This window comes from Callospermophilus lateralis, chromosome 11 (assembly GCF_048772815.1).
Source record: "Callospermophilus lateralis isolate mCalLat2 chromosome 11, mCalLat2.hap1, whole genome shotgun sequence".
Taxonomy (NCBI): domain Eukaryota; kingdom Metazoa; phylum Chordata; class Mammalia; order Rodentia; family Sciuridae; genus Callospermophilus; species Callospermophilus lateralis.
Window position 1 is genome coordinate 92,023,130 of NC_135315.1, and position 144,179 is coordinate 92,167,308.

General features: G+C 39.3%; 1 protein-coding gene, 1 long non-coding RNA gene and 1 other non-coding gene across 3 annotated transcripts; 2 read left to right on the plus strand and 1 right to left on the minus strand.

The window, feature by feature from the left end:
- Positions 1-26,284: 26,284 nt before the first annotated feature.
- LOC143410308 (uncharacterized) lies at positions 26,285-49,990 on the plus strand. Its single transcript, XR_013092717.1, has 5 exons — positions 26,285-26,340; positions 26,695-26,749; positions 33,658-33,721; positions 33,990-34,096; positions 49,912-49,990. It is a non-coding gene; the product is annotated as an uncharacterized LOC143410308 (long non-coding RNA).
- Positions 49,991-56,631: 6,641 nt separating this feature from the next.
- On the minus strand, positions 56,632-96,135 carry LOC143410689 (transport and Golgi organization protein 1 homolog). Its single transcript, XM_077110651.1, has 29 exons — positions 96,003-96,135; positions 93,055-93,188; positions 90,118-90,204; positions 85,469-88,277; positions 83,680-83,883; positions 81,189-81,337; positions 75,155-75,286; positions 72,907-72,928; positions 71,908-71,996; positions 71,590-71,667; positions 71,392-71,502; positions 70,060-70,131; positions 69,758-69,862; positions 69,247-69,369; positions 69,043-69,148; positions 67,945-68,000; positions 67,766-67,856; positions 67,456-67,594; positions 62,491-62,592; positions 61,585-61,645; positions 61,435-61,470; positions 61,290-61,357; positions 61,077-61,177; positions 60,756-60,893; positions 59,908-59,976; positions 59,728-59,804; positions 59,530-59,601; positions 57,956-58,118; positions 56,632-56,945 (listed from the first exon to the last, which is right to left on the minus strand). Exons 1-29 carry the CDS (start codon positions 96,133-96,135, stop codon positions 56,632-56,634), a joined length of 5,841 nt encoding a protein of 1,946 aa, XP_076966766.1.
- On the plus strand, positions 78,045-78,151 carry LOC143411025 (U6 spliceosomal RNA). The gene has a single exon (XR_013092756.1). It is a non-coding gene; the product is annotated as a U6 spliceosomal RNA (small nuclear RNA).
- Positions 96,136-144,179: the final 48,044 nt, after the last annotated feature.

Sequence of the window (144,179 nt, forward strand, 5' to 3'; positions counted from 1 at the left end):
GGGCTGAAGGAGAGAGGGATGTGAATGTGAGTGTGTTTGCATGCCTACGTGTCAGGTGTGGTTGGAGGGTCAGGGTTCCTGGGTTCCAGGGACTCCTACTATATACATTTGAGATCCCCCACAGCAGTCCTGCCCTGCATCGGCAGTCTCCTAGTCAAACAGCAGATCAATCCAATCCCCTCTGCAAGGGGTCGGGGAAAGGGCTTGCAGGCTAACAGGAATACAGGAGAATATTGCCCATTAAAGCAAGAAGTCACTTGCTTGAGAGGCCACTGAGCTGACTGTAGTTCAGTGTGTTAGGGGACCTTGATGGTGACAGGGAGCTTGAGGTCAGAGGGAAGACGGACGTGGCGCCTGATTAGAAGTCCAGAGAGACTGACTTATGCTTCTAGCTTGGCTGCTGACCAGCTCGGTGATTTTAGATGCCCCTCTCTGCGCCTCTGTGTTTCATCTGTGCAGCTAAAGGATTGGGTTAGATTGAGGGAATGTGTAGGTTGTTCCAACTCTAAACTTTCTTGATTCTGAAGAGTGCAGTCGGATACCTGCTCTAAGGTGGGGTTGGGGGTGGGTCTAGTTCATCCCTCCCTGGTCTCATGTTCTGTACTTTCCCAAAGTCATATCTTTTCTGGATTCTTGATAATTTGAAATCCAGGGGTCCTCTTTCATGTCTACTCACTCTTTTCTCCTGAAGCACAGGGTGACAGGAGAACCCTTACTCCTAGCTTCTGCTGCCTGCCCTTATCATCTACGATGACAGCTGGATAAACAAGCATCACCAGTGGTTCATGGTCATACAACAAATATCGATAGATGACAGAGTTGCCACTAATGAAACGGTGGCCAATACGTCACCACTGCCAACAACCAGCACACGGCCACACCCCCACAGTACTAGGCAGACTTTGGATTTTCCCTCCCGTGGGAGAGTAATACCCACTGTGTTCTCTCCCTCCTCCCTCTCCCTTCTCCTAACTCACTCATCTTTCTGGCTTACTCTTTTTTTCCTGGGAAGGGGGAAAGAGTAAAATTTTAAGAACTTCCCTTCAGTGGTGCCCCATCATCTACAGGATAAAGTGCAGACTCCTGAGAATGACCTTGGATGGCTGCCAGGCCAGGGGTCCTCGACCTCTGCCTGCCTTCCACCACGTCAGAATTCCCGCAAATGCTCTCACTTGCTATCTGGTTATCCAGACTGAAAGTGACCCCGCTTTCCCTCAGGTTCCGCAATCCTGTTGATTCTACCTCCTTTGTATATTTCATATCCATTTCATTTCTCTTCATTCACTTACTTTGACATCCTAATAATTTCTCTCCAGGAACACTGCAGCCTCTCCCTACTGTTCCCACCCTCTCCCAGCATGTCTCTCTCTCTCTTTCTCTCTCTCTCTCTCTCTTAATATTTTTAGTTGTAGATAGACATACTACCTTTTTAAATATTTATTTTTTAGTTATAGATGGACACAATATTTTATTTTATGTGGTGCTGAGGACTGGACCCAGTGCCTCACTCATGCAAGGCGAGCGCTTTACCTCTGAGCCACAACCAGGGCCCCATAATACCTTTTTTTTTTTTAATTTTTAGGTGATGTTGGGGATTGAACCCAGTGCCTCACGTGTGCTAGGCAAGTGACCTACCACTGAGCTACAACCCCAGTACCAGCATGTTCTCTTTAATTGCTTCTCTAAATGCTGAGACAAAATCTGGACTCCTGATCCAGCATAGGAAACTCCTTAGGATCTGGCCCCAGCAACCCGCTTTGTGCGTCTTTCCACCCTCTCCCTCTCTTGAATTCTAGCTGATCAGAACAGCTGGTGGATGCCACAGTCCCCCGAACATCCCTGCCCCGTCTTTGCTCACCTTGATCTTATGCTTGGAGGAGCCCACTGCCCCCAACACTCCCCTAGCTGCTCGGGGAACCCTTCCCCCATTTCAAATCTCTAAGTGATGTCCCCTCTGTCCACCAAACTTGCATACGTTTTTTGTTGCACCGATAACCCTATGCTATATTTAAGTGTGGAAGTCTGTACTCACGTATAAATTCCTTCAGAACAGCAGACATGTGGGATTCCACTTTCTGTCTCTGTCCCCAGGCACGGAGCCTGACACATAGTAAGGTAAATGTGCATTAAATATTGAGTCAGTGGCCGGGAAAAGTGGCACATGCCTGTAATCCCAGCTAAAGCAGGAGGATCACAGTTTCAAGACCTTCCTGTGCAACTTAACAAAACCCTGTCTCAAAATAAAATTAAAAGGGCTGGGGATGTAGCTCAGAGGTAGAGAATGCTCCTGGTTTTGATCCCCCGTATTACCAAAAACAAGTGTGTATGTATGTGTGTGTGTGTGTGTGTGTGTGTGTGTGTGCATGTACACATGTATACATATATTTGTAATATAAACATATATGATGAATAAATGATTGACATTCTGTCCTATAGACCTGCCACAATCTGATTCCAGTCCACCTGTCTTTTCTTATCTTTTGTAAACAATGAAAATGCAGCTCTTTATAATTGCCATGTACAAGTAGCTTGCAAGTGTATCTAAGGGGATTATCACCTTTAATCCTCACAACCCTGCCTTTCCACAAATACCCAGCGCTTGCTCCAGCCATGCCACACTATTTTCCAGACATACCCCACACTTCCCTGCCTTTGCACTCCCTGTTCCTTGTGCCCAGGGGGGACACATCTGCTTCACTCCCACATTCACTTCCTTGCAAAATGCTCAGATTGACTTTCTTCTTTTTCTGTCATTGAAATTAATAATTTCTTTCCTACTCACCAAAGCTGATGATTGACCTGAGCATTCTTCTTCTTCTTCCTCTCTTTTTCCCAGTACTGGGGATTTCACCCAATGGCTCTCTATCACTGAGCTATAGCCCCAGTTCTTTTATTTTTTGAGACAGGGCGTTGCTGACTTGCCCAGGCTAGCCTCAAACTTGCAGTCCTCTTGCCTTAGCCTCCTGAGTCTCTGGGATGACAGGTGTGTGCACCACTGGGAATGGCAAGGCTGGGCATTTCCTTTCATGAAAGATATGTATTATGAATACCTCCAGGGCAAGGCTTTATCTTATTAATACCCTTACTTTATGGTGTTTATCATGAACTCTGGCACATAGTAGGTCCGCAATGCTCATTCTGCTGATAGAACAGAACTGAACTAAATCAATCTTATATAAGTTCTGCCAGTTTTCTTCTGGAATCACAGGCCAAAGGATATCAAGGAAATGATGGGGTTGATTTGGAATGAGGGTGACGCTGCGACCAGAAGGGAGATTGCTTGAACTTGGTGGGGACGTACAGAAGTGATAAGCAAGACTTGGGCCGCCATGTTGCCTGTGGACATTCGTGGAAACATCGGTGTTACTATTATTTAATTTTTGATTGTCTTAGCATCCTGAGCCCTGAGTGGTGTGCTGATGGTCAACCTCATCCTGTCCTGGGGACTCATCATGCCAGTTTCTCAAAATCGATCCCAGAGTCCCCTCCCTGGCCTTAAAGAATTCGTCCCCTCTTGGGAGTTGGAAGACATCTTCCAGATCTATCCAGCCCATTCACTTTACAGACAAGGTCACATGGCCTAGGGAGGGGTGCTAGCTCACCCACTGTTTCCCTTGTAGTAACTGGCAGAGCTGGAGGCTGGCCCAGGTCCTCTGATACCAGTGGTCATGTTTATGTGGCTGTGATTGGTGGTGCTGAGGATGGAACCCAGGGCCTCCCACATGCTAGGAAGTGCCCTACCACTGAGCTCTACCCCCGGGACCCAGAGGACATGTTCTTTGCTACTTTCCCACCGAGTTGCCATTAGAGTTCCTCATATCTGTCTTCATCAATTCCATTCAATTCCACAAATGTTTATTTTGTCAAGTATCTACTCCTGCAGAGGGACCTGTGCTGGGGGATATTGAAATAATAGAGCCATAGGGAAATGGCTGTTGCGGCTCTTGACACGTTCTCTGCCTAACTGTGTCTGGAGGTGGGGACACTTCCTGTGCACCCAGGGACCTTCCTGTCATAGAGCATGTCCGAAGGCGTCTTCCAGGTCATCTCCGAGGGCATTCTTGCCACCCCCTTTCTTGAGCCATCCGTGATCAGTGTTTTGCCTCTGGTGAAACAGGGGAACTTGGTTGGTTGAAGGTGCGAGTGCTTGCAGCCCGCCCACCTGCCTTCCTCTCTGAATGGATGGAAGTGAAGAAACCCAGGGTTGCCGGCCTGCAACCCTGCAAGGGTGGCAAGAAAAGACACCAAGCCGAGGACGGGGAGGGGCCTCTCCTGAGCTTCTGAGCCTGACATTTGCTGTCACCACCAACAGCTGTTTGCAGCTCAGCGGCTCCACTTCCCTCGGTTCCCTCAGGCCCCTTTCCACTTCCTTCTGGAAGAGACACATCTTAAATCTTTTATTTTTGCAGCCCTAACAGAGCTGGGGATCCGGGAGAGATAAGAGAGATAAGGTCAGGGGGGCACCTGAATCTGGGGTATCTTTGAGGCGAAGCCGAGGGGTACTCTTTTGTGGGTTGCCTCAGTTCCTCCAAACTCACAGGCAAGAGCACCAGCCCCCTCCCTGTGCCCTGGCCATCCTAGTGCCGTCTCGGGAATACCCACCCGCTGCTAATTTGTGGTGCCTTGCAAATACTTTATTGGCATCGCGTGGTGTTGAAAGTCATGTAATTATGAGCAGAATTTATATGTCACCAGGGCTGCCTGGACGCCCTCCCCGAGTCTCCTTCCAGGCACTGCAAATATTGAAGGCTGGCTTAGAAAAGAATCAAAACCTCCCCGCCTTTCTATCTGTGCACCCCGTAGATAAGGTTTTAATTGAAAATTGGTTTGTCTGTTCCCCATGCCTAATTATAAGCTGCCTGCACTGCCTACGGGGCACACGGACAGAAGCCCAGCGCCCTCGAGGAAGATGTAGGGTTGGGGTCCTGGATGGGGACAGCAGTGACTTTGACAGCTCTCTCTCTCTTCCGTATCCACCACCTGAGGCCTGGCTCTCCCTGGACTCCCTCCTCCCTTCCTCTCTCTGGCTGGTGCTTCTCTAGTGAGAACAGGATGTAGCTCACTGACAGCTTCCTCCCCCACTCCCTCCCGCCCACCAGGCAGGGAATGCACTCCCCCCTCCCCATCCTGCCCAGACTTTTCCTTCCAACCCCAATGGGCACAACCAGTTCCCCTCTGTCAGCACTCTTCCCCAGCCACTGTCCCACAGCACCTCTGGTCCTGCCTGGGAGTCACTCACCGCTACCTAGACACCTCTTCCCCATGCAGTGCTGTACCCTCTCTTTCAAAAAGTCCCTGTGGAGCAGTGACGGATCTTCTGGCCTCCTGCCTCCCTCCAGAGGACTCGCCTCTCCCATGGGGCTGGAGCACCACCGCTGTCTGCAACTCTTCCTCCTCACAGGGAGAAGCAGGTTCTGCATCTGGGGAAGTGCTTGGCAGCACCTGGGGAGGGGTCATGGGCTCTTTCCACCTCCTGCCAGGCACCCCTGAAGGCTGATGACCATGAGGGAGAGAGGCCAAGGTCAGGTGGGCTGCCTTGCCTGGGCAGAGCCCTTGTGCAGAAGAGGAACCCCCAGGATCTGCCCAGGTGGGTGTCCATGGTCTGCACCCTCAACTGCTCTCTCTCCTTGGCCCCGGTCACATGTCATTGCTGTCACATTTGGCTCCAACAATAATTCCCCTGCTGGAGAGCTGGAGGAAGAATTCATTTTCCAGCTCCAGCAGGGCGGCTGTAAAATATGATTTCTAAAGTGTTAATAATGCATCATGTTTAGATAGCACTTTACATCTTCCAGAGCAGCTGGCTGGGCGGGGGGCTGACGGCTTGGGGTTGGGGGCTGACGCCTGAGTCTCATCTCCGGACTTCTCTTCTGGAACACATGCTTACTCCTTGGTGCCTTAGTTTCTGTTCCTGGAAGAGGGAAAGGCATCATTCAGTCTTCGCTTTCTGCCTGAGAATGGAGGCGTCTCCCCTTCTACCAAACCTGTGTTTCTTATCCACAGCGAGAGCCACTGTTTCCCGAAAGCCTTCCTAGAGTGATCTGAGGAGAAGAGGAGATGTGTGATGGCTAAGATGATAACCCCAGGTCTCCCCATCATTCCCACCCCAAACCCTTTGCCCTTGACATTCCAGCATATCCAGATACCGCCCCCCTCCACTCTTTGGAGCAGTTGGCCCCCTGAAAAGTAAAGAGTAAATTCTGTTTTCGTAGGTTAAAATCACATTAGTTTTCAGGTTACCTGGATTTCTAGTTTCTAGGAGTCCTGCTTCTGCCACCAATGATCTGCAGTGTCGTTGGACCTCAGTGTCCTCATCTGAAAAACGAGGCCATTGAAGAGGTGGTCACCAGGGGCTTTCTCTAACCTTCTTTGATGACATTGCTACTTCAGACAATTCCTGAGTGAATTATTAGGGAAGAGAAGCAGCTCTTTGATAAGCATATAATTGCCTTCCCATTGATTGATTTCACAGCGCAAGTTGGGGGGATGCGTTTTTCTCGAGAGGTGTCTTGAGACCCCCAGAGATGGCTGGTGTGTCTTCAGCTCTGTCTGTGACCTGTGGATCTGGCCCAGAGTGGATGCTCCCAGAGGGCCAGGCCTGGGGGCTCTGTAATTCTGTTTGCACTTTGTCCTGCCCCTCGGGCTAGATAGTAACGGGAAGCTTTTTGGTACTCTGGATGCGGGGGACTCTTCCTCCTTGCTCTCATCCCCTCTGACTTCCCTTGCTTCCTAGGAAGACAATTGCTCGCCAAGTTTTCCCAACGGGCTGTGCTGCCACTGCTGTGGAGCTGACACTAGAGCTGACGAGTTATTAAAAATCCTTCATTATTATTCTGTACTGTCTCCCTCCCCCCTCCTTCCCTGCCCTGCCCCAGGCTTCCAAGGCCCATGGCTGTCAATGAGAAATGCCTGGAGGCCCCTAGCCAAGAGCAGAGGCAAGCTTTCCCACCCCCTCCCTCAAAGTGGCCCCCATAGATATTGGCAACCAGCCGGAGGCGATGGGTCCCACTCAGGGCCAGTAATCGTGACACCGGGGTTCCTGATCCTATTTTCTGCAGGACTGGGATCAGAGCTAGTGTGGGTACTCTGGGGCTCCAAGTTCTTTATAACAAGAAACAGTTGAAAGCCAGGAGGGATTTTCAGTCTCCAGGGATCTTGGTTAGGGAGACATCTTCTAGGTAGGCACGGTCCAGACGACATCTGGGACCCGCTGCTTCAATCCCTGGGGAAAGTGTGACAGGCTAACTCCATTATCCCGCTCCCTGAGCTGGGGGTCCAAACTCAGCTCATCCATCACACGTCCTCATAATCAGATTTGGCTGCAGCAAGAACAGAACATAATACTTGTCGGATCCTCTCCCAGGCGCAGCAGTGACAGGTCCTAAGAGATGTGGAGAACCAAGAGATGTGGAGAACCGTGCTCCTCGGAGATGTGAGAGGGTGGGCGGGGGCCTGGAGGCAGAGCTCCCTGCTCCAGAGTCATGGGGCAATCAGAAAGAGGCTCCAGAGCAGCTCAGCACCCTGCACAGCACCCTCCCCGCACCACAGCCTTCCTGAGCACTCTGGAAAGCACCCCCTTCACCAAGGATCTGGGCAAGGGGTCAGGCTTTGGGTGGTAGATGTTGGGCTTTGGAGTCGGTTCACTTCTTTAGCAGATTTCTGCTCCAATTTGCCTCCTCAGGCTTAATTCATTCTTATTACTGTCTCGAGTATCAGGTTCCTTTGTCCTGGGGTTCATAACCTTGGACCAGCCCCCAAGCCCATGTTCAGCCCCAGTTTCTAGGACCCAGCCACTGGGAATGGGACAAAGGGGCAGAAAGCTTGGGTGACTGGGTGAGAGGCAGGTAGGAACATCCATAATTAGTCTTTGAGAGTTCTGCAGCCTGGGTTGAGTTCTGCCTCCATGGGTTGAGTGGGCACCTTTTGTTTGTCTCTGCCCTAAGGAAATTCTAAGGTCTGCATCTATCCCCAAGTGTAGGGACAGAGAAAAACTGGGGTTAGAGTTAGAGGCAATAAGATTGGAGTTAGGCCCAGTGGCCTTTAGGGTTAGGGTGGGAAATAGTCAGGGATTTGGGATTGGCTAATGCTAAGTATGAGGATGAGAGAGGCAGGTGGGGTTGGGCTGGAAGCAGAGATTCTTGGTAAGGACCGAGGTTAACGGTTTAGGTCACCATTTATTCTATATGCATCTGTGGATCACTTATTACTGGACCAGGCTCCGATGGGACTTTGCACGCTTTTCCTTCAAGAGGGCTAGAGTGATCATTAGGGTTACTCTGGGCTTGGACGTGGTGCTGGGGTTGTGTTTGCGGGGAAGGGGCGGGGGGGAGGTTGCTGTTTGCAGTTGGGATTGGAGTAGGGAAGCCGGTTAGTTGTGTGGAGCCATACAGGCTGGTGTGCAGTTTCTGGGTAGGTTCTTTCCTCCAAGGCTCTGCTCCTCAATTCTCTCCTCCCAATGCTTACCCAAGCTTGTCCGTGCTGTCTAAGGCTTCCTGGACTTACTGGAATCCGTTTAATAACAGAGACCATCTGCCACCACTCCTGGTGATCAGCCCCTCCCCTTCCTCGCTGGCTCCTCCTCTGCTTTTCCCAGCGGGGAGTCTGCATCCTGAACTCCTGGAGGAGGGGGGTGCTGAGACGTCTGTCCTCTCTCACAGCTCAGATGGGGGCGGGCGTCTCTGACCTCACCCCTCCCTCTGCATCCTCTGTAGTCACTAGAACTCACCATTTGTGCCCTTCCAGCTCTCCTTCCCCTCCGCAGCTCTGGTTCTCCCACTCTGTCTTTCATGCATGGGGGACCTTCTGGCTTGGGTGGCTTGGGAGTCTTCACCATTCTCTGGGGAGCTGCCTCTCCTAGGTTCCCCTTTGGCCTTTCACGCAACACCTCCTTCCCGCTCCCCCTCCTTTCCCCTCTCACTCATTTCCTGGGTCCGGGAAGAAGCCCCCTGCTCTCTGTTTTGGGTGGGCTCTTCCTCCACTGTTCTCTCCCTTCAGAGGATACCCCCACCCCAGCCAGGCCTCCTCTGCTGCCTGTGGGTCAGAAAAAATTTCTCATCCTCTCCCGCTCCTCAGTTAGATGGGACAGGGCCCTGGGAGATCCTTGCCCACCCCGTCAGGAGCAAGGGATTCTGTTAGGAACCGCCACTTGCATAGGCTGGGGACATGGAGGAATGCCTGAGTAGGGGCATGAGGCCTTGTCACTTCATTCAGGTAAAATAGCATGAGTCCCAGGTTGTCCCCAAGCCCAGAGTGTCAGGGATGACAGGATGAAACACCAGGATCAACAGTGGCATGGGGAGGGAAATTTCAAAGTTCTCCCATCCCCACCTTCCCTTTCTGATAATTCTGTGCATGAACCCACTGAGGACCTGATTTCGGCAGGGTTCCCCGGGCCCTGCCCGCTCCTCAGTCTTTCCCACGAGAACCCGCCTCCCGTCCATCCACCAGAAAGATCGTGAGCTTGATTGACTCTGATGCCAGGAAAGGCCGGGGCTGCTCGTTGGAATGCACGTCACCCTGTCCCCCTCTCCAGGAGATAATCGAGGGGGAATATTGGCTCATCCAGGAAACGAGGTGCTAAATTTGTTGTGAGATTGGTGTCACAAGCAATGAAAGGGAGCCTCTCCGCATGGAGGGCTGGGCAGCGAAATGAGAAATCATTAGGCTATTGCAGAGACCAGGGACAGCAGAGGTGGGGGGAGAGGATACCTCCTCCCCACTGCCCCAGAGGAGCCGTGACATGGGGAGATCAGAAATGGAAGGAAGGAATCAGGTATGCAGAGAATGAGTGAGAAGGAAGGGCAGGCGGCTTCCTCAAGGTTTCCCCTGTCCCTGGGTGTCTGCATCCTCATGGCCACCGCCCCATCAAGCACCACTCTGCAGCTTTGTGTGAAGCTTCTGGCTCTTCCTCAGATATCTGGGCTGTACTGAGACGGAGATGTACTGACAGAGGACAAAGAGGCAGGTGAGCAAGGTTGGTGAAGTTTTGGGGTGAGTAGAACAGTTGGGAAAGACATGCACAAGAGGCTGACCAAGGCCCAGGCTGGAGTGAGGCTGGAGTGCCTGGTTTGGATGGGAAAGGAAATCCAGACCCTCTTGGCTGCAGCCTGAACAAAGGTGATTTGAAGACTCGATACGGGTGTGGGTCTGGTGGGAGAGAGCCGGGTGGCCAGCATAGGTACAAGAAGGTCGCTCTCCCTTTTGTCAACCTCTTGCCTCCTTACAGAAATAAGGTCACCAAATTGCACCTGGCTTTCATGTGCTCCAGGGTCTCAGAAACAGCCATCAAATTAGGGTGCATGATCTTGACCAAAAAGTCTCCATGGATTTTTGTCATGGCCTTGCAGTTGGTCACTGCCACTCTGTCCCCCACCAACGTCCTAAGAACTTCTGAGGGTGCTTACGACGAATGGTTTGGGTCTTTCTGGTCCTCTTCTGCTCTGGGGGCAATTGTGTTCCAACTGGCAAGGGAACCAGGACCAGCAAACCAGGAAGGATCAGAAGATTCCAAAAGCCCAGAGTTCCCCATGTGGCTCCTCACCCTGGAGGCATCAAACCTGAAGCCCTACCTCTGGGCCCTCCCTTCCCTGGGAAGGCCACTGCTTCTGGAATGCCACCATATTGAGCCCCAGCTCTTACAGCCATTAATTATGGAGCCTCCACTTCCAGACTCCCTGAGCTCCCTGCTGCAAATTAACATTCCGTGCCCCTTGCACGGGTAGAATGAACCAAGTTAGATGGATCGATTCCGCAGCTGGTTGGAGCTGCTTTCACTTGACACAGGATTGATCCCGGTGACCCCAACTTGGGGCTTCTAGAAGCGCCTTTGCGGGAAATCTTTTTAATGGAGATTAATTGGAAAAGCCTAGCATGTCCTGGATATAGGCAGAAAGTGTCCTGTTTTCCCTTTTTGATGACTACATAGTGATATTTGTGTATAGATGTGTCGTAACACTCGCATGCTTACCTAGGCAAGTGAGGACTGACTGGCACACACGTACCCCCCTGACCCTGCCATGCACACACCCACCCACCACCAGCAGCAGCCTTATTCCTTCTGATTCTTCTCAAACCTATTCCAGACCTTACCAGGTTGACACATGGCTTTTCCAAATGGCATCAGCCACAGTCTCCACTTTTCTCTTTCTGAATATGGACTTCTCTATCACCACTGTCCCTCAATAGCTCAGAAATTTCTGGACAGCAGAGACTGAGGAATGCCCAGAAAGAGAAAGGGTTGAATGTTTAAAGATGTCTGATCTTGTTTCCAATTTCTTGATGTGCCCGAATCCCAGCCACTTCCAACTGCTCACTGAACTTTCATGTCCCCATGTCTTGGCTCATGCTGTTCCCTTTGTCTGAAAAACCCTTCCCCTGGCTCTCTGGCTGTTGAAGTCCTTCTTGTCTTCAAGACTCGATGCAGTTCTCTTCAGTAAGTGTATATTGGTTGGACATTAATACACATAAATATGTAGATCAAGAAAAGCCACCAAGCGTATGGCTATAAAAAGAACAGACAAAGGCCATCCAGGTCTGGGTCCTAGCTGCAGGGATGACTGGTTTGGAAGACAGGCATGTGATAAAGTGCAGTTTATTTGACCATTCAACAAACTCCATTAAGATGTCCATTCAACGAGCCTACATTCAAGTTATAAGACCCTGTATCCACACTTACAAGATATTTGGGGCCAGGTGTGGTGGCACATACCTGTAATCCCAGTGAGGCAGGAGGTTCATAAGCTTGAGACCAACCTGGGCAATTTTGCAAGATCCTGTTTTTTTTTTTTTTTTTAAAGGCTTGTAGGGGGAGCTAGGGATGTAGCTCAGTGGTAGAATGATTTCAAAAGAGTATTGAGGAGGTTGGTGCTTCCATCAAGCCCACCCTAATTTCATCCTCAACATTGGTCACTACTGCATAGTATGACACCGTAGAGCTTTTTCATCACTTAACTGGTTATTAACTCATGTCCCCTGGTGGGACGTAAGAGCAGGGACCCAACCTCCTGTTAATCCTGCATGCCACATGCCCATCCCAGAGAGCCCAGTGTCTTGCCTACCAAGACACCACCAGACTGAGCTATTTCTAGGATCCCAAAGGCTGTGTTTCCTCAATTCCACACTGCTGCGCATAGCCCGTGTCTTCAGAGAACACTTGTCCCTTCTCATAGGGAGGACTCTTACTCATCTGTCAGAGCCCAACACTGATATCACTTCCTCTAGGATTCTTTTCTTGACCTTGGGCACTTTTCTCCATCACGGTGCACATCACACTGTGTTGCTTGAATATTTGGGGATGCCTAACGGATGGTGGGAGGACTGCTTGCTGTGCTTGCCTTCTCATTCCAGGGTCTGGGACGGTGCCTTATACGTAGTAAGCACTCCATATTTGTTCCATGAATTAATGTTCATTAAATTGAGTTGACTTTCTCTTTTTTATCCATGAATCAGTGCAGATAGCAGAATAATAAGCATTTATTGAGCACTCATAGTGTGCAAAGCTCTATTGTGCCAGTCATTTTACAACTTGAACAACTAAGATCACATCTATTGCTGCCAGGAGTTTACCATTTAATCATCTCTAAAAGGAACCAGAATAAAATACGGGATAGCTACCAATGAGACTACAGGTCTACATAGGTACTATTGGGTTCAAGTCTCATCACTGACTTGTTGAAATTTCTTGGTTAGTTGCTGTGGGACACAGATTCTACTTACAACTTTACCTTCAGTTTCTAGTTAGATTGTGTTTTGACCAGTTATTTTCCCCTTCAAAATGCTTCTGTTCAGAATTCTCTCCTTTAAGCCTCAAGTAAGTCCACCTTGATTGAACGAACTGTCATGAATTGATTATTTGATTGGGCATATGTCCAAAGTAGGAAGAAAATGTGTGTATGTAAATAGAATCATAATGCACCATCATTGAAAGGGATCCTAAATATTATTAAGAGCCCTCTGGAGCGTGACTGCCAGGTGGTCATCCAGCTTTATGTTGGACACCCCATAGTAATGTGGAGCACACACCTACCCGCTATGAGAAAGTTCCTATGTGAGTAAAACTATCTGCTCCCTGGGATCTACTGTCACTAATATGTGGCCTGTGGTTTGTATGGAAGGTGCAGTCCTGGGGCTTGGGGACACACCTGGGCTTGTAAAGTGTCTGTCAAGTTGGACGTTCACAGAGGCACTAGAGGAGAGCCAGGTGCCTTGTGGAGAGCATTAGTCAGAGCCCAGGCCTGTCCCCATCCGTGTTGCTCATCTGGCTCATTGACTCAGACGGACCACCTGGAAGTGCCAGAGAAACCTGCAGAGTCACCTGTGACGATGGGTTCTAGATTCTAGAAGGAGAATAATATCTACACCTGGATCTTTTTTTGATGGAGAAGGTGGGAGTGGGGCTAGGGTAACATAAAAGCTCATTTAGAAGTAGAGAAGTGTCCTTAGGAGCCTGGTATCAGAAGACATGGATTTCCTCCTGGCTCTTTCAGTCCAGCATAGAGGATGCTCTCACCGCTGCCTAGCGCTTCCCGGATCTCTTTGCATTGAGGCTGGTTTATTCAGGAGACTGTGCCTAAAAGTGCCAGGAGAGCTGTATGGCGGGGAGCTGGGCCCAGCCTGAGTTTCTTCCTGGGCTCCGAGCCTGTTGGAGGGGACTCCGAGGTACCATTGTGGCTCCACTCAGGCTGGACTTTGCAGCTCAGTTCATAATAGTGGTAACTAGGAAATTTTAAGCTGGAGGAGGGACACTTTCATAGCAAACTGGCGCTGTCTTAATAATGGAGCTGCAGGGAGGAGTTGTGTCCATCCGCTGAGGGCATGGCCAGAGGGCGTGGCCCTGGTGGAGGAGGGACAGGGGCCAGGCCTGGGAAAAAGTATGTGCCCTGGGAGAGGCAGGAAAGCAGGATGTGAAGGGGTAACTGACCTGGGTCCTCCGAGGCAGGGGTCCAGCCCCTGGAGGCTGCTTGCTGGAGGGAGTGGCTCAGTGGAACCCGGACCAGCCTTAGCTTGTGGGAGAGGCCGGACCCTGACCTCGGTTGCCTTCTACATTGATTCTGACACCCAGTACTAATCCTCTCATAAACCCTCCATTTCCCAAGGATTCTGCTCCTTTTCTTTGACCTAAAAGCTCAAGACCCTTTAAATGAGGCTGGAGACCCTCCACCCTGTGCTGCAGAGGCCCCAGCCTCCGGGCCTCTCACCTTCACCTCCCTGGGCCTCTCCAGTCCCCTGCTCCTCTGCCCTTCTATCTCCATTCTCACTTCCCTCTCCCAGACGGTCTCCTTGCTCTGTGGTTCTTGACTCTCGGTTCTTACTTTTTACCCACCTTCCTTCCTTTTCCTCCACAGTTCTTCTCTCACGGTCCCTCCTTCGGTCCTTCTTGGACGGCAGGAGCAGTCCCAGGGAGGGTTCTCACCTGCATCTCGCCCCGGTGCAGGAGAGCAGGCTGGGGCTGTGCCCAGTCTCTAGGGAGGGGCCTCAGTCACTGAGACGCTGCCTCAGAAGCCACTAGGAATGTGGGGACATGCCCACCCCAGACACCTCCTTCCTCACTGTCCTCTGTCTCTTCAAAATACAGGGTGTGGATTGGGGATCTCAGGCCCTCTCCTTCAGGTCTTCCCCGCCCCTGCCCCCTCCTTTTGTACTGTGGATTGAACCCCCAGGGACACTCTATCCCTGAGCTGTATCCCCAGCCCTTTCATTTTTTATTTTGAGATAGAGTCTAGCTAATTTGCCCAGGCTGGCCTCAACTTGAAATCCTCCTGCCTCAGCCTCCCTATCTATCTGTCCCTTTCATACCTTAGTGCCCTTAGCTTATCCTTCCCTTTACTTCCTTACCTGACCTTAAAATGGTCTTTTGTAGCTCCTTTCTCATTCCTCCTTCCACCAGCTCTTTTTTTTTTAATCTATTTTGCTCTCTTACTCTCTAATATGCCTTCTTTCCATCCTTTCTCTGCTCTTTTTGTCTTTTATTTTGTGTGTGGTGGTGGGTGACCTGCTGCTGAGCTCCAGCCCTGGCCTTCCTCTGGCTTTGCATCCCTTCCCCTGTCCTGCACCTCTCTGTGCGCTCTGAGACAGAAGGAGGCGCCGTGGTGGGCTTCTCATCCAGCCACTTCCATGGGGTGAGGCAGATGCAGGGTCTTGATGCAGGGGGCCAGATGCGCCCCTTCTTGCCTGTCCCCCCCCCAGTCTTTGCCTCTCCTCATCTCTTGCAGCCTTCTCCATCTCTGTCCTAATTTCCGTTCTCTTTCTTCTTCCTCTCGCCTCCTGGATGCGCTGAGTCCTGGGCTGCCCCCTGCCTGCCCCCCACCTCTCTTCCCTGGCCCACTGTGGCCAGATGGAGATTCCAGTTTTCTGCAGAACCGTCCGCCAGCCTGCCACCCTCTCCTGCTCGCTCGCGCCTGTCATACCTGCTGCAGCCAACCTCTCTTGGGTTCACCCTGCTATTGTCCTTCTCATAAAACATTCTCACGGTCCCTTGCCAGGGCACATTTGCATAGAGCTGTCAGCTCAGGTCTGGACCAGGTGCCTGGGGGTTGGAGGCCCAAACGGGGCAGGTGGGAGTGCTTCCAGTCACACCTGCCACTCTTTCCATTCGAGCTCAGTGTCCTTGTGAGTAGACCTGGGCTGGCAGGTGGCTCCAGTGACCCAGGCTTGCCTGTCCTCTCTCCTCCACTCACCCGCCAGGAGCCAGTGGGGGGAGTGTGAGAAGCTCTAATGGGGACTTACAGAGGAAATCAGTGGCTTCTCTTTCGTGCTCAGATGCCCCATCCAGGACCTCTCTGCCACTGCCCTATTGTCACAAACCCACAGACCTCCCTCTTCTTTCCTTGTCTGAAGGTGACAGGACATGGGACTGAGTCCTTAGGAGTTTCCTGAAGTCTCCCCACCACCCCAGTATTAGAGATCGAACCCAGGGCCTCATACATGCTGGGCAAGCACTCTACCAGTGAGCTATGTCCCCACCTTTTTATTGTCTTAAAGTAAGTTGCCGAGGCTGGCCTCAAACTTGCAGTCCTCCTGCATCAGCCTCCCTAGTAGTAGCTGGGATTACCTGAGTGAACCACCCATCTTTGGGCATCAGAGCTGGAAAAGTCCTTGGGAGCCAAGTTATTCAGCACCTCCCTGTGACAGTTTAAGGAAGCCGAGATCCAGAGGAGAGCTCCCCTCCCCAAAGTCACACAGCTGGTTGGTGACAGAGCCAGGACCAGATATGCCCGCACCTCCTGACTTCTGGCTCAGGACACTCTTCCCCCCAACACACACACCAGGGCTGAGCCGGCCCATCCCCCTTGCCTCTTTCAGGGCTCGGTTCCTTCCTCTTTGAGTGACTAATCCACTGGCCCAGGCTAGTCAACCCAGTTGCTCTGTCCCTGTGAACCCCAGCCAGCCCCTTGTCTGCTCAAATGCAAAGAAACCAGGCCAGACTGTGGCCACTTGTAAAATCCCATCTGGTCCCTGGAAAGAGTCCCCTTTGGCCGTCCTCCCTGTATCCCCGGCCTTAGAAATGGACATCAGGGTGCTGTGGCCAAGCAGGTTGGGGTGAGGGAGGAGTAACTGGGTCCTGTGCCTGGGGCTTGGGCTTCCAGAAAGGATGGAAGGGACGTTCCAGGGCATCTGAGCTCCCAGCTGCCTGGTGTCTTTTCCGCTTGCACCATAAAATGAAGCCCAAGAACTCTGGTGGGCAGGGGCGTGGGGTGAGGTTAGTCCTGGAATATCTGGACTTGCCTGGGGGTGCTGTTTGTCACTGGGGATTCTTCGTCTGATATACAAAGTGCCTCACCTCTACTCAGACAGTCCTCTGAGCCAGTCAATGGAGTTTCCTGACCCTTGAAGTCTTATCTGTCAAAGGAGTGGCTTACAGCCTCTAAAGACAGTCGCATCAGATTGTTGACATGATAGGACTCTGGGCTGGGCCCTGTAGAAGGGGTCAGACCAGACCCCTCCTGCCTGGGCAGATGGGAGGGCACAGACCTGCCCAGGGTTTCTGCCTTTCTGTCCTTAGTTACTCTGCCCAGTGCCAGCCCAGCTCTCCTTCTCCTCTCCTCTCCTCTCCTCTCCTCTCCTCTCCTCTCCTCTCCTCTCCTCTCCTCTCCTCTCCTCTCCTCTCCTCTCCTCTCCTCCCTCCTTCTCTATCCAGAAGTGTCAGTCTCTCCTCTCCTTCCCCCTTTGCTGGCCCAACCCAGAGAAGTGAAATCCTCTTTTCTTCATGAGAATCCAATGTGAGGGGCTCTCTGGCTGTTGTATTTTTCATGGAGCAGGAGAGGAGTGACTGGGGGTGTGGGGAGTCCAGTGGGGGTAGAGGAGTGCAGAGATGTGAGAGGAGAGAGGGAGGGAAAGTGGAGTGTGGAGAGATTTAGTTCCATCTGAAAGCTGTTGGTGCGAATCAAAGGCTTCCCTTTGAACCAGCAGCAGGATCTGCAGTGGAGAGCTCAGGGACTGCTCCGGCCCAGGGGGTTCATTACTGCTCGTTTGATAAATCCGGGGAGACAGGGCCTGGCCTCCACCATCCTCCTCTCCTGCCGCGCTGCTCCCTGGATTCTCATGTGCCTGGCCCCACTCACTTCTCCAGCCCTGAGCCTGGAAGGCAAGGCTCTGGGAACATGACTGCAGGGGCACCCGTCCCAGGACACAGAGTCGACGGTGCCCATGGGCAGAGGCAGATATAGACTTGAATGTAAAGGTGCAGGAGGTGCAGCTATGGGCGTGTGAATGAATGTGTGTGCATGGATGCTGTGGCACACATATGCCCAAAGGAAGTGCGGGTCTAGCCGGGCACCGTAGAGCACCTGTAATCCCAGCTGTTGAGAGTCACAGCCGAAGGGGCCCCAGCAAACTTTCAGACTGCCAGCTGATGATTGGCTCACAGCGGCCCCAGCAACATCTAGCTGATTGGCTCCTCTGCGGTGGGCACAATTCAGGAGCCACTTGTCAAAAGAAACTAACTTTATTTTTAGAACCACACACGATAAACAAAACAGCTCCTCAGGAAAAAACCCTCAGAGCCCAACTGCTACCACCGGCTTCCCACAAGCCACACACCCCAACAACCTCTTCCTCCCACAATCCTCCTGCTCTTGAGGCCGATTGGCTGGGTCGCATGGGCGGAGCCAAAAAAGTCCCCCAATGAGCAGTTCCGTGGTCTGAAAGGGCAGGGAAACAGCCCAATGAGCATCACCGCAGAGGAGCCAATCAGCTAGATGTTGCTGGGGCCGCTGTGAGCCAATCATCAGCTGGCAGTCTGAAAGTTTGCTGGGGCCCCTTCAGCTGTGGCTCTCAACACCCAGCTGCTGCTCCGGAGGCCCAGGTGGGAGAATTGTGAGTTCAAGGCTAGCCTCAGTGATTTAGCAAAACCCTGTCTCAAAATTAAAAATAAAAAGGGCTGGGGATATGGCTCAATGGTACAGCACCTCTGGGTTTAATCTCCAGTTCAAAAAAAAAAAAGTGCATGACTGTGTGAAACTGTAAGCATTTCCATCCCATAATAGGTTTAGAGGCTACTTCCTAGTTCTCAATTAAATATGGGATTTGAGGGCTGGGGATGTAGCTCAGTGGTAGGGCTCTTGCATAGCATGCACGACACACTGGATTTGATTCCCAGCATCACAAAAGCAAACAAAATAAATAAATAAATAAATAAAACAAATGAAATCTGACCTCTCAGTCCTCCCCAGGCTCAGTGGAAACAGGAGATGTGTTCAGGCACAAAATTTAGCTTAGCTCTTACCCCAGTGCTGTGGGGGTGGAGGGGGAAGTTGGAGAGGAGAGACGGAAGGCTACTGTCCCTTGAAGGTCAGTGTTGAGAGGGGGCAGAAGAAAGAAATAAAAGGGGGAAGAGGGGCACAGTGCCGCACGCCTGTCATCCCAGTGGCTCAGGAGGCTGAGACAGGAGGTTCAAATCCAGCATCAACAACAGCAAGGTGCTAAGCAACTCAGTGAGACCCTGTCTCTAAATAAAATACAAAATAAGGCTGGGGACATGGCTCAGTGGTTGAGTGCCCCTGAGTTTAATCCCTGGTATGGAAGAAAGGAAAGGGGGGACAGAGCGTCCCTGCTCTCTGTGGCTCCCAGGGATGGGGTGGGATGGAGAGGGACAGAAACACATGGCTGGGTAACTTTTTATCCAAGGCGAGCTGTGATAAGTGCTAGAACCAGAAGCCCAAACAGTGCTGTGGGAGAATGGAGGAGGAACTTCCAAGTCTGAGGCTAGAGGAGCTTTGTCTTACAGGGTGGGGCAGGAGGGCAGGAGTTCACCTGAAATGTCCTTTCTCCCGCTGGCACGCACCATGTCCCCATCTCTCCACCTGCCTTCTCTGCTTTGGCCCGGGTCTGTGTCACTTCACGGGCATCTGTGCACACGGATCTCATGTGGTGCCCTGGGAGAGCACGTGCATTTTCCAGCCTGAGTTCTTTCCAACCCGGGGCTCCATTTCCTTCCTCTGGTCTCCTTTTCTCTCCCCCTGAGTGTCTGTGTTTCTCAGCGTCGTTTGTGCCTCTGTCGGCCTACCCCTTGGGCCATGTGCAGGCACATGCTCTCCTGCCGGGGTGTGTGGACAGCTCCATTTTTCTCCTCCTGCCTTCGCATTGGCTACTTAAGAGTTCTGTGATGTTTCCTGAAGACAGGAGGGGAGGACATCAGAGCAGGCTGGAATTCACTTACAAACATGCGCAGAAGCAGGAAGGTCCCCAGGTGAGGCCCTCGATTTGATGCTGTTTAACAGGAGGATGGTCTGTTTCCCTCTCTGTCTGCAGTCAGACCTTCTGTGGTCCCCCCACCTACCTTCTGCCCCACTGACGCTTCACCCTATAGCCCACAGTTTCCCTGCATTGCTGCTGGGTGCTGGTTTTATTTCCTGGAGTGCATACAGGCACAGATTGGGAGTAAAAATTGAATCCGGGTCCAGGAAAGACCCTGCTCTGGAACAGATGGCACAAGGCAAGGTGCTCAGGACATTGGGAATGTGTCTGGACGTGTGCATATGCCATGTGCTAAGCCACAGTTCCGGTTCCATGACACCTTCACACTCAAGGACATACAGTAGCGAGTGCCCCCTGAGGTAGCCAGGCCCCTCTACCCTTCCTACCTGTCTGATACGGGCACCCCCTGTTCACTTTCCAGATGTTCCCTTCTGCTCATTCACCCCCAAGACTTTCCTAGTCCTGCCTGAGCACTGTTCTTCCTCTCACTGCAGAGAGGGGGCTGTCTCCTCCTGTTTGTTTGCCCCCGTTTCTGGGTGCCTCCTGGGGGGTGGGGGTTAGGGGATGACAAATGCCTGATGTGAAGTGTGTGAGGTAGAGAGAACAGGACATGGTGAAGTCATTCTTGGGGCTTTCCCCTAATCATGAGCCAGCATGGGTACCACCTGGGGCATTTGGACTTCATCTCACTCACTATCTGGAGTACAGGGGCTGTTTGGGGACCAGAAACCCTGCTTGTGACGTGCAGGCTCAGATCTAGGTAACCTTTCCATGGACTTAGATTCTGGAACCACTTCATCTCCATCTTCTTTGGAATCTCTGCTGAGTCCCTTCTTTCCAGACTCCATTGTCTCGTCAGGCCTAACCCAAGGGTGAGATTTACTTCCAAATCCCCAGAAAGACAGATAATCACCACCTTCTTCATCCTGTGCCTGCTCAGGTTTCCTGTGGCCCCTCCAGTTGTCTAACTGCTCAGGGTCATTATTGACAGTAGGTATTGTTCAGAGGGTACAGGCAGGGGACTGTATGGGTGTGACAGCTATCCCATATCTTGGAGTAGGCCTCATCTTTCCCGAACTTACTAAGGAGGAAATGAAGCTTAGCACGTCAGTCACTTGGCCAAGGTCACCAGGTTAGGAAGCCCCAGAGGCACATTGTAAACCACATTCTCTTTTCTACACTTGGCTCCTAGGATTTGAGCAGAAAGGGACAGTTGCAGTCTTGCTCAGACCTGTCATCGTGCAGGTGAGCAAATGGAGGCCCGGATGAGGGAGTGTTGTGCCCAAGGACACTGGACTCCTCACTTGTGCACTTCCCACCTCTGTCCTGTCACAGGGTCAACTGCCACCTCACTCCAAGTGGACAAGGATCCAGCTGCTCACTGTCCTCTGCAGATTTCAACAAGAGATCAGAGTGACCACGCACCATGCAAAAAAACTAGGGATGTCAATTCCATCTCTGAGCCAGGGCTTACTGGCTACTCCACTCTTAAGCCCTTCGTGGGGGCTCCAGGGGCCATGGGAAGGAGAAACGTGAGTGTGGAGAGTTTGCAGTGTGTAGCTGCTCTAGAGAAATGCTCAGGGATATGAATAAATTTGCATAATAGTGAGGGCAATGCCTGAATTAATAATGCTGGCTGCTCACCTGACCCACCCTTCCCCCAGGAACTCAGCACCTGCCACCCTCATCCCTCAAAATGTGAAGGAACCTTCCTTCTTAAGGAGAAGTCAGGACGCAGAGGTGAGGAGCAGCTCACACATGTGGGAGAATGACCCTGTTTCTCATTTCCTGGTCCACGGCCGACCCAAAGGGCCGAATTGGCGCACTTAACCAAGAATGAAAAGGCTGCATGAGATTATATTGTCCTATGGCCACCAATCTGCTTCTCAGCCACTAATCTGGATGGATGTCCAATGTCCAGGGACTCAGAGGGAGGATATGTTATGCCAGATTCATGGGACCCCAATTGACCTCCAGGAGCCGAATCCGATGCAATCACACAAGGGTCTTTATTGCAAGCTCCAGCCTGGACTCACAACCATTCCAGACACAGCAGTCCCAGGGAGTGAGTCCTGGTCCTTTGTTCAGTGAGATTTTATAGGTTTTGGGGGGGATACTCTATGCATCACTACGTCACACAGCAAATCATTCCATACCGTGGGAAAATCAAACAACAACTCTAAACATTGATTAGCACATTCACTGGTGGGAACAAGTTAAGTAGGGGTGATAGGTTAGTACAAGAGGGGGATTCCTTTGAACTGATTGGTTTAGGCCACGAGGGGTGTACGTGCTGAACTACATGGTTTCCCAACATGTTATCTACCACCATAAACTACTGGGAGGTTCATCTGGCATCCCAGCTATTTCCCTGTCTCATGCTGATTGGTGGCTGCTAGGGGATTGCTATGGGTCCCCACCTAGCCTGACTCAGTCAGGGACACCTGGCGCAGCAGATCTCTCCTGTTGTTTGTAGATAAACAACTCAGCGGGGTGGGTATGTGCCTTGGAGTGCTCTGTGGGTTTTTTCAAGGACAAGGGTCACGCCCCCTTCCTTGGACAGGCTTTGCTCTGGGATAGAGGCTGGTTTCTCAAAAATGGAGTCACATCAGTTTCTCAGACAGAGCATGGCCCCTGGCCTTGGGAGAGAGGTTTCCATTCCAGAAGAACAGATGAGACCCCCCCACACACCTGTTCCCCTGGGTCTCCTGACACACAAGACCATGGGCATAAGCCCTGATAGCATGAGACGGGAAACCCTGGGGGCAGTGCTGTACCAACAGGGCTGGGCCTGGGACTAGCTGGGATGGCCACGGAGCCCAAGGATGAGTTTAGGAGGCTTCCTGGAAGTGAAAAATGGGGAGCAGATTTGGGAAGATGGGAGAAAATGGGGCTGGAGGAGAAAAAAGAAGAGAGAGCGCATGGGCTAGGCCCGGGGTTCAACCCAGCAAAAATAAATGGAGGGGATCAGATGGATTGTGGGACTGGGGTTACAGTTGAGTGCAGAGCTCTTGCCTTGCACACTCAAGGCCCTAAGTGCATTCCCAGCACTGGAAACAAACAAACAGGAAAACTAGAGGTGTCAGCAGTGGCTTAGAGAGAGGTGCTGAAATGGAGAGAGGGTGAGTTCCATTCCTCTACAAACCGAAGCAATGGTAGGTAGGTCAGAAAAAACTGGGGGAAGATGGGTTTAGAAAGGATTGGATTCTGGGATTTGGGACTCTGCAAAGACTTGAGGAGCTAGCAGGGACAGAAGAGGGAGGAGCCCCTGCGTTCTGGGGAAAGCTGATTTGGTCACCTTGGTGTGATCGATTAGGAGTATGGCAGAGAAGCCCAAGACCTCTCCCTCTGCTGTCCTCTAGCCTCTCCGTCCCCTCCTGTCGTCTCATTTCCCCCCAGCCCAGCTTCTCCAGCTCTGCGAGGTGCCCAGGGCTGTGGGGCCGACCAGCGATGGAGTGAGCCCAGCAATGGAGCTAGTGGGTGGGTGGGAGCAGTGGGGGAGAAGAAACCCACAATCCAATTCCCTGCTCCATTTAGGGTCCACAATTAAAGGCAATTACTCTGCAGTTCTCTAATCAAATGCTCCCGGCCGAGATGCCAGCCAGGCAGCCATGTGTAGCTCCTGCAGCCAGAGGGAGAGGGGAACACAGTCACATGGCCTCTCGGCTCTCGTGGTGCAGAAGCTGAGCGTGTGCAGGTGTGTGTCGGTGTGTCCACCCTCGTGCCCCTGTACTTGGCCAAGGGGTAAATACATGGATCAGGGACAGTGTCCACTTTCTTGTGGATCTAGTCCACACCCGGGGAGCTTCTGTGCCCACACATGGCAGGAGGACCTGCCTGCCCTGTGGAATCTACCCTTCTGCACTTGCTGCCTGGCACTGTTGCCCACATGTTGGCTCACGCCACGTGTATAAGAAGAGTCATGGTGGTGTATTCATGTGTGTGGATGGGCCTAGTCCCAGGGACCTGGTGGGGGTGGAGGGGTGGACTGCAGCGTCTCCAGGGGCTTTCATTATCAATGTGTCCTGCATGAACTTGGGTGTGTGGAGGGGCAGTGGGTGGGGTCTTAGAGAGGAACAGCCCAGGACCTGCAGGACAGTGACCCCAGCCCTACTGTGAACTCACTGGGTGCCTGTGATCAGATCCTCTTTTCCCTGGACCTCCATGTCTGCCTCTGCAAAATGAGAGGGTTGGGCCAGACCCATCTCTAAAGCCTTTACGTAATACTGCACCACTGCTGTGATTGCTAAGCACCTCTGAAACCCGCTCCCGAAACTCACTCCCGTGGGCCACTGAGGGAGAGCAGAGTAGAGGGCAAGCTCGTGACGTCTTGGAAGGATCGGGTTGGTGCTGAAATAGGACAAGGGAAAGAAGGTCTCCCTCCCCGGCCTGAGGCTGTCTCCTGCCTGCCTTTTCTTGGGGTGGGTGGGTGTGGGAGCCCGAGAGGGGTGGCCTCTTGGTTGAAGACCCCTGTTTCCTAATACAATGCCCACTTTGGCTTCCCAGGGAACCAGACCCGCTTCAGCCAGGAGCCAGCTGACCAGACTGTGGTCGCCGGACAGCGGGCGGTGCTCCCCTGTGTGCTCCTCAACTACTCTGGGATTGTGCAATGGACCAAGGACGGGCTGGCCCTGGGTATGGGCCAGGGTCTCAAAGGTGAGTGGGACTGCGGGGCCACCCAGCTCCCAGACAGCCCCATCTGTGCACCTATTCCCACTCCCACCTTAGACTTGTGGACTCTCCTCTCTCCATCTCCTCCTGAGCTTTGTCCTGCCTACTCTGCTGCATCTCTGACTATCCTCCCCACTGTGGAGGCTGGGGAAAGGCAACCCACAGCCTGGAGATCAAGGGAAACCAGAGACCTCTGATGAGACGGACAGACAGACAGACACTGAGGTGCTGCAGGCCGACAGGTCAAGCAGGAGATGCTGGGACAATACCGTCACCTGTCTGCTTGCAAGCTCCAGCACTTCCTGTGTCCCTCAAGTGCATCACACAGGCTGCCTGTGCTCCCCCACCACCACCCCCAAACACACACACTGGGGCCATGTTTGCCAAAACCTCATTTTAACATCAGCCCGAGCACTTATTCAGTTATTCACTCAACAGGCGTTTATTAAGCACTGGCTATGAAGCCAGTGTTGAGAAAAACATAATGATTCAGTCAGAAGCAAACAAACCCCAAATCCTCCTATGTTCCCAAGCAAGTCAAGAGCCCATGGAAGGGCCACCTGACAGAACAGGTGAGGAACCAGGCTAGCAGGGCTGTCTTCCTGCCTTCGCCATCTGCAGGCTGGGTGTTCTAGGAGAGTCACCTCCCTTCACTGAGCCTGGTTTACTGCAGCGTGAAACAGGCCTGCATGTCCCTTTTGAAGGTGTGCCTGCCTTCCAAGTGCACCTGTGGGTCTTGCAGGCAGGAAGGGAGAGAAGGGGCCTTGTGTAGGGAGAGTGTTGGCTGTGGAGTACTCTCGTGGCCTAGAGAGGGGCTGTATGTGTTTCAGTTCTTCTTATTTTCGAGGGGGTTGAGATGACTTGCTGTGGATTCCAGGGAGGGGAAATTGGTGTGGAGCAATCTGTAGGAAGGGTTTGGTGGATGAATCGATGATGGAAAGAGAAACCAGGAGAGAGGAAGAGAGAGAAAAATCAATAGATATGGAGTGAGAAGAATCGATAGCCTCTGGACAGAGGGAGATTGTAGGAGGGGGTGGGTGGTGGGAGGCCAGGGGAATGGGTGGGAGGCTGCATTGTATACATTGCATACCTGTATCACAACAGCCAAGGGGTTTTTTGTTTGTTTTTTTAGAAAGAATCTCACCGTGAATAAGATTTTTTGGGTCTTGTCTCTGTGCCTGGCTTACTTCATTTATATAATGATCTTGTTCCATCATGTTGTTGCAAAGGATAGGATTTCTTTATTTTTATGACTGAATAGTATTCCATTGTGTATATATAACATTTTTTTTATCCACTTATCAGTTGATGGACTCTTAGGTTTTCATTTCTTGGCTAATAGGAATAGTGCTGCTATGAGTATGGGAGTGCAGGTGTCTCTGCAGCTTACTGATTTCCTTTCCTTTGGCCATATATCCTGGAGTGGAATTGTTGGATCATATCGTAGTCCAATTTTTAATCTTTTGAGGAACCTCCACACTGCTTTCCATAATGGCTATCTTTGTTGCCCTTTAAATCATATCTAGACCTATCACCAAACCAAACTTGATTTAGAATTGGTTATGGCATATTAGTTAGAGGAGAATATATACTCATCTCTCTCCCACTTCTCAGCCCTTTGTCTTCAGATTCTCTTCTCTAAAATCTGCAAGGTGCTAGAAAAGGAATAATAATTTATTTAAAGAAGTATAGATCTCTTTTGTAAATTTTTTAAATTGTAGATGGACACTATATCTTTGTTTTATTTTATTTTTTAATGTAGTACTGAGGATCGAGCCCAGTGCCTCACACATGTGAGGCAAGTGTTCAACCACTGTGCTAAAATCCCAGTCCCTATAGATCTCTTATAAATAAAAATTCTTGATTTTAGTAACTGACAGTTAAAATTATCTTGGGATGTATAGCATTTTTTTTTCCCTACAGAAAACCATAGGCAAAATTGCAACATGCTTGGAATTGCGAAGCGCAGCTTTACAGGTAAATGGATTTTTTTAATGAATTATTCTAAGTTGTTCTGATAAGATATTAGACATTCATGCCCAAAGCAATATTATCTCAGAAGGGTTTTATAACAATTGGAATTGATCAGTTGAACTCACACTTAAATGACTTAGTTCATACTTTGTACACTGTAGAAATAAAAGATATGATTTTAATTTTTTCTGTTTCTATTAGCTTGAATATTCCAAAAATCAGTTTGGAACTTTTCATTTTCTACCTTTAAAGCAAGAAATATATTTATTTTAATATTTGATTCTTGCCACTTAAAAGACATAGGGTGTAGTGAAATCTTTGTAATGAAAAGATATAATATGCATATTTTAAATTTAGTCCACACAGTCCCAGGAAGAATTTAAACTGGAGGACCTGAAGAAGCTAGAACCAAGTAAGTTTTGTTTTATATTTTTTAGTGATATTCCTTTAGAAAGAGTTTTATCTGTTGTGAATATTAAGATTGTTTAGCACAGAAAGTGATCGGATTTATTTCTCTTACTTTTTGGTGCTTTTAAAATTCCTACAATATTTGCATTTTTAATTACCATTTGGATTTCATCTTGCAGTAGGGCAAAGGCACAGTGTGAATAACTGAATGAATGTAAGTTAATGTAGCCTTTTTAAAAATTTTTTTTTAGTTGTAGACAGATACAATACCTTTATTTTATTTATTTGTTTTTATGTGGTGTTGAGGATCGAATCCAGTGCCTCACACATGCAAGGCAAGTGCTCTACCAACAGAACTATAACCCAGCTCCTGTACTCTTTTTTTATTGAGATAAGATTGCACATCTCAGTGCATTTATGTGACTAGGGAATAGTAGATTTTATTTATCCAACTAAGTAAGATTTTTAAGTAGGGAATCATAAAATCAAAGCATTTTCAAACAGAAAGGAGTCTCAGACTTGTGGTCACATTCTCTATTAAGGAAAGAAATGAAATGATTTGTTTGCCCTGTTTCATTTAAATCCCCAGTAACTGAGCAGGGTCTAAATCTCAGAACATTTGTCAGTCTATCTCAGTTCACACTAGTGCAATCCTTTTAATGTAAACATGCTTTGAGTAAGAGGTAAAAAATTAATTTAAGAACTAAAGAGGGCCTTGCACAGTGGCACATGCCTGTAATCCTAGCCACTCAGGAGGCTGAGGCAGAAGGATATCAAATTCAAAGCCAGCCCTAGCAAAGCAAGGCACTAAGCAACTTAGTGAGACCCTGTCTCTAAATAAAATATGAAATAGGGCTGGGGATGTGGCTCAGTGGTCAAGTGCCCCTGAGTTCACTCCCAGTATCCCCAGCCAAAAAAGAACTAAATAGAATGTTCCTATAAATTCCACAAACTGCCAATATCTAATTCATTCATAGCAATTCTAACAAAGACATATATTATTGAGATAGCTGAAATGTGATTGTATTGCAAATCCAGGGCAGAAAAAGGATTCTCAGAGTATACTGAAGGGGATCTGATTTTCTGTTGTTTGGGTTGGAAAAGAGAAGTTAACAACAACAGACAACAACAAAGGAATGCGTAACAGATTTGTTGTGATTCTGGTGGCTTTTCCACAGTTTTCGATGATCATATTTCATTTCTTCAGAACACCATCCTTCTGAATATGGGAAGAATTCTGATGAACTCTGTCATTTTAATAGTTTTGGTTACTTTATGTAATCCAGATCATAAAGTTTTTTTTTTCTTTGTGGTTCTGGGGATCAAACCCATGACCTCACACATGCTAGGCAAGCGTTTTACCACTGAGCTACATCTCCAGCCATAGATCCTAAGAGTTGGAGATGTTATAAGAGTCACACTTATATTCAGAAATAGTTCTTATGCCTATATCCAATGTATATAAGGATACTAATCAATGTAATATTTCTCACAATTTTTTGGGTTTTTTGTACCTAAAACTTTTTCAAAAGCATTAATAAATACTTTGTATATGATTGAGATATAATTTATATAAAGCACAGTTCACCAATTTAACATATCATATTCAATTTTTTAGTAAATTGGAAGAGTTATGCAGACATCACCACAATCAATTTTAGGACATTTTCATCACCACAAGAAGAAACCCTATTCCCATGAGCAGTCATTCACTTCTTGCCATCCCCCTAAAATCCCTTCCAATTCCCAGCCCTAGGAAACCATTAGTTTGATTTCTGTCTATAAATTGTCCTATTGAAGACATTTTATTTAAATGGCTCATATGATATATGATCATTTATGACTGGCTACATATAAGATTATTTTGAGAAAAACACATTGATGGCTTTAAATAAAATGTTGCAACAGTTGTTTATACAGTGGTTCTACTGAAAATTATGTTTGTGTGTGAGTGTGTGTGTATGTGTGTGTGTGTGTTTGTGTGTGTGTGTGTGTGTGTGTGAGAGAGAGAGAGAGAGAGAGAGAGAGAGAGAGAGAGAGAGAGAGAGATGATGCTGGGGATTGAACCAAGGGCTTTGGGCATGTTAGACAAGTGCTTTACCAGTAAACTACGTCACCAGCCCTCAGTTTTTTATGATAAAAATAATTAGGATTTTGGCTTCTTATTCAGTCACTATTTCCTATTAGTTGTTTGTTTCCAAACAAAATTTAAGAATCTTATAGATACACAGAGTGGCTGTAAAGACTGTGGATGTTTATTTCATATATTTATTATCTCTTCCTCTGAGCATGCTCAAGTACTTCTATTGCCTCACAAGATCTTTCATTAATTGCCCTTTTTTTTTTTTTTTTTAAGAATAGCATCTATATGCTAAGCACTCGAATCCTCTCAGTTTCATTTTGCTAAAGACAACACCGACATTAGCTTGTAAATCCCAGGAATGAGTTTTAGGGTCACCTGGACCGGTTCTTTCACTATGCTGTTATTAATACCTGTAGTGGTGCTGTACTACATCATTCCTAAGTACAGCTCTCCAGTTCAAATTCCTAAGAAATTATTGACCCATGCATTAGTCGAAGATCAGGTTAAAATCTATTACTTTTTCAGCTTTTTAAAAAAGATTTGGAGTAGAAATGGAAAGAGTATTTTGGAGATTCACTTTATTATATTTTTAATAATGTTTTTCATTTGTACTTTTCCCTTCTTGATAGTTATCCTTTTAGATGATTTTAATTTGCTGTTGCTTCTGAAAGAAACATAAACGAGTATTTCAGTAGGGTAGACTCTGTAATTTGGAATTTATCCAAGCAGGGCACTTGTTGTGAGTTAATTATTGAGTTGGAATTAAATATTTTCTACAAATTGGTATTTAGTAATATTTCAGATTAAGTATACTTATTCAAGCTTGCTTTTTAAAAAATTAAGCCTCTTCTAAGGAAAAATAGTGAATTCTAACTTTTAATATGTTGAACTTAGCTGGTTTCCTTTCTTTTAAAAAAAAGGTTTTTTAAAATTTAATTTTGTGCGTGTGTGTGGTGCTGGGGATCAAACCCAGGACATTGCCCATATAAGGCAAATGCTCTGCCACTGAGCTACATCCCTAGCTCTTGGCTGGTTTATTAGGCTGATGTATTCTTTACTTCAACATTTTGAAATCTTTTAAATTCTGTCTGAAAATACTAAAACTATGATTGTGAAAGTCTGAGCCATTTTTTCTTATGTTAATTGCAGTAATGTACTGCTGCTTACTCAAGCATATCTCCCCACTACCACCCTGCAAAATTCCCTTCTATTAAGCCACCCTTCAAGGCTTCACAGAATCCCACCTCTCTCTGAAAGCTTTCTCTGCTGTCTCTATAGAGGCATAATTAAACTCTGCCTCCTCTCCTGTATAGGATCATTTTAACTATCCATTGTCAGACTCTCACATGTGTTATTTTTCACTTGTATTTGTTTCAGTCCTCAAAGAGATTATGAATGGACTCTTCCCCCACCCCAGAGCCTATTGAATGCTTTAAGTGTAGTATGAACTTGGCAAGATTGTGTTGAGTTAAATAGATTTGAATGTTTTGAAGGAATCTTTTCCTATAATTTAAAAAATAACCTTTCAAAATTGAGGCAGCTGCCCATTTTTCCTACCACAAAAATGAAACACGTCAGTCACAAAAGCAGAATGCATTTTGATATTTGCCTGTGTGTCATCTTTTGAGGGTTAGCTTCAGGTCCGTGCTCCAAGAGAAAGGCTGGGAGTGCTGAATTTTTCATGGTGGAGTAGCATCAGATGTCTGCCATGTAGTGATCCAAAGTGTGTAAGTCCTACCAAATCAGCCCATGAATCTCTAACCCATGACATGCTTCATACTTATGATAATATCTTTTGTAAAATTCAAGCTCCTCTTCAGATCCTCCTAAGATATCATTGCTAGTATTGGTAGAAAGAAAACTCTATGTAAAGTTTAAGCTATTTTAAAAGAACAATAAAAGCTGTTATTCCATAGTTGTTGAAAATGTAAACCTATACTACAGTTATAGAAAGTAAAACATAATTTGTTTTTTTAGTTCTAAAGCTATTCACATAAATTAAATGTTTGATAATACTTTAACTTGTAAAAATTATATAACAAAGCTGTTATTCTAAAGCAAATACTTCCTCTTCAGAGCTTTGATACTAAAGAAAAGAAAATACTATTTAATTATTCTGTTACAATACAAATGCAAGATAACCACTGAGCCACATCCCCAGCCCTATTTTGTATTTTATTTAGAGACAGGGTCTCACTGAGTTGCTTATGCCTCACTTTTGCTGAGGCTGGCTTTGAATTCTTAATCCTCCTAAGCCTCTGGGATTACAGGTGTGCACTACCACATTCAGCCAAGATATTCTTAATAACCAAGATATTTTTCAACTTTTTTGTTTGTTTTTGATGTACTGGGGATTGAACCCAGGGGTGCTCTACCACTGAGCTATATTTCCAGTCCTTTTTATTTTTTAAAACTTTTTTAGTTGTAGATGGACACAATACCTTTATTTTATTTATTCATTTCATGTAGTGCTAAGGATCGAACCCAGTGCCACATGTGCAAGGCAAGCACTCTACCACTGAACTACAACCCCAGCTCTTTTATTGTTTTATTTTTATTTTGAGACAGGATCTCCCTACGTTGCTTAGGCAGATGAGCTTCTATTCCTCCTGACTCAGGCTTTTGGTACCTAGGATTACAGACACATGCCACCATAACAGGATCAACTTTTAAAAATTATTGTTATATACATTTTTAATCGTTGAGTTTTTTGCCCATTTTATTAAACTCTTATTACAATATGATCATTTCTGTGTTTTTGTTTCTGATATGAGTGAGACATGATCTTTTTGTTACCTGCTCCCCATTCTTGGGTATCTATTCCATTGTTGTGTAAGTGATCTATATTTATTAATATTACTTATTAATCTTGAGTTGATTTAATTGTTTAGTAACAATGATCATGCAGAAGTATAGAAAAGATGTTCTTGTATTAAAAAATAAACAGTACTTCTTAGTAAGATAATAAATATTAGGATTCTAGTCAACTAGATCAAAAAGGTCATGGAGAGAGTGAATGTCCATTTTAGATTTTCCCTTGCCATTTTGTATACATTTATTTAGGCTGTAATTCTCTCAATAGCCTGTAAAGGAAGTAGCATTCTCATTTTAGAACTGGGGAGATTAGAGTATTTATGTAAATGTTCAAGTTATTGTTGTAATTGTAGGGCTAGGTTTTGATTTAAACGTTCTACTTTGATCTCCTGCTGCTTCCCCTTTGCTTGTCAGACTTAAGTTCTCACAGTCCTTTCTATGCCTTGAATAAGGCAAACTGTTTCCTACTTGGAACCTTTGTTGTTGCTCCAGCCTGTTCTCTAATACCTGGGAAGCCCTTATGCTAGAGCCACTTGTGGATGATTCCTCTCATCTCAGGTCTTGGCTCAAATGTCTTCTTACAGTTTAGTTTCGAAAGGCACCCTGTCTACCTTAGCTACTCTACCAAGTTCTCTCTGCTTTTACACAGCATCCTGTTTGTATCCTTCATACCACTAATCACATCTTACATTATCTAGTTTATTTATTGGCATATTTATTGTCTACTTTTCCTTAGTAAAGTCTAAGGTCCAAATATGAGTTCTTGATTACTGTGTATCTTTAACACCTAAAGCAGTGATTGGAACATTAAGTACTCGGTATGCATTTGTTGAGAAGAAGAAAGAGATAAAGGATGAGGAAGAGCTAAAGGGAGAGAGAATTAAGAGTGAGTAATGAGAATCTAGGTACAAGTTTCCAACTCCTTTCTCACTGGATGATTGACTCCTATTGGAATAAGTTATGTAATTACAACCTGTTCTTTTTGAATTTCCTTATTTAGGAATCCAATATGCCATACTCCTTTTAACTCAAATCTGCAAGACTCCAAAATTAAAGTCTGAGTAATTAGAGTAAAAATCATGGGTTGCCAAATTAATAATGCTAAATATTCACCTTGAAATAATTACAGGTTGTCACTAGGAACCCATAAATTGGGAAATGAAACAATAAATTTCATAAAATACTTTTCCAGATACAGATAGAATTGTATAACATCTGTCTGTAGGCTTACATGCCAGAAAGTAATCAACCAGGACACAAGAGGTGATAGCATTATGTTGTTTGATGACTTCCCTGAGGAGAGAGTCTGCTGTGTGTGTGTGTGTGTGTGTGTGTGTGTGTGTGTATGTGTGTGTACACATGTGTAAATATATATATATATATATATATATATATACACACACACACACACACACACACACACACACACATATATATGCATGTATATATGTGTGTACACATATATAATAAATTTCATCATAAAAGGAATATTAGAATTATAACCTTGCTGCTACAAACCTTACCAGTGTGATAAGTAGTGAGGGAAATCTACTTAGGATAAAGAATAAGATGTGATTATCTATTTCTCTTTAATTAGTCATCTTCAGTATCAATCTTTTAATTAAAATACTTCAGGAGAAGAGCTATTCTCTTTCACCCCATATCACCTAGGACCTTGTACATTGGAGAACTATTTTATGGTTCATTTTCTATGAGGGCTCTGAGACTTTCCTTGGAGATCTTACAGTACTCTGAAAATACTGGTACCTGCAGTCCACTATGGACATTTTTATTTTGCTAAGACACTCAGTAGTCAATTGCATAGTCTTGAAATGATAGTGAAGCTCGGAATTTAAAATACATATATTAATGTGTGGTTAATACACTATAAAATACGATTAAAAGTATCAATTTAAGATATAACATATAAGACTAACTAATATATAAGACTTACATAACATGTAGGACTAAGATATAAGATATAAGACTAATGTTTGTCTATGTCTTTATTCTAGTCCTAAAGAATATTCTCACATATAATAAAGAATTTCCATTTGATGTTCAGCCTGTCCCATTAAGGTAAATAAATAAGCATCCATATTTTGTCTTCTGATTTTATTATCTATTTTATGCCTGTTTTTTTAACTATTTCTGGATTTTTTTCCCTATCAAATTTGGTATTGGTGATATGACTGATACCATTGGTAGCAATGAAATGATTGACATTGACATTTATATCAACATTAACCTAATAATCAGCATCTTATCTGGGAAGTTAGTGGCTTTGAGGGTTAGCTGGTGTATTAAGTGGAGTAGCTCACTAATTTTTCTGTCCTTTTTTATATAGGAGAATTTTAGCCCCTGGTGAGGAAGAGCATTTAGAATTTGAAGAAGATGAAGAAGAAGATGGTGCTGGAGCAGGGTCTCCTGATTCTTTTCCTGCTAGAGTGCCTGGTGGGTACAAAAAATGTACATTATATAATTCAAGGTCAGGTGTTTGGAACTTACTTTTGTACTTGTTAGTGCCAGGTAAAACATCTCCAAGTTTGCCAATCTTCAGCAAATTATCACGGCCATTCTGTTAGCGGTAGCTATTGGTTTATTGTGAAAGTATCTTACTATTTGTGTCAGGGATCCTCAAAACATCCCATGTTTAGTGATTGGCTAGGAAGACCCATAGGACTCAGCATATAGCTGTACTCACAGTTGTATTCTGAGTCATTACAACAAGAAAACACAAGAACAAAATCAGCAAAGGGTAAAGGCACACAGGTAAATTCCAGAGGAAACCAAACTTCTAAGAGTCCTCTCCCAGCAGAGTCAAATATGTACTTGATTCTCTCAACATTCTTTCACACCTGTGAAATGAAAAATATTGTCTATTGGGGAAGCACTGTAGAGATTCAGTGCACAAGACACTTATTGGGGTTAGCATGAACCAAAACTACAGACTCCAGGAAGAAAGCAAGTGTTCAGCACAAACCATATTGTTTGCATGGACCGTTTAGGCACAGTGATCTTCTTAACAGGGCACGATGGGAATCCTGCTGAAATCCAGGTTCCCAGATGCTAGCCATGGACCAACATTGTAAGTAGGCTTTCTAGAGTAACTGTTTGCTATGTTAATTATTTTCTTTATATATCTAGCTGTTCTTTAAATAATCATATATGATTGTGAAACCTGGACCTGGAGGAACAGATACTAAACAGTTGCCCTTAACAGGGAAATAAAGAATACATCGCAAGTCCTTTTTATTTGTGGAAGATCTTGACAAGGTTGTAAAATACCCTAGTCAAGCACCCTGAGTAAATTTTTTGACTCTTCCACTTCTATACTTTCTTCTGTTCTTATACAGTGCACAGTTTTTACTTCTGATGAACTAGTTCATTTTTGGAAGTGTAGAAATAACACTGTACTATTGTGATGCATTTTTTTAAAAGACTCTATGCTTTATGGTATAATTAAATATAATATACATATCATCCAGAAAACTTCATAATTAAAGTCAGATTCCAGTAATTTAAATACTCTTTGGTAGAAGACGTTTGAAATATAAACAGTATAAGCTTAGACAAACAAGATACCTGCGCTTTTGAGTCTAACATCTGCCAATCAGTAGTTAAGTGACTGTACTTAATTCTTTATAAAAGGAGATGTTGACAATGCCTAATTTGTAGGGTTACAGTGAAAATTAAGGCACCACATACAAAGCATTTGGCATGATACTTTTCATTTGCTGGTGTAGTGGTGGCTACTGTATTTTCATTATCACCTCTAAATGGTGCTAACGTCCTACACCATAGGATTATTAGAAAAATTACAGTCACTATAAAATATTATTGTTAGTGTTTCTTTGGTACAAAGTAAGTATTTCCAATCTGCTTATCCTTATGAAGAAAGAGCTATATTTTACTTGTCATATTTGTAGGAAATTTCAAGGTTGCGGAGATGATGAGGTAAATAAATTTTGCTAAAATTTTTCTGTATTTTTTATTTCCTTTTCAAACCACATGCTATAATTGAAATAGATTCCAGCTCTATAAATTTCTGGTTTGGTTATTTGTTCACTAGCTATACTTCTGTAGCAAACAAGATCCTTGAAGCAGATGATGTAAGTCATGAAATGGACAGATTAAGGTCTTTATGGGGTTCAGGTTGCTGAGTTGAAAAGAAACTCTGTAAATTAAGTCTATTTGCTATGAAAGATTAAGCCCAAAGTAATCAGATTTTTGTATTCTGATATAGCATCTTGGTATTTTATTTCAGAGATACAGAAAGCTCACTAAACCCTTCTATTCCCTGAATTATTTTCCTCAAAGTAAGAAAGAGTACATATAGTTCAATTGGCTATATTTGATTTGCGATGATATTTTCCAGGGCCTGTGTCATTATAAAATTGAAAATGTCATTGAAGGACAATTTAACCTTTAACTTAATTGTAGAATGGGAAAAAAATTGTTATACTGTGGACATCCAAGATTTCAGTTGTGATAAGGCTGTTGTGTCTACATTATCATGGCAGGGTGCTTCTAAGAATTATAACATTTTTATTACGTTTATTTTATGTAATTTATATAATTGTAAGTTTGTTGTACTTTTTTTTTGGTACTGAGGATTTAACACAGGGTTACTTTACCAGTGAACCACATTCTCAGCCCTTTTTATATTTTATTTTGAGACAGGATTTCACTTAGTTGCTGAGGGCCTCACTGAGTTGCTGAGATTAGTCTTAAACTTGGGAGCCTCCTGCCTCAGCCTCCCAAGTCACCTGGATTCCAGGCTTGTGCCATATCATCTAGCTTATTGTGATCTTTTTAAAAAAGATTTATTAAGGTGTCCCTTACATATATAAAAGGCATCTTTTTTAGTGTGCAGCTTTATGAGTTTTGACAAACACACATGCTAAACACTACTACTGTTAAGCTAATTAGATGAAGTATAATATATAAATATGGTATGACCAAAAGTAGTTTATTCCCTTTTAAAATTAAAAATGGATTTTTATCCAACGTTTCTTGAAAAGAATAAAAATTGTTAAACCTTTCTTTGACATTAAAATCATTTTCAAAGCCTTCAATTCTCATAAGACAAACAGTAACTTTTGTGTACTGCTTTAAACACTAACTGGCTTAAGTCCAAATAGTAGTTTAATTTTCTTAAGGTAATCTCAGTAGATTTCATTTAAATAGAGGATATAAATTTATAACTTATCATTTATTACCTGAAAATTTATTTATCATGTTGAATATTAAAGCTTCTAAATGATAAACCAAAGTAATACAAATTAAAAAAAAAATAGCTGGCCAGGATTACATGCTTATAATCCTATTTACTTGAGAAATTGAGGCAGGAGGATTGCAAGTTTGAGACCAGTGGGGACAACTTAGAGAGAATTTGTCTCAAAATAGAAAGAACTATGGATGTAGCTCAGTGGTAGGGTGCTTGCCTCACCTGTGTGAAGCCCTACATTCGTTTCCTAGTACCACATGCACAAATAGCCATGACACAATTTTAGACAAAATTTTAAAAAACATTTCTGAGTGACCTAAACATAAGCCTAGCAATCTCAACATTATTCTAGATTTGTATTGGTTATTCATCTTTTATATAGTCTTAGATATGTACAAAAATGTTTTTTTGAAACTCAAAATGAAGAGTGAATCTTACTTCTTTAATATCAAACCTGTACTTGTTTCTTTCCTGCATAAATATTCAATTCTGAGTTGAACTTGAGAGTTAAGCAAATATGGATTTCATTTTCAGCTAAAGTGCAGTTTTTTTCTTACCCATGCATATAGGAAGTTGAACACTGCAACTAAATATTCATTGCTGTTCCATGAATATTAAGGCATCCTTATTTCACAGAATTTCAGAATATATCTAGGGTTAATCAGTAAATACCACCAAAGTGTGCAGTTAGACTCTGGCTCTCCGAGCACTTCCTTCCTCTCAAAGTCTCAAATTCTCAGGCTGAGCCAAACAGTCAGAGCCAGAGTCCCTCATCCAGTCACCTACTTATGTTGAAAGGAAAGGAAAATACCATTCAATGTTATCTGGTAGTTCTCCTAGCTGTTTTTCAATAGTTTTAAGGCTTGTTAATATTCTATTACTCTCAAGCAGTTTGGGAAACATTTTAAGATTTCTTTTTTATAATTTGTTTCTTGTTTGTTTGTAGTACTGGGGATTGAAGTCGGGGGTACTCTACCACCTAGCTACATCCCCAGCTCTTTGATTTATTTTTTTAGTTTGAAACCAGGATTTTGCTAAGTTGTCCAGCTGGCCTCTCCTGCCTTAACTTGCCAAGTTGCTGGGATTACAGGCATGCACCACTATGTCTGGCTCAGTTTTTTTTTTTTAATTCATGAATCTTGTCACTTGAAGTCAAAAAAGGTTTTCTCCAGAGCTTTGCAGAAATTGGTTCATAGGAAATGTCTATTGAGTAGGCTCTTCATCAAGGCTCTAAGCAACATCTGGCCTGCTTTTTCTTGAAAGTGCTCTGGCCACTCAAATTTTTAACCCAGCACCTGTAGTAACTCTTCCTTGCATGCTAAATAGCATCTGTGTATGAAACATATACCCACTGATTCATCGTAAGTTTTGTGAGTGTATTTATTATTTTTTTTCCAGATATGATGGTGACACTTAAGAATTCACCCATTATCCAAATCACATATTTCTGAACACAGAAAAATACATATTTCTAGTACCAGTCAATAAAGAAAATAAAAACAAGAAAACACTCATATAACCTATATACAAACAACTTTAATCAGGTATAATTTTTGACAGACTTAGAAATATTATTATTTGAAGCTAATGGCCCCTAAGATTTTTATCAAACTTTTAATGTAATTTCAAAGTGAACAAACTTCTTATGATTTTACTCTTTATTTTGAAAGGTTGGAGCAGTTCCTCAACTACTAATCAGTTACCACCCAAAAGAAATTGTGCATGTGTTTTCATATTTTCACACAATTTTTATGTGTGTACAAATTGCAGATGTGCAGTACAAATTGCAAAATTTTTCTCTTGCTAGATTTTTAAGACCCATTTCATGTTTTGTGCCATCTACAAAATGTTATGACCAAATAATGATTTGACAATACCATTATTTTAAATTATGTTAAAATTATCCCAAAATATTAGAAAATATTATTTTATATATATCCTTTTTATTGCATTTTAAAATTACAAAGAAATGTGCACTTAAAAAAAGTGTGTGACAGACTTTGAATTGGTAGTATCAGACATCTGAATTTAATTACAAGTATGATAAATCTAAAACAAAGAAGACATGTATAATCACATACATATGATAATGCTTAGTTTACATTTTAGATATCAGGTACATCTCTGTCCTAAAAGTAGGGACAAAAATTTTGTACTTCTTATTCATGATATTTAATTCACCAAGCACCAAGGCAAAATGAACACTGACTCACCTCTTATTGAAGTAAATGCCTGTGACAAACATTTGTACAATATTATGTAAAAAGCCAAGCAAATGAAATTACTCAATAAGCAAACTCAAATCAGTGTCTTAAAAAAATATAATCTTTGGTAATTTTCCTCTTTTAGTGTTCTGACCTAGACAATAATGTACTATTTTGGACAAAGACTGTCATGCCATTTTCAATTTTGGACTAGAAATTGTCCTTATGGTATGATATGAGATATAAACAATAGCAATTTTTAAAAAGCAAAAATAAAAAGTTGAAAGAAAAAAATGACTTCCCCTTCTGCATGTGAGGACAGGGTCTTAAGAGTCCCACTGACCTTCATATCCATGTCACTCCAGATTCATCTTCAGGCTGGTGGTCCTTTCATTGTCTGATTCTCCATGATCTCTATGGCTACAGAGAGACTATTGAATGTGAGGCCTTCCTACTTGATACTCAGACCTTCATTTTTCTCAGAATTCTCTTGGAACAAAGAAGTTGCGGTCGGGGGGTGGGGGGCTTCAGATGCTCTCCCATTGTTTTTCTGTACCTGTTGCAGGAAGAGTGGTGCTTCATTGCTTGGTCTGTGTCAGTGCTGTGGGGTGCCCAGCAGAGGCAGAGGCCTTACTTGCACAATTTCCTTTCCTCTCCACAGTGGAAGTGGCTGTAACATTCTTGGCTAGGTCAGACGCTTTTACACAGTTTTTAAAACATTCTTGAGTGAACTCGTCTGTGTTTAACAAACAGCCATTTGGGGGATCCATAGCTACCTTCATAAATTGTTTTCCACAGATGAAGCACAATGAAATAGAGCAACTTGAGTTTTTACCCAAGTACTACCTGTTAATAAATAGTTTCCATCAACAAAATGGACTTCTTGGTGTCCCCTATTACAGTAATGTGGTGAAATGGTTCCAAACCTTCTAATTCATTGTCATTACTTTATCAGAGTTGTCTTTAGGTTTAGGCTTAGAATCTTCCTCTCACAGAAAATCACACTGAATTGAGTAATTCCTTCCAACTCTTTTTGACACCAGTGAGATCATGCTTGCTCTGGTTGGTGCATAAGAGGTGGTTGGGGCAGATAAGTCAGAAAAAGACATGCTTTCTGTGTTCAGTACAACTTGGGGCTCACCAGCTACCAATGGCTTCCTTTGTCTTGCAGTAAAAACTGAAAGTGGAATTAACCAAATGAACACAGTCCTGCTGCTCACTGCTATTTGAGTGTTAAAGACCTATCATATTGCTATCTGGGCTACTCAGTCTCTGTCCATTCCTGTGAATGTGCATTGCCCAGTGTACAAAGTTCAAATGTTACTCTTTTTTAATCACTCCCTTGGAGTGATTACTTGGAGTTCTTAGTGACAGCTCAATAACATTCCTGGGATGTTATTGAAAACTTGGTTTGGACAGCTGTAGCCATTTAGAGTTTTCCATATTTAAAAGTATAAGGCATAAATAGTGGCCTCACAAAAATGTCTATATTGTAATCCTGGGAACCTGTGACTGTTATGTTACATGGCAAAAGGAACTTTGCAGAAGCTTGAGATGGGGAGGTTCTCCTGCAGTTCCTCTTAAGGCTTTAGGGACAATTAAAATAAAGATGTTAAAATGGGACATGATGGTTAAAAGCATGGACTCTGTATCCAAACTACTGTGTGATTATGGATAATTTGTTTTTCTATGCCTCACTTTTCACCTCTGAAAAATAGAACTAAACTATTGTTGTGAGGATTAGATGAGAGGATTAGGACAGTACGTGGCACATCACAAATACTCACAAGTGTTAGCTATTTCTTATTTACATAGCAATTCCATGTGGAAGAACATTTCTTCTGATCTCTGCTCTAGATCTGAGAGAAGATGATTTAGCTGGAATAGCACAGTTTACACTGGATTGTGTGTAGTGATTTCTTTCTTATCCTTGTTAGTCTTCAGATTTTATGAATGTACTTGACTTGTTCTCATATTACACTATGAAATTGGATATGTTAATTCTTCACTTATAAATCTTCCTTTTAATGCATTGGCTCAATTTACAACTATCATGGTTTTATCTTTGATGCAAAAACATGCACCCTTTTCCATCTAACCTGGGAGCTATAGATGATATGGTATTATTTTAGTATTCGATCTTCTTTTATGTTTATTATTTCTTCACTCATTGATATAGATTCTCTAGCCATTTGTTTACTAGAGAATGATAACCTCTAGAACTGGAAATTCAGTCATTAATTCAATAAAATATTTCTTCAACAAAGATCTGTTTATTCCTTGTGCATACTACAAAATGAACCGTTCCCACACCTTTCAGGATGCTTATTGTGTAGTCAGCAAGACAGAGCCAAAAGCACATGATTATGATTAGAGATGTGCACCAATGTCATAGGTTGGAAAAAAGAAGGGCTGAGGGAGTTCAATAAATCTAGCCAGATTTAGGACTCACTGAGTATGTAGAAGTTGACCATGCAGAGAGAGAGAACATCATAGATCATTCTGAAACACCTTAAATAGGCACCTTTCTATGTAATCTATGATCTTAATTACAGTCAGCTTCCTTCATCATAGAGCACAATGTTTGACATTCTACCTTGAATTAAACAAGAAATTTAGACTTGCAATCACTGCCTCCATATTAAATTATTCGAAGCATAATGATTACATTAAACCTTACTGTGTAGTCTCAGGCAAAAAGATTTTTGGTAAGGAATGTAGCATCAGCCCTACCATTTCAACTGAAAGATCTAGATGATGACAGTTTATAAAATTGACTCACCCCAAAGTAACAACAAGTTTAATATCAACTTGGAAAAAAATAATCTTAACATCAAAAAGACTTTGAAAGTTGTAAAGCAATTGTCTTTTGACTGTCAAAAAAAGGGTAGTAAAGAGGTAAGAGATAAAAGAGGTAACATTCTTGGGGGTTTTGGGGGGTGGGGTAGGGTGGATTCTTTTTTTGTCTTTTTTGGAACTAGGCGTCGAATCCAGGATTTTGCAAATGCAAGGCAGACACTTTGCCACTGAGCTACATCCCAACCCAACATTCTTAATATATAAAGAAAAATTTTAATTGTAATAACCAAAGCAGAATACATGAGAGGAACAGACAACATGAGCGAGTGTGCGTGTGCGCGCGCGCGCGCGCACACACACACACACACACACACATACACACACACACACACACTCACACACACATTTAAAAATACCCGTTAAACATATAAAAAGATACTCAACTTTATTTTTAATGAAAAACATAAATTAAAGCTACTGTTGGTGCGTCTTAGGGGAAATAGGTACTTATTAATCACTGGTGGGAATAGGGGAATAGAAAAATGGTACAGTTCCTTTGGACGGAAATTGAGCATTCTCTAACAATATATAAGTACATATTTTTTCCTTAGCAATCCCATTCCTGAGAATTTACTCTGAAGGTGCACCCGCAAAATACAGGAAAAGGAGGGGGAAACACTTGCATATATACCAGATTCTCTGTTGAGGTGTTTTTTATAATGATAAAAAGTTAGAAATAATGTAACTGCCATATGAAGATTGACTGAATAAACTATGATACATAGGATGCTGTAGAAAATAATTCAGAAAATCTCCATGAACTAATGAGTGATTTTTCAAAATATATTATTAGCAGAATTTATCAAGGTAGTTCACATTAGCAGATTAAGGGGAAAGATTTCATAATGTTGTCAACAATGCAGAAAAAGTTCTCAGTTAAGTTTGAAATGGAGCCTGATTTTAAACAATTCTTGGCAAAGAACAGAAAAACATCCTTAACTTGATAAACATGGCTACATGACATTTACAGCCCAAAATCATTTAATGATGAATTTGAAGAAAACAAGAGTGTCTATTACTTCTTTTCATCAGAATTGTTTTGGAAGCCCTAGCTACTGCACTAGGAAAAGAAAAATGAAATATAAAAGGGGGGATGTTCTTTACTTGCATATTTATGAATATATAGAGAATATGCAAAAAAACCTATTCATAACTCATTAATAAGATAATGCGGTTTCTGGATATAAAATTTGTACAGACAAATCAATTCTATCTCAAACAAGTAATAGTTGCTTAGAAAATGAACTATTATAATATTTATAGTAGTATTAAATAATATCAAGGACCTTATTATAAATTCAACAAAAGAAATATAAGAATTTTATGTAGAAAATAAACATTTGTTGAAAGAAAGAAAAGAATATCAAAAGGAAAAGGAAACTGGAGTAATCTTGAAATTAGGGAAAAAGATGGAAGAGTGACTTAATAATTGTTATGGTTGGTGAGATGTTGAATTGTACATTCTCTTTTACTTTTTTCATTTCTCTTGATTGAATTGTTTATGAGAATGCATTTTATAAAAACAGTGAAGTCATTATTCTTTTTTTCATTTGTTCGTAATAGTTATTCTTGACATTAGATTCATTTGGACTAATTATAAATGCATGGAATATAATTTGCTCCAATTCAGTCCCTTCACCCTCCCCATCCTCCCTCCCACTGTTCCCTTTGATCCACTTTACTGATCTATTTATTTACATTTTTTAAAATTAGTATCTTATAGATATTCAAAGTGATGAGTTTCATTATAGTATATTCACATATGTGCATTGGAAAGTTAGTTTGGGTTCATTCCACAGTTTTTCCCTACCCACTCCCCATTCCCTTCTTTTTCTTTTATTGATTTTATTTTTTTTTAAATACAGGACAATGGAGTGTATTACAATTCTTATTACACATATAGAGCACAATTTTTTATATCTTTGTATAAAGCATATTCACACCAATTCACGTTATACATGTACTTGGTTTTTGTTTTTTTTTGCATTACAATTCTTATTACACATATATACCACAATTTTTCATATCTCTGTTTCTATATAAAGTAGGTTGACAGCCAATTTGTGTCTTCAGACATGTACTTTGGATAATGATGTCCATCACATTCATTCCACATTCATTAGGAGGCTAATCCCCTGCCTCCTCCCTTTCCCTCACTCTCCTCTTCCCTATCTAGAATCCATCTATTTATCCCATGTTCCTCCTCCCTACCCTATTATGAGTCAGCCTCCTTATATCAGAGAAAACATTTGGCATTTGTTTTTTGGGGATTGGCTAACTTCACTTAGCATTATCTTCTCCAATGCCATCCATTTACCTGCAAATGCCATGATTTTATTCTCTTTTTAAAAAGTTCATTGTGTATATATGCCACATTTTAAAAAATCCATTCATCCACTGAAGGGCATGTAGGTTGGCTCCACAGTTTAGCTATTGTGAATTGTGCTGCTATAAACATTGATGTGGCTGTGTCCCTGTAGTATGTTGTTTTTAAGTTCTTTGAGTATAGTCCAAGGAGAGCAATAGCTCAGTCAAATGGTGGTTCCATTCCCAGATTTCCAAAGAATCTCCATACTGCTTTCCAGATTGGCTACACCAATTTGCAGTCCCACCAGCAATGTATGAGTGTACCTTTTTCCCCACATTCTTGCCAACACTTATTGTTGTTTGTCTTCATAATAGCTGCCATTCTGATTAGAGTTGTATCTTAGTTTTGATTTGCATTTCTCTGATTGCTAGAGATGTTGAAAATTTTTTCGTATATTTGTTGATTGATTGTATATCCTCTTCTGAGAAGTGTTTGTTCAAGTCCTTGGCCCATTTTTTGATTGGGTTACTTGTTTTTTCAGTGCTTAGCTTTTTGAGTTCTTTATATACCCTAGAGATTAGTGCTCTATCTGATGTGTGAGGGGTAAAGATTTTCTCCCAGGATGTAGGCTCTCTGTTCACCTCACAGATTGTTTCTTTTGCTGAGAAAAAACTTTTTAGTTTGAATCAATCCCATTTATTGATTCCTGGTTTTAATTCTTGTGCCATAGGAGTCTTATTAAGGAAGTTGGGGCCTAACCCATATGATGAAGATTAGGGCCTACCTTTTTCTTCTGTTAGACAGAGTCTCTGGCTTAATTCCTAGGTCCTTGATCCATTTTAAGTTAAGTTTTGTGCCTGGTGAGAGTTATGAGTTTAATTTCATTTTGTTGCATATGGATTTCCAGTTTTCCCAGCACCATTTGTTGAAAACGCTATCTTTTCTCCAGTGCATGTTTTTGGCATCTTTTTCTAAAATAAGCTGATTGTAATTTTGTGGGTTAGTCTCTGTGTCCTCTATTCTGTACCATTGGTCTACCAGTCTGTTTTAGTGCCAATACCAAGCGTTTTTGTTACTATTGCTCTGTAGTATAGTTTAAGGTCTCATATAGTGATACTCCCTGCTTCACTCTTCTTGCTAAGGATTTCTTTAGCTATTCTTGGTCTCTTATTTTTCCAGATGAATTTCATGATTGCTTTTTCTATTTTGATGAGGAATGCCATTGAGATTTTGATTGGAATTGCATTTAATCTATATAGTGCTTTTGGTAGTATGGTCATTTTGATAATATTAATTCTGCCTATCCCAAGAGCAAGGTAGATCTTTCCAGAAATAGTAAATGAATTCAGCAAAGGAGCAGGATATAAATCAACACCCATAAATCAAAGGCATTTCTGTATATCAGTGACAAAGCCTCTGAGAAGGAAATGAGGAAAACTGCCCCATTTACAGTAACCTCAAAAAAAAAATAAGATACTTGAGAATCAAGGAAAGAAGTCAAATATCTATACAATGAAAACTACAGAACCCTAAACAGAGAAATCAAAGAAGATCTTAGAAGATTGAAAGATCTACACATTTCTTTCTTAAAAGGAGAAAGGGAGGAGGAGGGAGGGAGAGGGGGAAGGTGGGCAGGGTCAGATCAGAATATGATAGCCCAAAGGGTGGGGTTTTGGCCTGCTGAGAACTTCTAACTGAAGGAGATTGGAATCCTGAAAGCAACCTCAGCAGCAAAGCCTCTGCCCTCCTCCTGCCCTCCTGTCCTTCACCCTTCTCTCCCAAAGCCTTCTCATAAAACCTAGAAAGCTCTCTCTCTCTCTCTCTCTCTCTCTCTCTCTCTCTCTCTCCCTCTCCCTCTCCCTCTCCCTCTCCCTCTCCCTCTCCCTCTCCCTCTCCCTCTCTCTCCTCTACCCTCCCTGCTATTCCCTTCCTGTCCCCTTACCCTCCCTTACCTCCTCCCTTAAAAACCCTCATTTCAGACAGGACCTGCCTTAGGTCCAGAAGGAAAGAAGGCTATACAGAGAGGCCAAGAAGAATCTGACCAGACAGGGCTTGCTAGGACCCTGGCAGCCTTTTACCATTAGCTCACACCCCCTTTCCAGTCATTTCTACATGGCCATCCATTCTTCATGGAACATAAACATAAAAACAGGAGTTTTCCCTGGATCTGTAGGTCTTTATTTCTGAAGGCTTTTAGGTCAAATAAAGTTCTATTAAATAAATGTTATGATTTTTAAAATGTAAAGATATATACTCGTTCATAAATTAGAAGAAGCAATTTATAAAGATAGACTCTTTCTGAAACTCATCTGAATTTTTATTGCAGTTCCTGGACCTTTTATACAGCTATAGAATTAAGATACTGTATTAGTGATAAGAGGATAAACAGTTCGGTAAGACAGAAAACTCAGAAAGTGATTGCCACATGATTTATGATTGAGGTGGGACTGCAGATCAGTGGTGGAAAATGTCAGTCTTTTTAATAAGTAGTGCTGAGACAATTGAGTATTTATGTGAAATTGAATGAAATTAAAGCTCCTACTATACACCATAGACAATAATTCTGTGTGACATATAGAATTAAGTGTGTGGGGGTGGGAATGTGGCTCAAGCAGTAGCATACTTGTCTGGCATGCGTGTGGCCCGGGTTCGATCCTCAGCGCCACATACAGACAAAGATGTTGTGTCCGCCAAATACTAAAAAATAAATATTAAAACTCTCTCTCTCTCTCCCAATCTCTCACTCTCTCTCACTCTTTCTTAAAAAAAAAAAAGAATTAAGTGTGAATGGCAAAACAATAAAATGCTTTCAAGATAATACCTTTATGATTTTGGAGTGGGGTAAGTTTTCTTAAATATAACATAAAAAGCACTGATTGTAAAGGAAGATATTAAGAAATTTGATATTACTAGCAGTAAGTATTTATCATAATCAGAAGACACCATGGCAGACAAAAGTCATTCTTAACATTCAAAACTAATACTTGGTGTTAGAAGTTAGCAAAGGTTGCTATCTTTTGGAAGAGTGCATTGGATAGGGTGTGGGGAAGGACACTCCCAGGAGGCTGATCATATCTTTCCTAGATCTGATGCTAGTTATACAGGTGTTTTCACTTTGTGAAAGTTCAGCAAACTGTGCTAACAATTTGTACATTTTAAAATGTATATGCTCTACTTCAACAAAAAATCTTTATAAAAGAAAACTACTAAGAAGCTATTTGTAAAACATTTGTCCAGCAAAATAATAGAGACCTCCTACAGCTCAATAAGATAGACATCTCAATAAAAAATCGAGCAAAATATTTTAACACACTTCAGAAAAGAGGAAATCATTTATTTGATTTATTTGAAAAGGTGCTCAACCTTATTAATCTTCAGAGGAATGCAAATTAAAATGATTGATCTCTTTATACCAAAATTGGCTAACATGAAGAATCTGAGAAAACAGTACCTAATGAGGAAGTGGAGCAATGGGAACACTACTGCACTTGGGCTAGGAATAAAAATTGGCACAACCACCTTGGGAAATGGATTGTCATTACATAGTAGGTATGGAGGTTGCCGCGGTCTCTGGCTGGGCACAAAATCACGAGCCACCACACAGCTTGTAGATTCAAACAGCAATTCTTTATTCCCCATCTCACACCGGCCGTCTACAAACCCGTTCTGGGGGAATCCAGGTTCTCTGCCCAAATCCACCACTCCACTGGGCTTCTGTCTCCCAAATATACTGTCTGACCCTAAGAACTCAAGAGGAACTCAGGCAGCAGGATATGCCCTATTCTAAAGGGGGAACACCCTAATCTCCTATTATACTAAACCGCCCTATTCTAAAGGGGAAACACCCTAATCTCCTATTATGCTAAACCGGTGACACCCTTATCACGGATCCACCCTGGTCCTTGAGCAAGGTCACCTTTCAGGAGTCCTTCCACTAGATAGCATGGGAGTAGCTGGCAAGGAAATTGTCATACCTACTTGGCTGATGGCTCCCAGCAGAGGTAACATGCCAGGTGACTTAGTGATTCCTCCGTTTCAGAAATGGGTGCTTATGGGCACCAGAAGATGTTCAGAAGAGTATTTATAATAGCCTTGTTAACTATATCCAAACACTTGGAGTAATTCAAATATCTATCAACAAAAGAATTTGTACATAAACTGTAGCATATTTATACAGCCATGTACTACATAATAGAATGAACTTTTCTGCAGAAAAATTCATATATGATATACATACATGTGAATATGTATGTATATAAATATAAATGTATACATATTCACATTTTTCATAAAATTTCAGAGGTGTTTCTTAGCTCTCTGAAGTTCATCCCAGATGTCCAGGTACAAGCCCCTCTTCTAAAAGTACCCTCATTTGTCAATCAAAGAAGATGTATAAAAGGTATTATGTATATATTTAATGATATCAGCCTGAGCCCATTTAGGTTTGTTAATGCAACAGTGGAATGCAGCCTCCAGGCCTTCCCATTCTTGCATTTGTCTGTATTGTCTTCATATTTGTTTAAATTAGAAAGTAATACATTTTTAACAGCATTGTTGAGGTATAATTTGTATATCATAACATTTCCCTTCTGTAAGAATAAAATTCATTGATTTTTGGCACCTCTATAGAGTTTTGCATCTGTCACCACTATACAAGTTCAGAACATTCCCATCACCTCCCAAAATTTCCTCAAGCCACATTTACCATCAATCAAATGTGTATTTTCAAATATAGTGTGTTAATTGCTTCATGTACTTCAAATAACTCATCATTAAAAGTAGCATAACACATTGATGAATAGAAACTTGAAAAACATCAACCAAAATCTTTTGTTAAATGTATTTTGAGGTTCTGTATACATACTTGATTAAAATCAGCTTATTTGCATCTGTTCTCTATTGGTAGTTTCAAAAAAAGGGAACATACTGAACAGTTGATTTCTTCCTTCATATGTGCTTGGTGGGTGAATGTTGTCATGTTGTTCTGGGTGGGTTTTTAGTTTTAAAAATTTTAGTTGGTTTTGGGGAAAATGTTCAGTTATACAAATGGCCCTTTTATATGGCAGTCTGTATAGTACTACTTTCTTAGAATAAATCATACAAAATAGAATGAAGAATAGAAGTTAGACTATATAGTTAAATTAAAACATAAATATCAAATTGTAAATTATTCTTTATTAGGAGTAACTAAAGGAAAGAATGTTTTGATCAACTCTGATATTAAATGTCTCAGACTTTAGAACAGAATAACAAGTATTTTAAAAGCTTTTCTTTTCTTTGTTCTACCACTTCATATTAAGATGCTGAGTATAATATATAAGTACATATGGAATATAAATATTATGTGAGCATATTATACTATTATGTATAATTGGGTTTCCTCAAGTGATGTTTTTAACAAACTTTTATTATACATACTATACACTATTATTATAGAAATTATTATTTCTGCTTAAAGGTGATTGTATGGTTGGGAAATGCAGATATATTATGTGTAAAATTAAATATTTTTCTAAAAAAGTATAAATCAGATGTTCATGAATTTTGGACATAAAAATACATAATGCCTAGCTAGTTCTTAAGAGGTAGGCTATATCTTCTGTTTGTCAAAGTATTTACTCTGAATTATTGGTGGAGCTATCTTTTATTGAGGTTTCTCTGTTGCCAGGTACTTTATTACCAAGGTTGCCATCAGAACCGGGAATGACATTACTCACTATCAGGATTGAGAAAATTGGTCTGAAAGACCCTGGACAGTGCATTGATCCCTATATTACAGTTAGTGTAAAGGGTAAATAACTGGCAAATTGCATTATGTTTTTTCTCATATGGGACAAAGTTTTTGACAGGGGATGGTCTTGTATATGTGATAACTTGCTTTAATGCATTAATGTTGTAAATGTTAAGTTACCTTTGCATATGTTAAACTGAAATATTTTTATGTAAATATTTTTTAATTATTAAATGTACTAAATTGTTTTTGAGCTTTTTGAGACACAGAAATGAATAACACATAAACACTGAGGAGTTATTAAATGAGTCCATGTTGAATTTGATTAAGATTTTAAAACCCAGAAAATTAAAACTATATATAACATACCATCTGGTTGTTGTAAATTCAGGGTATGTTGTAAACAGTATAACCAAAATTTAGATAATATATATGAAAAATTATTCATTAACAAAAGGGTTTTTGTTGGCTGTTCTCATCCATTTTTGGTTCTTAATAGGGAAATTATAAGGTTAGGTTTAAAGGCTTTTCTAAATAAGCCATATACTTGATCAACTTTAGAAATTGGTGGCAGAGCTCCATTGTGGCAAATTATATACTCCAGATTTTTTTTTTTTTTTGCATAGAAAAATATAGTGGGCTATTCCCTAAGAAAACATGTTTGTTCTTTTTACCACTTCACTATGAAGATCAAGTTTTGTCCACTTGGCCATGTAAAGACTTCCTTGTCCCCTTCATGAGGTCTCCTATCCAGTCTATATTCATTTCTCTCCACATACCCCATGAACTTCAACAACTCTCACATACTTGCTCACACCAAATAGGAATCTCTTAGCCTGAGAATCTCCTCTCAGCTCTTTCCATGCCTCTTTAGGAACTGTAACCTTTTGCAGTTTCTAGATTTTCCGTCTGTATATGTGAATGCTCATAAGCAGAAACTTATTTGTTTCTCCAGATCTGAATGGCATAGATTTAACTCCTGTGCCAGATACTCCTGTGGCTTCAAGAAAAGAAGATACATATGTTCATTTTAATGTGGACTGCTGGGAGCCATCAGCCAAGTAGGTATGACAAATTCCTTGCCAGCTTACTCCCATGCTGTCTAGTGGAAGGACTTCTGAAAGGTGACCTTGCTCAAGGACCAGGGCAGGATCCGTGTTTAGGGTGTTCCCCCTTTAGAATAGGGCAGTTTAGCATAATAGGAGAGTAGGGTGTTCCCCCTTTAGAATAGGGCGGTTTAGTATAATAGGAGATTAGGGTGTTCCTCTTTTGGAATAGGGCATATCCTGCTGCTGAGTTCCTCTTGAGTGCTTAGGGTCAGACAGTATATTTTGGGAGACAGAAGCCCATGCGGAGTGGATTTGGGAGAGAGTGGATTTTGGCAGAGTAGTGGATTTGGGAGAAGTGGATTTGGGAAGAGAACGTGGATTCCCCCAGAACGTGTTTGTAGACGGCCGGTGTGAGTTCGGGAATAAAGAATTGCTGTTTGAATCTACAAGCTGTGTGGAGACTCGTGATTTGTGCCCAGCCAGAGACTGCGGCAGTGGACATTGAGCTCCAGAAGCATATTGAAAAATTAACCAAAGGTTTGTAATTATCAGTTACTGACTTCTTAAGGACTTCTTAAGGACAGTACTTATCTGGGTTTGTGTTGATAGTGTACTTAAAACAAGATCTTATGTCACATAGTTATGAAGATTGACTTAAAGTCAAATCAACAATTTTTTTTAAATATGAGAATTAGCAGTTGCATTATCTAGTTGTGTAATAATGTGGTTAAATATTATTTGACAGGGAAGTATTTCTCATAATACAGAGTTAAGGAAGCAGGTTCTCTAATAATTACCTTAAGTCCTTTTAGGAACCTAATGATTACTTTCTATCAGTTAAGGAATTATGTTTTTTTTTTCTTTCAATAAGATGCATTGGGTAAAAAGATACTATAACTGGCAGTTAGTTTGTAAGAATATGGAAAGGACAATCTGGGCATGGTGGTTTCAGGAGGGAGAGAAATAAAATATCAAAGGAACTCTTTTAAATTTCTATTCTAATATAGGTGCTTATTGAAACCATTTTTATAGGTACTGCTGATACTTAAGTAACTTCTGTTTTTCTTGTGGTATTTAATATTTTATATTCTTTGGTAGTTTATGATTCTACCTGTGTACATAACTTACATTCTTGCTATACAATTTTGTTGTACTTTGTAGAATTAAATGATATGGAGAAATGTCACTCAGACATGGTAGAAGAGCTTGGAGTGACAGCCACAGTGAGTTATCAACAGTTGTGTCATCAGACTGTTTGACACATGTTACTTTGTAAAATCATAGGCTTCTGGTGACACATAAGAAATATGTGGTCTCTGGCTTATGTGGTTTGTTTTAATTCCTTAGGTGCAGCTATCTTCTTTGAATTCAAACACTACAAGCCTAAAAAAAGGTTTACCAGCACCAAGTGTTTTGCTTTCATGGAGATGGATGAGATTAAACCTGGGACAATTGTAATAGAACTGTAAGTGATATACATATAGGATTCATACTGTTCTAATGGTTACTGGTTCATGTTTCTTCTTAGTCCCTCTTATCGAGAATGTAACATTGGAGTAAATCAATCATCAAAGTATTTTAAACAATCATCTTTCTATTGTGGTTACAGATACAAGAAACCCACTGACTTTAAAAGAAAGAAATTGCAGTTATTGACCAAGAAACCACTTTATCTTCATCTACATCAAACTTTGCACAAGGAATGATTCTGACATGAGTAATGTGGAATTTCTGTGAATTTTACCACTCAGTAGAAACCATCATAGCTCTGGGTAGCATATTCATCCTTCAGGAGGCAGGAAGTGAGCCGTACCTATAGGCCAGTGAGTCCCTTGCAAAGCTGTACCACAGAACTAAAGTCCAGCACCTCATTGTTATGGCTCCTTTGGATACAAGGTTTATTGTAGATTTTGAAACATGTTTTTACTTTTCCATTAATTGTGCAATTAATAGTCTTTTTCCTAATTTACCACTGTTCCTACCCTGCTTCCTGGAACAATACTGCTGTGGTAGGTATGCTCATCTTCAAACTTTAAAATACAGCAATAAGAATGTGCTAGAGTTTACACATTTGCTCACTTTTGCTCCAATATGGTCTTTTGATTTGAATTAACTTCAAACTTTTGAATTGAAGTGGGTAGGATAGTACCAGATTGCTTTGAAAGGAAATTGGATCAGTTATGGTCTGTCTTATAGGCTGTTCCTTAGAGCTGGCCTAAATTCACCCTCATCTGATAGTTCTACTTAGAAATAGTGTGCCTTGACCAGATCAATATCTTATATGGGAGTGCCCCCCAGATTGTAGCTGTGATTTTTTTCCAGATGACCAGATTGTTTTTCTGAAAGTGAGCATATTTTTAGTCATGTTGATTAGTTGTTCTACATCACATTGCTATTGTTTCTAGGATTAACATTAATGATTCTAGGGTTAACATTAAAACCATCTCTCTCAGAATAATTACAAATTTTGGGGTGGGTTTAAATCATGTCATCTAAAAATAATTGAGTCAGATGCTAATGAGATCCTGCAGGAACAACTGCTGTTTTTCTGACAACTGATTGTGAAACCTTAAAACCTGCATACCTTGTCTTTATAAAGTGATGAGTATGCAAAATCTGAAAGATATTCTATTTTTTTTTAATATAGGTAGATACAACTGCCATTTATTTCCTATTTAGATATATTGACATTCATATGAAAATATGCAGGTCATTAGCCTATTATAATTTCACCATTTACATTACTTTTAACTTAATGATGAGACATAAATAAAACTTTCATAGTACACAAGGTGGATATTTGATACACAGAACATAAAGATTTGTGAGGAGTTTTTTGTGGGTTACATGTAGAACCCATGTATTTTAATATTCACTATTTTAAATGAACAATGCATGAAGGGAATGCAGTACTTGGCCTATTTTTAAACTAGTGTAAACCCTAATCATACCATCTGTTTGCTTTTTAAAACGAATAACAGTAATTTTAGCCCTTGCACTTCAAGAGATCTAGTCTTTAATTTTTCAGTTGTCTGTTAGGTCAATTTTGTTTACTAGATGAATGTTAATAAAACTATATGAGCCTGAAAGAATTCTCAACCAAATTTAGTTTTTCTTTCATCTGGATTGGGTTAATTTCACAAGTGTAAAAATAGTTCAGTCTACAGTAGTTCTAGAAAATCAAGAATTTGCCTTAATAAAATGTTCACTCAACTGAAACTCTGAGTAGTCAAAATTTCCAGACTGTAAACTTCTCAAGAGAAGGGCCTCATCTTCTCCATGTCATGTAAACTTTCCAAGGTGCTTGGCAGCACTCTGTACTCTGTGGAGTACTCAGTACCTTTTGTTTGATGTTACTGATGTTGAAGTTGCTCCCTTAAAATCTACGATTAAAATGTAGCAAAACTGATACCTTGTTCTTTCTGTTTTTTTCATTGACTATAAAACATGTATATCAAAGTGATAATTTTAAAAAAAACAAACCTTTTTTTTTTGGTTGTAGATGGACATAGTACCTTTATATTTATATGTGGTGCTGAGGATCAAACCCAGTGCCTCACACGCAACCCCAGCCCCTCAAAGTGATAATTTATATGAAGAAACATTTAGCATCCTTCACATAAGAATGCTTTTTTTAACCTCTATTTATTTATGCGATGCTGAGGATTAAACCCAGGGCCTTGCCTGCGCTAGGCAAGTACTCTACCTCTGAGCCACAACCCCAGCTGCCACCAAAGAATGGGGTTATGTGAAAAAAAAAGAGGATGCTTTGTATGAATGTCTTTCATCAGCATTAAGCAAACTTAAATTGAACATTGTCATCAGCTTAGCTTTAATTCAGACCTGAATGACCAAACCTCCCTCACCAAAAAAGGTGGTTTTATCTTGAAGCAATTAACACAAAACAATCTGTATCTCACAAATTAGTTGTTTAAATTTACTTTTAAACAACTTTTTTTTAAAAGTTATAGTAACTTCAGCATTGCCTTGTGTCCTGTAGAGGTTGAAAGATACATTCAAAATTGGTGTTTGTGACTTAAATTTTATTTTACATGGTTAATAATGGCATAAGCTATTATATGGTTTTCCTCTTACACACAGCTGGTGCTTCTGATATTAAATGGAGGCTATGTAGATTGAATTCTTCCTAACGGACTCAAATTCTTTTTGATTCTGAGTCATCTTCAGTAGTTTAGAGATTTTGTTTCACAGAGATTTTGTTTCACACTGAAGCTTTTGCCCCTATTTTGAGAATACTTAGGGGACATAAAAAGAACAATGATATGTTCTAGGTTCCAACAATCCTATTACTTTCTAGAACTTTAAAGAATGGAAGAATATGGTCTAGCAGTAAACAAAAGTACCAGGCTTTTATAATTTTATTTAAATCTTAAACCTCTTAAAATGTACTGTTAAAATTGCTGTAATTAAAATTACAGCTCTGGAGAGCTAGTTCTTAGAAACATTGTTTTAAAGACAGTAGTTACAGATTCAGGACTTGCTTTAATTGATTTTTAAATAAAATATATTTGAGTATCTGTAAAAAAAAAAGAATTTAATTCAGCCCATAGTTGCTGATTAAAGACATTATAAGCCTTAGAGTTTCATTCATTCTTTCTCAGAGGATTATACTTTTCTAATTTTTTTTTATCATATTTCTTGAAAATCAGTGGCAAGGTATGGGAAAGAGAAGAGTGTGTGTGTACATTTTTTAAAAGAAATTTCCTTATTTTTTATAGACACAACATACCACCGTATATTTTACTGTTATAATGCAATAATGGCAAAAGCAGTAGAACTTCAGGTCAAACAACTCTTGCTACTAATGTAAACTCATTCTCAGAAAACCATTCTCACATGGACAGTGGTTAGAAAAAAGTACATGAATGTGCTACAAAAATAGAGCCACAAGACTTCTCACAAGTAAAAAAAATTCCTCTGTATAAGTCCACAGTTGAGCAGGGTCCAGCCTCCTTAACAGTGAGCAACAGGAAATATGCTGCCAAGTCACCATCTTCAGTTCTGAGAGTGAGTTTACATGCTTCCCCAATGGCACAAAGTCTCATGACGATCCAATGAATCAACAGACACTTGGGAAATATTAATAAACAATTTTTTATGAACTATTACAACAAAGAACTTCAGCAAGATGGAAAATGAAGTTTATGATCTTTGAGTAAACATTTTTAGCGTAACAGTCTCTGCGACCAGATATTTAAAGAGAAAACTCAAGCTTATAAAACACCATTTCTCTGTTATCAACTGGAATACACTAAAAATAGGATACTGGAAATACATGTTCTTAAAGCATTTCCACAGGAAATGTCCATAATTATGACATCCTAAATCATTTAGCAATTGTATATGCTACATTAACTAAAACAAAGGTATTCCTTATTGCACATTTTAAAGTTGGAAGGATACTCTAGTTTAAGTGGGGGATATTTAGGGGGAAAATATTTTGGCTCCAAATATATACTGCACCAAGGCAGCTTCATTCTAAAAACATAAACCATTTAAAATAAACTTTTATATTTTGAAGCCAATAATCCTTCAACACAATGAATAGTTCATAGTCCACTTTCTGACTAAGTGTCAGAGGTTAATTTTATGGGCCCTGTTTTAAGGCCTGTGAACAGCCCTCACTACTCTGAGAATCGGGTGTAGGTGGAGGTTCATCTTTAAAGCCTGAAGACATTAAGTCTTTTGCAGCAGGTGGTGGCCCATAGTCTTGGGGACCATGAGTTGGAGGTGGTAATGGGGCACCAGGAATGAAGTACTCTCTTCGGCCAAATGAGCCTAAAGGTCTAAATGGTGCAGGTCCTGGAAAAAAGTCACGAGGGTCAAAAGGCAAATCCCATTGTCCAGGTGGAACACCTGGTGCATATTCTCTGAAGCCTATTGGTGGACGCATACTAGGACCTGGAAAATAAAAAGGAAGTTATGTAAATACCCAGAAATTTCTGAACTTGGGTGATTTCAAGTATGTTAATATAGTCTTTAATTTCTCCCAAGCCTAGAACATCAACTGGTGAACATCCTGACTTGCCAGATGAGGCAAACTGAAATGGAACAAGTTTAGGTTATAGCCTGGCCAACCAGCCATGAAGCAACATATTAAGGATTTAAACATGGCTCTACCTAGCTCCAGGCTTATCTCTTTTCTTTCCCTACTATATAATTGCAGAATTATTTCTATCTCACAAGAGCTCCATTTATATTTGGAAGTACTATATTACCATGACAAGATGATAGATTATGAAATAAGAACTTTACTACATCAAAGAAATTTTGATAAAAGGAAATCCCACTATTTATTACTGTATCCATTAAAAATTCATGAAGTATTTCAGCATGGACTTTACACATGCCATCAGAATCAAGGTGCATGCCCTCCTGGAAAAGGCCTTCCACAGCCACCTAATTAAATCAGCAACATTTATTAGGTCACTGTTAAATCCTCCTCTTTAACACTTCCATCTGACTTTTCTCAAGGTAAGGAGGGTTTGACTTTTCCTTTTCTATATTCTATAACCTATTGCTTATGCTTCCATTATGGGTGATTACAAACTTTATGTTATAGGATTTTCATATCTGTGACAAAATTTTAAGTTATGGCATGTGTCTCATCCACCTTTTCATCTATTGCAGTGCACATCAACATATTTTCAACAAACATCTGCAGAAGTAATATTTCTGGCTTTTCTATATATAGCCCCTTATCCTTGTCTATGAGATAGCTATTGCCTGTCTCAGTATAAGATTATGTAGTGTCCCATATGTCCCAAAAAACTGGAGGAAAAGTTAAAATGTACTCAGCTGTATCCTTTCATTGTTAAGACCTGAGATAGCAACCAACTGTTTTAGCAAGCAATAGAAATGAAAGATGAATGTGATTTATAAGTCAATCACTACTGTTCAGATCATCATACCAAATTGTGGAGGAATTGGCCGAGGCCCAAAAGGCCCACCAAGCTGAAATGGCGGTCCATACCAAAAGGGAGGTGGTGGAGGCCGTCCCATCGGGGGTCCCATAGGGGGGCCCATGAAGGGTGCCCCTGAGAAAGGAGGGGGCCCTTTCATAGCCATATTAACCTGCAATTTAAGATTTGAAAGCAGTTAAAAGTTTTAAAATTCCTATGTATTAAGACAAAGTACCAACACCGATAAAAGCTAAAACCCAAAACAGGCACCTGTCCAGAGAACACCATCAGTGCAACAAAACTCTACCCACCCCTCCTGTGTATTCCCACTGACAGCTTACAGAAGTAAGAAGGATTCCACAAGAGGGAGCAGTTTGTTAGTGATTATATCTGCACAGGAAAGGGAAAGGCAAGAGGACTGGCAGAGGTTATTAACAGAGGTGATTTCTGACCAGTATGTCATGCTGTATTCACTACAACCTATTTCAAAGGGAGTCCCCCCCCTCCCCATCACTTCCCTTTCATCACAATAGCTCATTACTTCCATATTAAGAATGAACAGAATAAAATGAAAAATCCATTCTGTACCCATGTAATAACAGCTACTATTCAGAGTATCTTCAGTAAGTTTTTCATAATTATTCAACCTCTGAGATCTTTAAGTAGACTGTCTTGTTTTAAATAAGAGGGAACAAAAGCAAATGGATTATCATCATTTGTTGAAGGCCACACTGCATATTAAAGGGTCTCAATCCCAGGTTTGCCTCCAAGCCATGCTTTTCCCACCTCTACTCCTCTATAACAACGGGTCTTTGCTCTCTTTTAAATCTTCTACTACAAAGGGGTTTGGGGGGGTCTTATCTAAGCTGCCCTTAGATTGCTCCAGAGATGTATATTCCTGGAATATGTATACACTGGAACTTGAGAAGTATTTTCCAACACAAAGCTATATACACAAATTAGGAAGACAAGGCTTTAATATTTACTTTCATTTACTGTACACCATTTGAGATATTGATTTATCATTTCCTATGAGTAGTGAGTTTGAAACTAAACAATTAAAAATTTATTTTATTATAGAGCTGCAGAAGACCTACCAGATATAATAGCAACAAACTTACAAGAGAATGCACTTATGTGAACAAATGAGACCATTGCTTGGGACTGGCTCAAGAGGTCATTTCAGATTATCATTGTTGCACTGAAACAGTATTTCACTTTCATAAAATCTGATACCAATCTAATTCAAATCACTCAAAATAGGGTTTGCTCAAATGGAGGAATTCTTAAATAGCATTCTTCCAAACAAAAGTAAAAATGATGAATTATATAATTTATAATGAATTTACTTTGCCTTAGAACATTCAACACAAAACACCATATAAAGTTAGAGTGATAACTTTTCACATTCTGTAGTTCATTATAGTTGCACACACTTAAGCCACATTTCCAAGTTAAGGAGAAAAGTAAGCTCAATATTGCATGCAGTTTAAAGCAAACAAGATCAGTGTCATGCTCTGAATATCCTTCCCAGAAATGCACAGAATAAAACCCAATTCAGTTCTCAACCTCTAAGTACTTACTCCAACTGGATGCTCAGTTAAAGAAGTAATGGTAGAAACTGAGGGGGTCTCAGGTTCTTGGGGAACAGTTTGCTTTTTTAAAAAACAAATGGGATAGTACAAATAGAACACAAAGAAGGATAAAGCAAAGAGCAAGTACTGTAGGAAAGCAACACGTTCCTGCACGACCACGTGATTCACAGTAACTACAGAACTTACCTTGCCCTCATCCGTCACCTTAGCTGGAGAAGAACTTCTGGAGCTGCTGTTCATGTGAGCTGGACCACATCCTGGGTCTGTTAGAGATCAAAGAATGGATTCAGACTTATTCTAACATGAAGAGAATAAAAATCCTGCATCCACAATTACAGATTCTTTGAAATTACTTGGTCTCTTTACCAGAGGCAACGGGTTTCCCAGATGCCTCAGAAGACCATTGAGTACAAGGTAAAGGTCCATCCATTGACCCTTGGGAAAGAAAGATCAGAGCCCTTGTATGTATTTTTCAGAAGAAATAAACCACTGGTGGACAGGTCAGGGTTCAACAATAACTAGAAAGCAACATTAAAAATGGGTTGCCCAGGGGTTGGGGTTGTAGCTCAGTTGTAGAGTGTTTGCCTAGCATGTGTGAGGCACTGGGTTTGATTCTCAGCACCACACCATCTACAATTAAAAATATTTATTTAAAAAAATGGGTTGCCCAATACGTAAATCACAATTTAAGAAGAGACTTAAGTAAAATAAAGAACTGCCTTGGGTTGATAGAACAGCAAATTAATATGTACTGGTCCTAAACTTTAAGCTACAGACTTGAAGTATGTGTAAGTTGTCTTTTCTTTAGTCTGTATAACCTGACTTCCAATCTTACGAAGACTATAGTCCTATTTAGAATTGGAAATAAGACTCAGTATTTCATATTGGAAATATGTATGCTACATAAAGTTTAAGGCTACTTTTATTATATTTGGAAAAGGAACACCATAGAGATTTAATTTAAAGATAAAGGTTTACACTTCACAGTGTAAAATTTAAAAGAAAAAAACAATACAGGGACCTCCAGGAAAAAAAATAAATGTTTTCTATTCTAGAACAGATTTTACAGAAAACATTCACTAAGATAAAGTAAGAAATTATCTTCTATATATTGTACAGGCCCAAATTCTATGTTTTCATTAGAATATTCAAAAGGGAAAATAAAAACCAAAACCTTGAAGCAGTTTACTATAAAGCAACATGTGAATGCTCACCAAATCCATTTCTAGGCATATCTCTTTGATTAAGAGTAGCAGAAGGAGGTCTCCCAGCTGGCTCTGCTGTCAGTGAAGGGGAACATTCTCCACCACTCAAGGGGGATGAACCAAAAGAGCCATTATGGCTCAGTGGACCTAAATACAACAATGCCATGTTACTACTTTAAGGCAGCCTTCTCCCTGACACCAACCCCCACACCTCCCGCTTTAGCAAATCATTCAGATTATTTCATAACCATTACACACAGAAATAAAAAGTAATTTACATACATTCTGCATCAAGAAATAAAATAGCTCCTTTTACAAAGTGCCCCCTACCTCTCCGAGGAGGATTTTGTAAATTTGGTCTCCCCAGCATTGGTTTTACAATCACAGGTTCATCTTGCCGCATTGCCATCTTTTGGGTCATTTCCAGTAGCCTTGAATATTGAGAAAGAATGGGCTGAATTATGAAACAGCAATCATAGATAATATCTAGCATAACCTTAAAACACTATAAAACATACAGTAAGATACCAAAAAATCACATACTTCTGTCTCAAATTAGCAGCTTCCCTTTTCTCTTCAGCTATAGCTCTTTCTGCAGAACGAGCTTTGAGCTATTAAAGAGAAACTATTCAAATTCAGTTGCGGTAGGCTATGCAAAAAATAAAGAAAAGGGGGAAAAAAATCTTACCCAATTATCATGAGCTTTCTTCTCATGTATAGCAATCTGAAAAAGACAACACATTAAAAAAATATTTTTAGGGATTCATTATAATAGCCTATAATTGTCTGTATTAGATAGCAAAGAATTCTGCAACTACAGGACAGTATTAATTACTACCTGGTTTTTAAATGAGCGCTCAGTTTTCTGTAATTCTTCTTCCATCTCTTCAATTCTCCGCCTAAGAATTACAACAATTGAATAAAATTTGAAACATTCTGACCATTTTCCCTTTATTCCATCAGCTATACTTTTAAAGACTTTTATCATACATAAGAAAAGCATTTCTATAGTTATATGAATCCAGTGTGATCAAAACTAATACTACAGGCCAGGTGCAATGCCACATGCCAGTAGTCCCAATGATTGAAAAGCTGAGGCAGGAGGATCTCAAGTTCGAGGTCAGTCTCAGCAATTAAGTGGGAACCTATGCAACTGAGACCCTGTCTCAAAGTAAAAAAAAGATCTAAGGATGTAGCTTAGTAGTAAAGCACCAAAAATAAATAAATAAAATAAAAACCTAATACTAATAACTTCTTTATCATTTAATTGCTAGAGATTCTGAATTGATAAATTATAATTTCCTTAACTGTTCATCAGTGTGTTCTCAAGTAATTCTGCTAGAAATATCTTCCTCCTTAAAACTTTTTTTCTTTTTTTCAAATTATATCCATAGAAGATTTCCAAGGTCTATCAAATGCCACACTTTTGTGGGTCTTGATATAACACACAGCAAACTGATTTCTTAAAGAATTACTACAACATACAAAACCCCCAGAACTGTTTGCATTGACCAAGTTCCCTATGGTCTTGCCCACTGGGTACAAGTAAATTTTTGTTAACATTTTTCATTTGTTAAGATGAAATTTATTTTTTCTCCTGTGTGAATTGAATGTGTTCATATCCTCTCGTTATTTATACTTCCATGCTATTTTCTTCTATCTACATAATGTAAAAAAAAGATTAAAAAGAAAGCTAACACTAATTCATTAGACATTGATACCCTCCTTTAGAAACTGAACTCACTTGTAATTTTTAACTTCCTGTACAGCAGAAACCACCTTTTCATCTGCAGCTGACAGCTGCTGCTCTTTTTCTAGTCTCTCACATTCTTCTTGACTCCGTTTCCTAAAATAAAGCCAGTTATCAAATCAAAAGTTTCTCTTTATGAATATCACTTCCCACAATTCTATAAAATGCTTAGGCACATAAAATAGGAATTCAAACCTGCAATTTCATAAATCAAACTCTGGCAAATCACTTACATTTTCTAACTTCTCCTCTTAATTCTCTACTTACCAGTAAATAAAATAAATGTGAAAACAACATGTGCCCCAAGGGCAAGTCTCCTGTGTGTAAGATAATAAAAACTCACTTTACTTCAATGTGGAAGATCAAGACTGATCAACCTAACATAATTAAACATATTAGGATAAAGCAGGGGATAATTCTTTTCTCGTTTCTGCCATGGGAAGGACACTAAGTATATCTTTGTCATGGAGGAACTCTTTTCTCAATCCAAGACTGGTACCATATAGTCAGTCAAAGAAAAAATCTTCTAGAATATGTCTTTTAGCTATGCAATTAACCACAGAACATTTTTCACACTTTAGATATCTATTTCAAAAGAATTGTAAATTAAGCAAAAAGACAAATCTGAGTTTTGATAATGTCTATCAACCAGAAAAAGAAGCCAAACTGACCCACTATCAGAGTATTATCTACTGACAAGTTTTTTTTTTTTTTAAAGAGAGGGTGAGAGAGGGAGGGAGAGAGAGAGAACTTTTTAATGTTTATTTTTTTTTAGTTATCCGCGGACACAACATCTTTGTTTTGTATGTGGTGCTGAGGATCGAACCCGGGCCGCACGCATTCCAGGCGAGCACACTACCGCTTGAGCCACATCCCCAGCCCAGACAAGTTTTAACTCTGATCATGAAACTCAAGATATTCATCTACTGACACAAAGGTAGCCACATTTAATGATTTAAAAAATACTATTTTCTGCTATCTTTGTACTACTTTAGCCATAGTTCCAATTCAAAAGATAATTAACTTGAAACTTAATTTTCCATAAATCAGAAGAACTACAGTAAAAAAGGATTACTGATACCAAATAGAAAAAGGGGATAATATATTCTTATATAGCTTCTCATTTAATTCTTCAGCAAGTATTTTATGAGTGGCTATAATATACTAGTTACCATGTAAGATGCTAAAGAATAAAAGAGCTCACTGTTTCAGGTATAAATGATGCCTAAAGGAATATAATAATTTTCCCCACTGGCTTAAGAAGGAATATGGAGAAAACTGAATCTTGAAGGACAGAGAGAATTTTGTTTCCAATTATCAAAGAGTTAGTCTGAGAGCACTAAGAACAATCAAAACATCTTTATAAGAATATAAAATTGTGTTTGAAGGGATCCAAGCTAAAAAGTCAGTGAAGATATATGTATGTGGCCAAGATCCATTAGAAAAAGGAATCTCAGAATTACAAGTAAGGCTGGCACTTTAAGGTACTTTTCTCCTATTGAAGATAACACAAAGATACGAGTCTGAACCAAGCCTTCATTAAATTCCTGGGCTTAGAGGAAAAATGAGGCTACCAATAAAGGGACCCTTAATAAAAGCCCTAGCCTTTGAGTTTAGATTAGAAAGTACTGCACACTTAAGTGATGAACAGGCAAAAAATCCAAAAGGAACAATACTGAAACATTGAAAAGACAACTCATTTTTGAATTTCAGGGCTGGGAATATAGTTTAGTTGGTAGAGTGCTGCCTTGCATGCACAAGGCTCTGGGTTGAAACCCCAGCACCACAAAAGAGGGGAAAAAAAGATTATGAATTTTGTCAAAGGATTAGAAACTATAAAACCAAAAAATGGTTGGGTGTGGTGACCTACCTACAGTCGAAGATACTCAGGAGGCAGAGTCAGAATTATGAGATTAAAGATAGCTTGGAAAGCAGTAAGACCCTAGTCCCTTATGAGAAAGAGCAAGGAGTCTGGGGAGGTAGCTCAATAGTAGAGCACATGGCTCAAGGTCCTGGGTTTGAGCTGTAGTACTGAAATAGGACTGGGGTTGTGGCTCAGTGGTGAAGCACAGGCCCCACATGTGTGGGGCACTGGGATCAGTCCTCAACACCACATAAAATAAATAAAATATCGTGTCAGGCTGGGGATGTGGCTTAAGCGGTAGCGTGCTTGCCTGGCATGCGTGCGGTCTGGGTTCAATCCTCAGCACCCCATGCAAACAAAGATGTTGTGTCTGCCAAAAACTAAAAAATAAATATTAAAATTCTCTTTCTCTCTCTCTTAAAAAAATCCTATAAAAAAAAAATATTGTGTCCATCTACAACTAAAATAATATTTTAAACCCTGAATTATTTAAAATCCTAAACTCAATGAATGATTTTAGCAGCAGATTTGGGAAGTGAAATGAATCCTAGAGCTTTTAACACAGGTCAGAAGAAAATATCCAGAAGAAGTAAATCCAGAATGTAGGAGGCAGGGGAAATCAAATTCTAATATGCATTATTATAATCAGAAGAGAGAATGAGGTAAACTCAACATTTAGAAAAAGACTCGAAAATTCAAGAAGTGTTTAATGGTCCCAAGCAACATAACTGCAAGAGGAAAAGTGGGTGGGGTGGGGAAAACTACACCTAGGCACTTCCCAATACAACTGTTAAAAAAACAGAGAAAGGACTACAGAAACTAGAAGAGGGATAAGACCAAACAACAATGATAATGGACTCCTTAAAGAAAAAATTTAAAACAGATGGTAATTAATTGGATATTTTTAAATTGCTAAAACTAAGTAACAGTCAAAATTCAGTAGCCAAAAGAAAGATCCTTTAAAAATGGAAACTGGTTTTAACTCTAATCATGAAGTTCATGTCACCTAATGCAGATTATAAAGGTAGCAATATTTAGTGAATAAAATATTATTCTCTGTTTATCCTTGTACTACCTTTGATACACTAATCAAATCTATTATTAAAGGACAATGTTCAAATAGAATGAAAATAATTTCAAATACGAAACCAACAGTGTAGAATGCAGAACTACAGAAACTTTAAATATGTGTATAAATTGAATGAATGTCTTGTGGAGTTCACAGTATATGAAGTACTAACATACAATGCCAAACAGTTATCTGATTCAGGAGCTACTTAAAGCCCATAAAAAAATAATAAACCTATTAATCTATGTCAGGTTTTTATTAAATCCAGAATATATACCATGGCCTTTAAATTATGAGAAGATGAATAAAATTATAATTATATAATTATAATTCCATTATAATTTATGATTACATCAAGCTTATACAGGGGATGAGGAAAATAATTAAAAATATTTAAACTATTAAAAAGATACAAGGAAGAAAAAAGAACAGGTCATCAAATAGAAAGCAAATTCTTCATAAACCACAGGCACATATTGACATGGACAGACTTATATTTTAGAAAGTCCACTCAAGCGGCTATAGAGAAAACTACTAAGAATTTGAAATAAGTTATATACAAATATAAAAAATGGAGAATGAAGACAGATGATCTAGGTTAGAAACAGAAAAGATGACACAGGCATGAACTAACATAGTACCTGGGGATGAGTAGAAAGAGTAAAAACCACAGATGATGACTGAATGAATTTTGGAGGAGTTGAGAAAAATAGTGCTACAATTTAACTGCATTACAAAGAAAATTAATTGCCATTTAGTTTGGGCAGAACTGTGGATTTGGGAGAGAGTGGATTTGGGCAGAGAGTGGATTTTGGGAGAAGTGGATTTGGAAAGAGAACGTGGATTCCCCCAGAACGTGTTTGTAGACGGCCGGTGTGAGTTCGGGAATAAAGAATTGCTGTTTGAATCTACAAGCTGTGTGGACACTCGTGATTTGTGCCCAGCCAGAGACTGCGGCAATTTAGGTCATTCAGATTACTAGTAGGGACAGAGAAAACAAGTGTTCTTTTAAAAAAAAGTGATAAAATGAGAAATGTTTATTTGAAACAGGCCAGGAATTTAGAACTGGCCTCAACAAAAATTTGAGATTCTAAAAAGGTCGCTTGGAGATCACAGAATTTTAGAAAAGTTAATGGAAAGGTTTCAATATTTAATGCATTAATTAGGCAACAGAAGTCAAAATACCTAAAAATAGTTAGGTCTGTAAGAAGGTCTGTCTTTGCTTTACAAGATTATATATATATATATATATATATATATATATATATATATATATATATATATATATATATATATATACCGAAGAGTAAAATCAGGTGCAAACAAATAAAATTTGACACAACCTATTTTTAGAGAATCCAAGTATTTTTGTGGATTAAAAACTTCAAATGAACTTTCAAAAAATAACTAGCTCCACAGTTAAAAGAAGATTAATATATAAATATATTCTACAAACAAGTACTTCTGTAATCATAACTCCTAAGGTCCTTGACACAGTTCAATTTTGTGTGAACATCTGAGGTATTCAAGTCCAAAACTTGTACCATCAATAAGTAAATATTATTCCTTTTTGAAGTTTTTATTCTACTAAAACATGTCATTCCAAATCACTCAGTATTTTTAAAGGTCCAGAGTTAGAGAAACAAGTTCAAAACATTAGAATTACATAACTGATCACAATGAAAAGTAATTAAAATAAATTGGGGGATCATAGAAATGGTCTAGAACTTTGAGAGGTATTTCCACATCAGTGACTGTTAATACCATTTTACCACTTCCTGCCTTCATATGAATTTGACAATTGATTACGATGTCCTCACAGCCTTAGTTTATGGTTCCAACTACCTCAGGACTCTTAAGACTGACGATGGAAAGAAAGATGCAACTTATAGGAAACAAAACACAAAGGAAAAAAGACAAATCTCTACTTATTACAACTAGAAGAAATTGTAAATAATCTTAAGAAAAGATAAAATTATCTATTAGTTCATACAGTGATAACAATAACAAACAATGAAAATCTTACTTTTGTAGTGCCATCTCATTTTTCTGGTAGAGTTCATTTAAAATCTCCACTTTCTGCCTTAGAGTTTTGCATTCCTCTTCCAGTCCAACTTTAGAAGACTGTAGTGAATTGCAGTCACCTTCTAATTTCTTTATTTGGTCTGTAAAGGATAAAACAGCTTATCTCTATATGTGTACAAAAACTTAAGAACTTGTTTGAGGGAGTAGTGCCAACAAAAGTAAGAAGCATAAAAGCAAGAAGCCATTCTTTATCTTTCCAATAAAATTTTAAGTCTTTCCAACATGGCAATTTCTTCTCAAGAAGAACCCACCTTCTAGATTACATTTTGTGGACATCGAGGCTCTTAGCATAAGTTGTAAAAGTTTTAGATCCTGTTCAACTACTGATATTGTAGTTTGTGTCTAAAAATTGCAGAAAAGAGAGGTATTCTTAAAAGTGAGGCACAGGAAGAATTCACAGGCACTATGGGACTCTTACAAAGAACTATACCCGAGAGACATCCATCATCTGCTTAATTTGATCTTTGATCTTCTCGTTCCGATCACCTAAAAAAAAAGACTTTAGCTTTTTCTTTCCTTATTTTTAACTCTATATTCTCTCCTAACTTCCCCAAACTAAATAATGATTGTGTTCAAACAGCAGAAGAAAAAAAAAACAATTAAATAACTAAACTGATTAGACTAATGACTTTTAAGAGAATTGCAAGCTTAGATTTAAAAAAAAAAGAGAGAGAGAGGTGAATTTCAGGCTGGGTTTGTGGCTCAGTGGTAGAGTGCTCACCTAGCATGTGTGAGGCACTGAGTTTGATCCTCAGCATAAAGATAAATAAAAGTACTGTGTCTGTCTTCAAAACAAAACAAAAACACATGTGAATTTCTAGTTTGCACAACTAAAATGTTATCTATGCTATTCTTGTAAGATAAAAGCTTTTCTTCTCTCTCAGATCTATTTTCACCTGGGCAAGTAAGTGTCTTATTTAGAAAGATTCAATCCTCTATTTTCTCCCTGAATCTACTACCAGGTGTGGTTTGAAATACTTGCTATGTAAGCAATATCCAACTTGGGAGAAAACATCTGGAAATATTTTCCTCATCAGTAAACACTGTTACACTCCCTCTCTCTAGCTTTCTTATAGTCTCTAGCCTCTGTTCTCACAGCCTTAGTTTATGGTTCCAACTACCTCCAGACTCTTAAGACTGACTGTGGACCTTAAAACCACAGAGCCATAGAGATGATGAGTATCAAAATCAACTATCATCTGCGTAAGTTAAGAAATAAATTTCTCTTACTGTACAATGTTCAATACTCTAAGTATTGTACAGGATGTGACTATTGTAGCTGCAGTGTACTTACTAGTTTTCAATGGGATAGAAAAAGTCAGTGTTCTTCACATGCCTATTGCTACATTATACCCCAGCAACCCACCTCTGCCAATGCAACAGACATATCTATAGATCCAGTGATATGTGTCTATAACCCTGAAGCTTAAGAAGAAAATCAGCCAGCTGAAAAGTGGCATCTGTATAAATACTTAATTAAAGACAGGAAAGCAAAAAAAGGATTCAACCTCCCTGAGACTGACCTTACCTGATACCTCTCCATTGATTAATTCATCTGACTCATCTCTATTTTGATCCTCAGATTCAGATTCACATTGTAACCGATTCAACTGTGTGGTATAATTAGTCAAAGCCTAGAAAAGAAGCAAAAGTTTGGAAGACTCTCGATTTTAAGTCAGAAGATTTCAGGAGAAATCATGAGATGAAACATGTATTTGGAGTATAAACTTACATTAATAGTATCATCTTTGTGATTAAGAGCTACAAGTAAATCTTTCTGGGACTTCTCAAATGATTTGATGTGTTCACTGAGCTCAGCGTGTGATGCACTCGAGTCTTTGACTTCCTGCTGCAACTGAAAAGTCAAAACACATGAATTCCTATGGGTTAGGGAGGGGTTTCTGCACTGGATACATCAGGACTACAAGACTTAGACAAAGAAATAGAGAACCATACTCCTCCGTGGCCTGCCTCAATCGAGGAGGTTGAGACCTTGGTTAAGGAAGAGGGCAGAGTGGCCCCAACTCTCACAGCTGCAGTAAGAACATCAGAGCTCTCAGGAAGTTGACCCTGTTTATTGCATTCCCCAGAAAATTGCTGCCAATTCAAATAATTTACCTCCAGCAGGAATGGAAAGGTCCTACATGAATATTCCTTACCTCAGAAAGAGATCCAAGAAAGATACAAGATAATGATATTCACTTCTCTAGTTTACATTATGTATGACATCAAATTTTCTTTACCTGCTCTTTCGTCTTCTTAAGTGTGACATTTTCTTTCTGAAGCTGAGAGCATTCCAACTTCACCTTCTCTTCACGAAGCTTAGCTTCATTAAAGACAATTTGAAGCTAATGCAAAACACTAGAGTTAGTGAATTAATTCCAAAGAAAAAACAAAGTTATACTTTCCCAAACCAGATATCATATAGTTCTCATTTTTTGCACATTTTAGCACACTTCAAATTTTTGGTCCGCAACAAAACTAAGATGTAGTATTAATATCCCATTATGCCAACTATCCCATTAGCAAGAGTTGGCAGCTTTACCTCTGAAAATTCAGAAGTATTCACTGAAATGACATCTTCAAGCTTCTCTATAGATTTCTTATTTTCCATTATCTGCCAGGTGAAAACAGAACACAAAACACAGAAGTACTATGAGGAAATACTTCTTAGCATAACTATTATGCTAAGCATTAGGATTTCAGTAGAAATAGTGATATGTGTGTGTGTGTGTGTGTGTGTGTGTGTGTGTACACACATATATATACTAAAAAAGATAAACACAACAAAATATTTGTCAAGCCATCCCATTACATTTCAGGTAAATGCAGGGGATCCAGCTTTGGACTAAGCAAAAAATCAAGAACTGAAAGAGATGAGGGAAAATGAAGTCATAAATATTTCATGGCATCCACAACCTTACTGTTTATGAGATAACCAGAAAAAAAGGTCAAAGTATAGAAAATCATAATGCAATAATAAAATGTTTTAAAGCATAGAAAATTAATTAATTACTGTTTCAAATAAACCAGTTCAAATTGGTAATTTATTTCTAGTGATAGAGAAAAAAATTTCCCAAGATAATTTTTAAAATTTTCTTATCTGAAGTAAAAAATGATAAAATTTAGGGGAGAATAGACTAATCTCACATACAGAAGAATTCCCCCAAATTTATAGATATTCGCTCCTTAAGGAAGTGGACATAACTCCCCAATCTTTGTTTTCAATGCCTGGGATTGAATCCTGGGCCTCATGCATGCTAGGCAAGTGCTCTACCATGAGCTGCATCCTGAGCTCGTAACTCTTCATACTTTAACTGTGGGCTGTGCATGGTAACTTCCAAAGAATATAATATGAAAAGGATTGGAAAGAATTTTTACAGTGAAGAAATCTGATAAATACTACCTCAGCTAGGTGATCAAGCTTACTTGGGGGTAGGATATTTCAGAACACACTCTCTACTATCTTTTGCAACTTTTATGTAATTACAGAAACTTATAGAAATTGAAAATAAAATATGTAAGTAAATTTTTTTAAGTACAGAAAATTGATTAATTCATTACTCTTTCAAGTAAAAAGTAAAACAAATACTGTTCAATTGGACAATAGTTTTTTAGTTGATCTGCATGTTTCCAAGGGCAGAGCAAAGCAATATGAAAATTATCCAAGGTTGAGAATAAAAATATTTCCTAGGCCCATAAAAATAATTTGTTGTATCAGTACTTAAAAGTTCCACAAAATGGGCACAGACGTGGGTTCAACTTCCTTGACTCCTAATCTTACTTTAGTTAACAGCTGGACTAATTTCAACTTAACCAATTTTACAAAATATTTCAAAAGCCAAATTAAAGCAACACTTAGCAGCAAAACTCTTACCAAGTCATGATTCTTAGCATTCTGTTCTCTTTCAGATTCTAACATAACATGAAGACTTTTAGCTCTCTCATCCAGAAATTCTTTAGCTTTTTCAAGAAGCTTTATTTTATCCTGGGAAAAAAAGGTGTCAAGATTACTCACTCATTACATTTACTTTTGAGTTTAGAATGTAATTCCCCCCAAAGAAGGGATTTTTACCTTATATTTAGTTGCTTCATCAGAAAGAATCATATTTTGTTTCATGGTTTCTTGGATCTGTTTCTCTGATTCCTTCATCTATGTAAATAAAGCACTCAGAATTAAGATACACAAATTATAGTGCTACTATACAAGTTACTTCCAGACAAGTGACCCTTTCCAGGAGAAAGCAGTACTTAATACATATGACTGCTTAGAATTTGGATGATTTGTAGGAAATAATGAAATAAAAATTTTAAAATATGATTTTTAAATTAAAACAGGTAGAAATGATTCAAGCTAGAACCAAGGGAGAAAGAAACAAAAAAATAATTATACCTTCTCTTCATACTTTGAAAATTTCTGTATCAGTTCTTCATCTTCTTTCATGAGATTGATTATCTTTTGGGCAATTTGCTGTTCAGTGACTAAAAGGGGGAAATACACAAGATTATTACAATCACTAAATGAAATTCAATTACTCAATCTACTAAAAGCAAAGACATGCTATATGGTACTATGAGGAAATACTTCTTAGCATAACTATTATGCTTTTAAAAAGCAATCTATGCTTATTAGCAATAAGAGTATAAAATTATTAAAATTTAAGAAAAATATAAGAACAATGATATTTTGCTGGAAGCGGTGGTGCACACCTGTAATCCCAATGGCTCAGGAGGCTGAACTAGAAGGATCCCAAGTTCAAAGCCAGCCTCAGCAAGAGCGAGACACTAAGCAACTAAGTGAGACTTGGTCTCTAAATATAGGGGGTTGGGGGTGTGGCTCAGTAGAGTGCCCCAGAGTTCAATCCCAGGTACCCCTCCCATCCAAAATGATATTTCAATTTAAGCTTATTTCACAGATGGGAAATACAGTAAAGTGTTGTAGCTTGATATTCCTCCCTTCTCAAAACACTTTCTTTTCAGAAAATGGAATCATTTAATTCTTTGCAAAGAAAAACAGAAATGAAAGCATACTGATTCACATTACCATTCTTTAAATTATCTACTCAATTACTTAATGCATGATTAAATCATTAGCATAGAAATACTCTTCAAATGTAATACATCTGCATTACATCAACATTCAAAGTTAATCTGCCCCAAATTAAAACTTATCATCTCCCTATCCACAATTTGTTCCTCCTCTTTATCTCCTATCTCAGAGTTGGAACCATCATCATCTACTCAGTTATCCATGCTAGCAACCTAGGAATAGTAAAATTTTCAGGAGGTAAAAAAGTAATAGACATTAAAAGTCACTGTATCTACTTGTAACATACATAAAACACACATCAAACACCGATACAATACAAGTTTAAGAAACCTAAAAATTTACCTTGATATACTCTAACATTTACCTAGAAAAGAGAAAAAAGATTAAATTTGATGTCAAACATCTGCTCAGTAGAAACAGCATTCCTAAAACAACAGTCAGAATCATAACCAAGTGAGAATTTAATAACATTCTGGTTCAGAATAATAAATTTATAGGATTAAAAATAAGTAAAAGTTAACAAGCATTTTAAATTTAATTGGTAGTTATATTTCATAAATAGGCTCTGACATAAAAACACTAAGATATGTACCTTATTTCACAGTAAAGATGTGTGTGTGTATGTGTGTGTGTGTGTGTGTGTGTGTGTGTACTCAAAATCATTTACTTGAGAATTCTAAATAACCAGGATAAAGTCTAGAAACAATGACTATTCAAAAGGAATCTGAGGAAACGATATTAAGGCATAATCTTTGTACTAAGATATGCCACTTTCACTCACCAGAAAACATCTTAGAACTCCAATTTAAATTTGGCTATTGGCTGAATTTAGAAACTAATAGGCTACATCATATTATTTCTACAAACCACTAAATATATAGCAAGAAATCTGAAAGGGAAGACTGCTAGAAGAAAATGCACAAGCAACAAGAGAAATGACAATTAACATATTCTGGAAAGGACAAAAACAATCATTTCCTAAAGACAGCAATAAACTGCCTGATAATAAAACCTAAGCAGAAATTTTTTAAAAAACATCACTAAATTTCTTTGTAACTTAGCATATACTTGTCATTTCAAATGTTATAAATGGTGATAGGATACTCAGATGTGTCCATGGATCATCCATGGGATCTTCGTAATAGGAAATTGCATTCAGAAAACTCCAACACAGAAAGAAATGGCATTTCTTTAATGTCATAGCCTTGCTAACCTTTTACTCAAAATGACAACAGAAGAAAATGGGAAGTAGCATAAAAGCAGTCATCTAAGGAAGAGACTAAAGCTCCAAAGTCAAATGCTGAAACTGAGGAGCAACAGCTAGGAACCAGATCCCACATAACCTAGTGAAAAGAGAAACAGGTACTGGGGTTCTTGAAATGAAAGAAACAAGAGAGAAATATAAAGTGTTTACATGTTTTTCCCTTCTCTTTATCCTTCTATTTCCTTTTTCCTTTTAGCTGAGAAAAAGTTCAATGAGATTGAACTGTGAAAATTCCTCACAGGAATCCAGGCAAACGATTCTTCTATTTAAGAAGGGAATGCTTTTTAAGAGATTTTACACTCAATTGTACAAGGAGAGGAAACTTATCTTAACAATGATATGTCTGATATAATTAAGAAATCAGAAAAAGAACACTCAGATTTGAAAAGATTTGTATTCAATGCTTTTGGCCTCTTTAACTGTTAGGCTTTTCATATGCAAAGTCCATTTACCTAAAATAATTTTCTTCCAATTATGTTAAATAACTATGAAACAGAATGACCCACTGTACAAACATATGTATGTATAAGCTTATATATATACGCTTATACATATATGTACACAATACACAGAGATAGACTAATTCTGCTCAGAAAAAAAGACTTAATGAACAAAACATTTAATGGATTTTTGGACAACACATAATCTATACTTCCAAATAAAAAGGTATTTTCTGAACATATGATCAAATCATAAAATCTGGGAAAAATATATATAAAAGACTGGAAAAATCATCTTATCTCCTTTTTCTTATTTTACTGTATTTCTTTGTAGCATTTCCCCCTGTTTATATGTGTTTATATTAACATACAGTTCATCAACATTTAAATCTTAGTTTCTGCTTTTTTTTTCCACTTCACATTTAATTGTGAGCATTTTCTGTACCTCAAAGCTTTGAAATAGATAAATCTGCCTACTATTCCATTAAGCGAACATACAATATCCCCTAAATGAATTATGTTGTGCTAAGTCTTCAATCTAATACACTGTTCCACTGAAAAACATTACCAAAATCTTCAAAGCATAGTTATTTCTTTAATATAGATTACTAGACATATATGCTACATAAAAGGATATTTATCTAACCTATCCCATCTTTTATCCCACTTTTAAGACTTCTGATACGTATGAAACTACTGGTCAGGATGGCTGTAAGAATTACCAGTTCTACCAACTGCACCCACACTAAATTATTTTATAAGGTTAGTTTGACTTAAACCACTAATTTGTGTTTTAGCAACTGAAAAGGAAAAAAGGGGGGGCAGTGACTATATAAAATAATCCTTGTGCTTATGTGCTAAGGTATAAGTAAGTTAATTTACTCACAACAAGAACAGTTCTCCAAAAGAAAATGACAAAGGATACCAATCCAAAGAAAACAGTGAAAACTACAGGCTCCCATGGTAGTCCATAAAAATCAGGCCCAGGTTGATACTCATCAGGCAATGTAGTAAACAGCTGAAACAGACAAATTAGAAGAAATGGGAAACCTTAAATTTATAACAAAACAGTCACAAAGAATCATGGCAATTCTAAACCAACCTCCTCGTCAGAAATCCACCTCCTCAATATTTTCCAATAGTTTCTTCAAGAGAAAGGATACTGACAGTCTCATATTTTTTGTTCACTTGCAGTGTTTTCAAGTATAATGAATCTAAATACTTTTTTAAAAAATTTATTTATGTATCTTTAGTTTCAGGTGGACACATTATTTTGTTTTTATATGGTGCTAAGGATCCAACCCCTAACCCTAACCCTAACCCTGACCATAACCCTAAATCTAACCCTAACCCTAACCCTAACCCTAACCCTGTGCCTCATGCATGCTAGGCAAGCGCTCTACCACTGAACCACAACCCCAGCCTGAATCTAAATACTTTAAATTGAGCATACTTTAAATTTTCCAGTTTGTAACAGGCCCTATATCATCACATTGTCTAACACCTGGCTAGAATCCCTCTGGATCATTCTTTTCTCTTAGATAACCTGGTTTTTATAATTTAAAAAATTCATTTAAGACAAAAACTTAAATATATGAAAGAACTAATTAATTTTATGGCAACAAATAAAAACAATGAAACAATAAAAAGATTTCAAGCCCCTTTGGGTATCATTTGATAAGCTAGAAGAATACCTTACTATTCTGAAAAGTGTTTAAATAAAGAAAAGGAATCAAATATTTATCTCCTGCCTTAACTATACAAACCAAATATCTGTGTAAAGAATAATCAATCATAGCCAGGCGCCGTGGCACACACTTGTAATCCCAGTAGCTAGGGAGGCTGAGGGGGAGGATAGCAAGTTCAAAGTCAGCCTCAGCAAAAGGGAATTGCTAAGCAACTCAGTGAAATACTGTATATAAATAAAATACAAATAGGGCTGGGGATATGGCTCACTAGCAAATGCCCCTGAGTTTAATTCCCAATAACCCCCCCAAAAAAAAAGAATAATCAAATTTTTATTTGTGTAGGCATCCCATCCTTTAAATGAAGAAAGAAAAATCCAGCAACTCAGACCATTGCTATTTTGCAACCTATAATATATTAGCAAATCTCACCAACGTCACTGTTGACTAGTAGTCAACATCAAAGGAGAGGATATGCATATTTCAATGCAATATTTCCTATTAAGTTTTCATAAGAAAAAGAATTGAACCTAAACCTGACTACGAATTTCCAAGAAATATAAAGCAACAGAGAGAAGCTGAGGTTGTTAGCTCAGCACTTGCCTAGAATGCATGGAGCCTGAGGTTCAATCCCAGCACCACCAAAAAAAAAAAAAAAAAAAAAAAAAAGGGCAATAGAGAAAACAGGTTAAATTGTTGTACCAGGGGGATGTCATTTATTTACCAAAACTACAATATATCCTAGAAGTCCCACAAACATATTTTTTTTCAATTATTGTAAAAAGTTACAACAAAAGGAGAAATCAATAGATAGTAACTTATATGAGACTTGTTCTCCCACTGAAAGCAACCAGAAAGTTGGAAAATATATATATATATATTGGTACCAGAGATTGAACTCAGGAGCACTTGATCACTGAGCCACATCCCCAGTCTCAGCCCCATTTTGTATTTTATTTAGAGACAGGGTCTCACTGAGTTACTTAGAACCTCACTTTTACTAAGGCTGGCTTTGAACTCATGATTCTCTCTCAGCCTCCCGAGCCACTAGGATATTAAGGCATGTGCCACCATGCCCAGTCAAAATATATTTTTAAAGAGCTATTTTTCAGATAGAAAGCCACAAGGGACATGCAACTGTCACCCCTAAGAGCAGGAGAACAAATAGGTGAGCATTCTACCTTGAGGCACCCTCTAGACCTCAGTTTGGGAAGGGGAACCCAAATGGGGCCTAACAGTCTCACTGAGGAGAAAGAGACCAGAGTTCCAGGAGATTAAGCAGCCAAAAACATGTAGAGAAAACTACCAGAAAGATGGGAGCCACAAAGAAAAAGAGTTCTAGAAATCTGCATGGAGGTGGTCTTCAGTTTGGGGCTACATTCTAAGCAGTACCTGCGAGGGCCAAGAACAACTATAAGCTAACCAATCCCACAGTTGGCACTGAGCTGGGAGAAGTCTGGATTCCAGCTAACCAGAGAGAGTTGACATACAAAAACAGTATGGTCAACAAGCTCATGAAGAAGTATTTGATCCAGGCATGATGGCACATGTATGTAATCCCAGCAGCTCAGAAGGTTGAGGTAGGAGGATCCCAAGTTTGAGGTTGGCAACTTATCAAGAGCCTAAGCAAGTTAGTGAGACCCTATCTCAAAAAAAAAAAATTCACTCAATATCATTAATTATCAGGAAATAAACTCACAAAGACATACCCACTAGAATGGCCCAAGTGCTAGTGAAGATGAAGTCAAGTGGAAGTCTCCTAAATTGCTGGTGGAAGTATAAAATGATTGTGGTCATTTATTAGCATGGCTTGACAGTATCACATAAGACAAAAACATACATTAAACGTAGGAGGCAATTGCACTCCTAGATATGAGTCCACTTATAGGGGCATATATATGAAATAGTACTGTAGGAAAAATGAATCTATAGTTTAAAAAAAAAAAGTTATCAGTGGTTGCCTGGAACAGGTGGTGAAGGAACTCACTGGGAAGGATCCCAAGGGAACCCATTTTCTAGTGAAAAAACTGTTCTATATCTTGATTATGGTAGTTTTTACATGGGTATCTACATTTGTTAAAACTCAAGAGTGTGATTGCTTTGGCAGCACATATACTAAAATTGGGACAACACAGAAAAAATTAGCATGGTCCCTGAGCAAGGATGACACCCACATTTGTGAAGCATTCCATAGTTTTGTGGAAACAACCCTTCAACAGATGAATGGATAAAGAAACTGTGGTACATACAAAATGAAATGTTACTTATAGCATTAAAAGAGAAAAAAATTATGGCATCTGCGGGTGAATGGGAATATCAAGCTAAGGGAAGTAAGCCAATCCCAAAAACCAAAAGCTGTATGTTCTCTCTGAAAGTGGATGCTGACCCATAATGGGGGTGAGGTGGGTGGCAAGGGGCATGGAAAGAATGGAGGAACTTTGATTGGGCAAAGGGGAGGTAGGACAGGCGAGAGGGCATAGGAATAGGAAAGATGGTGGAATGAGATGAACCTCATTACCCGAGGTACATGTAAGACTACTACACGTGTTGTGTACAACTAGGAAAAGTTTTGTTCCATTTATGTACAATGAATCAAAATGCATTCTGCTATCATGTATAACCAATTGGAACAAATTAAAAAAAAAACTCACTGATATTGGCTATCAAGGAATTACTGTTAAGTTGGGTGATGGCCCGTGGGTTCATTATACTATTCTCTATGCTTTTCTTTAAAGCTTTTCTAATTAAATTTATTTTTAATTAGTACATAGAAATAAACATTATAATTATTGAAGTAGGTAACATGACATTTTGATGCATGTATACACTATGTAACGTTTAAATCAGGTTAAATATATCTACCTCCTCAAACATCATTTATGGTAAAACTTTCACAATCTTTTCTTCTAGTATTCTGAAATGTACAGTATGTTATGATTACCTATAGTCCCCTACTATTCTCTCTGCTCTTATTTGAAAGTTTTCATGATAAAAATACTAAAAATAATTTTTAAATTAAGATATAACTTCAAATATTTAAAGGATTTCTATGTAGAAAAGAATTCAATTTTATAGAGGAAATCATGTGGAGGAAAATTTGCAGTCAATACAAGGATGAACTAGACAACAGAAGAAAATATAGCCTTGTAAGAGAGTGACTCCTGCTAGGAAATACTGGTGTACAGGCCTCATAACTACTCGTCAGGGCCACAGTAAAGAAAATTACAGCAATGAGTGAGAAACTAGACTAACAGCCTTCCAAGGTTTCTTCTAACACTAAGATTCTACTAAGATTCCATTGATCAATGAATCTGATTGGTGCACATCTCCCAAACACATCAGAGCCTATTACTCTCCAGTCCTATCAGATATCATACTACTTGTTTAAGATTTTACATTGACTTGTTCATAATTTTTGCATATATTTGTTAAGTCCTTTTATTAAGGCTTTCAAAAATCACAATCATGCCTTACACCTGTTAGACTCTTTTAGTCCTCGCACAATGTCCTGTACATACTGGGCCATCAAAATGCCTTTTTGAAGGCTCCTTTCAAATCAGTCTCGTAACATTGTGCCTCTTCTTTGCCACTCACGTCAATGTCTTACCTATCACCGCAAAATCACTGACCATACCTGCACCACATTCGTGTACCCCGACCTAGACCTAGAGGAGGGCTCTGTGCATACCTAAAAATATGAATAAAGAAATCCTTCCCATATCGTGAGACTGTAAACTTTCCAAGTGATGTTGATTCATTCTGATAATCACATTATGACTGTGGAAGACTGGGCTTTAATCACTGGAAATATCATTATTCTAACTGCCTGGCTTGTACATACTCCTTAACCAGGTGGCTGCCACCACCATGAACAAACATGGAGCCAACTGAAAAATGATTCATTTCTCCCCATCACATCTTTTCCACCCTGGTGGTCTCTCCTCCCCAGGTATTCATTGTCTTTATACCACCTCTGACTGCCTACATGAGAATTAGGGGGTGCATGGGGGTAAAACCCTACAAAATGCCAGACGTCTCACCAGACACTTTACCTTGTCAAATCATTTAATTCTTATGACTGGAGTAAGCATTATCTACATTTTTCAGATGGGGAATCTGATATTCAAAAGTTTAGTTATTTGCCCAAACTTCTAAATGATAACCTTGGGATTTGAAACCAGATCTACCTGGCTTCAAAATCTATACATTTTACAAGGAAAACAACAACATCACTTTTCTTACACAAGTCTGGAAATAACACAACCTACAGGAAACAACTTCAGTTGAGAAGGATTACTGTCACAATGGCCCTAGGACCATCTTATCCTCCAAGCTCTAAAAGCTTTCTCATTCCTATAATTAAACTCTAAAAGTCCAACATCAACAAATACCATGAGGGGGAGGTAAGTCCTAAAATGCTTAGATAAGCTTCTAGACAGATTAAATGTTTTGTTTGGATCATGATTTTCTTTAGAAAGGTCAGCCTTAAGTGACTCTTTCTAAGAAACAGATCTAACCTAATTCCTTTCATTCTTAAAACTTTCTAAGGATCCCCACTATTAATGGTCTAATGCTACTTTGGCTCATGACTTCCTTTAAGATTTGCTGGCCTCTCCAACAGACCATCCCCCTCCAACTTCACACGTTATACAACACCAACTATTCACATTCTCCTGGCCTCCCCAAATATCCTTTTCTTCATGTTTCCATTTCTCTGAACACATTTCTTCTGACTGCCAGCTTCCCCCACCATCCTCCACCCCAGCCTGTCTAATCAACAACAAACCACATGTCACACTCCTGTTTGCCCTTTGCCTGTGCTTCAAACACATCTCAACTACTTTCTGACCTTATTGATCACCCTTCCAACCATAATAAATGCATTTATGGACAATAATGTTCTACCATCAAATAAATACCTCTCTTTCTGCCATCTTACTGTGTTTCAAGTGAATGCTATTATCTCCCTGCCAGAATGAAAGGTTCTGAGGGGAAGAACCAAGTTTTTACAGGTGTACAAATGTCCAGCCTTGGTAGACAGCAAATCTTCCTCATATGCTAAACTAAGTAGCCATTAAGCCACACCCCTATGGCTTTTGTTTTAGGAGCTATCTACTCAAAGGGTCAGGAGTCATTTTCATAAAGACATTTTAAGTTCTTCACTTCATGACCAGAAGCCACTTAAAAACTAATAAATAATCAACATTCTAATTGAAGAAACTATGTCAAACTTACCATCTTAGTGAAATAAAGCAAGTATGAATATAACAAGGAAAGCATGTTGTCCAAAAGGGTGGCATCTGCTGGCTCTTCCACCTTTATCTCCTTTAGTTGGTTTTCTGTATCAGCATCATCAACAGGAGTACCTTCTGTTATAAGTAGCTCTAAAATTGAAAGGGGAAATGGCTATTTTATTTTATGCTATAGAATAAGAATTGTCTCTCTTCAGTTTCAATATTCATCGAGTGTTTCACTAAATATATGAATCACAGTGCCTGGAATATATGGCTCTCCTAAAGACAATTAACACAGAGAAGAAAACTTCAAAATCCTAATTAGAGCTGTCAGACCCTTCAATTATAAAATGAACAATCTCCAGTCTACTCTCCACTACTTCCATGGCCATACAACTGCTATCAGAACAATATTTACTAAAGGAAAATTTTTAAAACCAGAGATATATAGACAGGGTCACATTCAACAAACATGGATTTAGTGCTGGTGAAACTTTGTGTTAAAAATTTTAGGAAAGCTAAAAGAGAGGGAGTCTTGGTTTGCAGATTTACAGGTGGAATGAGCCAAGGCTTAACCCAGCATCTGGCACCTGGCAGAGATACTCAACAACTATTAATTAAGTGAACAGATGACAGCTATTTAAAAAGAACACAGTAATACCAAGAGAGACTAAAGGGAATTGGGTACAGACCTGCATTGAGGCTCTGTGAATGAGGTAGAATTCCAGTTAGACCTGAGAGCTTGTGGGAGTGGAATTTCAGTATGAGTTACATGAGCCTGGGGTACGTTTGATTAAACAGCTAGGAGTCCAACATGCAGTTATTAAGAAGTTGGACCAGTTGGGCTGGGGATGTGGCTCAAGCGGTAGTGCGCTCGTCTGGCCGTGCGGCCAGGGTTTGATCCTCAGCACCACATAAAAAAAAAAAAAAAAGATGTTGTGTCTGCCGCTAACTAAAAAATAAATATTAAAACTCTCTCTCTCTCTCTCTCTAAAAAAAAGGAAGTTGGACCAGTTGCCTCTAAAGTCTTTCTCAACCCTGAGATTCCATTCACTACTATTTTTTTAAGCTTTTGCCTAATTTTTAATTTTTTTTTTTTAGTTTTTGATGGACCTTTATTTTATTTATTTGTATGCACTGCTGAGAATCAAACCCAATGCCTCACATGTTAGACAAGCACTCTACCACTGAGCTACAACCCCAGGCCCTCCATTCACTATTGGTCTATGAATTTGACTGCTGGTGAAGTCTGCCCATTGGCTCAGCATCTCAGCACCTGAGACACATTAAATGACATTTGGAAAGATTTTACATATAAAGGTGATTGACACCATTTTGTGGTGGAACCTAAAAGGCCAGGGAAATAATTCATGCTTAATTTTGTAAGCCAAGTTTTCCCTAATCTTGAAAGTTTTGGAGCATGAAAATAACAAATCTTAATGGTGCGTGATTCATTTTCAGAACCTTATGGAGTTAAAGACAGTTCAGAAGTCAGTAGTGTTCATATATGAATGCAATGTCTTCTGGAAAATGGGAGAACTGATATGTTATTCCTTCTCAAATTAACTGAATCCCCCCTGCTATGAGTTCTCCTACACTGTGTGTGTGCAGATGGGGGCGGGGTCAGGATCAGTGCTGCTAAGCCCTGCACTGGTGCAGGATAATGCTATAGCTATGCTTACAGACCAGAACCTTTAAAAACACAAAATACAGTAATTATGGCTTCACAGCACCATACTGGATGGATAAAATAAAACAATTAGTCATCATCTAATTTACTGATAAAATGAGAGTGAACAACACAAAAGTAGAATACTATTGATGCCATTATTGGGGATTTTTTTGAAAAATTGTTTCTCATCTCCCACTGGATACTGTGCACTATGATGAAGTATTCATAAGTGTCAGTCTAAAATGGATTGCAGTTCTGTACTGCTTCCTGTAAGTATATAGTATAAAGATCTGGACGATTGACTGCATTTGAAAAAGTTTAATTACCATGTCCAGGAAGCAAGTCAAAACAGAACTTGAGGTATATTACATTCCATTTAGAAGAAAAGGGAAAAAACACAGAATTTATGAGACTATGAACAGTGATTCTCAAGCTAACTTGTACCATGCCAGACTTTCCTGGAAGGCCTGCTAAACACAGATTGTGGGTCCCACCTGCAGAGTTTCTGGTGCTGTTGGTCTGGTTGAAAATTATAGTTTTAGAGCATAAGGCCTTTGAAGAATAATATTTTAGTTGTAAATGGTTTACACAAGCTAGTCATAGCTAAACACTTGCTTTTAGGTGAGTTACAGTCTCTGGCCTATTTTTGATTTCTAGTCATCTTTATTCTTGATTTTCTCTCACTTAAGAGATTTTTTTTTGAACTCACATGTACCTATATTACTCTCTGCTCTATTTTGTACCTTTGGCAACAAATATCCTTGAAAGCCTTCATTATGATAATGCCTCTACTTTGTAGAGAAAAATTGGCAAGCTTTACCTGGGTCTACTTTCTCAGTATTTGGAATCTGAGACACTTCTAAGACACCCATGTCCTCAGTCACAGGTTGACTCAAGAGGCTGGGCTCTTCAGGATGGTTCATATTTAAATGATGACTCAGGAGGCGAGGCTCTTCATGAAGATTTCTATTAAGATGATTTGTGTTCTCTTTAGGAAAATCATCTTCATGGGGTGGCTGCATCTCTACAGGGGAGAAGAATGCATTGAGCCAGCTGGATGACACTATGTACCCCCACTTAAGCCCAATGATCAGCACTCCCCCTCAGCACACAGCTCCAGATACCTCAACACTGCCCTCCATGTCCTGGCATGCGCCCATGAGAACAACTGGGCAAGGATACGGGAGGGTTAATTGTTTTCATCCCATTTAAAGGATGACTGAACTATACAGTCAAATTTATAAAGAAGCCTTTAATCCAAAGTATTTCATAAACAAATACATTTATGATAGAGGCTTCAATAACTTAACTTCCCTTGGCAAACCAACATACACCCACATGAATGAATGTGCAGAAGAGAATTCTGGTCCAGAACAAAAATGTGAAATGTCTATTCTGCTCAGAAATAACAGGAACTCTTTCATCTACAAGTGTGCTGGTCTCACCGAGCCAGTATAGAGAAGGGAATTCCGTAAGTCTAGCTTGCTAATGTGACTTTCAAATATGTTCCATGTAACCTAGGAGCCTAATGGTGAACCTATCTCCTTCCTGAGCTCAGGACATAGACCAATAGGATCCAGAGCAAAGATTATCTCTTTACAGCTTCATATTCTACCCTGAACATTCACTTGTACTTTGCATTCTTATCCAAAATATATCTGCTTTGATTAAATGTACAACTGTTTTCTTCCCCAAATTATCAGGTAAAATTAGCATTCTTGGGAAGTAAATTTTTCCAATGGCTTTATGTCCTTCTGGAATTCTTATCATATACTCTCAGTTGAAATATTTCATTTTGAAAAACAATGGATAGAGATGATCAAATATGAAACCAGGAAACAGAACGCTTTTATCAGGATATTGGCTCATTGTCAGTTTGACGAATATTTAATTGAAAGGCTTCTATGTGTCAAGCACTACATTATAAGGCTTGTCATCCTGGTTCCATCCTTGATTAATATTAATGCAAGGACCTTAGAACCCAGTGGAGTAAAACCAGAATAAGTGACCTCTCCCCCAAGAGACTGGAAATAGCATGTTATCCACAAAAAATAAATGCTGGGGAGGGGAATTCAGGCAAGCTATCCATTAAAAGTTATTCTAGGGCTAGGGTTGAGTGACAGAGCACTTGCCTAGTGCAGGTGAGGCACTGGGTTCGATCCTCAGCACCACATAAAAAGAGATTAAATTCTAAAAAAAAAAAAAAGTTATGCTAGTCACTCCACACCCACATGATCTAGTACAGATATTTTATGATTAAGAAATTATGTTTAATAAAGCCCTTTTATAATTTTAACATAAAATCTGTACTGTTAACAGGTCTACTTTTGTGCATTAGTTTCTCATTTATATCTTTCTGTTTAGCTTTTTATAAAATTTCTCTTTGAACATGCTAACCAATCCCAACTGTCCTAAAGGAAAAAAAGAATAAGCAATGTCCTTTCATGCTCTAGCCCAAAAGAATGAATAAAGGAACATATGGGGCTCCTGAGTCAGCCTTCTTTCTCCTTTAGGCACATGGAAACTGAACAGAACTTTACAATAATACACAAAAACACCTGGATGGAACAACTCCTTTTCTCCAGCTCAAGCCGCAGGCAGTTATTTACCTTCAGCTTTAGCCCAGATTTCCTCTAGAGGAGGCGCTGTTATCAATGGAGCAGTCTCCTCCACTGTGGAGTGCTTGTACCTCACAAAATAGATCAAGTATTGGATATCATCAAGCATGGCAGCCTCTTCAAATATGTTACTTTCCTTTATTCCTATGTCTCTAATATCATTCACACGATTATCAAGCATTTGCTCTGCTATGCTCAAAATGTGTGACTCAGAGGCACGGAAAACCTTATCTAGAACTTTTTCCACGTTATAGGGCAGGCTCTCCTGCTGTGCCGACTTCAGCTTTAATGACATTTCCTTCAACATGGCTTCCAGTTCTTGGACATCAAAGTACTTCAGGAAGTGTTGCAAGGACTTTTGTTCTGTAAAGAAGCTGCGGATTATGGGCAAGTCTTCCTCCTGATCGCTAAGCTCTGGCTTTAGGGCTATATGTGGACTCTGTGGAAGTATATCATCTTCAAGGTCTGCAGAAGGAGGACCCTGGCTTTCTGTGTCTGTGATATGCCCTATGTCCTCAAGGTCCTCTTTTGAGATTTCTTTTCCAGTAGCCTTTTCTGTAGACCCTGAAGTATTCAGATGTTCCTTAGGGTTGTCTTTTTCAAGATCGTCAGAATTTTTATCCTGAAATACTTCACTTATCCCTGAAGTCTGAGTGTTTTCCTCATCACTTCCATCAAAGAGTCCCTGGGCTTCCTCATCTGCCAGAGGACTTTCCTCCTTTCCCATTTCCATATCACCTCGTTCCTTGTCCATCATGTCTACCCTTTTGGCTGTGGTTTCACTTTTCTTAAAAATCTCCCAAATTATACTCGTTTCTTGTTTGTTTTCTTTGGTTTCTAGATCAGGATTGATAGTCTCTAAAATTGCTTTCTCAAGAACGTGCTGGTTAACATTCTGAATCCCAGAATGTTTTTCTTTTGACTGTTTTGCACTTACAGCATTTTCATCCTCCAGTAGCTCTTCAGGGGGATAATAATCCTCCTCTACTGCTGCTGGCCTTTTGGTATGGAGACCCGGTACTTCTACCTCATCAGTTTGCTCTGTTTTTTTAATTTCCTGTGTCCCCTGTGTTGCCTTATGCTGAATCAATTCTTCAGCCGAGGACTGCTCTTTACCCTCGTCCTTGGAAAGCCCTATCTTCTCATTTACATGACTAACTGTAACAATCACATCTCTTTCTTGTTGCCAAGAAAGATTTTTTCCGGGACTGGGGACCTCTTCTTCCGGTTCTCTTAACAAACCAATTCCATCTGGAGAGGAGAATCCAGATTGATTTTCAGTTTTCAGAACTAGTCCCTCTTTAATTTCCTGAGGTTGATGCTCCACTGAGTCTATGTGCAGGGTTGGTGTATTTACTGAACCTGGATCCTCCATTCCATCTATGGATGCATCATTTTGATTATTTCCCAGGAATGTTGCAATACCCAAGGATTCTGGTGGTTTACTCCGTTCTTGGGTCATCAGACTCCCTACAGCTTTATGTAGATATTTATTCTGTAAGCTATCTTCCAAAATCTTCTCTCCAGGTGAAGAGAGTTCTTCATTCACTTCTTTTGAGTCTTTTGAGATATGGATAACTGCTTCTTTTAGGTCATTCTCGTTGTTTTCAAAGGCTGATTTTAATGTGTCCTTGCCCTTTTCAACAGCTGGCAATGAGCTGAGCTTATTGCTTTGGGGAGAAGTATATGCAATCATCCCTTCTATCTTCTCATCCTCTAATTCTGAAACATCTTGCATCAGGTGCTTCTTAGGCTCCTGAACATTTGTCTCTTTTCCTTTAATATGAAGTTCGATATCCACTTTTGGCTCTTCATCATTATCTGTCTTAGAGGTTTCCACAAAAAGACCATATTCTGCACTTTCAGGATAAATATAATCTGTTGCTGCTTGTGGTTTCTTCTGTTTTCTGTCTGGAACTAAAGCTTCCTCATCTTCTTTTACTTCTTCTGAATAAGAATTCCGCAAATCCATCATATCTGTTTTCTCATCACCACCTGTGCCAATAAATAAAGTATCCTCCAAGGTTGTCAGTATATTTTTATCATCCTTGATGCCTGGGGGCAGAGTTACCTCAACCTTATCTTCTTCATTTGAATTTTGCTCTTCACCTATTGAATATTTCTCCACTCCAAACTCCACTGGGAATTTCATGCCTTCTTCACTTATAAAGGTTACTAACGGGAGCTCCCCAAAGCTTTCCTCATTCTCCTCTTCTTCCTTATCAAATGCATAATAATCAGCATCCAATTCCTTATCATCAAAATCATCTTCTAATGAAGTCACCAGTCTGGTCGTCTCATCATCAGACACAAGTGCATCAGCAGTAGAGCCAAATTTGGTTTTCAAGTCTAATGTCATTTCTTTTTTCAAAAGTGTATAAGCATCAGTCTTCTGTTCATTTGAGACCTGAGAACTGTTGCTGGTTTTGTTGTTTTCACTTTCTGGCACTTTCAATTCATCTTGTAGTATTTCTTCAAAGGGTTCAAATGAAGTTTGTTCACCCTGAGCATTATCTGTTTGACTATCTGCATGAGGATGGTTCTTCTGAGCCAAAAATTGTTCCTCAAGATCCATAGTGTTTTCTGAGAATGCACTTTCAATTTGCTCTGAGTTTGCTACTACTGGTTTAGGTTCAGGTTCAACGTCCTGGGAGACTTCAGGAAATTGTTCCACTTTTTCTATAGCTTTCTCAGAATCTTCATTTGCAGAATCATACAATTCCAAAAATTCTAGAAGTTCTTCTACATTATAATTATCAAAATCATCTCTTCCACCATCAAAACAGACAAAATCTGTCTCCTGCAAGGAAAAGGAAAACATTAGTGTGTCAATAACAAAGTGTCACAAAAGCAAACTCATCCACGCTCCCAAATTCAGGATTGGTTCTAAAGAATCTTTGGGGTCAACAAGATTACTCTCCTCCAACCCCCATTGGCTAACTCCATCTATGGCTGAGTAAATCTGTCTTTTTCTAGACTACAGTGTTAGAAAGTCTATTCTTTCTTTCTTTTTTAACATGGGTCATATTCTTTAAAAAGCATAATGAGTAAAAATGGTGACAATTTGGTCTCCAACAGCCTGACTCTTGGGTCTCTCTCAATTTGCTCTGAGCATAAGTAGGGAAAGGCAAGGTATCACTTATAGGATCCTCCAGCTCTTAATATCTACACCTATGTTTCAGGAATTTAATTCTTAATCATTTGCTCAGGAGAACCTGCAGCATTGAGAAAGATGAATCAGTTTTAAAGTATCTTACTGAGATACAAGTACATTTGATGGAATAAAGAATGATATTAAGGAGGCTCCTCACATTATTATTACCACAAGAACAAACTGAAAACAAGATTCAACAAGTTATACACCTTCCTCTTCATGAGGGTTTCACAGCCACTAAGATCTCTCTCAGGACTATCTATATATTTATCTAGTCTTCCTTCTTGCCACTAGTAAGCAAATTGACATATAAAAGGAGCCATAGTATGAATGGAATTTTTAAAAAAATTTCCATCTCCTAATTAAATCTTCATAATATTCTGCGGGAGTTCTGGGGGTGGGGGAGGCAGTTCAATGTAGTAGGGATGAGTGATTTCCTCTCCCCATCACATGCATTTCTAAGCCATGAGGGATGCATGTAATGGGAAACATAATGAGAAGGCAGAGTTCAAAACAAATGAGTTCTCTGTAATCAGTGAACTGCTGTCACAGCTTAAATCCCAAGAACTAACTCTCTTTACCAACAATGAAGTCCAACAAGCAACAGAAGTGATTTTATGGCCCCTGAGATTATGAAGAAATTTTAGGAACAGCAACAACAAACAGGATGACTTTATCCATTCACCCCATCTAATCTAAAAACTATCCTAGCCTAGCAGCTTGCATATTCTACAGCCACTACAAAGAGCTGCCCAAAGATATTTTAATGTTGGTGGGCATCAATTACTACACAATTTAAAACTCTAGAAAATAATCAGCTGAAGTGAGAATTCTAGAACACGAAATCCTTTCAGTCACAAAATCAATTTAAGTAAAGAGCACAATACAGGAATGCTGTATAAAGGAAGCAGTTGGGGCCTTAAAAGATCTGAGACTGAACATCACCTGAAACGCTCAGGTCCCCTTTTCCAAATCTATAACATGACTATGATCCCATATATGACTAAGAATAAGAAAACCTTTGTAAGTACATATTTCTAGCCTAGTATAAAAGTTAGAGTTTATTAATTTAACCTAAATATACTTAAAATGTCTAATAACCATCCAATGAGTAGTTTTCAAGTTGGAATACCTCCTTTTGCTAGTAAAATGAAATTATTTACCTCTTAAATTTAATATCCAAGTAAAAATATATTAAATTATTTATTTTTCACATATAAAACAGAAGAGAAAAGCCCTATAGTTGAGTAAACAGCCTTCTATAAGAATATCTGTTTCAATATAAACTCTCAGATTATAATATAATCACCCTTGAATGCCTTTCAAAGTTTTTTTTATAGGTAGTCTGATTTCAAATGAAAATCTGATACAGATACACAAATGTTATAAACACATTCTAAAACGTTCAGAAGCAGTTAACTGAATATAACAGATGGATTTATAAGCCAGTTTACAATTGAGAACAAAAAAGATATCCATAACTTACATCTGTTGGAATTTGTAGCTCTTCTTTAGTATATTCACGAACTACCTTGATGAAATCTTTTGGAAAATATCCAAAAATATGGCCAACCTATAGTGCAAAAGAGACAAATATCAAATAAATTCTGTACAAGGAAAATAAATAAGAGATTCTCAGAAGTGGCAGGAAATATACACATAATAGATAGGTATATGGTATAACCAAGAAAGAAAGTTGCTATAACAATTACACTGAGATTATAATTCCAAATAAAAATTAAGTACAGAACTGTTAAAACAACATTTCCAACCACTGAAGTTTTCTTTTTTACATTTAGCTTAATTCTCAACACAGAGCATATAAAGTTAAAACTTCTGAAGTAAATAAAAGATCTGCATAGGAGATAATTGTATATTATATGGTTAAAACTATATAAATCAAAGCTGGTTATAAATGCAATTCCAAATAACCTCTAGCAAGAATTTACCTGTACATTTTGTAGCATTGCTCATAAACAAATATTTATGTCTTTCTTAACCAATACAAAACAGTCATGAAAATTAATAAGTAAAAACAATACAAAATCTCTAAAATGTATTACCACTATAGCAAATGTATTGATAGTATATGCTTTCCTAGCTTTTTCCAAATCTACTTTTACAAGTACTTGGGGAGAAAATAAAATTACAATATAATGCATACTAAACCACATATCAAGCTTCGGTTTCACCCAAAATAAATCCTCTGCAGAAAAGAACCCCATTTATTTTCAGCACCAACAGCTAAATTATATGAAGTTACATAAAGTGTACAAAAGGTATATAAAGTTCCCCTTGAGAAAGACACTCAGAACAGAAGATTCTTGCCAATAATTAAAGGAAACTGATAGGCAAATCAAACACCCAAAAAAGAAAATTAAAAAAGGCATCTTATCACTAACTCTAAAATATCCCCATTCATGAATGTTCTTGTTATATCTAGAAACCATCTGAGAGCCAGTATTAGTGGTCGAACACTGCCATGAAGATTAGATAAGACTGAGCAATTAAAAGCTTCATCACTGGCAGATAAAGTCTGAGACTCTAGAAAACCAACAACACTGCAGAATGAAAACTAAAAACTCAAAAGGAGAATCATTTTGAAAACTAAAGAGTTTTTAATTTCTTAAGTATAACATTCATGACATGAGAGGTGAGTCTGAGGGGAAATACACTTTTCCCTTCTGATGAAAATTCTATTAAGGTTAAATTTGGAAAAGGAAAAAAAACCCAGAGATGTATGGAGAAAGGAAACACATTTATCTCTTCTTAATCTGTGTCAATTGAGACCATAGATTATATAAAGCTCCATAATTACACACTGGGTGGTATCCCATTTCTTGTGATATGAAAAAAAAATGATGCAGAATCATGGAGGCTCATGACTGGAAATAATTTTTATACCTAATTTTGCTTCCATACATCATCCCTGCCAAGGTGCTGCTGATTTGATTTGTGGGTGGGGAGCACAGAACTGCCACAAGAGAACAAATTCTGAATAAGCTACTATCAGAACAAATGTACTTAAGTGCCACTGCCCTGAAAGGAAATATTCAAAAGGAAGATGGATTAGACAGGGGTCCTTTCCTAACTGAGTTTTTCACTTTATAGGGAGCTAAGATAAAACACAACCTGACTGAAGGCAAAGAATACAAATGAATGCCACAGGAGCAATGCAAACAAAGTGCCACCCAAACACTCATCAGTCAGCAAAGATCCTTTCTGGTCAGGTGCTGAAGCAGGGCTCCTCAGGAAGACAGGATGAGTGCTGCCACCCAGAATGGCAAGAGTCCCAGGGATGAACATAGTTAACAGGCTACAATGTGACAGGAGAAAATGTAAATCAAGCCCATTTATCCAAAAGCTCAAAGAAGGGGAGAAAGATGACTACTGTATGAAAAATGCCACTTAGGTACATGGAAAAACAGTTCCAAGTTTAAATATTACAAATCCTATTTGGTATACTTGAAAGAAACAATAGATGGTTCTTTATATGGAGTACTGCAACTGGGACTCTGTCTAAATATAAAGTTTGTACCTAAAGGCACCAAGTTTCAAGATCATTCCCTAAGAATCAGAAATGGCAACAAAATGAAACTAGTTTTCCCATAGGGATTACTCTTATTTTCTGTCTTATTTTCTGCTGTGTGGTATTTTATTTAGGGTGAGAACTTTCAGGGATGCAACCCGGAATGTCTCTAAACTGGAACACTCCTACAGTCATCAAAGACCCTTGGTACTATTTTAAGTAAACAATCCACATATCACATTTTTTTAAATGAAAAGGACAATACTCATAAGTCTCTCAATGAGGTCACTACTAGAGAATCTCCCCATTTAAAATATCAAAGCATGATATAAACAATGTCATGTCTTTCATCAGAAGATCCATACAACTGGCTAAGTAGAATCCCTGGGGGAACCTTCAGGCATAGATTATAGGAAAAGCAGGAAATGGATGACCCAGAAGTTGCAAAAAAGAAAAAAAAAGCACATAATGAACATAATATTCTGCTTTTTTAGAGTAAAAACAGCACAAATGATTAGGTAAAATACACAAAAAATCAACTTTAAATATGCATGCCTGACTTAATTTACAGGATTAACTCTAATGTCCATGAATCCTTCCCTTTTAAAGCAGCAAAGATAAGAATTGTCAGGTTTTCACCATTACAACCTTTATGATGTGTAGAGCCTTCTGGAACTTGATGTGAGGGGCAGCAACCACAACCAGTTCAGTTCTGTTTCAGAAAGTCTACTGACTTTCTATGCTGTGCCAGTCCTAAGGCGTGTTAGGAGCACAGGGCCTGGCAGAGAGGTCAGGTTAACTCTACAAAGACCCCAAGAAATCAGTCATTTAAATCTACACTGCTGAAAAACCCATCAAAAATAAGAATATAACACCTGTCAAACTTTTACTTACACTTCCGGCCCAAAGTTCTGGTGATACCTCTGCCAGTTTATAGTAGACATATACAGGGTCACCTTTTTTAAAATTCACAAAACGACAATCTGGGCCTCTGAAATCTTCAAGAGCTTCACCTCGGTACATTAACACTGTATGTGAACATTGAAAAAAGAAAAACAAACATTAGGACTTGATTTTTCTCAATCCACATTGACCCATCAGGAAATATGAATCCCACTATGAACAAAAATCAAGTTTTTCCAGTACTCTCTGGAATCACTTTTAATTCACCTGCTCAAAGTATCTAAAATTCTTAGATATTTTATTGCTATAAAATACAATATTCCCTGCAATTAGACAAGGGAAAAGGAAGCTTCTCTATTTTTCTCTGTGCTGAGAAATAAAAAGCAATGTGGCTACTACCAACCATGGCTGGTTTCATTGAAACTCTTGGTTCTTGCAGGCCTCAATTTTTTTTCTGTTTCATAATCATAAAAAGCTTCATTTTGCAAATATGTAAATCCAAGTGTAGACACGGACAGGCTTAAGTATGGCTTCATGCAGAGGTAATAGGGAGGGAAGAGGGAAGAATATCCAGGAACCCCCAAGGGGTTAATTAACTTGAACTAACCGCTAAAAGACATTACCTTTAAGTGGCTGCAAGTGCTACCATGCAGCCGTAAACACTGTCAATTTCATTTGCAGCAGAGTTGCTGTCTCTGTGTTCAGGATCTGGGTAAATTACCAGGAAATGTATTTTCTCTGAGCAAATATTGTTGACTATATCCAACATTAAGATTGTTTCAAAACATCCTCATTCGTACTTTTTTTTTTTAATAAACAAAATCAAAAGTGGGTATCCTATCTGACAAGGAACAAGTTTAGCCATGAGAAAAGGTCAGGCAATACCTTCATGCTTAAAATGCAGGACTAGAATCACAATTAATCTAGAAACTGGTAGAAGCAACATTTTTCTTTTGGTTGACCAAATACACAGTTTCTGATTTAAGATGAAATGGACAATAGATGTATGTAAAAAGCACAAAGAAGAAATGGAAATAACACTTTTTCTAAAAGCCAATTAGCAATAAAATACACAAGAATGTGTGTTTTATAAAAATATATGTCTGAGGAACAAACACAGATTTGGAGAGGGTAACTTGTTTCTTTCAAGCTAAAATAGGACTATTTTCAAAACTGTCAGCATCCTAATTCATATATAATTAAGAGGCCAACTTTAAGGTGGGGAATTCTCATCACAAGTGGAAATGGCAATGTTTCTCTTGTTCCCCCTTAGGTCATAGAGGATTTACAAATCAGTAATATATTAGGTGACAACATAATGCATACTATGGAGCACCTATTTAGTTCTTTTTTTTTTTTTTGGAGCACTTATTTGGAAGGCACACAAGGACATCTGACATACACACCTCACTACTTCCTACAACACAATGCAGACCCACCTGTTGTGTTTGGTCACATCTGTTTGGACACAGGCCATTTCTCAAGTTATGTTACCCCACTGAACCTTACCAACACCATGTCTTAGTACTGAGGAAGCATCAGTGATGAGATTGTCCAGGTAGCCCACGTAGGATAGCGCTTGATAGCAAAGAATAGCAAACATTCTACCATGCTGGAAGCCTGATTTTGTTCACCCAAAACTGAAAGGAAATATCATGGCAGCTGCTTTGATTTTCTGAGTGTTTATTTACTCCAGCCTTAGGGTTACCTCTAGGAACTGCTTAACATATATTGGAGACATCTTTTTTCTTTATTGGAGTGGAACAAACAATTCAAATTATAAAATTTGTTTTTGGTAATACCAATTTAGGCATAAAGAGCTCAATGGTAAACTTCTTGGCCTTTTCAGCATGAATATTTTAATATATGTATACTGCTTACAATTTATGGACAACATGGTCATCAAGTTACAAGGTTACTAGAAATCAAGCAGGAGGCCAAAAGAAGTATTCTGGGCCAGTAAATATATAGAGGAAAGAGGTTCCAACAACACTAGCGACTGAGTCTAAAACTGAATTGGCTTATAAAAATCTTGGAGTATTTATTATTGTTATTGCAACAAACCTCTTCATTTGAATCTGAATGGCTACATCCTCCCCACTGCCCACCTCCAATCCAGGACTGGGAAGCAATTCTGTCCGCTTCCTGCGCACAGAAGAGGCTGCAGTTCCCAGGTGGCTGGTGCAGATCCTTGGCCTCTTTCAAAAGCAAAAGATTACTGGCCCACCTGCTACCCTACCTCAAATATGAAGGGAGGCTTCTATGCACAGAAATGACAGGTTGAAGCAGAGTTGGGGCCGAGACCTCGGAACACATTGCGTGCCTGGACTCAGTGCTCTTCCCAAGCCTAAACTCTAGTCCCTGTTAAAAGGCAAAACCAGCCCAATCCCCAGTGCAGCAAAAAAACGAAGGGGCCAGTGAGCCTTTCCCAAGGAGCCCCACCATCAACCTGCCGCTGGGATTAGGGCCACCTAGCCCTGGAGAGCATCTGCCCTGATACAGCACCGGCCCAGGTCCCTGTGGCGGGGGCAGAAAAGCGCTCTGCTACAGCGTGGGGAGCCCCGGGCGCTCGGCGCGCAAGCCCATCACCCACTGAGATCCTAGGCAAATCCTGGAAGGGAATAAACTGAGAGCTGTCCCTGGGGAATCGTGTTTCCCAACCCCCGCCTCAGTTAGTAGAGAAAAATAAAACACTGGCAACAAGTGGGAGTCCAAGCCCCCGCAACCCGAGCGGGCTGGCGGGGGTGCCGGCAGAGCCGGAGGGGGCACACGCAGGGTCCCGAGGCTCTTGTCACTCCTGCACCCCACCCGTCGTCCTGCGACCCCCTAGCCCAGCCTGCGGGGCTGGGGACCGGAGGATCGGAGCCCCATGCAGCCCCGAAGAGCCACCGCGGAGACCCCGCGGAGACCCCAGGCCGCCTGCCCGCCTGCACACTCACTGCTGCATTCGTTGTCTGCACAGAGTTTGTGCTTCCAGAAGCGCTGGCCAGTGCTCGGGTCCGGTTGGCCCAGTTCTCGCCAGGTCGGACAGAGCACGAACAGCCAGAAGAGCAGCCCCGGCGCCGCAGCCATGTTGTGGTCACCTCAGGGAGCCGGTGACGCAGTGGAGTAGGCTGTGGCGGGCGTCAGGGCTCAGGGGGCGGGTGGGTAGCGAGGTGCGGAGGGGTGGCACCACCCGGGAAGGCTTCAGCCTTTCCCGGTTGACACGTCAGCAGGAATATATGGGGGTCGATGCACTGGCTCTACTGGGGAACGCACGGAGCCGAAGCTCCCCGTCCTTCTCTAGTGGAGACCTGCTCCTCAACTGAAGACCTTCTCCTCTAGTCGCTGCCGTGGCAACTAGGACTCTCTTTCTCGTCCAATCACCTGCCTTTGCTTCGGTGCCCTCACAAGCGACCCTCCCCCGCCACTCCGCCAACCGGTCTTTTCTGGCTTTCCTCAACGTCTCATTTGTGGTCCATCCTGAACTAGCCTACTCCACTTCTCCATCACTCCCATCCCCCATTCCTGGTCTGGTACCACCTTTTCTGAACTACCAAATCCCACCCATGACTTGTCACAGCTAGTCTATGGTTCCAAGCTCCCTCCCCTTCAAACTCCTAGAGGTTCCTTGAAGCCCCACCCCAAGATCCCTCTGATTAGGAAAGGGGAAAGTGGGAAAGTGAATGGAACTGTGAGTGAGGGTGTAAACTGGAGACTATGGCCTGCTTTTTTTTAAGGCGGGGACAAGTGAGGGCAGAGAGATGGACAGTAGTCTTCGGGCTAAGATCTTGAGATTCTTATCTTTATCCATAAGGGAAGAAATCATTTAATTCAACAGCATATTTTTAACTTTCATTTTGTGCTACCATTCATGCCAGATGCTGGACAAAGCCCTAGCATGGTGTGGGAGTGGATGAAAATCAAAAGACAAGATATCTGGTCCTGGTCTGAAAAAGTCCACAACTTCGTGGGAACCAACTGTCAAAACTGGTTGTCAGAGAAGAAAGCTATTAGCTAACATTTCTTGAACACTTTCTTTATGTCCAGTTGTTATTCTGAAGGTTTTATACATATTAATTAATTTAATCTTCATAACAATAGTACCTTACAGTAGTAGTAGGTCCTATTCCAATCCTTATTTTAGAGTAAATTCAGGCAGTCACACATCCAGTTGAAAGGTTAATAAAACAGGTACTTGTTACTCTGTTTTTCTGTATGCTCAACAAAACACCGTTGAAATCTTAAAAAACTGTCTGCTAATCTTGTTCCCAGAATGTGCTGTCCCCAACTGCCGAACTATTTGCTAATCTTGTTCCCAGAATATGCTGTCCCCAACTGCCAAACTGCAGAATGTAACTTCCCTCCCTGCGCTCTCCAAGGAAAGTATATAAGCTCTGCTTAAGCTGTTGTCAGGGCTCTTTGCTCTCTCTTTGCTCTGTTCAAGTGAGCTCTGAGCCCCAGCATGCTGGTCAATAAACCCTTTGCCATTGCATGAGATAGTCTCTTGGTGGTCTCTTCCTCCGACGCTCGCCTGACCTTTACAAAGTGAGTAATGGAACTAAGTTTCAAACCCAAGGAGTAGACTCCTTTTCATCACAACCCATCAACTAACAAGCAAATGTTGTACTTTCTGACAAGAGGAGCAAAATATGATTTAAATCATAATATAGCTGAATTACTGATATGTACAGTTAAGGGGGGGAAAGGCACAAGCTAGCCAGCCCAAGGAAGAGTGTCTGCAATGCTCCCATCCTTGGTGGAGCCATTCTCATTTGTCTATGACCAAGGGCTTGTTACTATAGTCTCTGCTAAAGTTATTCATCAACCTCCAACAATGAACCCATCAGTTGTTTCCCCAAATTAACTGAATCTTTAAAACTTAGAGAAAAGAATGTAGTCCACCATGTTCATAATGTTAAATAAAGAAAACAATGGAAAAAAGGTGTGCACAAACATTTGTCTACAGGGACCATGAGAGGTCCCCGTTGGTCCAGTGTACTTCTGCGCTTTCTGGAGAACCAGTGGACCATAGAGAGAAACTGTCTGAGTCATTCTTCATTTCTTTTCTACCATGTATTTATTATGTTATAAAATGTATCTAGTAGGCATCTCTAACAATATGTTGAAAACTGAACTCATTTTTCTCTCAAAATCTGCTCCTTTCAGTCTTCCCTATCTCAGAAATAAGAATGACAATTTAATTCCCATTATCCAGGTGCTCAAAGCCCAAAACTTACAAACCATCTTTGATCTCTTTTCTCTCACATTCCAACTCCAGTCCATTAGACAATATTATGTCTTTATTTTTATAATTTTATTGAGATATAGTTGACCTACAATAAATTGCAAATGTTTAAGGTGTAAAATTTGATAAGTTTTGACATGCATATACCCATGAGACTATCACCAAAATCAAAAGAGTCTTTCATCCTTCTTTGTAATCCCTCCCCTCTCCTTTTCTGGCTATCTCCAAACATCTCCTGTCATTATAGATTGTTTTGCATTTTCTAGAATTTGATATAAATTATACAGCATTTTATTTATTTATTTTTCTGACTTCCTTCTTTCCAAGTAAGCATTTGAAACATGCCCAGAATCTGACCACTCCTCTGCATCTGCTAAGCCAATATACAGGCCAAACCTACATCATAAGTCACCTGAATGATTTCCATAGCCTTCTTCTGTCCTTGCTTCTGCCCTCATTTTCCCCAATATCTATTGTCCTGATGGCAACTAGAGTGATATTTTTAAATATAAATTTGATTGTGTCTCTCTGTTCAAAATCTTCCTATAGCTTCCCATTTCCAAATAAAAGGCAATGACTTTAGCCAGGCCTGGTCGTACTCATCTGTAATCCCAGAAGCTCAGGAGGCTGCCAGGAGGATCCTGAGTTCAAAGCCAGCCTCAGAAATGTAGTGAGTCCTTAAGCAACTCAGTGAGACCCTATCTCTAAATAAAATATTTTTAAAAAGGACTATGGGTGTTGCTCAGTGTTTAAGTGCCCCTGGAGGTTCAATCTCTGGTATCAGGAAAAAAAAAAGGAAAAAAAGCCATGACTTTATTATGGACTGCCCTGCCTTATTATGGACTGCTCTTAATCAATGTGACTCCCCTCATCCTTTTCTCCCCATTTCCTAACATTCTTCTCTTGTTCTGTTAGTTCCATTTAAATACACCAAGCCCACCCCTGCTTCAGAGCATTTACACTTGCAACTTTGCCTCAACCTTAACTACCCAAATCATCTGACTATCTAACTACCCCCTCACTTTATCATGTCTTTGTAACAGTGGCATTTCATGTGATAAAGGCCTTCCCTGGCCACCCTACACAAAACAGAGCCTCTTGCCATGACTATCAAGCCCATCACCCTGCCTTTCTTTCTCTTCAGACTTGCCTTACCACTTTAGAATTCTCTTACTACTTGCCTTACATTTGTTTATCTACTTGAGTGCTCCAACCCAACCTCAAACACAATTTCCAATATGAGCAGGAAATTAGTTGTTTTGTTCACTACTGTTACATCAGTGACTAGGGAAATGCCTAGAATGTATGAGAGAGTTAACAAATGATTTGTTGGATAAACTCATGGTTCCAATGATATTATAAATATACTACACTATTAACCTAAACACATATATTAACTAATAAGCCCCCATATGTAAATAGTACTGAGAGGAAATAAGCTATGAGAACAAGGCATTTAAGGTCCACCTCTCAGCAGCATGCATCCTCAACTCCAGGAATGTACCCCTGAATGTTTGTGTTGAATAAAAACATGGTTGTTGTGGACAGTAGTTGTTTGGTTAGATGATACTGGAATATTTAAGCAGATCTTTAAAAACTAGTTTTAATTTTTTTTTAAAGAGAGAGTGAGAGAGAGAGAGAGAGGGAGAGTGAGTTTTAATATTTATTTTTTATTAATTATCGGCAGACACAACATCTTTGTTTTGTATGTGGTGCTGAGGATCGAACCCGGGCCGCACGCATGCCAGGCGAGCACGCTACCGCTTGAGCCACATCCCCAGCCCTAGTTTTAATTTTTTCTTATTTTTCTTATTATAGAATATGGTATGTTGTAGAATTTTTCTTATTATAGAATAGAGATTAATAATAATTCATTGGTGGAAAAATCAGAATAGCAAAATGATCTAATTGCATATTATCTTCTTGATATTTACTTTGACTCATAATTAGATATAATTTTATATTCATAGTTAGTGCTTCCAGTTACTGAAGAACTAGCTGCTTAGTTTGTAGAGTTTTCAATATTTGGATTTATCAGTATTATTTTTTAAACTTATTGCCTTAAAGACATATTAACTAGTCTGGTGGATAATGAGAAGAAAATTTCTCAACTGGCCACAATAAGGTAGTGGTAGTTCTTTCTACCAGGATACATACAATTAGTGGATGAATCAGCATTCACTTTTACTCATAGCATTTAAATATGTGGCATTGATGTTTAATATAAGGTTATGTTAAAAACCTTCAGAAAAGTAACAGGATAGAATGTGGTGGTGATTGTTGGCATGGAGATAAATAATCTCAAGTGCATTATTCTTTAATACCTCAAAGGGAATTCTTACGGGGTAAGGGTTGAGTAATTGTTAAAGGTAAATGTATCCAGTTTGGGTGGAGGGGACATAAAATTGTAAGTATGAAGGGTTCCCAATGTCAGAGTACAATCTAAATGAGACAAGAAAAACATATCTGAAACAAATAGTTGGCAGCATAAAAACATATACCATTGGAAACTTGTGAAGGCACTTGCCTAGGAGCATACAGAAGGCCTAACGCTGCCATTACCAGGAAGAACCTCATCTATTGTAAATGATGTGCCAGAGAATAGTGTTAAACATTATGGAGGACTAAATCTCTCCAAGAGGGGCAACAGATTTACCCTCGCATATGAAACATTGGAAAAAAGTGGACAAAATACAAACAACAACAGTTCTCAGATATTAGATAGTAAGCAGCATAAGAGTGACCTCTAAGATAAAGTTAAGCATGAGAGATGAGTTAGGATTATCCCAATTTACTCCCTGGAAAGAATTTTTCAGGCCACATTCAGAGAAGGGAAACTCAAATAGAAAATCTCCTGAGTTGAAGAGATGGATTTTAAAGTCTGAAGAGACCGATGCAGCTAGAAGTCACAGATCAGAGTAAAGGAGAGAGTAGAGAACTGCAGAGGGAGAGAGAGTGTGTACATGTACTAGCTCTCTAGACATCTATGGAGGGTTCCCCTGAAGTCTGTGGTTAAGTAACAATGGGCACACATGTAAGGCCAGAGAAAGAATCTTCAGAAAGGAACAGGATGGAAGGTGGTGGTGATTGTTGGCATGGAGATCAATTTTTGTAATCACCAGCTGGAATGGAAAGTCTATAATAAAAGGGCATCAAGTAACATAGTCAGTAAAAGGCAAAAATTAGCCCAAAATTGAAGGTAACTCCTGTCTAGCAGAATCTTAAAAAGATAAAAATGTTTCCAAGATAGTTCAGAAAAAAGCTGTACACAGCTCAAGAATATTTAAAAGAATACAAAATATCCAATACTCAACAAGATAAATTCACAATGTTTGGAATCCAATAAAAATGTATGAGGCATGCAAAGAGGTAGGAAAATATAACCCATGTTGAAAAGAAAATTAATAGAAATGATCATTAATTACACTGTGATAGAGTTATTATACAAGGACATTAATACAGTTGTATACCATATGTTCAAGATGCTATGGAAAAGCATAAGCATGTAAAGGAGAAAAAAGAAGATATAAAAATGATCTAATTCAAACTCAGATAAAACAATGGCTAAGGTGAAAATTACACTGAAGGAGATCAACAGCAAATTCTACATTGAAGAAGTCAACATCTGCAAACTGAATATACAGTGATAAAGACTCTCCAAAATGAAACATGGAGAAAGAGACTGAACTGAACAGAGCATCAGTATGCACAGCTTCAACCAGTCCAATATATGTGTTATGGTAGTTCCTAAAAGAGGTGAGAAAAACACATTTGAAGAAATAATAAATAAAAATGTTCCATATCTGATGAACACCCAGATTCAAAAAGCTCAATGAACAAGAAAAATGATAAAGATGACACAAATATACACTAAATGCTTAAAACCAGTGCTAAGAAAAAAATTGAAAAGCATCTACAGAAAACAGATACCATTATGTACAAAGGAGTGAGAGTAAAATGTCAAAATTCATTCAAGAACCATGCAAACCAGAAAACAGTACATCAATATTTTCAAGTTCTGAAAGAAAAAAACACTGACATCCTAGAATTGCATACCAAATGAAAATATATTTCAAAATGATGTAGTCTTTAATGCAAAAGAATTAAGTTAAACCCTACCCCACATAAAAATTACCTCAAAATGGACCACAGACATAAATGTAAGAACTCAAAATGGACAACACATATATATGTAAGAACCAAAACCAAATGTAAGAAAGCATAAGTAAATCTTGGAGTAGACAATGACTTTGTAGTTAAGAAACCAAAGGCCCAAGCACCAAAAGAAAAAATAATAAAGTAATAAACTTCATCAAATTTGAAACTTTTAAAGGCTACCATCAAAGAAAGTGAAAATACAATCATAGAAGAAAATATTTACAATTCATGTAGTTAGAATATAACTACCTAGAATACATAAGCAATTCTTATTGTTCAATATGAAAAGACAAATGGCAAGAAATTAGAATAGACATTTCTCCAAAGAAAATAAGCAAAAGCCAATAAGCAAATGAAAGGATACCCAGCACCATTAGGGAAATGTACAACCTCAGTGAGATACTACTTCACATCTATTAAGATGGTTATAATCAAAAAGGTAATAATAAGTTGGCAAGGATGTGGATCAATGGGAGCCCTCACACACTACTGGTAGGGATATACTACAGACCTAAATGTAGCAGCTAAACCTATACAACTTCTGGAAGAAAATATAAAAAGCCGCTTGGCAGAGACTCTCTCTGCCTCATGCTCTCTTTTTTCTCTCTCTCCTCTCAGAAATAGATCAGACTTAAAAACTTTGTCTCATGCTGGGCGTGGTGGTACATACCTGTAATACCAGTGGCTCAAGAGGCTGAGGCAGGGGGATTGCAAATTCAAAGCCAGCCTCAGCAAAAGTGAGGCACTAAGCAACTCAGTGAGACCCTGTCTCTAAATAAAATACAAAATAGGACTGGGGATGTGGCTCAGTGGTGGTATGCCCCTGAGTTCAATCCCCAGTACTAAAAACAACAACAACAACAAACTGTCTATTCTATATTCATTGTTATGGAAATGGAAAGGTAAGCTGACAGACTAGGACAAAGTATTGGCAAAACATATATCTCTCAAGAGAATGATATCTAGGATATACAAATGATTCTTGCAACTTATTAATAAGAAAAATGACCCAATTTGAAAGGATGGGCAGAAGATTTTTTTCTTCACCAAAGTAGATACAAATATGGTGAATGTGCACATGAAAGGATATCCAACATAATTTGAAATGTAAATCAAAACTGCAGTGTTATTACACATACAGTAGGATGGACAAAATTTAAGACTGATCATAACAAATGTTGACAAAGATGAAGACTATGGTATCTCTCTTAGAACTGCAGACTATAACATGTAGTACAAACAATGGCAAACTGTTAGAAAACTGTTTGGCAGTTGCTTTAAATATTAAATCACATCTGTCGAGATATTTACTCCAGAGAAATAAAAGCATACATCCACACTGAGACTTGTGCACAACTATTCATGGTGGTTTTATTTATAATAGTCAAAAAATCCCCAATGTTGGACTGTGGGAACATGTCATGCCTCAGAATCCTTATACTCATATTAACCATATAGTAGGCATTTGATTACTAACTATTCCATGAATGTAGAGATTGATTTTTTTACTGTTAATAGAACTTCTCTTTTATTAAATATAACAGCCAAAAGAAAATCACGTATAGCACAATGAATTATCACAAAGTAAACATATCCACTAAACCCTAACCCAGGTCAAGAAATTGGACATCAAATGCACCTTCATGAGCCCTCTCTCATTGCTCCCCTAATTATTCCCTCCGCTCCCCCAGAGTTAGGCACTATTTTAACTTCTAATAACAAGGATTAGTTTTGCCTGTTTTGTTACTTTATTCAGTATAATCATACACATGTGTTCTTTGGTGTGTGGCTTTTTTAGCTCCATATGTATTTTTATAAGATTTATCCAAGTTGTTGAATGTGAATGTACTTCTTATTTTCATTGCTTAATAATTTTCCACTGTGTAAATATAACCTGGTTTCCTTAAAAAAAATCCCCAATGTATATCAATAGGAAAATAGATAATAAATTTTGGAAACATACTTAGCAAGAATAAAGAACTATTGATAATAGCAAAAACAGGGAGATTCTGAATGAAATAAACTAGACAAAAAGTAATATGCATTGAAAAATTCTTTTTTTTTATACTCCCTAGTACAAATATCCAAGGGTGCTCTACTGCTGAGCTACATCCCCAGCCCTTTTTATTTTATTTATTCTTTTATTATTATTATTATTATTTTATTTTATTTTATTTTTTTGCTATCAGAGATGGAACTCTTGGGAACTCAAGCACTGAGCCACATCCCCAGCCCTCTTTTGTATTTTATTTAGAGATAGGTCCCACTGAGTTACTCAGGACCTCGTTAAGTTGCTAAGGTTGGCTTTGAACTCCCAATTCTCCTGTTTCACCATTCTGAGCCGCTGGGATTACAGGTGTGTGCCACCATGTCCAGTGTAGTTTTTATTTTGAAACAGAGTCTGGCTCAGTTCCCCAAGTTTACCTCAAACTTGCGATCCTCCAGCCTCAGCCTCCTAAATATCTGGGATTACAGACTCTGCCACCACCTCCCAGCAGATTCAGTTATATTTAAAGGTAGAAAGTTATAAACCAGGTGAATCCTAGTAAAGGTCTTAGTAAAAAATTAATAAAAATAGGAGCACTATGCTTGGTCACAATATGGTAAGACAGAAAATGACAACAAATATCCATTTTCTCTCAGGTTGACCAGAACAATATCATTTCTCAATGGATTTCAAAGGGTCTCCTTCCTTCTTTCCCTTCCCTCCCTCCCTCCCTCCCTCCCTCCCTCCCTTCCTTCCTTCCTTCCTTTCTGAGTTTTGGCGTGTGTGTGTGTGTGTGTGTGTGTGTGTGTGTGTGTGTGTGTACATCATCTTCTGTGCAAGTGTAAGAGGTTTAGGCAATGGATCAACCTTTACACCTGTGCCTAAGGACCCCAATCTTGGATCTATCTCCAAGGGTGGAGGTCACTCTAGATCCTCATTATAATCTCGAGAGTGGGAACTCCTAAAAAATAAACAGGTCTTTCTTGGTAACACCAGTTTCCTCTTTGGTAAGAGTTAGTGTAGTGGGAGGGTGGCAAGGGCCCTACCCTGCCACAAAATAAATGCTAAAATGTATTTTGGTACAAATTGTAAACACTAAAGAGTTAAAAGTAAGAGATGAGCCTTGGGATTTGAGTTAGACCTGGATAAGTACATAGGATTCAGATTCTAAAAAGAGAATAAAAGGCAAGTGAACTAAACAGCATAAGAAAGACTCAGCAGAAAGAAATATGTTTAAAGGACAGTAAAGACACCTCATTTTGCTAAGAGGAAAGGATTCTATAAAGGATGACATATTTGTGTGCTTAGGTCAGATTATGAAATTCCTTGAAAATCAAGCATAAGGATTTAGACTTAACAGAATAAAAATGCAGAAAATATTAGACTTTAAGTAAAGGGATCATATAACTTCAGTGGAATTTAAACAAGTATCTTGTCCTTAAATCCAGGGAAGATGGGGGTTTAGGCTGGGCATGACCAGTAGGGCTGAGGCATTCCCCACAATTAAAAAGTCATGTCGAAGTGTACTGTACTAATGGGAGTGAGTCATATACAAGGCAAGGTCTTCTGCCAGCATCTACTGTTTGTCTAGCCCTGACAAATATTATTCCACTTTCAATTGTACAAAGAAAGAAACTCAAACATCTGAAATTGCCACTAATATATGGCATGTATATGAGTTCCTGTTTCTGGTTCTGCCTAATTTACCTTGGCATTCTTTTCATGGAGGTCAAATATTTGGTGTGTTGAAATAAACGCAGAACAGATATTGGGGACATGTGGCCTATACATCTCAATTTCCACAGTGCACTGTTTGGCTTTTTTTTAATATTTATTTTTTAATTTTCAGCAGACACAACATCTTTGTTTATATGTGGTGCTGAGGATCCAACCCAGGCTGCACGCATGCCAGGCGAGCACGCTACCACTTGAGCCACATCCCCAGCCCCGCACTGTTTGGCTTGATCCATTTAGTTTTCAGAAATATAAGTTACTTCCTTACCAAAACAACAGCAGAAGTAAGGAATATAGCCAAAAGGATTGTAGTAAGAGTCAGAAGTCTAATTGTGTGACTATAGGCAAATCATTAACTTTTCTGAGTCTCAGATATTTCATCTATACAAATATGGGTCAAAGTTAAAATTGTATAGTTCATTTTTTAAGAAGAAAATGAGATAATATATGAAAGATTGCCCATTTATGTGGTTTAAATAATTAAACAGCAAAATCCTGGCTGTTACAGCCAATATAGACAATTGACAAAGCAACAAAAGTCTTGGCAATAAATGCTTTCATCACTAAGGAGCCATTTTTAAATAGTGCCTACTCTGGAAACTGTTCTCTTATCACTGAAACAAAGTAAGGCTGATAACATCCTCCCAAAGTGTGCTTGGAAGATCACAAGCACCTCTTGGAGGAGACAGGGAGAGTGGAGGAGAAAATATGTTCTTTGGGATAACATATAGTCTACCAGAGCATACATTGAAGCAAAGCAAGCCCTCTGAATCTTCAGCATTTTAACTGATGCATGCAGTATAAAATTAGAAACAGGATCATAAACACTATTATGAAGACTATACTCAGTGGGGGACACTGATCAAACATATATGGGAAAGTAAGTTCTCTGCGATTAGTATGAAAGCTCAGTCTTACCCAAATCCACATGAAATTTGAAATGGTTTGGAACACATAAGAGGATCAGTGAATGACATCAAACCCAAATGATGAAATAGAGAATCTGAACATGATCTTTCTCTTATTTCTCACTGATCCCTTAGAACCACCAATAGAAATATAATATTAACTCTACATGTAAATTAAATTTTCTAGAAGTCATATTTTAAAAAGTAAGACAGATGAGCTTCATTTAATAATACATTTTACATAATTCAATATATTCAAAATGTCATCCTTTTAACTTGTAATCAAAATAAAAATATAACTGTTATTTTACACTCTTCATAATAAGTCTTTGATATCTGACTTATGGCACATCTCAGTTCAAACTGGGCACATTTACAGACAGTCGCAGCATAAGAAAGTAGGGATTGCAAATTAACACTAGGCCATATCATATATTTGCACTTATTTTAAAGAAAAGCCAAGTTTAAAAGTATGTTTAAGGTTTTAAAATATTTTTGGCCAACCTCTCTTGGTACTTACGCAGAAGTGAGAAAAGATGATTGAAGGTATCTCAACATCCCTCTTTTTTTTTTCACTCAGAGTTTAAGATTTCTGTTGCAATAGCTAGGGATTGCATTGTCATTTCAGATGAATCTCAAGTCTGTAATCAAAAAGTGTAAGTCATCATTAGGTTCCTACACTTGTCATTCTTTTATTATCTTTCATTTTTATCTTAAATATATTTACTTCTTGACAAACATAAAAAAATAAAGAATTATATTTAAATGGATAATAAAACAATTTGCATAAAATCCCTTTTCGTTTTAGGTAGACCTACTGGTATAAACAAGTCACCTGGGTGGTCTATTTTTCTTTGGTAACAGGGATTGAACTCAAGGGCTCTAGACCACTGAGCCACATCTCCAGCCCTATTTTGTATTTTATTTAGAGATAGGGTCTCACTGAATTGTTTAGGGCCTTATTTTTGCTGAGGCTGGCTTTGAACTCAGGATCCTCCTGCCTCAGCCTCCAGAGCCACTTGGATTACATGCATGCAGCACTGCACCCAGCACCTGCTCTGTTCTCTTACTTAACTGCAACTGTGTTTTCCTTGCAGTTAAGTAAGAGACCTTGGTAGATTACTTCTTTGCACCAGGGTTTCTTGATGGAACTCTATTGGTACTTTGGTTTGGACTCTTCCTTCTATCTGAAGGTTATATACTATCTATGGGCCTGGCCAAAAAATGTTAGTAGTTTCCTCAGACATGGTGAAACAACAACAAAATGCCCCCAGGCATTTCTAAATTTCTCTTGATAAGATAGTATCACTCTCCCAGTTTGAGAGTCACTGCTTGAAACTTAAGTTAAACTCTGATCATTTAACAAAGCACCTTTAGTTGTAAGTATCCTATATTTTGTAGTTTGCAAGTATTCTGTATTTTGTAATTTCTCTTATCCTTTCCTTTAGAAAGGATTCTAAAATCAACATTTAAGGCCGAGCTTCATGATGCACACTGTAATCCCAGTGGCTCTGGAGGCTGAGGCAGGAGGATCTTGAGTTCAAAGTCACCCTCAGCAATTTAGCAAGGCCTTTAGTAATTATGGATTCCCTATCTCAAAATAAAAAAAAAATGTAAAAAAGGGCTGGTGATGTGGATCAGTGGTTAAGCACCTAGATTCAATCCCCTGTGCGCATCCTCCACAAATCAACATTTTAAAAACCAGAAGCACTAACACAAAAAAGAAACCCAAAGGCCCTTGTAAACACAACTGACTTTGCTTCAAAGGTTTTTTGCTTTTTGTTTTCCACTTCAAGTTAACACTACCTTTAAAAAAAACCACATTTTTGAATTTAGTTTTTCTGACATCTAAGAGGGATCTTACATTTTTCTACTTCCCTTTCCAAGACTATTCCCTCTTTTGCACTGTGTAATCTTAAATCTAAATCTGAATTAGTTGCATTGATTTTCCTTTGTGTTAATAGTCAAATTATGATACAATTTGAATTATTGAAATGCATATGGAGGGGTTTATTGTCTTATTTTTAATGAAAACTCATGTTTTAAAAATTAGCACTTAGGGGACTATAGGTGGAGACTTAATATGTAGAGTCATCAGCATGATAATTGTAATTAAATAAACACAAATCAGTTCATGATAGCTGATTTCCTTTACCATTATAATCAACTTTCTCCTCTATAAAACAGCACAATTAGTCCTAACTTGACATTCACTAATTATATATTAGAGTTTCAAGGAAAACACTGAAGAGTTAGTGACTATCATAATGATTGAGATGTGTTTTGACATCAGTAATTATTATTATTTTTAAGATGGGGGTCTTGCTATATTGCCTAACCTGATCTCCAACTCCTGGACTCAAGCAATCCTCCTGGCTTGGCCTTCTGAGTAGTTAGGACTACAAGTCACCAAACCAGCCCAGTAATTATTGTTTAGTAGATCTCTTTTTGACACTAAAATCACTACTAATATGATTGTATATGTTTGAAATTGGTTTTATGAGCAACATACAGATTTGATGCAATTTCCATCAAAATACCCATGAATTGGTGTGAACATACTTTGTATACAACCAGAGATACGAAAAACTGTGCTCTATATATGTAATATGAATTGTAATGCATTCTGTTGTCATACATATATTTAAAATAATGATAATAATAATAATAATAATAATAAATGTCATTTTTCCAGAACTAGAAAAAACAGTCCTGAAATCCATTTGGAAGAATAAAATATTCAGAATAGCCAAAACGATTCTAAGTCAATAAAGCAAGCTGGAGGCATCATCACAATACCTGACTTCTTTCTTCATGATCTTCAGGCTCTGGAGCAGCAGGGTCTTGCTGGTCCAAATCTGAACTACCACTGCTGGTACTGGGGCTGTCATCATCATTGGACATTTGCTTATCACTGGCCATCTTCATGAAGTTATCACTTGGAAAACTTTTTTAAAGAGAAAAGGTAAGAAATTTTAATCTAAGAAATCAATCAACAGCTTTTCCTTATCTTAATATCATTTCCAAATTGTATCTTTATAAAAAGGCTTCAAAAGTGTTCGAATTTATGAAAACATTACTGGGGATAGGATGAGTTTTACAATGCCAGCTCTCAGGGATGGTCCGAAATCACCCACTCACATTTTTTTTCCATTCCTTGGATAATCTATCAATTGTCTACTTTCTCAGAAGGCATGAAAAAGATTTGCCGGGGAACTTAAGGCAAGGAGTGTTAACAACATATGACACACTGTAAATAACAGATTCTTATGAAAAATGTTAAAAAGTCACTACAGGTCTAAATATTCACAGACTGACATGGGTCAGAGCTACCAAATTCCCTTTCCCAGAGGAAAACATTCCCTGTTAACTGCTCATATGCTTATTTAAGGTGAACGTAAAACCTATGCACGTAAAACCTTTAAACACAATACTGGGAAATTTAAAACTCAACTAACAAGCTTCCCTAGCCTTTTCCAGGGCCAGCAGTGAAGATTCATCCAGCTGCCACCATGGGAAAAGCAGAATCCAAACTGCACTTTCTGCAAAGCTCCCCATATCACCAAGGTTCCTTGCTCAATCTTTACATCACGGGGGACATTTTACCCAAAATTAACGAAAAGAAGGGTAAAAGCCCAAGGAAAAACAACAAAGCCCCAAGAACTACAACAAATGACTGCGCCCTCATAGGCGAGCTGCTGCTGCCGTCGCTGCTGCTGCCGGTGTCCACGCACCTCCGCGGCCCTTTGTGGGGAAGGCTGCCCACGGACAGCTCGCTGCCCCAGCCGCCAAATAATAGGAGCAGCCAAAAGGCCCCGCAACTCGTGGACACCAGTGGCGGGGGGTGGACACCAGTGGCGGGGATGCCTGACTGGAACGTAGCTGCCGCTGCCGCTGCCGCCCTAACTGCCCAACCCCCAAGACCCCAGCCCCGCCCTATCTTGCCACCTGAAGGAAGCTGCTGCCGCCCCTACTGCCCCCCACGCGGACCCCAGCCCCGCCGCCTTACCTCGCAGCGGGAATGAAGCTGCGCCTCCACCGCCCCGGCTGAAGCTCACAGGGACACCATCCCCGCTGCCCTACTTCCTGGCGGGAACAAAGCTGCCGCCACCGCTACCACAGCCCTAGCTGCCCCCAAAGTCGACCTCAGTCCCGCCACCTGAGGAGGAGGAACGAGGCAGCGGCAGGAAGGAACCAGGCGGCGGCCGGAATGAGGCGGTGGCCTGAAGGAGGCGGCGGCCCGAACGAGGCGGGAGGCGGCGGCCTGAAGGAGGCGGGAGGCGGCGGCCGGAGGAGGAAGAGGAGGAACGAGGCGGTGGCGGGAGGAGGAGGAGGAGGAACGAGGCGGCGGCCGGAGGAGGAGAAGGAGGAACGAGGCAGCGGCCGGAGGAGGAGGAGGAGGAGGAACGAGGCGTCGGCCGGAACCAGGCGGCGGCCGGAACCAGGAGGAGGAACGAGGCGGCGGCAGGAACCAGGAGGAGGAACGAGGCGGCGGCAGGAACGGGGCGGCCACTTGAGGAGGAGGAAGGCAGCGGCAGCAGGAAGGAGGCGGCGGGGGCAGGAACGAGGCGGCAGCCAGACGAGGAGGAACCAGGCGGCGGCCGGAACCAGGCGGCCGGCGGAAGGTGGCCGGAACGAGGCGGCGGCCGCCTGAAACAGGCGGCGGCCGCCTGAAACAGGAGGAGGAACGAGGCAGCGGCCGGAACGAGGAGGAGGAACGAGGCGGCGGCAGGAACAAGGCAAGGCGGCCACTTGAGGAGGAGGAAGGCAGCGGCGGCAGGAACGAGGCGGTGGCCGGAGGAGGAGGAACCAGGCGGCGGCTGGAGGAGGAGGAACGAGGCGGCGGCCGGAGGAGGAGGAACCAGGCGGCGGCCGGAACCAGGCGGCAGAACGAGGCGGTGGCCGGAACGAGGAGGAGGAACGAGGCGGCGGCAGGAACGAGGCGGTGGCCAGAGGAGGAGGAGGAACCAGGCGGCGGCCGGAACCAGGCGGCGGCCGGAACCAGGGGGCGGCCGGAACCAGGCGGCGGCCGGAACCAGGAGGAGGAACGAGGCGTCGGCAGGAACGAGGCGGCCACTTGAGGAGGAGGAAGGCGGCGGCGGCAGGAACGAGGCGGTGGCCGGAGGAGGAAGAACGAGGCGGTGGCCGGAGGAGGAAGAACCAGGCGGCGGCCGGAACCAGGGGGCGGCCAGAACGAGGCGGCGGCAGGAACGAGGCGGCCGGCGGAACGAGGCGGCGGCCGCCGAAACCAGGCGGCGGCCGCCGATACCAGGCGGCCGGCGGAACGAGGCGGCGGCCGGAACCAGGAGGAGGAACGAGGTGGCGGCAGGAACAAGGTGAGGTGGCCACTTGAGGAGGAGGAAGGCAGCGGCGGCAGGAACGAGGCGGTGGCTGGAGGAGGAGGAACCAGGCGGCGGCCGGAGGAGGAGAAACGAGGCGGCGGCCGGAGGAAGAGGAGGAACCAGGCGGCGGCCGGAACCAGGCGGTGGCCGGAACCAGGGGGCGGCCGGAACCAGGAGGAGGAACGAGGCGGCGGCCGGAACGAGGAGGAGGAACGAGGCGGCGGCAGGAACGAGGCGGTGGCCGGAGGAGGAGGAACGAGGCGGCGGCCGGAGGAGGAGGAGGAACCAGGCAGCGGCCGGAACCAGGCGGCGGCCGGAACCAGGGGGCGGCTGGAACCAGGCGGCGGCCGGAACCAGGCGGCCACTTGAGGAGGAAGAAGGCGGCGGCGGCAGGAACCAGGCGGCGGCAGGAACCAGGCGGGGGAACGAGGCGGTGGCCGGAATGAGGAGGAGGAACGAGGCGGCGGCAGGAACGAGGCGGCGGCCGGAGGAGGATGAGGAACCAGGCAGCGGCCGGAACCAGGCGGCGGCCGGAACCAGGCGGCCGGAACCAGGCGGCCGGAACCAGGCGGCAGCCGGAACCAGGAGGAGGAACGAGGCTGCGGCCGGAATGAGGCGGCCACTTGAGGAGGAACCAGGCGGCGGCCAGAACCAGGCGGCGGCCGGAACCAGGCGGCGGCCGGAACCAGGCGGCCACTTGAGGAGGAGGAAGGCGGCGGCGGCAGGAGCGAGGCGGTGGCCGGAGGAGGAGGAACCACGCGGTGGCCACCTGAGGAGGAGGAGGGAAGAGGCGGCCGCAGGAACGAACCAGGTGGCGGCAGGAATGAGGCGGCCACCTGAGGAGGAGGAACCAGGCGGCCACCTGAGGTGGAGGAACCAGGCGGCCACCGGAGGAGGAGGAGGAACGAGGCAGCGGCAGGAACCAAGCAGGCTGACTTTGCCGGCGCCGACCCCCGCTCCCCCATTGCCTTATCTCCTGGCAAGAAGGAAGCAGCTGCTTCCACTGCCCACAGGAGCTCAGACCCGCTGTCTACCTGGAGGTGGAACGAAGCTGCTGCTGCCGCTGTCGACCTTGCAGACCCCAGCCCTGCTTCCTTACCTCACCGGGTGAGTAGTTTTGCTTGTGTATAACTACCCCACAATAGACTTTTGTCCTTTAAGAGGGCTGCAGGAAGTCTTTGTATTCCAAGGAAAGTGTGAGTTTCTGCATAGGTGTACTCATAGCTATGTGAATTGAGCGCTTGACCCACCACATTCATTCACTGACTGCAGAACCATGTCCTGTGCACCTGACAGAAAATATGTGCAATATGTATCTCAATAAAGCTAAAACCATCACCCATCACATACTACTCCAACTTCTGAGAAAGTGTGGGAATCAGTAATCTTTATATTCTAAAGGTCTCCCTATCATATGTAACCATATAAATATATATGTGATATCATTAATTCTAACATGTGCCTTTTATCATCTCTAGAATCAAAATGTACCATCCAATAAATGATGTTTTCAATCACTCTTAGGCAGCAATTGTGATGCAATTATCATTGCTTGGGACTGCATGAACTTGTCCATTGCTCTTTATATTGTGATGTACGATAAAAATCCAAGAACAAATAAGTTTAAGAAAATTATTTCAATAAACATAAAGTAAAAATTCTAAGTAACAAAAAATATTATTACAGTTTAATTGGTAATGATTTTTCATTTATAATGGCACATAAAATATTGCATCTTTGAATTAACTCTTTAACTTGATATTATAATTTATGCCATTGTTTAGCTAACAACAATTTTTCTTAGAGGCAAAATAATGATTATATTATAATCAATCGTTCAATTTCGTGTCATGGCAAAAGCACATACTAATTTTTCAGACTAGTCATTTATCAATTTGTTGACTATGTTAAAGAACTCTGAATTATTGATATAGTTAAATGCATTTATCTATTAAGTTAGGCAGTAGACATTACAAAATGTTTATACTAGATCTGGAAAGATGATTATAGCTAATAGTTCTTAAGCACTTACCATATGTCAAGCACCATTCTCAGTTCTGTACATGTCCTAGGACTTAATCCTTTTGCAGCATGATATGTTAATTGAGACTTTGTGTACTTGAGTTCACCTTATGAAACAGTAATATTTTTAATTCCATGCACTTAGCAAGCATTGACCTTGTTTTGGAGGAGATGTGGTGACGTTCAGGAGCACAAGGTGCTGGAGGAGTACCATGAGGGCATTTCCTTTTCCTTTAGAGCTTTAGTTCTCTCATTTGTTTAAAAGCAGAACTGCAGGATTATAGATGGAAAGGTTAAGTAATATATGTAAAAGTCTTTGCTCTAAGCCTTTAGTCAGTATTGGTCTCCCTTCTTTCCTTTTTAGCACTTGAGATTCCACAGATATTTACCAAGTTTTAACAGTAAAGCTGATTTTTACTCTGACTCTAGCCTTCTCTTTGTGGTCCTATTTGTTCTCATTGTGTTCTCTGATTTTTCACAGAAGATCAAGTATAGCTTGTTGTATCATTGTTTATACCCCAAGCAAGAGAAGTGGCTTTCTTAAACATTTAGATGGTAAATTTAGGTTCTTGCCTGCTTAGCTAGAGGAAGAAATCCCCCAAGCAAGACTCAGGTTTTCTGGATGGACCTTTCCAAAGAGAATACTTGGACATTTCATTTAATTCAGCAAGGTGCTGATTCCTTAATGCTTCCTACCCCTACCCTTACGTTATATGCTATTAGTCACATTAAAACATTATTTGTCAAGTGTCTAGTTTTCTAATAGTGAAGCCTTTAATGCCCCTTATCACCAATTGCTTTTATGATGATAAGTTGGTCATTTCATGGTTTCATATATTGTCTTATTTGTTTAAGTTTTTCTTGTGAATTTATGTAATGGCTCGTCATTTTGTCACCTTAATTTTCCCCCTTGGTATAGCAACAGGGGTTTTACATATCATTTCTACTTCTGTGACTAGTAAATACTCAAATCAGTTTCCTTTTTAAATATTACAGGTAATGAATTCTGGTTTTGGAGTGGCAAGTTTTCTGGTTTACCATTTTTTCAGTCTCTTCTCCCTATAATGCTAGAAGTTTTAATACCTCATTGTCATTAGATACCTCTGTGCTTTCAGTTTACTTGCTGTGCATCGCCTTTGTCTGATCTGTTTGTATGTCTGTCATACTCAGCACACCGTGAGTTCCTTGAGTCCAGGAACCACATCTTATTTCTATTCATCTTTGCATTCCCCTTGCATGACAGCATGTAATACTTTGGTTGGCACTTTATAAACCCCCATTGAGTATATTCTATGGAGATTTATTCTGACTTGCTTTCTGCATTGCTCAAAGAACTAAAAATTTGTTGGGGCTATATTTTTCATGTTTGGGGCTTGTGTACACTTATAATTGGAGTGTTTATTTGCATCCTTTCCTAATACTGACTTTCCTAATCTCCTTTAACATGATATCCGATTTGAATAGCTCTGGATTAGCATAAGGATTATACATTTTCAGTAATTAGCAAAGGTATTAAAACAAGAGTCCTTTGATACTGCTTGATCTACCCACTTCCCTTAGCTTCTAGAAAATTCCATTCTTGGGTTTCCTTTCTTTTTTTTTTTTTTTTTAATCTGCCACCATCCAGATGTCTCTAAATTCAGTTCAATAATCCTATTTCTGGCACAGGAGTGCTGACTGTGTACATAGTTTATGAAGGTTGTAAATTTCACTGTGCTAGATGTGTGCGAAGCTGCATTGGTAGCACAGAGAAGCACCTTATGGCAACCTGTAGGCATGGGGCTGAGGGCCTGAAGAGAGGGTTAGGGAGGGCTCCAGAGAGGAGGGATTCCTAAGGAGAGAGTGAAGTGTACATGGAAATTAGTATATCATGGAGAGAGGGGGCTTTAAAAGCAAGAACAAAAGTACAGAGTTGAGAAACAGCAAGCTGTATGTATGTGTTGGGGTGTGGGGGGAGTGGAGGAAGGTTGCTGGAAGCCAGGGAATCTAGAGTTATAATGACTGACCACCAATATGGAGTCAGTGCTCAGCTCAGTAGCCTTGGAAACTGGGCTATTAGATATCCATGTTCTGTCCTAGTAGTTGGAGGAAGTAGCTTCTATATTAACATATTGTCTGCATGTATTGATTTCTGGCCACAGTTCCTATAGTGGGGTGGTTCAGGGCATAAACTTTGTAGTAAAGTCTGAGCCCTGGCTCTGCCACTTAATTGCTGTGTGATCTTCAGAAACTGCACTCAGTTTCCTTATCACTAGTATGGAAATAATAATAGCACCTACTTGATTAAAATTGTCACTGAGGTAATAGTCACCTTTTTCTCTTTTTAAACTGAATACATATTTTTTTTCTTATAATATTATAAATTCTAAGCTTCAGGATATGGGGTGGACTAAAAGTGAGGAATGAGGCTGGTGTTAACTTAAATCTTTCCATCCACTATTCAGAAAGATTTGAGAGCAAGAGAAGTCCAGAGAAATGTTTGCTTCCGGAGTTCTTCAGCCAGTATTTTAATATAGACTAACTGAACAGACTTCTACTTCCTAATACTTACACTCTGAAATATGATACCAGGCCATCACTGCCTGGTATGCAAATTGTCACGCACAAAGATTTTGTGAAGAATTAATCTTACAATTATTTAAAGGTATTTTCCCTCTTAAAAATATTTCTTGGGCTGGGGATGTGGCTCAAGCGGTAACACGCTCGCCTGGCATGTGTGGGGTGCTCGGTTTGATCCTCAGCACCACATAAAATAAAATAACGATGTTGTGTCCACCAAAAACTGAAAAATAAATATTAAAAAATATTTTGTCTCTCCCCCCCCTCTCTAAAAAAAATTCTCTCTCCCCCTCTTCTCTCTCTCTTTTAAAAAAACTTATATATATTACTTGGTTTTCATTGACTCTAGTTAGTTAGAACATTCCAGAAATGCTAGGTCCCAGGGCCAAGGATTTGGTAATCTTTTTTCATTTGAGTATCTCAGAATCCTTATACTTTCTTTTGTCTTTAAAACTTCCTTGAAACTGGCTTGTTAGTACCCAGTATTTAGACTTATCAACATATTGTCTGCATGTGTTGAGTTCTGGCCACAGTTCCTATAGTGGGGTGGCTCACGCCATAAACTTTGTAGTCAAGTTTATGTGGGCAGAAGTAAGAACATTGGTTTTTCATTTTTGTTTTAGGAGGTTGATTTTTTAAAAATACCATGTCAATTAGAATAATTTAGCAAGTACATAGTTTTACAATAATCTCTTTTTCATAAACAGAATACTGGGAAGTCTAGCAAATCATACATTTTGTTATCAAAATATAGACATTTGATATGATGCAATTTCACAGAGAAAGCCATTAATCATTTAAGTTATTTTTCACCCAAGTGTTGCCTTTGAATCCTTTACATCTCTGCTTTCTATTTCTTCCCCCATTAGGATAGGGCTGCTCTGTAATTAGTGAAGGAACATGTCTGTCTTTAGGCAATAGCTTAATCTCTATGCCCATATGTGCAAGAGCAGTATAATTACAGTAGAGTATTAATTGGACCATGTGACTGTTTTTGTTTTAATTATTTAAAGTCATCTTATCTTTCTCTTCCTTAAAGCATGTTAATGGGTCAATCCATAGGTGCCATGTTTATGTCATTTCTATGGAATTAAATATGTACACATTTACATAAACAGTACTCTTTTATATGTTATAATATTATGGATGTCTCTCTTAGACATCATTTTAGACCTGGAGAAATAAAATATTGTAAAGAATTGATTTTTTTTACATTTTGCTCAATTTATAGAGCATAGATGAGAATGCAGATCTTTCCAATATAATAGGTTGTTAGCAATTTCCAGATTTATTTCTTAATGGATTAGGGATTTATATGCTAATCCTGGTACATTCTATTTAATAATTTGGTAGAAAATTTAGTGAAAGGTATCCATTTTCTCTAAATTCAAATATTTGTCAGACTATATATAGAAACTGGCATTTGTCTGAATTCAGGTTTTAACTTTTGTCTCCCTATTTTTTCAGTTGTTTTTATTTCAGTTGCTGCGAGGGCTGTCTTACATCCACCAGTGTTATATTTTGCACAGAGACCTGAAACCACAGAATCTTCTAATCAGTGACACGGGGGAGTTGAAGCTGGCAGATTTCGGTAGGAAAGCAGTTAATTACCAGTCTATTTTGTCACACAGTGAAAGTGCCAGGCAGATGGTGGCACTGCATTTGTTAGGTGCACCACTTCTGTCATCTTAGAGCATGGTAAATTTTTTTCTGGAAATAAGATTTTTTTTTCTTTTTTAATATAACATAAAACATAATGGTGGATGGATTTTTTAAAAATCTAGGCTGCTTACTTAAATAACTATAAGCATGAATCAGATCTCAATATATGTTTCCAAAGGAAATGGCAGTAAAATGTTGAGCATAAAATATACTCAAGGCCATCTTTTTTAACTGTTTATTATGGTAATGTCAAGTATACTCAAAAATAGAAGGATATGATAGTTCATCACCGAACTTCATCAATTACAAATATTTTTTTCAAAATTTAAGAAATTTAAAGTCAAATGAGCCATTTCAGGGCATTGTAGGATATATAGTAATCGATAATGTGCTACCTAAGGATTTATACCTTAGAAATCTAGGGACAGCTTGACCTTTTCCAAAATGACTTTTGTATCAAATATTTTTTACATTATAATTGTAGGCACATTTCTATTTAAAAATTGGGGTTCTAATGGGCCCATTATAATTCAGTCCTTCCTAAGAAGTTTTAAGATTGGCTTCTTCCAGCTTAGACACTTTCCTCCACACATGGCTTTGAGCATCTGAAGGGGTTCAGAACTCTTGTGTCCTGTTTTCTACCCCACTTTATTTGGCCAAGGCTTACATTGATGCATTGCTCAGGCTCTGTTTCCCACCAGACATTCTGTTCAGTTGACTCCCAGCACTGGGGGATGTTGCTTGATGGCAGCATCACGTGTTGACATTGCATTACCTCAAGTATGTTTGAATACATATTCTGATTAGAAAATCGTTCCATTAAGAATGGAATAAAAATATTACCCTGGGGACATAGATGCCTGAGGTTGCGATATGGGCTTTTGCTGAAATATGATTATCTTTTCCCAGTCCAAACCCCAATAAATAAAAGAAGGCAGGAAATAATTATTTTTGTATTTCAAGGTTAGCAGATGGTTGAATGACTTTAGAATGAATGTATTCTGTTGGGCTTTTTGTATTTTTTTCTTCCAAAAGTGAAATAAAGGGAAAGTTACCATTACTAGTGAAATATTACAAAACTTTTTTGTATTTACCCACTTTGATAAAAAATGATGAAACTGTGTTTGTATATTTGTGTGTATGTGTGTGTGTGTTGTTGTTGTTGTTGTTGTTTCTAGATTTAGCATCAAGATTATTCTAAGTGGCTAGATATAAAGTCTACTATACTGTAGAAAATAATGGTAGTGTAGATGCATTGGGCTGAGAAGGTTTACTTTTCCTCAAATTCAGAGGTATTAATTTTCCTGTGAATATATTTTGTGGATTGTCAGTGTGAATAAATTACAAGAAACTTACAGTGATTTCTTTATGGCATGCCAATATACTATAAGGTGTTTATTGTAATAAATTATTATATTGACATTTAATTGTATTGAACATGGTTTTGTGTAATTTTAAAATATATTTTCATAGAATTGGTTTGTCTGTATAGCCAAGGATACAATAGGATTGTATGGATGTGCTTATTGGAAATTATTTTTAAATTTCAAAATGATGATATTATAATAGCCAGGTAAGTTTGTCTTAAAAGATTCTAATGAATCTTTTAAATTGGATAACACCATGCTCAGTGAAATAAGCCACATTCAGAAAGTTAAGGGACAAATGTTTTCCCTCATATACAGAACCTAGAGAGAAAAAAAGGAATAAAATGAGGGATCTGATGAAAACAGAAGGAAGATCAGTATAAGAAAGGTAGGAGATCAAGAAAGAGGGAGGAAGAGAGGAGAAGGGGAAGAACTGGAGAATAAAATGAATATACCACACTGAATTCCACTTTTATGTATAGTTGTAATACAGCAATGAAAAACAATATATATGTAAATTAGTAGAATAAAGACCAGAATTGTAGAGGAAGGGGAATGGGGGTGTGAGGGGAGGGAGGGGAAAATACTGAGGAGTATATTGAAGCAAATTATTTTATGTATATATATATGAATGTCAGTGAACCCCACTGTAATGTATAATTATTATATACTAATAAAAACATAAAAACTGATGTTTTATAATACTGGATTGAGAAACAACTTAGAATCTAATTTTTAAACATTTTTTTTAGAAAATTTGGAAAGCATGAACAACTCAGAAATGACAATATTAACAATTTTGTTTATGAATTTTCTAGTGCCTTTCTCCTCCTCCTTCTACTCCTCCTCTCATTTACTGCCTCATGTGTTTATTACCTATCCTTAAAAAATGAAATACTGTTTTTCAAGCATTTTTCATGTAAGAATATGCCATGAACATTTTCTTATGTTATTAAGAATGGGAGAATTGTTATGCTTATTGCCCACAACCTAGTCAATCTTCAATCCCTTATCAATGAGAATTCTAGTTCCTTCTAATTGGTACAATCCTTTACTGAGCATCTTTGTAGTGAAAGCTGTATGTGCTACAAGCATTTGGTTCTTCCGCCCAGTCTGCTCTGCAGAGGGTTGAGCCCAGGCCCCTCCCCTTGGTGTCTTGGGCTGATTCTTCTAGCTTGGAATGCTTACTTGGCATACATCCTGTGCAGGGAGTGTAATGAGCAAGACTCATTCGCCAACTGACAATTTCCCCCAATTAATTGTGCATTATATTTGTCTTTTAATTTAAGACATGCAATTAACTGTGATTTACTGTGTTTGGGCACGTGTGTGTCTGAGATGAAGGAAACACACTGAAAACTATAGAGAAGCAAAACAGTCAAAATAGGATGGTTCCAGGCAGCAGAACAATTAGAAACACAAGGTCTTAATTTAGAATTTGACATATAAAAAGCTTTAGAAACCATTTCTTTGTCTTACCTTTCTCTCTTATGTGAGCAGCACCATGAAATTTTGATTAAGAGACAAATGCAATCTGTATAATTGTATTTTTCGTATTGTAGTTACTACTTTCTTATTAAAAAATACATTGTAGGAGTAAAAACACTGAAATTTACTATGTTTGTTCTTTGCATTAGATACTTAGAAATTCTTGGTTCATTTCCTCCTCAACCATAGTATACCAAAGCATACTTATTTATATTTTTGAGAAAAGACATGAGATTCAAGGAGGATTAGAAACTTGGTAACACAGACAGCTAGTTGCAAAGTTGGGATTTCATATGCTTGATGCATGTCCTTCAATCTCAAGTGACCCATGGTTTTTATTTTTAAATGTATGGACAATTTAACCTAATATGGATACCTAATTCTCTAATAAATTTGACTTGACAACAGCATATGGAATGAGTCAGAACCTATTTTAGGACTTATACTTAGCTCTTTGGTCTCTTTATGAAAGCATAGTCATTAGAGGAAGCAGACCTTTTAAAGAGATTACCAAATTTTACTGCTACTTTCCCATTCTGATTATTCTGTTACTTCGTTTTGTCTGAATTGAGGTTAGACAAAACCTTGCAGAGGAAAGAAGAGGTTATTATGTAAATATGTTATTAGAAATAGTTATTCTATCCATGTGCAGGAAAATTGAGTATCATGCATATAATCTATATATTTTAATATGGAATGCTTTAAGCATTGACCAATTTATAATATACCTTCACATTATTATAAAAATTTCACTGTAGAAAAAAACTGAGTGTCTATAACCTTTGTTGAATTTATGAAAAATTCTTTAACTTACCTGCTTGCCTATAAATTCTAATTTCACATGGAATACAGAAAATAGAATGCTATATTTAATAAGCAGAAAAACTCATGTTCTTAAATACTACATAAAAATTTATTAATCAGAACATTAAAATGAATATGGAAAGGAGTATGCACTATAAAATGTTTTGTGTGCTTTGAGCATCATAGTAGTAAATATTACTTTTTATTGTATTAGTAAGTGTTGCATTGCTGTGACAAAATACCTGAGATAATCAAATTAAAAGGAAGAAAGGTTTGTTTTGGCTCATAGTTTCAATCTATGGTAGGTTGGCTTTATTGTTTTTATGGTCTTGGTGAGGGAGAATACGATGACTGGAAGTTAGTGGTGGAGAAAGCTGCTCATCTCATGACAGAAAAGAAGCAAAGAAAAAGAGAAAGAGACTGGTATACCAGTATCCCATTAAGGTCATGGACCAGTGACCAGGGCCTTCTATTAGGTGCTATATCCCAAAGGTACCACCATCTCCCAATTGTACCACAGGCTAATGACCAAGTCTTTGGCATGTGGGCCTTTGAAGAACACTCCAGATTCAAACTGTTGCATTTGTTATCAATGAACATACCAAATAGAGGTCTATCACAGTGTTTTTTTCTTCTAAAAAATAATATCAATAGATTTTGTGATTTTTAAAAGGATGATATATTTATTGCACAACACTTGGGAAAAAGAAAAAATTTAAAAAAGAAAAACCCTGTATCCTAGAAGTAATCACTGAAGGCATTCGCCCTATTTTCTGCCAGTCTTTTTCTGTGTGTAAGGATTTTCAGTTATGAAGTCAAGCTGCATGTACTTCTTTCACTTCACATTGTGATCATTTCCCCAGTTTTTAAAGATTTTCAGAAGACATTTTAATTTATTATATACTGTCTTATCACCTATATGTACCAGGCTTATTTGGTGATTCCGTTATAATTGTTGACTTTTAAATGAGTTTCCCTACTAAGTGTTTCCTAGTGAGTATTTGAGAGAAAACTGAAAGTAAAAAAAAGTTTTGGGACAATCCTTTGAAAAAAGTATCATACACTTTTCCTGCAGATTCACAATACATATTAAAAATTAGGGGCCCTGAGAACTCTTCCAACTGTGAAACTGTATATCTTCCTAAATCTCATTTTTTTTTCTCAAAGGAATCCTCTCTTATAACACAAATTTATAACTCTCAGAATAGAATTCTATGAAACATACTTGGAAAAATCCAGGATATATCTAAGCTTTTCTGCTAAGTCTGATAGTCTTTAATTTATTTGTTTACTGATTCATGATATTAGTGCTTATTTGGAAATATAAATGTTTTAATGGTTATAACCATGTGTCAAAACATAGAGATCACAATATATTTTCCTCATGGTATGGCATTCATGATTCTGAATTACCATAGTGTGTTTGGCCTTTTAAAATTATGAATGTTCAGATTTTAAAGCCCTTGTTCTATTAATGCCGATTTAACTTGTTTATGTTTCATCTTATGTTTCATCATGTTTTTATGCTAAGTAATGCATATAGTGAACTTACTCAAATATTCATTTATTCAGCAAAGTTAATAGATAACTATTCTTTGCCAATCACTTTGTCTATAGGTGGTAGCACAAAACACATCTTAAAACTGTGGTTAACTGAGCTGCATTGGAAAAGCTTCCAGAAAATCAGATCAAAAGAATGTTGTTCCTAAACGTTTATGTTTTGGTTAATGTAAGGAAACAAAGGAGTCAAGGATAACTTAAAAGTTTCAAGTTTGGGAAACTAGGCAATTAATAATGTCATTTCAAATAATGGGCACATTATAAAGGAGAACCAGTGAAAGTAGATGAGGAAGAGAACTCAAGGTAATGGCCTTCATGTCTTTATAGGTGATCCCAAAGAAGATGTTCAGTATACAGCTCATATACAACAGCATTAGGAGAAAGATGGAAATCAAAAGAGACAATTGCTGAGTGTCTCTTTTCATAAAAGAGATGATCTCAGACTTCACTCATTCTTGGATAATGAGAAGGTGGTTGGATAATGCAGTGGAACATGGCCTAAACTTTAGGGGATACTCACAAGTTGTGGGAGTAGAGTAGGGTTGGGGAGCCAGACCAGGAGAGTCAGTGCGGTAAATCAGGTCAAGGAAAGAGTGACAGTAAGAAGTAAATGATAATAAGGAAGAAAAAAAATCCCTCACTTGAGGGAGGATATACATCAACTAGTGTGGGGGAGAAACAAAACCAGAAGCCTTCCTTAAGCTCTGTCAGCATTGTCTGCACCATGCCCATACTGTCTGTCATGCTGTATGTGTTCAGTAAATGCTGATAGCCCAGGAAAAGAGAAGAGTGTTCTGCCAAAGAAATGTGAGAGTCAACACAGAAAACACATCTGGGTTTCATTAGAAAAGTGTGAACCTCTCATGTTTTTTCAAAGGAGACCTGTGATTCTCCTCAGTGTCTCCGTGATGCTGGAGCCTCAGAGGAAGGCACAGTTTCAGGCCATAACTTTTGGCTCTACCTTTATTAAGATTTTATATATAAAAGGAATCCTGATGCCAAAAAAAAGAATGAATGTCCCTGGACTAATGATATCTTAAGGTCCTCCTTAACAGGAGTTCTATGAGAAAGGAGAATAAAAAAGGTCCATGTGGAAAAAAATGTTGAAAAAAAATCCAGTGAAATTGAAGATGTTACAGAAATGAATATTGAGGAGCTCACATATGTAGACATTAGATAGAGGTTCTAATAAAAGAGAGTTTTGTGCTTCCTAAACTAATAGAAGTGTAGGGAGAAAACTTCAGTAAGATAATTTGTATTGAGAAAAGATGAGAACAGTGGGCTCCCACTATAGAATGACTACTTTTTGAAAAGAAACTTCTGTTATAAGACAAGCTGTCTATTATATAGAGATTTGAATTAGCTTACATAGCTAATTTTTGGGATCCAAGTGTTTTTTAATTACAGTGTTACAAATTTGTGTAGAATGTAAAATGGGAATACTTTATTTAAATAATTTTCTCATGAAAGTATTAATTTCTTTGACATATATTTATTATGGGTCTACTCTGTGCTAAATACTCTTTCTGTGTTCTATGGATACAGCAGTGCACAAAACAAAAAGCCTCTGTTGTTATAACACTTAAATTCTCTTAAATGATACTGCAAGAGATGCTAATTTATGTAGCGTGTTCTGGGAAGGTATCTTTGAAGGTGATAACTTGTTCATGGAAGGTCATGGGACACAGACACAAAGATACCAGGGATCAGAGCATTTCAGGCAGGGGAAATAGTTAATGATAATAGTATTAACATGAGAGTTCCCCATCCTAAGTTTGCTATATTGAGGATCTTTCTTCATGATGACCAAGGTGATTTTTGATACTGCTGTTACTCTGGCTTCTTTATACAAAGCATTTTCTTACCTGGGAAGTGCTTGCTGTGTGAAGCATTCAGTTTCTGTCTGGTACTGATCACATTAGGTGGAATGAACCAACAAAGAGAGCTTACAGCACATCTGAGGCAGCTTCAAGCCAGAATCATGCAGAGGTTAGAGATTCGGGGTTTCTGTGTTAATTCAGCATGAGAGTTCATAGAAGAAGATGGGAAATGTTTCTATTCAGGGGAATGGATGATGGTTCAGAGAAAAGAACAAGAAAAAGAATGTTCAGACTACAAAGAAAACCCAAGAGCACTGTTTTTTTTTTTTAAGTTAAAGTAGAGTTTCAAGAAGGAAAGGATTTATCAACTGCCTCAAATACTGCAGCAAGGGCAGTGAAGGCTGCAGCTGAGACAAGGTCACTATGGGTAAATCTGAGAGAGTCATTCCAGGAGTGTTGGATGTGTGCAGCCTCATGACAGCCTCATAACATGTGAGTGGATGGTGAGGAATTGGAAGACATTGAGCAGAGATCACTTTGAGAATTGATTGAAGAAGATTGAAGTCATTCTGAGGATATTTTTCAATTAATATTTATGATATATGGTATGTCATATTTTTTAAAGAAATGAAGACTAGGATATTTATAAGGTAAGGGACACTTAACATGTAAGAAGACATATTTGATGGATCAAGGTATTGGAGCAGGTTCAAGAGGATAGATGGTGGAGATAGTGCCTTGAAATGTGGATGAGAAGGTTTTCCAAAAGATGAAACAGGAGGGGAAGGAAGAAGAGAAAATTTGAATAAATAGTATAGAGAAGAAGAAAGGGATTTGGGGATAACATGATCTGCCTGATTCTTAAATGAAAGTGGGGCCAGCAGAGTGATGTGCATGTAGGGAGCATATGTTTGAGAGAATGTGTTATATTCAAAATGCTGGTACAAAAACAAATGGTTTGTAGCCATAATGTGATGACAAGAGGAGTAGTTGCTGACTACCTTCTCTGATGTTTTAAAATCTATTGTTGATTTGAACATTACAATAGGAATAGAATGTCATATTTCCAATTGCTCTAATTTGTAATTTGTACTTATTAATATTGGATTACTTTTAGCTACATCATCCTCCCTACAAATATTTCCCAGTTATAGTTAGTAGCTTTTAACAGAAACTTTTCTGTCTTACATTTAAGTTTTGAAAATTTTTAATTGAATATATCCCTGTTTTATATTACCATTTTGTCTGTACATTAATTTATTGTTAGTATATGATGACTTCCTGGCTATTCCAGTTATCTCTTATCATGCAACCACCTCAAAATTGTATCAGTAACAAACTTTAAAAAAAAAATCTTGTCATGATTTTAGGGTCAGTAATGTATAAAAGGTTGACTGAGTGATTTTGGACTTCGTGGCAGACAAATGGAGGCTAGAGCCAGATCAATCAGGAGTTAGAACAGCTGGGGACTGGCCAGACATCTCTGTTTTCATCATCATAGAGTCTTAGGTCCTTCGTGGGTTCTTTCCATGTGGGCTAATTTGGGCTTGTTTATGTCAAGACAGTTGGGCTGTGAGAGTGGGTGTCCCAAGAGAACCAGGTGGAACTGTGTGCCTTCCCTTAACAGAGTCTCGGAAGTCATGTGTTGGTCAAGCCCGTGATAGACTCATCCAAAGTCAAGGGCAGGGGACATAGAACCCAGTCTAGAAGGGAGATGTGTCAAGAATGATGGCCGCATTTTAACTGCCACACTAACCATGTAAATTTTCACTAATGTATATATTTACATGTCAGGCTGATAAACAGCTTGTGAGATGGAGTCGAGGGGGGAACCAGTAAACAATTTTATCAAGTTCCTAAATTATTTCATATTTTTCCTATATTCATTAAACCCATTACAATGCCACTTCCCATGGTTAATATGAAAGGATTAATTGTCGATATTACTTGGAGGGCTGTGAGTTTCCCTCAATCACTCACCCTCCCTTTTTCACTAGCAAATTCACAGGTGTGTCAGACAGAGAGAGGTGGCAAAACACTGCCTTGGTGTGACATACCTGAGGCAGGTGAGAGGATGTTGACACTTTTTTGTCAAGTCCCAGAAGATTATCCATAAGCAGATGTTAATAACTCATATTCTGTCTTGAAATCTTTGATTTGTAAAGTTCATCCACACATAAGAATATTGCTTATCTTATGTAGGGAACATTGGAGGCAGCTGCCAATGAACACCCCTCCTGCTGTTGATGCCCTGTGTAAACAAACTTTCTTTCAGTGTGGCCTGGACCTGGTGACTTGATTCTAAGAGAATAGGTTAGAAATGAGGCAGTATCACTTCTGACACTAGGTTACAGAAAGTTTGTTACCTCATTCTAGTATCTTGATAATAGATGACTGTTATTGTGTACACAAGCAAATGAAGATGTGTAGTCATCATACACCAGCCCCATAACTTCTTATCTCTCCTGATGACTCAATTAACATTATGTTTCCCACTTTCATGCTGCAGCCTGCCTTTTCTTATTCTGAAGACTCTGCTCTCAAGTGTAAGTCTGTCTAGGCCATTAATCTTTTTGTGGGACATGATTTCATTTAAAACCTGACCTTGCATCATCTCCTGCCCAAACCCCTGCAAGAAAAGATGCCTAATCCAAGCACTCTCTCCTCAATTGATCTCTCGTGTCTTGTTATTATGTAATTTGGTAAAAAGCTAGACATATTTGATTATAATTTCTATAACATAATCTACCCAAGTCATTGGAGCACATCCCTTACAGTTTTATTATAAGTCAGGTTAACAGATTATCTAACCTTAAAGGTGAATTTGTCCTCTATCTCACATTTTGCTTTGATAGTGACAGGCATACATTTTCCAAATAGTCTCTATGCTATGATTTTGGATCCTTCCTAAAATCTTTTTGTGAATTTAGTTGCACTGAGAGTGTCAAAACTGTGTATTTTAAATGTACCATTGAATGAATTTTTCTTAGTATAGTGCATAATCTAAATCTAGGGTTCTGTTATTTTTTAATAGCATTAGATAGAAAAATTATCAAAGAATGTGAGTCTCTGCTTGGGAGTAGATTCTTCTCCAGGAAAAAAGCAAGTGTCAGTCTGAACTTCCTTTACCTATCATGTCAACCAATCCCTGTAAAGATGCAAGATTTAGTTTGGGGATACATCCTGCATTATCAAACCCTAATGCTTGCCTGGTATTCCTCTTTCTTTATCTCTAATGTCTATAACTCTTCACTCCAAATACTAGACCTGTCTCCTCTCACAGTGGATATTTCTCTGACTTCCCAAAAGAAGCTCTCTCTGCTCCTGGACCTCTGATCTGTTGACCCAAACCCCTCTGCCATCTCCCTTCAGTTTTGACCTTGCACTGCATTTTTTTTGTTCTTATTCTCTGACAGAGTTTAGGATTTGAGAGTAGGGGTTGGAAAGGAGAGGAGTGCTTTGTGTGGAAAAAATTTTGTTGTGCACTCTGACACTGTTCAGATATTGACTTGTGATGATGGAATTATTGCAAAGGCCAAGGATATTTCTTGAACTTCTCTGCTCCTTTTAAAATTCATCTTTTTAGAGAATTCTTTGGAGATCACTTTAAGAATCATTTTAAAAAATAAAAAAATGATTTTCCTTCTTTTATTTGTTTTAAAATAATAAGGGCAGGAACTGTGGCTCAATGATAGAGCGCTTGCCTGACATGTGTGAGGCACTGGGTTCCATCCTCAGCACCATATAAAAATAAAATAAAGGTGCTATGTCCACCTATAACTAAAAAAACACATATGAAAAAACAGATAAAGGTTTGCATTTTTCCTTATTTTTTCCCTTTTCAGTTGTAATAGTATAGAAACCAGTAATAGCAGATAACACTTAACATTCTCATGCAAAGTTCATCTTATTGAAGTTCAATAGAACAAATTACTATCCATTTGCTCTAAGAAATGTTCAGTACTAAAAATGTTTCATGTTTGTCAGGTGGAAAGTAAATAGCTGTAAGATGTTAATGAAACCTTTTTTGAAAGTAATGTTAGGCTCATTTTATGCATCCCATCTCTTTTGTGACAAAATGTCTATGTCTCATACAGAATAGTGATGTGTGCATATTACAGTTGGTTATTGACTCTTGGTATGTGATTTAGTTCATTTAGCAATTGTGTCCTCAATATGCACAGCTAAGTAGACTTTTTGTTTTGTTTTTTGGTATTTTAAATTAATTAATTTATTTTAATTAGGTAAATATGACAGCAGAATGCATTTTGATTCATTGTACACATTTGCATCACAACTTTTCATTTCTCTGGTTGTACACGGTGTAATGTCACACCATATGTGCAGTCATATATGTACCCAGGGTAATGATGGCCATCTCATTCCACCATCTTTTCTGTATCCATGCACCCTTCCTATCTCTCCCTCCTCTTTCCCCAAAGTTCTTCCCTTTTTCCCATTAGTGCCTCCCCTACAGATCAGCAACCACTTATCTGAGAGAACATTCAACCTTTGGTTTTTGGGGATTGGCTTACTTCACTTAGCATTATATTTTCCAATTCCATCCATTTACCTGCAAATGCCATAATTTTATTATCATTTAATGTTGAATAATATTCCATTGCGTGTTTGTGTATATATATATATATATATATATATATATATATATATATATATATATATATATATATCCCAGTTTCTTTATCCATTCATCTATTGAAGGGCATCTAGATTGCTTCCACAGTTTAGAATGGAGCTGTGAATGGAGCTGCTATGAACATTGATGTGGCTGTGTTACTATAGTATGCTAATTTTAAGTTCTTTGGGTGTAGACCGAGGAGTGGGATAGCTGGGTCAAATGGTGGTTACATTCCAAGTTTTCTAAGAAATCTTCATTCTGTTTTCAAGATTGGTTGCCCCAATTTGCAGTCTGACCAGTAATGTATGATCTTTTCCCCCACACCCCCGCCAATATTTATTGTTGTCTGTATTCTTGATAACTGCCATTCTGACTGGCATGATATGAAATCTTAGAGCAGTTTTGATTTGCATTTCTCTAATTACTAGAGATGTTGAATTTTTTTCCATATATTTGTAGATCGATTGTATATCTTCTTCTGAGAAGAGTCTATATGGCTCCTTAGCCCATTTATTGATTGGGTTGTTTGTTTTTTTGCTGTTAAGTTCTTTGAATTCTTTATATATCCTGAAGATTAGTGCTGTATCTGATGTGTGTGTGGCAAAAATTCGTGCCCAAAATGTAGGCTGTCTGTTCTCCTCATTGATTGTTTTTTTTTGCCGAAAAGAAGCTTGTTAGTTTGAGTCCAACCCATTTATTAATTCCTGATTTTATTTTTTGCATTTTAGGAGTTTTGTCAAGGAAGTTGGGGCCTAATCTGATGTGATGAAGATTTGGGCCTCTAAGTAGACTTTGATGAATGTCTGTTTTAAAAAGTTTGACAGACTTTCATTTGGATTTTCTTGGTAACACCACTGGGACTGCTACTCTGAGGGAATAAGGAAGCTAAAATCATATAGGCACTCCAGTTAATCTCAGGTCCTTTTTAATTTTCATCCTAATATTGAAAATTCTTTTCAGATAAAAATAATTGAGAAATGCATAGAACAGTCCAATTCATAATTTTGATTTTTGTGATACATCACAGGTCAAATTCAATATGAAATTATAAAGGCATTAACTTTAAGGAAATTATAACCCTCTCTCTAGCAAAATAAATAAATAAATAAATAAATGTGATCATTTTTTTGTTTCTTTCCGAATATTTAGTTCAATTTTTTTGCAAGCAATTAAAACTATGATGCTATATGGGAAAATCTGTATCTTCCACTCAATTTTGCTGTGAACCTAAAACTGCTCTAAAAAATTAAAATTCATTTAAAAAACTGATGAGATGGAGGAGAATACTATCTGCAAAATTCATTCTCTTCTTCTGAATTAATGGTAAGATTCCCCTTACCACAATTTTTATCTTCTTCTGCCAGTGAGAGACAGTGATGAAGGGAATAGGCACTTAGGCAATACAAATATTTTTGCCTTGCAATTTAATGAAAGCTGTGATCGGTGGGGTAGGGAAATGCAATGGTAAGGAAATATCAGACTATGCAGCAATGGAACAAACAGTGTAGTCACACCACCAAGTTGAGACATGGAAAACCTACAGTCAGTACCCTAAGGATAGGGGCCAGGGTGTGAGAATGTCGCTAATGAACTTTCTTCTTCTAGTGTGCTTTAGTTGGTATGAGTTGGGTAAAGTGGGAACATTTGCTTATTTGAGCAGATCTGTATCAACTTTCTTTCAAAAAAGCAAAAAGATACACCATCATATTATTTCTTGCACAAAGCTCAGTGACTTTAATAGGTAAAAAGGTTTTAGCTTTGCATTTTTAGAGAGTGGACTTTGTTCAAACGAAAATTTTATGACTTTTACAAATATTGAGTTATTGTTGACAATTAAACTATTCTGTCTCAGTCACCATCCTAGCACTTCTTTGATGTTTCTTAAAAAAAAAAAAAAAAACACTGTCTCATGCAATTGAAATAGTTTCCCCCCTGTACTAATCCATATTTCTTTAACCTCTAGTTTCTAAAATAATGATTTTGCTTATTTTTGTTTTGTTTTGTTAAAATTATGATTTTGTTAAGATTGATCCTTTGTAGCATTTGTTTTGCTTTGTTTTGATGCACAACAGATTTTGTGTTTCCTCTTACCTTTTGACTTGCCCTGCACCCATGCACCCATTGGCCTGCGGTCCAAGTATGAGTTTGACCAATACCAGCAATCTATAATTTGCATTTAGTATTCCAAACCTCACATCAGAATTAAAAGATCTACAAGTCAGTTTTCAATAAACTACTTGCATTTCACTGCTCAGAATTCTACCATCTTTCCTCATGTGATAATGCCCCAGAAGCAGCTGCTCCCCTTCTTGCTGACCTGCACACCTACTCCAGTCATTTCCACCATGTCAGCTAATGAGCCAAGCCTTGTTTGTAGTGTTGGGATGGGATTCAAGGATGTACTGTACGGACATGGCTGTTCCTGCAAGATGCCAAGATCATTTTGATGTCATTGTTCACTAAGGCATTGCTATCATGATGGAGTTCTCTTTTTTTCCTTGCACATAACCTGGGTTATGTTTTGGTACGTTTTATGCTTCAAGGCTGTCTGTGATAATATGTAGGGCACGTTTTAGAAAGTAGAAAATGAAAGACAAAAATAAAAATTTAAGAGACTCTCAATCTATTAGTAAAAGGAGACAACCCAGTGAGTCTTCACACTTAATGACATCTTCAGAAGAGTAAGGGTAGTTACTTAAAGCGCTTCTGTGTCCTCCTGAAACTTTATAAGGAGATTAGCAAATTAAGAGGATTATAGTTGGAAAAATCAGCCCGGCGCTAGAAAGGGCTGCACAGCCAGGGCCCTGTCTTCTGGGGAGATGGAGCAGCGCACGGCAGGTGGTTTCTTCCAGGACGCGCCTGGCGCGGGGAGGAAAGGGTGGCGCGGGGCAGGAGGGCAGGCGCGGGCGCCCGCGGGAGATCAAAGCGTGCGGGGCCGCTGAGGAGGCTGGGAAGCTGCTTTGCTGGTGAGCGAGGAATACCTTGCTTCGCATCCAGCAGGGTCTGCCTCTGTGCCGAGGTGGGGCATAGAGGGCTGTGCAGAAGCACAGAGCAAGACCAGCGCGGAGCCCCGAAGGCTAAGCCGCGCGGGAGGCTGGGCCCTCCCGGAAGGAGGCTTCACGCCAGGCGCCTCTGCCGAGCGCCGAGCGGTCGATAGGAGCAGCGCTCGGAGGCAACGCAGTGTTCGAGGCGCCTGAGCACTGTGATGTGTCTTGACTCCCGCCTCACTCTGTGTTTACGTGGAGATGAAGATGGCGGTGGCGACCGCTGTGCTCCTGTGGACGAGGACGATTCGCCAGTGATTGCAGCGACTGACTGGTTTTGTTCCGGGGGCAGGCAGCTCCCGGCCGGGCCCTGCGGCCTGGGTCGCGGAGCTAGCCGTTTCACCTCGGTCTGAACCGAATTTCCTTTCTGCCCCAGACCCCCTCCGTGTTCTTTCCCTGCCTACCCCGCAGAAGCCATGGAGGACGAAGAAAGAAGGAGAAAGATAGAAGCTGGCAGAGCGAAGGTAGGAGAGCCGGGACCACCGGGCCAGAGGTGGGAGGCGGTGGCCGGGAAAGGGTGGGAGGAGGCCTGGGGAACGAGTTTGCTGCCCGGCGGTGTGCTGCCCTTGGAGGGAGGTACTGCAGGGTCTGGGTTTCCTCCCCTCCCTCCTGTCCCTTTTCCTAGGACGTGTAAAGCCCGATGCTGCTACCTAGCTGATGAGACTTCGATGGTGACTGAATGGTGTGGCTCTTTTCTCACGACTGCCCCAATAAAACACCTCTCTCTCTTTTTTCTTTAAACCGTATTGATAATTAGGTGGTAATTAATAGCCTTTAAAACTTCAGCCCTTCACTTTTAAAGGGAGTTTTATGGGTGGTGCAGGCATTGTGTTTTCCAGGGCGGGGATTTAGAGCTTTCCTTTTATTCAGTGGGGAATTTGTGCGCTCATCATCAGCTTGTCTTCCTTAGGTGGCACGCTGGCACTGGAGGACATGTGTGAGATTGGCCTGTGACAGCTGCCTCAGCAGTGGCCTGAGTGTGCCACAAGTGCCAGCTGTGAACTTGGCTTTAGGGACGTTTTTAAAAGCGTGTCTTTGTACGGTCCTGTTTGGAGGTCTCTGTCATGGCAGTTGGTTTTGTATCCTGTGGATTGGACGTTCTGAAGACGGAAAGATTCCACAGAACAAAGCTTTAGAATTCCTGCTTTAAATAATTTGTTTTACGTGTGTGTGTGTGTGTGTGTGTGTGTGTGTAGTGAAGTTCTGATTTTATGTGTGTGTGCGTGTGTATATGTATGGAAATTGTAACGCAAACATTACAAAATTGTATTATGCATAGATATCCTTCTTGGGGCATCATGAAAAATTTAATGTAGACAAAATATCAATTGAATAGCATTTTTTAAAAAAAAAAATTACATATTTGAGCAGCTCTTTAGGCTTGCCTGAAAGGCCCCCTTCCTCCCTACAATGAGTTATTTTTATAGGTAATATTCTTTTTAGAGCTAATGGATAACAATCATACTTGAAACACAATTAACTATTTTTCCTCTCTTCCTTTCTTTCTTCATTCTTCCACATAAACAAAGGAAACCAGGTCAATGATTTCAGTAATCAATGAAAGAAAGGCCTTACTGCAGAGATGCAGTAGTAGATGTTCATCAGAAGTGTGTTAAAGGAATGTGTAGGCTAACCAGCTTCATATTTCTAAAATATAATTGACTTTTTTTTATAATCTCCCCCTTTTAATGTTAAGACTTAAATGATTGTGTGTAAACAGGTAGATTTTGTTTTTTACTCTATGATATATAAATGAAGGAACATTGGCATTTTCAGAAGCCCAAAATTGCTTACAGTTGTGCAACCCAAGGGTTAGCAACCCAAGGTTAAGCAAGGGACTAAGCAAACACTCTGCATCTAAGGAATTGAAAGTAATTTTGTGTACCTTTTCAAAAGCATGGAAGTTCTGGTTAGATATCTTATTTGTTACCTAAGAATGTTTACTGCCTTCTACCAAATGTATCTTTCTTAAATGTATGTAAAGCAGTTCTACTAAACATAGTTAACTTTGAACAGTCACATTTCATAATAATTAAATTGCTTGCTCTAAGTAGATTGGCAAAGTAGAATTTTGATTTCTTTATGTATATATTTCTTTATCTTTCAAAAGTCTACCTATGGGGTAAAAATCTTTTTAAGTTAATTTATATTGTAGTTTATTTTCCCCTAGAAATGAACCCAGTTTCCAGTAAGAGATCCTTGAGGCCTTTAAGGCAACATATGTTTGCTGTAACATTAGCTATCTGGTATAAAATACTTAGGTCATGATTCCTCAGCCATGTAAGTGCAATGGAATATTATACAATCATTAAAAGGATTAAGGCTGAGAGGGACCTGGTAAATAGAGTGAAAACAACATTATCAGAAATAGTTTAGATGTTGCAGTGCTGTACACCTGTAATCCCAGCTACTCAGGAGGCTGAGGCAAGATCCTGTCTGAGGGAAAAAAGGGGGGGAGCTTACATTATAGCTCAAAGGTAGAGCACTACTGCCCTTTATCTCCACTACTGCAAAAACAAAACTAAACAAAGTATGTACATTATTTCATTTGTATAAACATGTGCTTTTAGAATGGGATTGAAAAACTATTATAAATATAGTTATTCATGGGCTAGGATATAGCTCAATGGTAGAACACAAGTTCCTAGGTTTAGTCCCCAATACCAAACAAAATTTATAAAGCAGTTCTACTAAACATAGTTAACTTTGAACAGACACATAATCAGCAAACTTAGATCAAGAGGTGGAAATAGAGAAATGGCAACAGTCTCTGCTTTCCAAAGTAGGAGAGACAGATGCTCCTGGGTAATAAGTACAGTGAGAGGTTGGATTTTGGAGCTTACCCCCCTACAACATTTTGTTAAAATATTTAAAATGCTACTGACTCGTTTTCTAGAATATTTTATAAGAAAAACTCTCAATATCAATTAAGTGCAACCTAGCATAGTGCTTTTCAAATAGCAGGTATTCAATAAGTGTTTGCTTCTCTCCAGCTGTGCATGCTGGCAAGATGAGCTGGTCAAAAGAGCTGGCTGCAACGTTAAAGTAAGGAAACAGCTAAGAATCATGCAACCCATGGACACCAGTTTCTCAGGTGGAGGGTGGGCCTGCTCTGCCACCTCAAGGGTCCTCTTCCACGCTGGAAGGCAAGAGGGCAAGAGAGCGAGTGCACTTGGAACCCATCTGTTTATTAGGGAAAAGACATTTGATAGAATGTTCCACCCCAATAAGGCAGGGGATAGTGTTTCAGCAGGGGTTGCCCAATCCTGTTGGGTACTGCTCAAGCCCAGAGCTGAGGCTCTTCCTTGATGAGTGGGGGTAAAGGCCACTTGCTTGGTATAACACATGGTGTGGCGTATGTTGCCAGTCCAATATCCCCTTTACTCAAGGCTTTTGGAGGGGCTTAGCTCATGCACAGGGCAGTCTCTGACATTTGCTTCTTGAATGAATGAGCAGAATGACAGAATAAGTTCTTAATGAGTGTAGTGTTACCAGCTAGGTTGGAATTTAATAAGAGTAATCCAGAATTTTCTTAATTAGAAGTCTCTTATTGCTGGTATCAGAAACCACCTAAAATGATCATTTCCCAAAATTTATTCAGAGACTTGGTTCTCCAAGTATCTCATTTATTCATAAGACTTAAGTGTTAACATTTGATAATAGTTTTACAACATACAACTTTTTAATCTTTTTCTTGGTAATTGGTCTTCTGTTTCTTTCTCTCTAGATTTCTCTAAATTTCCTTTTTCAAGACCTTTTAATAAATGATCATTTTAAAATTCTCATGTATACAGTATAGTATAATTTAAAATTTTTTTTTAGTTGTAAATGGACACAGTACCTTTATTTTATTTATTTATTTTTATGTGGTGCTGAGGATTGAAACCAGAGCCGCACATGTTGCTAGACAAGTGCTCCACCATTGAGCCACAACCCCAACCCCTACAGTATAGAAGTGTACTTTGTAAAGTATTTTATATTTACCCAAATCTGCAGTAATAGGAGAATGAATTATTTTATGTAGCCATTAAAATAATTCTACAAACACTTTTCAAGTTGGGAAAATGCCCACAGAAAATGTCAGGTTAAAAAAAAAAAAAGGTACGTGTAAGTATTTATATATGAAGACATCTGAAAAAACATGCACCAAGATGTCAGTTGTGGTTATCTCTGGGTAGTGGGTTATAGGTATTTTAATTTTTTTATACTTTATTTTACAAATTCTCTACAACATTATTCTTTTATGATCAGGCACAATGTTCAGGTATCATTTTTTTTCTTTTTTCTTTTTTTATTTGGTGGGGTTCTTTTTTTTTTTTTTTTGTCTTTTTTGGAACTGGGGGTCGAACCCAGGGCTTTGCAAATGCAAGGCAGACGCTTTGCCACTGAGCTACATCCCAGCCCCAGGTATCATTTTTAAGAAAAAGATATTACATGCAGTATGATAAACAGGTTAATGTTGTATGACTCTCATACAGAACAAGAATATGAAATGCAAAATAACTAGGTCTCCTACATTAGTGTAGTCCTGGAACTCTAATTCTTACTCCAGTACCACTTGTATTATGTAGTCAGAATTCTATATTATTGGACATTTTTGGATTGCCTTTTTGTTTTTGTCATTCTTATCCATTTTCCTTGCTGTCAGTTTTTTGGTTTTTCCTATGAACTTGCTTGTCCAGTTTTGTATTTTCTCATTTGCCTTTTCCCCTAACTTGCTGCTTTAGATTTGTTGTAACAAAAGAACCCAGAAACTGAGGTTAATGGAATGATTTGTAAGAATCAAGGGCTAATGGAACTTAGTAGAAAGGACTTCGTGGCAATTCAGTTTTTCTGATGCTAGGTAGTTCTTTGGTTTGCTGTTGGGTCCTCAACTGTCTCCTCAGTATTGATGTTGCAAGAAGCCCAATACTTGGAGATGTTAACTACATTATTAAATATTTTCAGAGCTGGGCTTGACCTCATTTACAAGTTCCTGACAGAGATGGCCCCACATAGGCTATCCTTTTAGTGAATCAACCAAACTATTTCAACTCCATTTTAAATGACTTCATTTTTTCCAAGTAAAATTATTTATGATTGTATAAATAAAGTAGTTAATTATTAGTGAACAAAATTAAAGGACAGTTGTGTATTTAGAATGAAATTAGTCCTATAAGTCACTTTTGCTATATTTTTTAAAAGTACTTCAAATGTATTAGAATTCTGCAAAACCAAAGTATTATACTTCTATAGCATTTTATATAATTGTCATTATTTATTGAATAATTAAAATTTTTACTACATTCAGTAACTTGGAATTATATGAGTTTTTTTTTGTTGTTGTTTAACAAGCATTTTTAGTTTGTAGAGTAATGCCAGTGTTGTAATGTTCTGTGTAAGCTCTCTTATTAGGTTATTGATAGGATTTTTCAATTACTGTGCTGCTCTGATAGGCAAGCTAGTTATGGTATAAAATTGTTCCTTGCATTTTCAGATATTCTGCTCCACAGTGAAGAAAGCTATTCTCCCTCTCTGATTTCTTTTAAACTTTCTAGTTTTTTATACTTGTGACAGGTCTTACTTAATTTTCAAAGTTACATTTGATAACAGTTTTACAACGTACAATTTTTTAAGCTTTTTCCGGATATAGCAATTTGATGCCTCCATCAGAGACTGGTGCGTTCCTGTGATTTAAAACTAATTCATGACTTTTGGGCTTTGCTGAAATAAAAGAAAACATGGTGTTGAGAGGAAAGAATAGACATGACAGGCTTCTTGAAATGTATGTTAAAGAAATTTCTCGAAGGCAGGAAAACAGAGCATCAGTAAAATCCAATGAAGAGATAATTTTGTTTGAGAACAATTTTTATCCCACTCCTGTTCTCATCTAGTCCCTTGGATGTGTCTTTTATTTTACTTCCTCTTTTCACTTTTCAGTTTTATTGACAGAACACCACAGACATCCTTACTGAATGATAACCCACAGCAACGAGGAAACAAAAAAAATAGAATTCATCCAAAGGATTGGACTATGACAAGAGTGGGACAAAAATTTTTCAAACAAAAACATTTCTTATTTTTGTTAAATAAAAAGGTTTGTAGAAAGAGCTTAACTATGACTATTAAACATTTAATTTAGGCTGCTGATGATTGAAATGTGAATTAATTTCTTCTAATATGACAAATAGAAAAAAGTTCTGGTAAATTGTGAAACATTAGTGATAAGGGACATTATTTTTATTTCTTAGTAGGATTTTTATAAAATTAAAATTAGGCATTCTATTTAATTGGTTAGCATCCGTTTAATTGGGAGCCAGGCCTGGTGATGCATGCCTGTAATCCAGTGATTCAGGAGACTGAGGAAGGAAGATTACAAGTTCTAGGCCAGTCTCATCGATTTAGTGAGACCCTAGGCCACGTAGTGAGACCCTGTCTCAAAATAATAAATAAAAAGGGCCACGTGCAATGGTGTTTACATGTTTGGCTGTTTTCACTTAGTGTAATGTTTTGAGGTTCAGCCATGGTGTAGCATGTGTCCATGCCTCATTCCCTTTTATGACTGAATAATATTCCAGTGTGTGTATATACAGCAATGTGTTCACACTTTAATCCATTGATCGGCATTTAGATTGTTTCTATGTATTGTCTATTGTGAATAGTGCTGCTTTGAACATTTGTATACAAGCATTTGAATACCTGTTTTCATTTCTCTTGGGCGTATATTTAGGATTAAGAATTCTGGGTCTTATAGTAATTCCATTTAACATTTTGAAGAATCTCCAAATTGCTTACCATAGTGGCTTTACCATTTTACTGTACCATTTCATTTTACATACCCACTGATAATGCATGATAATTCTAGTTTCTCTGTATCTCAACAAATTTGTTTTCTTTTTTTTAAATCGTAGCCATTCTAGTGGGCATAAAGGGATTTCTCACTGTGGTTTTAATTCTTGTTTTCTTGATGACTAATGACACTGAATGTCATTTTTGTATGCTTTTTGGCCATTTGTAGATCTTCAGACTATTCAAGTCCTTTACCTATCTTGTAATTTGGTTGTTAGGAATTTGTTTTACATATTATTATTAATGTATATATATGCATCAAGGGAGAGAGCATGTATGATCATATACAAGAGAGGAGCAGACAGAAATACACATTTCCAGTGGGATTATCTTCCATCTCTTTTTTTTTTTTTAAAGCTTGTTTGGCTCACCAAAATTTAAACTGGTACTTCCTTTGAATAAGCTGTTGGTGAGTTGATTACAGCGTGATGGTGAAGTTTGAGTTCTTTTGTGGTGCAGTGAGTCATTCCATTCCTTGACCAGCTGGTCAAATGGGCACCTGTTGGCCTTTTGGCTTGATCATTACCAATACATATCAGTTTGGGGGGAAAAATGACTTAGTCTTCCATAACAAAAAGCCCTGTCATTTTTCTGTGTGAACACGATAGACATGTGTATGTAGTCTACCTAGTACAAAGGATTTTTATTGTCATATCGACTCCCCTTTTACTTTTAGTGGTAGTTTTCACCAAAATAGAACTTAGGATATTTAATGCCCGTTTAGGTACATGTCCTAAAGCTTGGTTAATTTGTTCATGGGTTTTACACTGTTCAAAAGTGCTAAATGTTAAGACTGTTTATAAATTTAGCATTGTTCCAGGAGTAGTTTTGCCTAGGTTATTTATTTAAATCTATATTCTTTTGTTCTATGTAAAATTTCTTTATCTTACACGAACAATGTAATTCTTGTTTGCAGTTGCTGTCCTCTTTTGGGTTACTGTTTGCTCTGATTTTTATGTAATCTAAATTTTTTTGTGTAATTCTAAGATTTTTGCGTGTGTGTTGATGTGTTTCCCCTTTTAGAGACCATTTTTTAGAGCCTCAAGTTATTTTGATGATTCAGAACTACTCTATATATTATACAAAGTCCTATTTAAAAATTTGACTTTATAAATGGTATTGATTGATTAGATTTTCTGACTTACAGATTTCTGAAAAACTAACAAGATCTACAGTTTCTTTCTCTAGCCACTCCCTAGCCCCTCAGCAACCCTGGGATTGAGCCCAGAGGCTCATGCATGCTAGGCCTTCTATTTCTTGATATTGCATATATTATAAAATTCCTTGTTGTTTTCTAAGGATTGTTCACTGTGGGGGTTCAGTAATTAGGTTTTATTTAGTCCTCAGAGGTCTCAGTTTTATTCAAGTTGGTGTTTCTTTACTAGTTGTTTTCCCCAGGGAAGATAGAAAAAGGAACCAATTATAAATGAAATACTAGTTAAAGAATCAAATTTAATGTGTGAAAAGTGTGTGAGGGAGATGTGGGGGGTTGTTGTTGCCATAGGTGTGGTCAGTGATCTCAGTTAACTTCCCGCATCATTGATATTTTATTGAGTGCATGTGTATATGTTGATTCCTTGAAAGTTGAATAAAGTAGTAGATGCTCTAAAGATCAAGGTATTAGAAAAGGTATAAAAACTGCATTAACAAATGTGCACTAGGAGGACATTTTTTAAATGAAATAATGGGTTTTAGCTAAAAGTCACAGAAATTCTATATTCTACTAATAGATAAATATTTTTGGTGTGAAATCTTTTATATTTGTCAAACTAATGTTTACTTTTGACTTGCATAAATTCCTTTTTAGTGAACTACATGTCTGAGTATTTCTAATGACTTTCATTTTTCTGCTTCAAACAACCAATACCAATTTTTAAAATAAAGTTTGACAGAAAAAGTTTAATTTGAGATTTATTTTTGTATATGATATTTATTTTTTTGTAAATTAAAAGGATGAAATAATATTTTATATAGGCCTCAAGATTTTAATTTTATGAAAGAAGAATCTATACTTATTTTTTTCCTAGGATATGAACTTAAATTGTTTTAATGTTCTAAGTTTTCTCTGTCTCACACACCATCATATTTTCTATGCACAGTAGTGTCTATTTTGGGACGCATCTTGGTTGAAAAATCCTTTGAACATTATGGGATTATTTTTTTATACCCATAGCCAAATCCCAAACCTAATTTTTTTTTAATTCAAAATCTGCCTCATTCTATTCCTATCTCACACCCTAAAAAAATCAGGCCTAACTCACCTTTTATGTGCTTTTTTTTTTGACTCTGTTAATTTTCTCAAGTTGATTCTGTACATTGTCACTGTCTTGATCTTAAAATGTTCCTTTCATTTTGTTACTCAGGTATTTTCAGTCTTATTAATCTATTTAATATTTATTTGACCTCCATGCAAGTCGGTGTAGATTCAGAGATAAAAAAACCCCACAGGCCTGCCCCTAATATTTTCACACTCTAATAGAGTAGAAAGTCAACCACAATACAGTAAGTGAAGTGCAGATAATCATTTATTTACTCATTTGATAAATACATTTGTGCACTTATTGCTTGTTATATCTTGTGCTAGACTGTAGAATGTGAAAGACATGGAATCTGCTAAATACAAGATTCATTTAGTTAGTAGTAGGCAGAAATATAAACAGATATTTATAAATTTAGGAATGTAATATAATTCTGGCTCTATGAAAAACACAAGGGAGGAATATCTGATTCCATTTGGCAGTTAGAGAAGGCTTCTTGCATGGATAAACTCTGAATGAAGCCTTGAAGTTTTGAGAAAAACTTGGTGAAAAAGGAGAGAGGTGTGGGTAGAAACTTCAGGAAATTGAGACAGGAAGAGTAAAGCACCGAGATGTGGAACAGTTTGACTTCTTTGGGGGAAGGTGTACAAGAGCTTGGTATTATTGGAATATAAAGGTATAAGCAAGATAGGGCAAGAGATGAAGCTAAAGAAGGTAGGTCTGGGCTCTATCCTTAGGGTCTTGAATTTCATGTTAAGGAGATTTTTATCCTGAAGGTTGTGGGATATGTTGATGGGTTTTAAGACAAGGAGTAATATGGTTACATATACATTCATTCATTTAAATTCTTGCATTTAAAAAATTATTTTTAACTGATACTTAAAAAAGATTGAGTTTCAGATTGATCCATTTTGCAGCTGTATGGAGGATAGATTTGAGGGTAAAACTATTTAGAGGCTGTTGAACTACAATTGAGACAGTGAAATAGGAGTGAAAGTGTAGGGATAATCAAGAGGATAAAATCAGAATGTGATTGGTTGGTAAAGGAAAGAACATGGATAGAAGGTTGGTGTTATCACTAAGAGAAAAAGAAGAACAGTTTCAGTTGTTGACTTCAGGCAAGATTGGGAAATCAGTTTGGAATATTTTGTATTAGAAGTTCCTTATGAGACATCTGAGTGGAATTTTTCAAAAATTTTGTTGAGAAAAGTATAACCTATAGTGGCTAACCCAGATTGTCTGGGATCAAGTGTGACTTTGTCATTTATGGCTATATGTCTTTATGAAGTTATACTTAACCTCTCTGTAACTCAGTAACTCATCTGTAAATGTTGATACTGGGGTTGATGTGAAGATTTAGCCTTTTAGTATAAAATACTTTAGAATTTTGTCAGGCTGTAAAAAGTCTTAAAGAATTATTAGCCATTCTTAAAATCATTGTCATGTTGGAATTTAGAAGATTAACGCTATATAGCGGAAAACTAGAGTAGAGAAATATGCTGGGATCAGATAATGAGGGACTGTATGTATCACTTAAAAGTAGTTTGAATTTTAACCTAAATATAGCAGAAAACTTTTTTTTAAGTGTGTTATATCTTAACCTCTGAAAGGGTTCTTTCCAAATAATTTATTATTTTTAGGTAGGTATGCTGCCACCAGGTGGTAGGTATGTGTTACTGTTGTACAAATGAAGCAATAAAACTATCATT

Coding starts and splice junctions, on each gene's coding strand:
- LOC143410689 (XM_077110651.1), bottom strand. CDS start 96,135: ATGGCTGCGGCGCCGGGGCTGCTCTTCTGGCTGTTCGTGCTCTGTCCG. Junction 93,189..96,002: donor TGCAGACAACGAATGCAGCA/GTGAGTGTGCAG, acceptor GTTCACATACAG/TGTTAATGTACCGAGGTGAA. Junction 68,001..69,042: donor AATCAATGGAGAGGTATCAG/GTAAGGTCAGTC, acceptor CTTTTTTTTTAG/GTGATCGGAACGAGAAGATC.